Below are 144,179 nucleotides of genomic sequence, written 5' to 3'. Positions count from 1 at the left end.
AAGAACAGAGCAGGACGTGTCCAGTGACAGCGTCATCAGATAGGAATTCTAAGCAAACTATGTCCATGATGGTATGAATCTTGGCTGGTGTCTTAGCCAGTTTGTGCTGCTATAATAAAATGCCTGCAAGTGGGTAATTTATTTTAAAAAAAACAAAAACAAAAATTTATTTCTCACAGTTTGGGAGGCTGGGAAGGCAAGATCAAGGCACCAACAGGTTCAATGGCTGGTGAGGGCCTGGTCTCTGCTTCCAAGATGATTCCTTGCTGCTGTATCCTCCAGAGAGGATGAATGCTGTATCCTCTCATGGTGGAAGGGACGGAATGGCAAAAAAGGAGGGCCTAGCTAGTCCCATCCAGCCCTTTATAAGGTCACTAATCCCATATATGAGGGCTCTGCTCTCATTACTTAAATTACCTCCTAAAGGCCCGACCCCACATCTTAATACAACATTGGCAAATAAGTTTTGACATGAATTTTAGAGGGGACACAAACATTCAAACCACAGCATTCTGCCCCGACTCCCAAAATTCATGTCCTTCTCACATGTAAAATATTTGCCATTAAAAGTGATAGCAAAAACTGCAATTACTTTTGCACCAGCCTAATATCTTCCTTCCATTCCAGTAGCCCCAAAAGTCTTAACTCATTTCAGCACCAACTCAGAAGTCTAAAGTCCAAATCAGATATAGGTGAGACTCAAAGAAATGATTCATCCTAAGGCAAATTGTCCTCTAGCTGTGAGCCTGTGAAATCAAACAAGTTATGTGCTTCCAAAATACAAAGGTATAATGAGCATAGGACAGACATTCCCATTCCAAAAGGGAGCAACAGAAAAGAAGAAAAGGGTAACAGGTCTCAGGTAAGTCCAAAACCCAGCAAGGCAAACAGCATTAAATCTTGGGGATTAAGAATAATCTTCTTGGCCAAGCACAGTGGCTCATGCCTGTAATCCCAGCACTTTGGGAGGCCGAGGCAGGTGGATCATGAGGTCAGGAGTTTGAGACCAGCCTGATCAACATGATGAAATCTTGTCTCTACTAAATATACAAAAATTAGCCAGGCATGGTGGCGCACATCTGTAATCCAAAAAGGAACCCAAAAGGAAAGGAAAGGATAGTAGGGTACATCACTGGACCTGGAGTGGGGACAGGCTGGCAGGTGCGAGAGAGGTGTTGGGTGTTATAATAAAATGGGGCAAATGGGGACCCAGCTCAATAAGAGAATTATCTTCCTCAGGAGGCAGAGGCAGGAGAATCGCTTGAACCCAGGAGGTGAAGATTGCAGTGAGCCTAGATTGCACCACTGCACTCCAGCCTGGGCAACAGAGCAAGACTCCATCTCAAAAGAAAAAAGAAAAAGAATAATCTTCTTTGACTCCATGTCTGTCCCACCTTCTGGACACAGTAAGATGAGGGTTGGACCCCCAAGGCTCCAGGCAGCCCCACCCCCATGGCTTCTCTGAGCAAAGCCCACACAGCAGCTCTCAAGGGTTGGAGTTAGTGCCTGTGGCTCTCCCTGGCTGACATTGCATGCTGGTGGCTGGTGGCTCTACAGGTCTGGGCTCTTCGGGGGCAGCCCTGCCTCCAAAGCTCTACTAAGCATTGCCCAAGTGGGGGCTGTCTGCAGTATCTCTGACCTCACAGCTCTGCTGGGTATTACCCTAGTGGGGACTCTGGGGTGGCCCTACTCCCATGGTCACTAGGCATTGGCAAGGCTCTTTGAAGCATCCTTTGAAATCTAGGTGGAAGTAGCCATGCTTCCATAGCTTGTGCACTCTGTGCACCTGCAGAGTTAGCACCACAGGAACATTGCCAAGTTTTGCCATTTGTGCCTTCCAGAGCAGTAGTTCAAGCCATACCTGGGCCCACTTGAGCCACAGCCCGGGTGGTTAAGGAGCACTGTACCAGAATTTGGGGAGCAGAAACTGAAGGCAGAACTGGGCAGTGAGTCCTGAGGTACCATGGGTGCCCTGGGCCGTTCCCTTGAAACTATTCAGTTCTCAAGGCCCTGGCGCTCTGGAACTATAATGGGAGTGGCAGCCTCAAAAATCTCCAAAATGCCTTTGGGGTCATTCTTTCTTTATCCTGATGAATAGCATCTGGCTCCCTTTCATCTGTGCTAACTCCTTATCAGACATTCACTTGGCTACCCCGTTGGTATTCTCTCCTGAACACGCTTTTTTATTCTGTACGTAGCAAGGCTGAAAATTTTCCAAAGGCTTAAATTCTGCTTCCCTTTTGATTATAAATTCCATCTTTAATTCATTTCTCTCTTCTTACATTTTACTATAAGCATTCAAGTTAAATCATCCAGCACCCTGAACACTTAGATTTCTTCTGCCACATATCCTAGTTCATGGCTCCTAAGTTCTGCCTTCTACAAAGCAGTAGGGCATGAACACAATTCAGCTAAATTCTTCTCCACTTTGTAACAAGAATGGTCGTTTCTCCAGTTTCCAATGACACGTTTCCTCATTTCCATCTGAGACCTCATCAGGATTGCCTTTACCACTCATATTTTACTTTATTTTTTATACACAGAGTCCTGCTCTGTTACCCAGCCTGGACTACAGTGGTGCAATCCTGGCTCACTGCAGCCTTGACCTCCCGGGCCCAAGTGATCCTCCCACCTCAGCCTCCCAAGTAGCTAGGACCACAAGCATGTACCATCAAGCCTGGAAAATTTTTTTATTTTTGTAGAGGTAGGGTCTCCCTATGTTGCTTAGGCTGGTCTCAAACTCCTGAGCTCAAGTGAGCCTCCTGCCTTGGCCTCCCAAAGTGCTGAGATTGCAGGCATGAGCCACAGCACCCAGCATACTACCCATATTTTTACCAACATTCTGTTCAAAACCACTCAGTCTCTAAGAAGAATTAGGCTTTCTCTACAGCTCTCTTCTTCTGAGCCCTCACCAAAATTGCCATTCATGGTGATTAATGCTCTGTTCAGGATCATCTAGGCTTTTTCTGGCATACACCTCCAATCTCTTCCTTCCAGCCTCTACCCATTTCTCCGTTCCAAAGCTGCTTCCACACTTTTAGGTATTTGTTATCATAATGCCCCACTTCTCATACCAACTTCCATCATAGTCCATTTGTGTTGCCATAACAAAATACTTGAGAGTAGGTAATTTACAAGGAATAGAAATTTATTGCTCATAGTTCTGGAGGATGAGAAGTCTATCCTGGCAGGTTTGGTGTCTAGCAAGGCCCTGTCTCTGCTTTCAAGATGGTACCTTGCTGCTGCACCCTTCAGAGAGGACAAACACTATGTCTTCACATGGCAGAAGGGATAGAAGGGCAAAAGTGGGGGGGTGCTATTTCCCTCCACCCTTTTATAAGGTTGCTAATCCCATTCATGAGGGCTCTGCTTTCATGACTTAATTACCTTAATTACCACTTCTTAATATTATCACATTGATGATTAAGTTTCAACACAAACTTTAGAGGGGACACAAACATTCAAACTATAGCAACTGGGCTTTTGCCTTCTTGGATCCTATTCAAACCTAATTCCATCTTCCCATCAGTTGTACAAGTTATATAATACCTTTTCAATTAAATTCCTTTTCTGTTTAAATTAATCAGAGTCCATTTTTATTGCTTTCAACCAAGAGTCTTGACTGGTAAAAAGCTTGTATAATTCTCTGACACAGTCCATAAATGTCATTATCCAATCATTCATTAAAAGGTTGACCAGAACAGAGACTAGAACAGTCTTAACACAGGCAAGTAGCAAGCTTTTGGAAACCATACTTAAAAGTACTTTGACTAACATAATATCACATACACAACTGTAATGACACGTGGTATTTCTAAATATCATGACTATTCATTCAACAAATACTTACAGAGGGTCTGTTATGTTCTAAGCATTGTAGGAATTAGTAGAAAACAAAACAGATCTGGTCTCTGTCTATGATGAGCTGAGAGTCTAATGGGAAAAGCAGAAGTTAAATAAGCATGTAAGATCACAAAATATAAAAACACTATGAAGGGAAATAATTTCCCCATGAGAAAGAAGAAGAAGAATGTCTAATTTACCAGAGGATTCAGAAGAAATGGAGCCTAAAGTGTAAGTGGATATTGGGAGTAATCCAGGAAAACAGAAGATCATATACAAAATCACAAAATAGCTAAGAAAACTCACTATACGAAGCAGATAGAGATACTGGGTAAACAGCAATCCTATTACTGGATATATACCCAAAGGAATATACATTGCTCTATTATAAAGATACATGCGTGTGTATGTTCATTGTAGCACTATTCTTAATAGCAAAGACATGGAATCAACCTAAACGCCACTCAATGACAGACTGAATAAAGAAAATGTGGTACATATACATCATGGAATACTATGCAGCCATAAAAAGGAATGAGATCATGTCCTTTGCAGGGACATGGATGGAGTTGGAAGCCATTATCTTCAGTAAACTAACACAGGAACAGAAAACCAAACACCACATGTTCTCACTTATAAGTGGGAGGTGAATGATGAGAACACACGGACACCCAAGGAGGGACCGACACACACTGCGGCCTGTGAGGGGTGCTGGAGAGGGAGAGCATCAGGAAGAATAGCCAATGAATGCTGGGCTTAATACCTAGGTGATGGGATGATCTGTGCAGCAAATCACCATGGCACATGTTCACCTACGTAACAAACCACATCCTGCGCATGTACCACTGAACTTAAAATAAAAGTTGAAGACAAAAAAATAAAGAAATGCTGGGTTAATTTTTACAAGCAACTTCTCAAGTGTAGCACTGAGCTAAAAATAAAGACAACAAAACTAAAGAGGAAATTAAAACTAAAATGAATATGTGGGTACCAATGCTTTTTTGTTGTTGTTGTTGTTGTGTTTGTTTTTGTTTGAGACAGAGTCTCACTCTGTCACCCAGGCTGGTGTGCAGTGGTGCAATCTTGGCTCACTGCAACCTCCACCTCCCAAGTTCAAGTAATTCTCGTGCCTCAGCCTCCCGAGTAGCTAGGATTACAGGTGCGCACCACCACACTTGGCTAATTTTTTGTATTTTTAGTAGAGACAGGGTTTCACCATGTTGGCCAGGCTGGTCTCAAATTCCTGGCCTCAAGTGATCTACCCGCCTCAGCCTCCCAGAGTGCTGGGATTACAGGCGTGAACCACCGTGCCTGGCCTACCAATGCTTTTTGTTGTCCTGCTTTTGGTAACAAGAGGTTGGCTTTTAATGATGATGTAGGAATAAGGCACAAGGCTTTGGGCCCACCTGAGGAGGTTAAACTGAGACTCCTGCATAAAGCCAGTACACTATCCATCTCTCTCAGCCCCGGTTCTAGTAGGAGGAAATATGCCTCACCTGAGATTTGGTAACCACTGCTCTACATGATATAGAGTTCAATTTTCTTTTTCTTTTTTCTTTTTTTTTTTTTTTTTGAGACAGAGTCTTGCTCTGTCACCCAGGCTGGAGTGCAATGGCGTGACCTGGGCTCATTGCAACCTCTTCCTCCTGGGTTCAAGCTATTCTCCCGCCTCAGTCTCCTAAATAGCTGGGATTGCAGGCACCCACCATCATGCCCAGCTAATTTTTGTATTTTTGTAGAGACGGGATTTCACTATGTTGTCCAGGCTGGTGTGTTAAACTCCTAACCTCAGGTGATCCACCTGCCTCGGCCTCCCAAAGTGCTGGGATTACAGGTGTGAGCCCCCGCTCCCAGCCTAGGGTTCAATTTTCTACTCCTTGCAATGTCCACATACCTCCAACCTGAGAAATTAACATAATAAAGAGTCCTTGGATAATGTGAACCTTAGGGTACCTGGAAGAGACTGACAGAAAATTATTCTTGAGGGATGTTTCCTCAAGCCAGGTCACATGGAAGTTCCATTTCTAAAAGCCCTACCATATCTGAACACCAATCCAAAATGACAAAATACACCAGAAAATAATGCACCACGAATGGAAGTATGCAAACACAATACACAGAAGAATTTCACTTCCAAACACTTCAAATCATTGAACTATTGGTCAGGATTTTAAATTCATGTAATAAGCCAGGCGCGGTGGCTCACACCTGTAATCCCAGCACTTTGGGAGGCTGAGGTGGTCAGATCACTTAAGGTCAGGAGTTTGAGACCAGCTTCGCCAATATGGTGAAACCCCATCTCTACTAAAAATACAAAAATTAGCCAGGCGTGGTGGTGCACACCTGTAATCCCAGCTACTTGGGAGGCTGAAACACGAGAATTGCTTGAACCTGGGAGGCAGAGTTTGCAGTGAGCCAAGATCGTGCCATTGTACTCCAGCCTGGGTGACAGAGAGAGACTCTGTCTCTAAATAAATAAATAAAAACAAAATTTATGTAATAGTTTGAATTACTGGCTTCAATACTTTATCCTTCCCTGCATCCACACCCTTGCCCAGGCCCCACTGTAGGCAGAGTATACTTTTACGCCTTTCAACTTAGAGTTTAGCTAGGTGCCTTGTTTTGGCAAATGACTTGAGGAGGAAGTGGCCATGGATGATTCCCAGACTCCGCCTTAAGAAGCCTGAATGTTTCTGTTTGTTCTTTTGTGCCTCTGCGATCATCACAAGAAGAACTTCCTCGGGGTGGCTGCTGCCTTTCAGCCAGGGCCCTGAATGAACACTAGAAGCAGAGCTGCCTCAACTGACCACAGATCTACAGTGAAAAGTGGAGCCACATCAGCTGCCCCAGTTTTAGGCAGAGGCCCCCAGCAAAGCCCAGCCTAGTTCCAGCCAGTCAACAGATTCATAAAAATATGTGATTTTTGTTTTAGGCCAGTGAGTTTTTGGGTGATGTGTTATATTATATTATCATGAAAATATCCATGTGATATGAATAAGTATGCCTTATATTATTGAGAAAAAAAAAGGTATCAAAAGTGAGAAAAAAAGGTGTTCTTTTAAGTCCATGAAGAAAGAAATCTAAATCAAACATAGAAATATTTTAGAACTTATTGAATTTAAAAGCTAGTGGAGAATTCTGCTTCTACTCACAAATGACACTTCTATGCAAACTTTCTTCCAACCATAAACAACTAGAAAACCAGGCAAAATATATGAAACAACTCCTTTTGGTCACTGAACAATAGGCAGTGAAGAACTCTGAGAAAAGGGAAATAAAGTGAGCCCTACCATTGCCCCAGTTACTTGTGAAAAGAGTTTCCAGGCTGCAGAGCAGAGAGAGAAACCCAAACACAGATCCACAGTCTTGCTGAATTGAAGAGAAAGAGCTCAGAATTCAGGGAGGCAAAAATGTCTAGATTTTCTGGGGCAGAATACCACAGAAGATGGAGCTGCACAAAGAAAGAGAGTTTCAGAGATCTTCAGAAGGGTACCCTTGAGTGTTTACCTAAGTAACAATCACTGCATGTGTAAGGTGAAACTCCTAAGGCAATAATCAATAGAAAACTATAAGCTGAACAAATCCTGGAGCTCCACAAGGCTAAGAATAGTTCATGTTTGCATCTTCCAGAGTGGAAAAAACACAGAATACACAGGGCACTGGATAAAGTCTTGACATTAGCATCACACAGGAGCAGGCTAAATTAGCCCCACACTAAATGATCCTCTTGACTCACTCTAACAAAACTTAAAAGCAAGCCTCAAGAAGATCTAATATCCCAAGTGGCTCAACCGCATGGCACAGCAATTTCAATATTTTATAAAGGAATACAACAAAACCCAGCATCCAAAAATTACAACTTACAATATCCAACACTCAATAAAAATTACCAGGGCCCTCGCCCTCCCCCTCCCCCTCCCTCTCTTCTTCGGTCTCCTTCTCCTTTTTTTGGTCTCCCTCTGTTGCCGAAGCTGGACTGTACTGCCGTGATCTCAGCTCGCTGCAACCTCCCTGCCTCAGGCTCCTGTGACTCTCCTGCCTCGGCCTGCCGAGTGCCTGGGATTGCAGGTGCGCGCCGCCAGGCCTGATTGGTCTTTGTATTTTGGGTGGAGACGGGGTTTCGCCGTTTTGACCGGGCTGGTCTCCAGCTCCTGGCCTCGAGTGATCTGCCCGCCTCGGCCTCCAGCTCCTGGCCTCGAGTGATCTGCCCGCCTCGGCCTCCCGAGGTGCTGGGATTGCAGACGGAGTCTCGCTCACTCAATGCTCAATGGTGCTCAGGCTGGAGTGCAGTGGCGTGATCTCGGCTTGCTACAGCCTCCACCTCCCAGCCGCCTGCCTTGGCCTCCTAAAGTGCTAAGATTACAGCCTCTGCCCCGCCGCCACCCCGTCTAGGAAGTGAGGAGCGTCTCTGCCTGGCCGCCCATCGTCTGGGATGTGAGGAGCCCCTCTGCCCGGCCACCCCACCTGGGATGTGAGGAGCGCCTCTGCCCGGCCGCCACCCCGTCTGGGAGGAAGTGAGGAGCGCCTCTGCCCGGCCGCCCCGTCTGGAAAGTGAGGAGCGCCTCTGCCTGGCCGCCCCGTCTGGGAAGTGAGGTGCGCCTCTGCCCGGCCGCCCCATCTGGGAAGTGAGGAGCGCCTCTGCCTGGCCGCCACCCCGTCTGGGAAGTGAGGTGCGCCTCTGCCCGGCCGCCCCATCTGGGAGGTGAGGAGCGCCTCTGCCCGGCTGCCCCATCTGGGAAGTGAGGAGCGCCTCTGCCCGGCTGCCCCATCTGGGAGGAAATGAGGAACGCCTCTGCCCGGCTGCCCCATCTGGGAAGTGAGGAGCGCCTCTGCCCGGCCGCCACCCCGTATGGGAAGTGAGGAGCGCCTCTGCCTGGCCACCCCGTCTGGGAGGTGAGGAGCGCCTCTGCCCGGCCGCCCCATCTGGGAGGTGAGGAGCGCCTCTGCCCGGCTGCCCCATCTGGGAAGTGAGGAGCGCCTCTGCCCGGCCGCCCCATCTGGGAGGTGAGGAGCGCCTCTGCCCGGCTGCCCCATCTGGGAGGAAATGAGGAACGCCTCTGCCCGGCTGCCCCATCTGGGAAGTGAGGAGCGCCTCTGCCCGGCCGCCACCCCGTATGGGAAGTGAGGAGCGCCTCTGCCTGGCCACCCCCTCTGGGAGGTGAGGAGCGCCTCTGCCCGGCCGCCCAGTCTGGGAAGTGAGGAGCGCCTCTGCCCGGCCGCCCCGTCTGGGAGGAAGTGAGGAGCATCTCTGCCCGGCCGCCCCATCTGGGAGGTGAGGAGCGCCTCTGCCCGGCCGCCCGGTCTGGGAGGAAGTGAGGAGCATCTCTGCCCGGCCGCCCCATCTGGGAGGTGAGGAGCACCTCTGCCCGGCCACCCTGTCTGGGAGGTGTACCCAACAGCTCCGAAGAGACAGCGACCATCGGGAGCGGGCCATGAGGACGATGGCAGTTTTGTTGAAAAGAAGGGGGGGAAGTGTGGGGAAAGGAAGGAGAGATCAGATTGTTGCTGTGTCTGTGTAGAAAGAGGTGGGCATAGGAGACTCCATTTTGTTCTGACTAGGAGAGATTCTTCTGCCTTGGGATGCTGTTGATCTATGGCCTTTCCCCCAGCCCCGTGCTCTCTGAAGCATGTGTTGTGTCAACTCAGGGTTAAATGGATTAAGGGCGGTGCAAGATGTGCTTTGTTAAACAGATGCTTGAAGGCAGCATGCTCTTTAAGAGTCATCACCACTCCCTAATCTCAAGTACCCAGGGGCACAAACACTGCAGAAGGCCACAGGGACCTCTGCCTAGGAAAACCAGAGACCTTTGTTCACGTGTTTATCTGCTGACCCTTCTCTCCACTATTATCCTATGACCCTGCCACATCCCCCTCTCCAAGAAACACCCAAGAATGATCAATAAATACTTCATTAAAAAAAAAAAAAATTACCAGGCATGCAAAGAAGCAGGAAAAAGTGACCCCAAACCAAGAAACAATTTAATAAATAGAAACAGGCCCCTAAATAACAGAAATGATGGAATTAGCAGAAAATGAATTAAAAGAGTTACTTTATAAATATAAAAATATATTCTCAATGATATAAAGGAAAACATGAATATGCTGAAGAAAAAAAGAAAAATACATTCTAAAGACCAAAATGGGATTTGTAGAGAGAATAAAATGCAGTATCAGAAGAAAAAAGATTTACATCAGAATAGACACTACAGTAAAGATGAAGACATACCAACAGAAACTACTCGAAATGAAGTGCAGAAAGAAAGTCATTCAGGCCGGGCTCGGTGGCTCACGCCTGTAATCCCAGCACTTTGGGAGGCCGAGGCAGGAAGATCACAGGGTCAGGAGATGGAGACCATCCTGGCTAACACAGTGAAACCCCGTCTCTACTAAAAATACAAAAAATTAGCCGGGCGTGGTGGCGGTTGCCTGTAGTCCCTGCTACTCGGGAGGCTGAGGAAGGAGAATGGCGTGAACCCAGGAGGCGGAGCTTGCAGAGAGCCGAGATCGCGCCACTGCACTCCAGCCTGGACAACAGAGCGAGACTCGTCTCAAAAAAAAGAAAAAAGAAAGTCATTCAAAAAGATAGAGCAGAGCATCAGTGACCTATGAGACAGTATCAAGTAGTCTAACGAAGAGAAAATCTGAGAAGTAAAAAGAGAAAAGCAGGACTAGGAAATAGGAACAGCATTTAAAGAAAAAAAATGACAAAAAATTCAAATTTGATGAAAATAATAAACTCACAGAATCTCAACTAAGAAGCTCAATGGAGCCCAGACAAGATAAATATAAAGAAAACCACACCAAGGCACATCATAATCAAAACTTGAAAATCAGAAATCTTAAAAGCATCCAGAGAAAAAAATATTACATACAGAGGAACAAAGATTAGAATGAAAGAAAACTTCTCATCGGAAACTAAGCAAGCCAAAATCAAGTGGAACATTTTTAAAGCTAAAAAGAAAAAGAAAAACAAACAACTATCAGGCTAGAACTCTAAACTCAGGGAAAATATATTCCAAAAATAAAGGTGACTGATATATGCTACAACGTGTATGAAAACATTATGCTAAGTGAAGGAAGCCAGTCACAAAAACAACAGATTGTGTAATTTTATGTATATTCAATGTCCAGAATAGACAAATTCTATAGAGACAGAAAGTAGGTTAGTGATTGCCTAGTGCTGGGAGCTTGGGGGGCAATGGGAAGTGACTGCTAATGGGTACAAGGTTTCTTTCTAGTATAAAAAAAAAGTTTTAAAATTGGTCATGGTGACTGGTTACATGGCTCTGTGAATATACTGCGGACCACTGAATTGCATACTTTAAATTAGTGGATTGTATGTTATGTGAATTATATCTCATCAAAGCTGTTATTTTTTTAAATGACAGCTAAACAAGACATTTTCAAACAAGCAAAAACTAAGGGAATTCATGCCAGCAGATATGTACTACAAGACATGTTAAATGAAGTTCTTCAGAAAGAAGTAAAATGATACAGATGGAAATGTGGATCTACATAAATGAATGAAGCAGAAAATATTGTAAATATGTAGGTAAACATAAAAGACACTTTTTAAAATCTCATTAAAAGATAATTGTGGCTGGGCACTGTGGCTCATGCCTGTAATCCCAGCACTTTGGGAGCACAAGGCAAGAGGATTCCTGAGTTTGAGACTAGCCTTGGCAACACAGGAAGACTCCATCACTTTAAAAAAAAAAAAAAAAAAAAAAAAAAAAAAAATTAGTCGAGCGTGGTGGCATATACCTGTAGCCCGAGCTACTCAGAAGGCTGAGGCAGTAAGATCGCTCAAGCCTAGGAGTTCGTGGCTGCAGAAAGCCATATACGCACCACTGCACTCCAGTCTGGGTGACAGAGTGAGACCCTGTCTCAAAAAAAAAAATAAAAATAAAAAAGACAATTAACTGTTTGAAGCAAAAAATAACATTATATTATGATGTTTATAGCATATGTAGGAATAAAACACGACAGTAATAGCTCATAGGCCAGGAGAAGAAAAAAATAGAAACATACTGTTATGTGGTTCTTGTATGTGAAGCAGTATAATATTGCTTGAAGGGAGAATGTGATAATAAGTTAAAGATTAATCTTGTAAACCCTATGGAAACCTCTATAAAAACATTTTTTAAAAGAGGTATAACTCATAAGGTAATAGTGGAGCTAAAACATAATCATGTAGCTTCCACTTCCATAAAGATGAGCTAGGGAGCTTAGGACCAGAGGAATGACATGAGATGACAAAGTTCACTGGATTTTCTTTTGGCCTCAAAAATCCCAAATTTGGAGGAGGTGAAGAAGCTGGCAACCTTTAAATGCCAACAGGCACAGACCAAAAATAAAGCTCCAACAAAAGCCTACTCTCTTTAGCCAAAGGACAAGAAAACAGCAGGATAGAAAGAAAGAAAACCTTTAGACAATAACACTCTACTCCAGGAAAACACCAAGAAAAAACTGTATAACTCACAATGGTGTATATGTGTACATTTGTACACAACGTTGTACAGTGTAGCCACACTCCCACCTACACGAGCAAAGATTGAGTGAGGAGCCTAGACGTTCCCCTTCATTAGGCTATAACAAGGTGCTCCCAACACCCCTGTCAGTGTGATGCAGAGAAAGCCAAGTAGGGAGCCAGGAAATAAAAGATACACATATTTGAAAGGAAGAAATAAAATGTCCCTATTTGCAGATGGCGTAATTGTATATGTAGACAACCATCTGTACTTCTATATAATAGCACTGAACTTAACATTAAAGTTAAAAATACAATACCACTTATAATCACCCAAAAAAATTGAGTTGTAAATCTAACAAAACAAGTGCAGGACTTGTTTCCTTAAAACTACACAATGCTGCCAGTGGCTCACATCTGTAATCCCAGCACTTTGGGAGGCCAATACAGGCAGGTGACCTGAGGTCAGGAGTTCGAGACCAGCCTGGCCAAAATGGCAAAACCCCGTCTCTACTAAAAATACAAAAATTAGCCTGGTGTCGTGGCGCATGCCTGTAATCCCAGCTACTTGGGAAGCTGAGACAGGAGAATCGCTTGAACCCAGGAGGCGGAGGTGGCAGTGAGCCAAGATCATGCCAATGCACTCCAACCTGGGTGACAGAGCGAGAATCCATCTCCAAAAAAAACAGAACAAAATAAATACACAATGCTCATGAAAACAACTTTTAAAAGAGCTAAATAAGTGGAGAGACATGCTATACTCATGGATTGGAAGATTCAACATAGTAAAGATGATAATTTCCCCCAACAGAATTAATGCAATTCCTTTCAAAACCCCAGCAAGTCTTTTTATACATAGAGACAAGTTCGTCCTAAAATTATATGGAAAGGCAAAGGAACTAGAATAGCTAGTAAAAACATTGGAGAAAAAAGAATATAGTGGCAGAAATCAGTCAACCCAATTTCGAGACTTACTACATAGTTACATAATCAGAACCACATGGTACCATGCAGTGACAGACACATCAGTGGAATAGAATAGAGACTTCAGAAATAGACACACATAAATATTCCCAACTAATTTTTGAGAAAAGCAACTTAATGAGGAAAGATAAGTCTTTTCAACAAGCAGTGCTGTAGAAATTGAGCATTCATAGGCAAATAATAATAATAATGCACTTCAACCTAAGTCTCACACCTTATACACAGTGGATCATGGACTTAAATGTAAAATCATAAAATTTTATAAATGAAATCCAGGGCTAGGCAAAAAACGTTCTTAGGCTTCACACTAAAAGCAAAAGGAAAAACTGATGAATCAAACTTCATCAAAATTAAAAAATGTGTGCTTTGTGAAAGACCCTGTTAAAAGGATAAAAAGACAAGCTGAGGAGATAACAAAATATTTGCAAACCATATATCCAACAAAGGACTAGTATCTAGAATATATAAAGAACCCTCAAAACTCAATAGTAGGCCAGGTGCAGTGGCTCATGCCTGTAATCACTGCACTTGGGAGACTGAGGTGGGAGGATCACTTGAGCCCAGGACTTTGAGGCTGCAGTGAGCCATGATCACCCCAATGCACTCCAGCCTAGGCAACACAGTGAAATCCTGTCTTGAAAAAGAAAAAAACTCAATAGTAAAAAAAAATCCAAACAATCCAATTAAAACATGGGCAAAAGATGTGAAGAGACATTTTACTGAAGAAGATATACAGATGGCAAATAAGAACTTGAGAATATACCCAACATTATAAGCCATTAGGAAAATGCAATCTAAAATCAGAATGAGGCCAGGCACGGTGGATCATGCCTGTAATCCCAGCACTTTGGGATGCTGAGGCGGATGGATCACCCGAGATCAGGAGTTCAAGACCAGCCTGGCCAATATGGTGAAACCCCGTCTCTACTAAAAATACAAAAATAAATTAGCCAGGCATGGTGGCGTGTGCCTATAATCCCAGTTACTCGGGTGGCTGAGGCAAGAGAATCACTTGAACCCAGGAGGCAGAGGTTGCAGTGAGCTGAGACTGTGCCAGTGTCCTCCAGCCTGGGTGACCTAGCAAGACTCCATCTCTAAATAAATAAATAAATAAAATCACAATGAAATCTCACTATACACCTATGAGAGTGGCTAAAATAAAAAATAGTGTCAACACCAAATGCCGGTAATGATGCAGAGAAATTGGATCTCTCACACACTGCTGGTTGGAATATAAAATGGTACAATGTTTCTAGAAAATAGTTTGTCAGTTTCTTTAAAAAGTAAACACACAACTATTACATGACCCAGCAATTACACTCCTGACATTTATCCCAGAGAAATGAAAACTTTTGTTTACCAAAACAACATCTGTAGACAAAAGTTTGTAACAGCTTTACTCATAATAGCCAACAACTGGAAACAACTTTAATGAGGGAATGGTTAAACAAACAATAGTATATCCATACTGTGGAACACTACTCAGTAATAGAAAAGGAACAAACCATTGATACATAAAACAACCTGGATAAATCTCCAAAGAATTACACTGAGTGAAGTAAGCCACTCCCAAAAGATTAAATACTATATAATTTCATTCATATAACATCTTCAAAATAAGAAGATTATAGAAATGGAGAAAAAAGTAGTAGTTTCCAGGGGTTACAGAGAAGGTATAAGTAGAAGGTAGGCAGGTATGGCTATAAAAGGGCAACATGAGGGGTCCTTGTGGTGGTAGAAATACTCTATATCTTGACTATATCAAAGTCAATAACTTCGTTGCAATATTATGCCATAGTTTTGCAAGATGTTACCACTGGGAGAAATTAAGATAAGGATTCATGAAATCTCTCTGTATTATTTCTTACAATTGTATGTGAATCCACAATTATCTCAAAATAAAAGTTTAATTTAAAAATGTAACCATACAAAATAATTAATTCAAAAGAAGGCCAAAAAAAAGGAAAAAATAAAAGACATATAGGACAAAGAAAAAAAAATAACAAGATAATAGATTTAAATCCAGCTATATCAGTGCTTACATTAAATGCAAATGATCTAAGCGTTCCAGTTAAAAGAAAGAAATTACAAAATTGGATAGGAAAGCAAGAGCCCACTATATGCTGCCTACAAGACAAAAAAGAATGGAGAAAAATAAACCATGTAAAAAGAATGGAGAAAAATACACCATGCAAATACTAATAGATAACTATATTAGTAGCTATATTAATACCAGACCAGCTAGACTTTAGAACAAGGAATATGACTAGGGATAAGAGGGGCATCTCATAATATAAAGGGATAAATTCAAGAAGATGTAGCAATCCTAAATCAGTATGCACCTAGTTACAGAGTCTCAAAAATACATGAAGCAAAAACTGATAGAACTGAAAGGAGAAACAGATCTACAATTATAGCTGGAGATTTTAGCCCTCCCTTTTCAGTAATGGATACAAGTAGACCAAAAAAAAAAAATTAGTGAGGATTTAAAAGCCTCTAAGAATACTATAAAGCAACTCAACCCAATTGACATTTCTACAATTCTCCACTTATTAAGGACAGAGTATACATTTTTTTTATTCAAATGGAACATCACCAAGAGAGACCAAATATTAGACCATAAAACCAATCTCAACAAATTATAAAGATTTGGGTAATGCAAATTATGTTCTTTGACCACAATTAAATTGAATTTAAAACTAAGAAAGGTACCTGGGAAAAACAAAATATTTGGAAAATAACACAGAGAAATAAATCAAGGCTCAAAGAAGTTACAAGAAAAATTAGGAAATATTTTAAACTAAATGAAAATGAAAACACACAAAATTTGTGGAATGCAGCTCAAGCAGTGTTTAGAGGAAAATTTATAGCTTTAAATGCTTATAATAGAAAAGAAGAAAATACCAAAATCAATAATCTAAGTTTCTACTTTTAGAAGCAAGAAAAAAAAAACTGATCCTAAAATAAGAGAAAAAAATAATAAAGATAAGAACAGATGGCTTATGCCAGTAACCCCCACACTTTGGGAGATCAAGGCAATTGGATTGCTTGAGTCCAGGAGTTTGAGACCAGCCTAGGCAACATAGTGAGACTCTGTGTCTATGAAAAATTTAAAAATTAGCCGGGCATGATGGTGTGTGCCTGTAGTCCCAGCTAGTCAAGAGGCTGAGGTAGGAGGATCTCTTGAGTCACGGAGGCCGAGGCTACATTAAGCTGTGATCATACTATTGCACTCCAGCCTGGGTGACAAAGAAAGACCCTGCCTCGAAAAAAAAAAAAAAGAACAGAAGTCCATGAACTATATGAACAATACAGAAAATCAAACCAAGCTGACTTTTTAAAAATAAATATAAAGATAAATAAAGTGGCTAATCCACCAGCCAGATTGATCAAGACAAATAGAAAAAGACACAAATTACCAATATCAAGTATAAAAGAGTACAGATCCTACAGGTATTAAAAGAATAATAAGGATATATCATGAATAACTTCATGCCAACAAATTCAACAATATAGATAAAATGGGCACATTCTTTGAAAATACAAACAATCAAAGCTCGCTCGAGAAGACATAGATAACCTGGACAGTCTTAGATCTATTAAATAAAGTTCATAGTTTAAAACCTTCCCAGAAAGAGAACTCCAGGCCTACATGACATCACTGATAAATGCTATCAAATATGTAAAGAAAAAGCATTAACACTTCTACACAAACTCTTCCAGAAAACAGAAAAAGAGGGAACATATCCCAACTTAATTTGCAAACAAGAATCTGCCTGAGTAAAATAACAGATATTCACAAAAAAAGAAAGAAATTACAGACTGTAGCCAGGCATGGTGGCACATACCTGCAATCCCAGCTACTCAGGAGGCTGCGGCAGAGAACTGCTTAAACCCAGGAGGCAGAGCTTCCAGTGAGCTGAGATCGTGCCACTGCACTCCAGCCTGGTTGACAGAGTGAGACTCCGGCCCCCCAAAAAAAGAAATTACAGACTAATACCCTTTGTGAACACAGACACATAAAATCCTTAATAAAAGTTTGGTGATATATAGAAAAGATAATACATTATGACTAAGTTGGCTGATTCTTGGAATGCAGGATTGGTGTAACATTAGAATATCGGAAACACATGATCTTCTCAAAGGATGCAAGAAAAGCATTTGACAAAATTCAACACTTGGTGATTATAAACTCAGTTTTCTAAGAATAGAACTTCCTCAATCTGATAAAGAGTTACTATAAAAAACCTACAACTAACATCATCCTTAACGGTAAATTAGGCAAGGATGTCTGACCACACAGCTTCTGTTTGTTATTTTACTGTCCAGTGCAATGAGACAAGGAAAAGGTAATAAAGGCATATATCTTGTAAAGGAAAAAGTCAAATTATTTTTATTCTCAGATGACACCATTATTTAGAAAATCCTAAGGAATCTACAAGAAGATACTAGAAATAATAACTGAATTTAGCAGGATCTCAATTTACAAGGCCAATTTACACAAATTAACTATATTTTTATATACCACAAAGGATCATTGGAATTCAAACTTTTAAAAATACTACTTGCAATAGCATTGAAATCATTTTTTTTAAATCTAGGCATCAATTTAACAAAATGTACAAGACCTCTACTCGGAAAACTATGACACCTGGTGAAGAAAATTAAAGATCTAAATAAGTAAGATAGATACCATGTTCATGGATAACAAGACTTCATGTTTTTAAGATGCCGGTTCCCCTGAAATTGATTTATAAATTAAATACAACCTCAATGAAAATCTTAGCAGGCTTTTGGATAAAAACTGACCTAGAAAAAGAACAAGATTGGAGCATATACTTTACCTATTTTCAAGATTTACTATAAAACTACTGTGATCAAAAGGGTGTGTTATCAACATAAGGATAAACATATAGAGTAATAAAACAGAATAGAGTCCAGAAATAGACATACACATATATAGTCAGTTGATTTTTGACAAAGATCCCAAAGTAAATCAGTGAGGTCAGGATTTGTTTTTTTCATTAAATGGTGCTGGAACAATTGGATATGGAGAAAAAAATTAATGTCAGCCTGTACTTCGCACCATACATAAAAATTAACTTAAAATAGATTTAAAAACCTAAACATAAGAGCTAATAATATAAAACTTCCAGAGAAATCCTTGATTTAGGTAAAGATTTGTGACATTGAGTTCTTAACAACACAAAAAGTACAAACCATAAAAGAAAAAAATGATAAATGGAACTCCATAAAAAGTATTAACTAAAAGACATGAAATGATGCTCAACAATACTGGTCGTTAAGGAAATACAAGTTAAAACCACAATAAAATGCCACTACAAAACCCTGTAGACAAGCTAAAAAAACTGATCACACCAATAACACAGGTGAATCTCAAGAGCATGCTAAGTGAAAAAAGCCAAACACAAAAGATACCATACTATATGATTACATTTATATGAAATTCTACAAAAGACAAAACTTTAGTGAGAGAAAGCAGATGAATAGTTACCAGTTTCCTGATCTATAAAGTGGAGGAATCATCTCTGTAAGTACTTACCTTCTTCACAAGGTTGTTGCAAGTATTAAATGAGAATTAAATGAAATAACCTCTATAGAGCACAGTATCATACACATAAGACTTCAATAATTGTTAGCTGTATTTTTAAATGATTATTATTGTGGTAGAGGCTGCTTGGATTCACTCATATCATGTTGCCCTCTTCTTCCTGACAATGCTGCTGGGCCTCATTTCTAGACTCCTTGAATCTAGGAGAACTACACAACTAGTTCTCACCAATAGAATGAGGGTAAAAATGATGTGTGTTACCTCTTGACAAGGTAGTTAAGGCTGTGGTGCCTTCTCCATGCTCTCTCTTTGCTGGAGGATAAAGAGGATGCAATGGAGGACTCAGACCCTAGAAGACAATGGAACCACAGCATGACAGGGGCCTGAGTCCCTGAATGACTGCCTGGAGCAGAGCTGTCCCCATTGCACTGGACTCTGGAATAAGCAAAAACCAAACCTTTATCGTGTTAAGCCATAGAGAGCTGGGTTTTTATTTTTGTTATTGTTACAGTATTAGTCTAACTAATCCAATATACCCATATATATGCATAACCATATACAATACTGCTCTATCCTTATCTTTCCTACTTTGAACACAACTCCTCAAAAGTCCTAGTTCATACTGAGCTCAGCCTCTCACTCTTCAGTTTCCATTCCTGGCCCTATACTTGAACCTACATCTTTACTTCCTGTTACAATCCTGAGTCTACAATCATTGATGAGCCAAATCTCCACCAACAGTCCAGGATGTTAAGTAGCACACCTTTATCGCTAGGGAGGGAGGCACAACCAAATGAACATGGCTTGGTGTTTCAAAGACCTAGACTGAAATCTCTGCTCTACAAATTACCAGTCACAGGGCCTTGGCCATGTGATACCATCTCTCTGAGCCTCAGTGTCACTATCTATAAGATGGGGATAATAATGTCTTCTTCACAGAGTTGTTGTGAAGATTAAACTAGGTAATGGATGTGTAAGGACCCAGCATAGCATCTGACACACATGAGTCTCTTGGTAGACCCAGAACTACTTTCCCAATTCCCAAAGAATACTACTAAAGCTGACCAGGCTCCCAGGGGCCAGCATACCATACAGAGGCCTGTAGATGAGTAAAGGGATGCACCTTCAGCCCCAGTAGAAGTGGCATCTGCTCAGCTCTCTTTCCTGTACCCATGGAAACAAAAGTAAGTACAGACCTCTTACTGGAAATACTGTAACAACCTCCTCTAAATCACACACTGACAATACCACCACCAACAGCAACAGTCTAATGATAGCTAAAATCTATTGGGTTTATTGTGTTGTACACTCCCCATGAGAAAGTTGAGATGCTGGAAGCACATTTAATTTTCACAATAATTCTATAAGGTACATATTCTACAGATGAGGAAAATAGGGCCCAGAGAGGTTATGTAACCTGCTGAAAGTCACACAACCACCAGGTAGCACAGCTAGAAATTAAACGTATTCATATGTTCAATCTTTCATTGATTGGGTCAAGAAATTGTTTCTGCCACATGCACTGTGCCAGGTCATACACAGGGCCTGAAGACACAAAGATGCAGAGACACAAAATCCTCAAGGTGCCCCAGGGGAAACAGACCATGACTCATTAGCGACAGTCCCATGCAGAATGCAGCCTGTGCCATGCCAGTCCCACTCTGGCCCCTTCCCCCAGCTCTGCTGCCTCCAAAAGCTGTGGAACCCCAGCAACAGCCCAGAGACGCTTCCTGAGGCCGCTGTTTTCCTTGGCCCTGAGGTGAGAGACGGTGTGCCCAACAAGGTGGAAAACAAGACAGTGGGTGGGGGAAGGAAGAGGAGAGCAAATCTCCCCACCCCATCAACCTGTCTCTGTCACTGGTGGAAGCAGGGATCAGAGGGGGCTGCCTTTCCACCCACCCACCAGCCCATCCAAGCCATTGTTCCCTTGTTGTGACAGGGGGTTCAACTGGGGCCCACGGACTGGGGGCTTCCTCCCCAGCTCGCCGTGCTTGGACAGCTGGAGGAAACAGGCGGCTGGCGGGCCAGCTCTCCACTCCAACAACAACAGGCTGCCCGCCCACTGGCGGCCTTGCTGGGGGCCCAGCCTGGAGCCAGAGAGGCCACCCCACTCCACCCCGTCACTGGCAAAACATGTTTTCTTGTTTTCCGAAGGGGAGGAGGAGGACTGTACCCATGCTGAGCAAACACAGGCACTGATAAGCATGGACAGGCCTGGCTGCCAGGTGGGGCTACAGAGGCAGGACCAGGACCAGGCTGGCCCTGGAGGTCATTCTGACCAGCCTGCCAGGTTCAGAGTCAGGTTGGGGGACAGAAAGCGCCTGCCACTCCAGGGATAAAGCACCTAGCCACAAGCCTTTCAGAGAAAGAGAAGAGACTGCCAGGCCACAGATATAATCACTGACCTCAGAAGCACAGCAGGCTAGCCTTCAAGAGCTGGAATGCTCTATCGGGTGCCTGCTCCTCAGCCAGTCTCTATGCCAGTCCCTTTGACAGTTATTAATATCCTTTTCAGTGCTTGTAGAGACCATGAGAAGTAGGGACTGCTGCCCATGGCCTTCTTCAGATAAGGAAACTGAGGTTTAGAGAGGCTGAGTGACTTGTTCAAAGTCACGCAGCAATTGGTACCCAATTGGGATATTAATTTTTATCTGTCTGACCACAAAGTTCATGTGCTTTTCACCATGCCCTGACCAGTCCCAGAGCCCTTTATATTTGTAGGAGTCTTTAGTTTACAAAGCACTTACCAGGTTACTGTATTAGTTTCCTAGAGAGCTGCTGCGGAAACCATCATCAACCTGCCAGAGCTGTATCTCTTATCAGAAAGCTCACAATAGACCAGTTAGGTTAAAGTCTTGGTTTGGGATCCCCCCTCCTCCATCCAAAGCAGGAGGGAAGGATTTGAGTGCAAGATGGTTTATCTGGGGATTGATCCCAGAAAGCCACTGTAAGAGAAAAGAGATAAGGAAAGGAGGAAGCCAAAACAGGGTGAACAGGGATTGCTGTGGACAACTGGGGCTCAGTCCCACTAGGGACATCTTGGAGACAGCACAGAACAAAATTGTCCCCCAGAGACGCCATCCAAACCATTGTTCCCTTGTTGTGACAGGGGGTTCAACTGTGGCCCATGGACTGGGGGCTTCCTCCCCAGCTTGCCATGCAGGAAGCTGGAATATTTATCCACCACTCCTACACATCATTGGTTGAGAGCTGTCCCCGGCATCTAAACTCTCTAGGCTTCCAGACTGCTCCATGATTGAGCTGAGCATCTCCTGTATCCAGAGAATGTCCTCAGGCAGAGAAATGCAAGTTGACAGCTGTGCAAGGATGGTCAGTACCGAGGGGGTATGGGTAGGACACTGACAGCCCCTGCTACGGTTGGTAAAGCAGGGAGCATCACCCCCATTTTGTAGATGTAACTCTCGCTCCCCCAGGCCGCACCATCTCCATACCCCGTACACACCGAGACTCTGGCCCCATTGGTCCCTCTTTAGCTCTAAGGAAAAGAATGACCTCTCTCCAAGGGTCACAGCCCCTGCAGCCAATCTCACAGCTCTGAACACCACCAAGAGATTACATCTTGCCGTCCTTGCCAATTCTGACCCTGCCCAGAGAAAGTCCATGTCCTCTGACTCCACTTCACCTCTGTCTTCCATTCCTATCCATGACCTTCCCCTTCAAAAGGCTGGGGCAGTATTTATTTTCCCTCTATTTGGGGGAAGGTCTTAATAGTACTGTCCAGGAAGCAAATAATCAACTCTCAAATACCTTTCAATCGTTTCTCTAACTAAGCCCAGGGGCTCTTGTACAAACAAGACCTCTGGTGTCCACCAGCTCAGGGCCAGAGTGCTCCATGTATACCAGAGTGCTAGAATGAGGCCACACCAGGTGTTTCACTGCACAGACAAAGAAAAGCTCTAAAAGCCAAGTGATCTGACCAACCCAACACAGCAAGCTATCCTTCGAGTCCAAGTCTTTGGAAAAAAGGCAGGGTGCGTCCTGCCCCTGGAGGCTTATAACAGATGCTAGAAAGGGGTGCTTTGCTTTTGCTCTACCATCTGCACATGTACAGGGATGTGCCAAAGTCGGGGATGGGAGTGGTCAACCCGAGGTGTGGGCAATAAGGGGGTGCACTGTCTGTGGTAAATTTAAAAAGAACAATAAAGCTGCCTAAAACTCAGCCAGCTTTTTATTTTCACCATGGGCTGGCAATTCTAGAGGATATTAGTGATAAAATACCCCCCAAAGGTGGGCTGCTCCCACCAATCCCCCAGTGCACTGTTGTACTGTGCTCCTCCTCTCCCTTCCATGACCGTGGCAGACATTACCAACAAAGTCTTTCTTTCCCACTGAAGTGGGAGGCTGCCTCAAAATCCATCTTCCATGCATTACTTTAAGCAACTGCATTCTGAGCTGGCATTGGAACTGATCTCTGGCACCTAAGATCCCTGGGACCTAAGGGTCTTCACCGAGGCCCTGTTCCACAGGCTGTTCTCTAACTAGACTCCATCCTGTCAAACTTAACCCAACTCCCCATCCCCACCTCTCTGATTTCACAGTCCTCCCTCATCTTCCCTTACTACCCTCAGCTCTATTTTTGCTCTGTCCTTATCCAACTCCACACCTGCTTCCTGCCCCAGGGCACCTAAGGCCCTGGCCTGAGAATTCAACCCAAAAAGGCTTGGCCTCTGGCCGATCTACCTCTGGGCTGCACTCTCCCGCTGGCCAGACAGCACAGCCCCACAGGGAGCACTGGAAGGTGACTCCTCGCCTGTGTATTCTGCCATCAATGCAACCTTGAACCCACCGGGGAATCCCCTTCAGGGAGACCAGGCCTTCAGTTCTTATGACTATCTGAAGTTATATTATGGATTTACCTATAGGTTTAGTGTCTGTCTCCCTCCATTGGGAAGTAAATTGCAAAAGGGCAGTAACCTGGTGTGTCTTATTCCCCAGTACCTACAACAGTGCCTGGAACATGGTAGGTACTCGATAGCCCTCGGTTGAATGAGGAAGTAAAAGAGCTTTCAACCCAGATCCACCTGTGGTAGCCCCCACACTCAGGATGGCTCTGCCTCAGGATGTAACCCCTGTTAACAGGCACACCTGCCCTTCACCCCATGTAAAACCTCAAGCCCTTCTGCCGCCCCATCCTCTGCCCATCAGCCACTACTGTGCTCTCCTGCCTTCTCCCTGTGCTCTCACCTGTGCTCTGGTTCCCTGCAGTCTGGGTCTCTCCCCAGTACCTGTCAAACCAATCGGCAGCCCCAACAATGGAAAGACAGGATGTGGAAGAGCAGAGTATTTGAGGGCTAGGAAGCTCAGATCAGACAGGCCAAACCAGCCATGTGACTCTGGGCTGGTTACTTAACCTTTTTAAGATTCAGTGTATCTTCATCAACAAAATGAGAAAAGTAATAATACCCATTTCAAGAGTTCTTAAGGGATTAAAGAGGGAGCTAAAATATACCAGATGTGTAGTGAGCACTCAGTAATGTGTACTTTTAATCATACTAAGTTAAAAGGCTTTTACAACAGTCCAGAGGAAAACTTCCAACCCACTCAGCCTCCACCAAGGCTTATAGGGATCCCTGAGAAAAATGTGCAAAACTTAGGCTTGCATAGAATGCAGGTTGAAAAACACTGGTCTAACTGCCACCTATTTTGCATTGCATTAATGTCCCTAATTCTTCATCCCTCCCTCTACCCACAGGCTTTGTCCTAACGCTTTGCAGTTTATCTCACTGAAGAGGTAGGGTTTATTTCCTCACCTTTGAATGTGGCCTGGCTTGTGGCCTACTCTGACCAACAAAATGCAGTAGGAGTGACTGGATACCAGTCCTGAGTCTGGGCCCCCAGAGGCCTTGCATATTTGTATCTGCTCTCTTGTGCCTCCACCATAGCCAAGAGAACAAGCCTGGGTGAGCCTGAGAGAGAATGAGAGACATGTGGAGCAGAGCAAAGCCACCCTGGTCATCCCAGCCGAGGCAGTGTAGACCAGCCAACACCAACCAACCCCCAGACATGTGAATGACCCCATCTAAGATCAGCAAAGCTGCCTGGCCTGTGAGCCATAAGCCCTTACTGTTGTATAGCACTGAGGTTTTATGGTTCTTACACAGAAAAAGCTGACTGATACACCATCCAGCCAGGTATTGGACCCCATTGTGATCTAGCCTCTCTACCAACAGCTGACCAGCTTCTGCTCATGCAACCTCCACCAACAGGAATCAGATTACCTTCAGAGGCAGCCCACTCCAAAACTGTCTATATTTTGACCTAAAATCTCTCTATTTGTACTTGAAGTCTTGAAACAAACTCCTAGATCCACACAAAAGAAGCCCAGTCTCTCTCCTAGGCCCATCTGTGTGTTCATTTAGAATCCATGCAGAATGCTACTATAGGTGCCCATTCCTGCCTGTGGGGATGGCCTCTCTGAATCCTCCACTGTCCCTTTATCTCTAGGCCATCGTCTCTGGATTCTAAGTCTAGAGCCAAGATTACATACCCCCACCCAGCAGCCAGAAACAGGGAGGAGGAAACATCTTGCTCCTTGTGACCTCCATAGTGAGAGATGGAGCTCTCTGCTTCCCTCCAGGAATCATATGAGATTCCCTCAAATCAAGGAGGGGGCTTAGGGTGCTGGGCAGGCAAAATTAGGGGACAAGTGTCAACAATGGTCCCTAACCTCAAAGACCTTACATTTTGGAGTAGAGGTGAGGAGGGACCTTAGAGATCATCTATTCGACATTTTCCAAAGTGTTATTGTAACCACACCGGACAATTCCTGTTCAGCATTTTTTTTTTTTGAGACAGAGTTTTGCTCTGTCCCCCAGGCTGGAGTGCAGTGGCATGATCTCGGCTCACTGCAACCTCTGCCTCCTGGGTTCAAGCAATTCTCCTGCCTCAGCCTCCAGAGTAGCTGGGTTTACAGGTGCCCACCACACCTGGCTGATTTTTGTACTTTTAGTAGATACTGTTGGCCAGGCTGGTCTCGAACTCCAGATCTCAAGTGATCTGCCCACCTTAGCCTCCCAAAGTGCTGGGATTACAGGTGTGAGCCACCACACCAGGCCTGGTTCAACTTGCATGTAAGAAAGTTATGAGTTGGTTTTGAGTTTGCCAGGGACCCTCAGGTCACATAACCAGAGCATGCCCAGATGAACCAAGCATGCAACCACAGGGGGATCCTAAGGGCTCAGTCCAAGGAGTGGACACTGAATTCAGAAGCTGATGCTGGCCAGGTGCGATGGCTCACGCCTGTAATCCCAGCACTTTGGGAGGCCAAGGAGGGCAGACCATGAGGTCAGGAGATCGAGACCAGCCTGGCTAACACAGTGAAACCCCATCTCTACTAAAAATACAAAAACTTAGCTGGGTGTGGTGGTGGGCACCTGTAGTCCCAGCTACTTGGGAGGCTGAGGCAGGAGAACGGCGTGAACCCAAGAGGCGGAGGTTGCGGTGAGCTGAGATTGCGCCACTGCACTCCAGCCTGGACGACAAAGCGAGACTCCATCTCAATAAAAAAGAAGCTGATGCTACATGGCAGGGTCCAGTCAGATCACGCCTGCCGACATCACCTCATTGCAAGATCCAAAGAGATCACACCTCATTATCCTAGGCTTACAAAACCTGACTCAGCCCCAGCTCAGGGAGACACTGCTTCGGAAACTACCCCTGGCGTTCTCCTTATTTGTTACATGTAATAAAATCCCCTTGCTAACACTTTCTTGGTTGTGGTCACTGGGTTGATACCCACCAAGAGACCGAACCCATCCATGGTGTGATGAACATTATCAGCAGAACACTATGAGGAGTATGAGAAAGGTTCTGTAGTCAAATAAGTTGCTTGAGAAACACTGGTGAGCTTGGGTTTCTTCATTTATGGACATCTCAGAGTCTTTACTATGCCAATGTGCACTGTGGACATCTAGAAGAAATCGCCAGCTTTTCCTTGGTTTATTTGCCCATCCAACTCGATTTTTGTGGAATATTTTGTAGGACTCATGTTCAGCAGATCACACTTAGGCAAACTGATCTAACCTAACCCCCTCATTTTCAGACAGGGAAACTGAGGGACTTTCCTGGCCTCACCAGGTCCCTGGCCTCATGAGAGTCAGCTCAGGACTCAAGGAAGGGACCAGTTCCCAGAAAAAGGAAGCAAAGATGGATGTAGGGACCTGGGCCAAGGAAACTGCTCAGGCAGTTTCCAATTCCTGGTCTGGTGCTGCCTTCCCTGTTCTGTCTGCTGATATGAGCTCACCGCCAGGTGCAGCTGAACAATGCACACTCTCTATGCCTTCAGGTCTCACTTCCACCTTCAGGAAACCCCTTCCGGGAAAGAGGGGGAAACATCATGGGCTGCACCAGGCAACTCAGCCCTGCTCCCCAGCTGCCTCCACAGCCAGAGGGCAGGGGCAGGACACTCCGTAATCAGCAGGTGCCAGGGCCTGGTTGTGAAGCGGGGATGCTGAAGTCCAGGCCTGGATCTGCCACATGGCTGTGTGACCTTGAGAAACAATAGTTAATTCTCTGAGCCTCAGTTTCTTCAGCTAAAAAGAAAACACTGACCAGTTGAGACATTTCAAATGGAAGTATCCAGCAAAGTGTAAAGGATTCTGCAAATGTGAAGAGTTATTGTTACATTGGATATCAGATATGAAACAAACTTTCCTCTTTTTCCTAATGAGAGATCCTGAAAAAAGATTTCTCAGATGGATCACAGTAACCCTGGGGGCTTCCCTAAAAGGAGGTGTCTCCTGTTTGGTTTAGTTTGGCAGGGCCGTGATCTGCCAAGAAACAGAAATAAAACAGCATAACACTGAAATGTTTATTCTAGAAATATTCACCGAGTGCTGCTATTGTGCCAGAACTTTGCTTATATTCTCACATACACACACACACACACACACACACTACACACACACAATATACACACGCACACACCATATCAGCTTGCACCTTCATCTCCACACCCTTTTTCTGATGGTCCAGGCTGCCTAGAATGTGCTGCCCTCTCTTCACCTGGTGAATTTCTATTCATCCTTCTCAATTCAGCTGAGGCATCACTTCCTCAGGGAAGTCTGCCCAGCCTCTCCTCCCTCCAGGCTAAGTTGGGTGCCTCCTTTGTGCTGCAACCACGTAGACTGCCATCACTGATCCTCCTATCCCAGAGTGACTTTTACCTGTTTGTACACCTGTCCCCTCTAATAGACTGTGAATGACTTGAAGGCGATGACCCTTGAGCCCAGCCTGGCTCATACAGGTTGATTGAATGAATATGTGACCCAGCTTTCAGCTCTCCCTGTTGAGGGAAGCCTCAGATTTTGTCTCCTGCCAATCCTTGAGCCAAGATTCCACATGTCTTCATATGTCCCCCCAAGAAAACCCATATCCCAAAGCACCTGAGCACTGAAGGTTTTGTGAGGAAGTCAGAGGTGATGCACACCCCACAGCAAAGCCCCCCAGTACTCAGCAGACACGTGTATTCCCCGGTTTCCTTCCTATCAGCAGTAGTCCTTGGTAGAAGACAGAATGAGGCCCCCACCCCCAAGATGTCCACGTCTTAAACCCAGAACCTGTGAATATGTTAGGTTACATGGCAAAATGGAATTAAGGCTGCAGATGGAATTAAGGTTGTTAATCAGCTGACATTAAGACAGGGAGTTTATCCTGGATTATCAAGGGAGTCAGTAAAAGTATAAGAGGAGGCCAGGCATGGTGGCTCACGCCTGTAATCCCAGCACTTTGGGAGGCCAAGGTGGGCAGATCGCTTGAACCCAGGAGTTTGAGACCAGCCTGGGCAACATGATGAAACCCCATCTCTATAAAAAATACAAAAATTAGCCAGGCGTGGTGGCACATACCTGTAGTCCGGGCTACTTGGAAGGCTGAGGTGAGAGGATCGCTTGAGCCCAGCAGGTGGAGGTTGCAGTGAGCTGAGATGGCACCACTGCACTCCAGCCTGGGCAGCAGAGTGAGTGTCTCAAGAAAAAAAAAAAAGTGCAAGAGGAAGGCAGAAGTGGAGGTCAGAGTAATGGGATGTCACTTGAGCTGGCTTAAAGATGGTGGAAAGGAGCCATGTGCCAAGGAATGTGCGTGGCCTCTAGAAGCTAGAATGGGTAAGAAAACAGTTTCTCCCCTAAAGCCTGAAGAAAGGATGCAGCCTGCTGACACCTGGATTTTAGCTCAGTAAGATCCACTTCAGATTTCTGGCCTCCAGAACTGTCAGATAATAAATTTATGTTGCCTTAGGCCACCACATTTGTGGTAATTTGTTCGGCAACAACAGGAAACTAATACATCCTCCTTTTTGCCTTTGCCCCATACCATGCCCAGACTCTCCTGTCTCAGACAATTCAGTTCCGGCCCAAAACCTGCAGCATATCTCACTCAGTTAAACAAAAGCCCTGCAGTTGCCCAATCTATCCTCTTTTTTTTTTTTTTTTTTTGACACAGAGTCTCACTTTGTTGCCCAGGCTGCAGTGCAGTGGCACAATCATAGCTCACTGCAGCCTCAAACTCCTGGGCTCAAGGGATCCTCCCACCTCAGCCTCTCAAAGTGCTGAGATTATAGACATGTGACACGGCACGTGGCTTACCCTCTTTATTTATTTTATTTATTTATCTTTTCTTTTTTTTGAGATGGAGTATCGCTCTGTCGCCCAGGCTAGAGTGCAGTGGTGCGATCTCGGCTCACTGCAACCTCTGCCTCCCAGGTTCAAGTGACTCCCCGCCTCAGCCTCCCGAGTAGCTGGGATTACAGGCATGTGTCACCATGCTCGGCTAATTTTTGTATTTTTAGTGGAAGGAGGTTTCACCATGTTGGCCAGGCTGGTCTCAAACTCCTGACCTCAAGTGATCCACCCGCCTCGGCCTCCCAAAGTGCTAGGATTAGAGGCGTGAACCACCGCGCCCAGCCTACCCTCTTTAAATAAAGAGTTCAGCAACCATTTGTTGTTACTCAAAGATATATCCCTTGACAAGAGGGCTTACCCCTTAGCAACTAGTCAAAGCATCCTTCCCAAGCAGATAGTGTGCTCCCTGAGGCAAGTACTGGTAAAAGCAATTTTCTCCATCTTATCACTTGTGAAATAAGAACACAACTAATATGTGGGAGTACCTGCAATGGGCCAGGAACTATTCTTAGTGCTTTACATGTATTAACTTGTTTCATCCTCCCAACAACTCAGTGCAGCAGGTACTGGTATCATCCCCACTTTATAGTAGAGGAAACTGAGACACAAGGAGTTCAAACAACTTGCCCAAGGTCACACAGCTGAGATTATAATTCAGGCAGTCTGACTCCAAAGTCTCGGCTTTTAATCATCACAGTATAGTCTTCCAGTATACAAGTAAATGAATAAATGACATAAACATGGATGCAGGTGTGGACGTATACTTATGTGTGCAGATGCTGAGAAAGTCATTAAGACAGATCACCTGTGCTTATAATCCCAGCACTCTGGGAGACTAAGGCAGGACTAAGCTCAGGAGTTTTAGACCAGCCTGGGCAACATAGCAAGACCCCATCTCTAAAAAAAATTTAAAAATTAACTGGCCATGGTGGCATATGCCTGTGGTCCCAGCTACTTGGGAAGCTGAGGTGGGAGAATGGCTTGAACCCAGGAGATCAAGAATGCAGTGAGCCATGATCACACCACTGCACTCCAGCACGAACAACAGAGCGAGTACCTGTCTCAAAACACAACAACAAGAAAAAAAGACAGGGCACCTAGCCTTAAGTTTCTCACAGTCCACCTGGGGAAGCAGGGGCGAACTGCATCTGCAACCACACAGAGCTCGGAGAGTTTTCCTGCGCAGAGCTCTGGAAGCAAAGGGGAAGGGCATCTAAATTGGACTGAGTGAGGGGTCAGAGAAAGCTTTCTGGAAGAGGTGTCACTGAGCTGAGTTTTATAGGGTACACAGGTGATCACTGAGTGAAATGCAGCAAAGGCATTGGGTCAAAAGACCCTGAGGCCTAAAGAAGAAATACAGGGACAGGACAGGGACACGGAGAGACAGAGAAACACTGACTACAAATGGTAGAGGCAGAGAAAAAGCTAGAGAGAAAGAGGCAGAAAATAGCTGATTGTGTCGTGACTGGCTGCTCCTGGCCCAACCTCCCTCCAGTCCTGGGACAGAAAATAGCCTGGCTGACCCGTAGTGTGCAAAGCATTTCCTGTGCAGCCCTGGGGACCCCTGAGCTGTACTTTCTCAGGGGTGGGGCTGGCTGGAGTCTGGGTGTGAGGGCAGAGGAGGAGGGGTCAAGCAGTCCCGGGCCTGGATGAATTCTCCAGAATGAGAGTGGCTGAAGATGGGAAGGCACTGGTGTGCGTATGTCAGGGTCCGTGTCTGCATACGGGTGTGCATGTGCCCTTGTCCATGCCCTCGTGGGCAACTGCACCTCGACTCATCCATGTGGCTAATCCTGGGTTTCCATGTGTCTCTCCACGGGCATTGAAGGCTGGACAGGCACAGCAGGGCACAGTGGCCACCTCCCTATCTTGGGTACTCAGGCAAAGGGCAGCTATGAGCCTTCTTGAGGTTACAAGCCACCTCCTCTGGGAAGCTGCCAGCTTCAGTGTTCCTGGAGCAGCTTCCACTTGACTCCTTATCCTGCCTGGTCCCCAAAGACACCACCTCCATGTATCCCTTTATGGGTCAATGACCCGGTCCCAACTTTTACTGGGGACTGAATGATCCAGAAAGAACTTTCTCTGGGGGCCTTTCCTAGGGAACAGGGGGAGGGGTTGGGGGACAGTTAGGCCTGGCTCCCAGAACCCAGAACATCTCACTGGGGAGGACGCCTCCTTTCAGGAAGCTCTCACACTTCCCAAATGACTTCTCAATGACTTCAGCCTAGTCCTTTTCCCCTGCCCCCTTGTGGAGTCCCTGTCCCCACCCCCAAGCCTCCGCCAAGGTTGCTTTTTTTTTTTTTTTTTTTTTTTTGAGACAGAGTCTCCCTCTGTCACCCAGGCTGGAATCCAGTGGTGCAATCTTGGCTCACTGCAACCTCCACCTCCCGGGTTCAAGCATTTCTCCTGCCTGGAGATTATTATTAATTATTATTAGCACCACCATCCCCAACTAATTTTTGTACTTTTAGTAGAAATGGGATTTCACCCTGTTGGCCAGGCTGATCTTGAACTCCTGACCTCAAGTGATCCACCCACCTCGGCCTCCCAAAGTGCTGGGATTACAGGGCTCACAAAGTGCCGGCCCCCAAGGTTGCTTTTTAGATTAACTATCTTTAAACCAGCTCTCCCCATCCTGTGTTCATGCAGTTTGTTATTTTACCCTCTACTCCTGTTAGATTTTTCTCATTCCAACATACGGAGATGGCTTTGAATCTAGAGCACAGGTCGTTCCTATTCAATGGACCTGCTTTCAGAAGCATCCTAGCAGCAGCTGAGTGACCACCAATGGGGCTGCCGCAGAAGGACTCCTGCCCGGGAGGGAAGCTGGGCTTTCATCTGCAGCAGGGTAGACACACCTGCTGCAGGGGTAGTCCAGGTGAAACACAGGTTTTCGGGATGCCCAAAATGTACATTCTTGGGCTGGGCACGGTGGCTCACGCCTGTAATCCCAGCACTTTGGGAGGCCAAGATGGGTGGATCACTTGAAGTCAGGAGTTCGAGACCGGCCTGGCCAACATGGTGAAACCCCATCTCTTCTAAAAATACAAAAATCAGCCGGGCATGGTGGCAGGCACTGTAATCCAAGCTACTTCGGAGGCTGAGGCAGGAGAATCACTTGAATATGAGAGGTGGAGGTTGCAGTGAGCTGAGATTGCACCACTGCATTATAGGCTGGGCGACAGAGCAAGACTTCATCTCAAAAAAAAAAAAAAAAATGTACATTCTCTTGCTCCCCTCCTATGCTGGAGGTCTCCTGCCCACATTTCAGCCAAGATTACCTCTCCATGACCTTTGGTCTCATACCCTGGCCCAACTAACCACCAGTTAGGATCTTTGATTCCACCACATTTGGACCCATGGAGCTCCCCTGAAAAGCCCATAGAAGCTGGATGAATGCCAGCTTCATCGGCCAAGCCATGCCAGGTCTTCCTGGCCTTCAGGCCCTGCTCCCCTGCTCCCCTGGTTTCCCAGCAGCTGCACAAAATAAGGGGTGCTAGCATCCCGGCCTTCCCGATAAGAGAGCAATGAGTTTGTGAACTGAGGAAATGGAACTAACATTTGTTGAGCACATATCCTGTATCTCCCTTAATCCACACAACAATCCTTCTAAAAGGACACTGTAATTCTGGTGAAGAAGGGCTTTCTAGATACGGCAAGTCAGAATTCAGAGTCAGGTATATCTGATATGTGGAAAGGCCAGCATCCGCTCCTCCCAGCATATATTTACAAGAGGAAGGTCTGATATGGAAGGAGTGTGCAGGGGGCAGGCCTCTGGATGAGGCCAGGGCAGGATGACCCTTCCCTGGCCCAGCTCCTAGGACAGGGCAGAACCTCAGGAAGAGAGAGGGGATCTTCTGGCAGAGGCCGAAGAACTTTCTTTCCTGGGGGATTTTGTGAGAGAAGCCTCACAAGCTGCACTGCTTTGGGGGCCAGTAACAAGGTATAATCTGGATGTGGTGAAAGGAACCTTCTCCCGCCTTCTTCATGGAGCTTCAAATGGCTCCAGTTGAATAAGGACCAGTGGAAATATGGTGCCACCTGGAACCCGGGCTGTCTGCAAGTTTGAGGGGACCAGGACGGCACTGGACACAAATGGACTAAGGACTCCTCCAGGGGCCCTGCAGCCCTTCTGTGGCTTGCAAGCCAGGGCCAGTCATGAACTAGCAGGCTGTGAGCACATGAGAGATAGCCCGGGGTCTCTCTGAGTAGGTAGAAGTCTGGGGTCCTAGAAATGGGGGGGAATATGAGGCAGAAAAAGTGGAACATTAAAGCCAGTGTGATTTGATTTGAATCCACAGATTGATGAGGTCAGGGAAACACATCTCGTGCACTTTTAGAGATGGGAGCAGAAAGGCCAAGTCACTTGTGGGGGTGGAGCTCTACGTACTTTCCAATGCACCAGGCTACCTGGGCCACTCTTAACACCCATTTCCAGACCACAATCCTAGGAATCCTCTTAGCTATCCTCACCTCAGTTCCATTTTTAAGGCTAGTGCACTTCTAAGAAATCACTGGCCAGGTGCAGTGGCTCATGCCTGTAATTCCAGCACTTTGGGAGGCCGAGGCGGGTGGATCATGAGGCCAGGAGTTTGAGACCAGCCTGACCAACATGGTGAAACTCCATCTCTACTAAAAATACAAAAATTAGCCCGGCGTGGTAGCACGCACCTGTAATCTCAGCTACTGAGGAGGCTAAGGCAGGAGAATCGCTTGAACCCAGGAGGCAGAGGTTGCAGTGAGCCAAGATCGCACCACTTGCACTCCAGCCTGGGCAACAGAGGGAGATTCCGAAAGAAAGAAAGAAGGAAGGAAGGGAGGGAGGGAGGGAAGAAGAAAGAAAAGAGAAGAGGAGAGAAGATTAGAGAAGAAAAAAGAAGAGAAGAGAAGAGAAGAGAAAAGAAAAGAAAAGAAAAGAAATCACCAAAGCAGAGAAGGCCGGGACCATCCCTGCAAACCCCTGCTCTGCTCAAGAGGAACTGTCACACCTGTTCCTTCTTGAAACGTCATCTGAGGAACCATGTGCCTTCTCTGGGAACTGTGACCCCATCCACAGGCCATTGCAGAAGCTGCCTCATCTTACCTAACATGTCTTCTTCCCAGACACTACTTAGTAGTCAAGGGACACAGGTACCTGTGTGTCCCTTCTTTAGGATTTTTGGATTTGGAAACCAAATTTGATAGTCAGCCCTGTCCTGTGACTGACAGAACCTGGAACACAGAAGACCTGGGGGCTATCAGTGGCCCTGTTTTCCTCCACATGGAAGAGATAGGTCTGCCATGAGAGGCTGGGGCCACCCCTGAGAAAGATGCGGAGGTGAGGGGCAGGGGGATAGTACTGGGGAATCTCGTGTCTGTCGCCGAAGCTGCCCTGGGAACTAGTAAGGTCTTTTTGTCTGAACAAGTTGGATTTTGGGTCACTTGCCTAAAGCCCTGTCCAGCCCCCACATGCCCTCTCCCATCCTTCCCAAGATAGGAAGGACAAAGGGCAGCAGCGCCAGGGAAAAGAAAAGCCCTGGGGGGCAGGGAGGTAGAGGGAGGCACCCGTTAGACTGTCCCTTGGGTTTCCTCCAACAATGGCATCGGCAGTGACATTGTTTGTTTCTGGGATTGAGATCCCTCCCCGGATACCACCACCCCTTGGCTGGCAGTCGGGTGAGGCGGAGGTAAGAATTGGAGGTGGGGCAGTTGCCAGTGTCTGGAAACCTGGTGCCTGTGGACCACCTTTCTCACACAACTTCACATGGGCAGGGAGGGAAAGAGGAAGAGATCAAATGGGGGACAAGAGAACAGCTTATTCTGTGCTAGAGAGCAAGAGAGTGACCCCAGGCTTGAACGAAAAGGGCTAGGATCACTATTCAGACACCCCAGTGTGGCCTTGCGCGGCCATTTCTCTTTTCTTTGCCTCAAGATCTACAACTATGAAACGAGCAATGGGAGCAGAACATACTCTGGGCTAGAGATCCTGATCCCTCCCAAGTTTGGGGAAAACTTGGCTTCACATGTGATCCCAGATAGGCTCCTAACCTTGGCACCTGCCAAGCTCCTATGAACTCTTAATTGCTGTGACGTCTGGGAACCCGCCCATGGTAGGCCAGCCCACAGGGCCTTCCTAGACCTGTCCAACACCCATGGCCTCAGGTTCCAGGCTTGCTGAGCCTCCACTGTTGGTACAGCTGATGGGAAAGGACAGGAAGCTGGGACGTGGGCAGGGAGGGTGAGTTACTCCAAATACAAGATCCAGCCCAACGCTGATATCTTGAGGCCAGTTTGATGTGCAGAGCAGACAGATTTCAGGATTGGGGTTTCAGGAAACAGACGTGTTCAGAGCAGGAGCCCAGTCCAGAGCTTAGGAGTACAGACACCCAGCTCCACTCCTCCAAGGGGAGCAGAGGGGGATGCTGACAAGGCTAGTCAGAGTGTCAGGAAGCAAAGCAGGGCAGACAAACTGTATAAACTGGAAATGTGCAGCTGAGGTTGGATGGCTTTGGTCCGGGGGTGCCCAGGACTCATGCACACCAGGCTGTTGGCAACAAAGCTAATAATTCCAGAGCCCAGCAGCCCACGAAGGCTCAGGGAGCAGCCTGGCTAAGAATGGTAGGATCGGTGCCTGCAGCAGAGGAGGGAGAGACTACGAGCCACATGCCAGAACTACAATCTATGCTTGGGGGATGAGTCTGTCATTGACATCAGGGCAAGGCCATATGATTGTCTATGGTTTCTGTGCCAAGGATGGGAGACAAAGGGAAGAGTCTAGAGTGGCAGGTATTAGGATAAAGAGTCCTAGGGCAGTTGTGGCTTCCCTGGGCCTAAGCCATCACAATTCACACCTGTATAGGGGCCATAGGACACAAGGCAAACTCTGTTAGTCAGTAAGGCCTGGCCATGACCCATCCGTGGAGCACAGGGCCTGCTTGGGCAGCTTTCTCAGTCCAGCCCCAGAGGTTCCTGGCATTTGAGTGTTAGACCAAGTGTGCACTGGATTAACTCCATCAATGGAAGAAGAGAACCAACATCAAGAGTCCAAACCCCATAGACGCTCCAAATAGAGGGACAATATTTCTCTCAGTTCTCGGCCACCCAACTCCTTTTTCCTCATTAATTTATTTCCTTCCACTTATCAGGTTCCATGGTTCTATCACACCCTCTCGCTCAGCACTATCCAATAGGACATTCTGCAATGATAGAAATGTCTGTCCCCACTGTCTAATACAATAGCCACTAGCCACGTGTGGCTAGTGAGGAGCTAATTTTTCATTTTTGTTCATTTTACTTTAAATAGTCACATGTGGCTAATGGCTACCACAATGAACAGAGTCCTGGTTCTCCTATGCTGTAGGGCAGTAGGATCCTCAAGTCCAAACACTTAACTATATCTGTACACCAGCAATGATTAGAAAAGGATCTCTGCTCAGGGTAGGGCTGAGTGACAGAGACAAGAGCAGAAGGGAAAGAAATGGAAGGAAAACATGACTACGTGAGGAGCATGTGCATTACCTTATTTTATCTTCACAGAGACCTGCAAAGTAAATATGATTAAGCTCAGATTATAAGTAAAGAGACAGAGACTCAAAGAAGTCAAATAACTTTCCTTGTCACACCATTAGTTAGGGCCAGAGTCAAGATCTGAATCCAAGTGTCTGCCTCCAAAGTGCATGGTTTTCCACCTATCAGGGAGCTGAGAAAGAGAGTGGCCTCTTCCTGGCACCGGTGGGTCTCAGAGTTGAGCAGGTCAAATTCATGGGCTGCTAGACAGTTCTCTAACTCGTCTCCTCCAGAACAGGTCTGCCCTGTTACAACTGCATTGATGTGAACTTCCAGAAATCAGACACACCCAGATTCACACATAAGGCCAAAGGCACATGGCCAGAAAAAATCATCTGTGACTGTGCCATCCATTAGTGCAGATAATTAACGGTCTATTTGATATTCTTGGCATTAAAAAAAAAAGGCAGAAGTAATGCTTTGTTTGGGCTGATATTAAAATATCTCCTCATACCCCTGCACTCACTAATTCACTTGCTCACTGGCAGACCAGGCAGTAGGGTCAGAAGTGAGCTAGAAGGGAAGGAGATGAGGATGGAGAAGGAACTCATATTTCTTAGACATCTAATAAGTGCCAGGTACCAAGCTAAAGACTTCAACAGATTATTTCAAGCAATGATCATCCCTATGAGTCAGCTCTTACTATCCTCATTTTACAGGAGCAGGACTAAAGCTCAGAGGGGTAGGGTGGTATATGCGCAAAAGTTGCACCATTGATAGCAGTGAGGTATGACTTCGAAATCTAGGTTTGCCTGACTCTAAGCCCATGCTATGTCACCCTGGCCAATGGCAGAGATCTAGAAAGCCCATCACTGCTAATAAAGTGATGGACCTCCTTTCCAGCTCACTCTGGTATCATGCCTAAAGCCAGGCTTCTGTGTAGCCATCTCATCTCCCAGAAGTTCAGGCTCCCATGAGCAGGAGAGCACCCAACCCCCAACCCCATTGTGCAACCAATGACAATGAGAGCCAGGCGTCCCCTTTCTTACCCACCACTTTCCTCCCCACACCATGGGGTGCTGCCAGTTCAGCACAATAGTGTATTCTGTGTCCAAAAGCCTCTGCTGGCAGCCCCTAGTCTTTTGCAGCCCCTCCAGACAATGGCAGAGCCCAAAAGGCCTGATAGCCGGTGACAAACGTATGTGAATGACCAGCTCACAGGAAGTGGCCTTCAATAGTCCGATAGCTTCCTGTATCCTGACATTGTGAAGGCCCACTTCCTGTGCTGTCTCTGAAAATACAGCAAGGCAAAGCTGGGGGCGGGTACAGAGGCAGGGTTTCCCTGTCTACCCCCTAGCCCAGGCTCCCCTATAAAATGCAACCCTGTTTGCCTAAGGATGCTACCAGCCAGTCTCACCTGACTTCTCATTCAAGGGTGAATTCCTGGCTGGTCTCTGACCTGTCCCTTCACCTCTTAACCAAACCCCACCCAAGCCCAGTCAGAACAAAATGACCTATTTTTAAAGGTTTTACAGGCTTCCTCAGTCTCACCCCCGACCCCCCCTTCCAAGTTCCCAGGCCTTCTCCTGCTGGGAAAGGCTTTCTCATGTCTACTCACATACGTTTACTGCATACTAAACCCATTTCCACGTGTCCGCTGGTCACTCTGCCCTGAATGATAACCTTCGATAGGTTTACAAATGCTCATTAAGTCACCCTTCAAGTTTATCTTCCCGGAGCCGATAATCACAATGCCTTCAGCTTCCTCCGTGTTACAAAAAGCAAAGTGAAGCAAGAGAGCTGGGGAAGCAGGGAGGCCTCCTTTATCTCTGGCTCCAGCTGGACTCAGGAAAGGCTCTCCCAGGTTGTGCCTTCCCACAGCACCTTGCCTCCCAGCACAAGCTGCCCCAAAAGATCAAGCACACCTGCCAATTACCAGGAAAGCAGGGGCAAGAGGGAGAACTGATGTCTTCTATGGAATGATGCACTATGCTAAGAGCTTTCCCCTCAAATTACTTGGTGAAGGAGGTAGTAAATCCCTATATTAAAGACTAGGACACAGAGAAGCTAAGTGACTTTGCCCAGGGTCTCACAGCTAGTGAGGGGGGAGCCATGTGACCCACAGCCTAGTAAGAGGAAGCCCATAGTACCCACAGCCTTGCTTGGCACTGGGAAATGGTTTGGATATGGGGGAATGGGGAGATTACCGTTTGCTCCCTCCTCTCACACCTCCTCTCAGGACCCTCATATCTCACACATGGAAAGTCATCTCCCAACTTCCTAGCATGGGAGAAACAGTGCTGGAGAGGAGCAGGTGGCTGCACCCAGTACTGCCAGCAGCCTGTCTCTGAGCATTGTTCTCCACGGTCAACAATGACGGCACTGAATTAGCCTCAGGCCATTGTGGTTGCTGGGGTAGGAGACATAGTGGGGGTGGGGGATACAGGTCAAGAGGTGACAACCCATTCATTCCCTCCTAGTCATTGGAGATCTGAGAGCTGCAGCCCAGTCAGTCAGGAGCCCTGAGCCCAGTGTGTCCAGGAATCAGGCAAAACAAAGAGGTCTCTGGAGATGAAAGGAAAGAGGAGGGGAGGAAGCCCCCACTGACTTTCCCACCCTCCACCCTCCACTGTCCAAGGGGAAGAAAGGCCAAGGGCACAGTGAAGCTGGGAGGAACAGCCAGCTTCATGGAGGTAGACCAGAGCTCCAAAGCCTGCAGACCTAGGCTTCGCTCCCAGCACAACCACTCGCTCAACATGCGATTCAGTTACTTAGCCCCTGAGTCTCAGTTTCCCCATCTATAAAATGGAGAAAACAACCCCTGCTTTGCAGGGCTCTTGAGAGGATTAAATGAGATATCAGAAGCATCCGGCCCAACACTTAGCCTAAAGGAGCTCAGTGAGCACAGTTTTCCTTCTCTTCTTTTCTGGGATTTGCCTGCCTTGGGTTCCCAAGACTAATGAAGTCCACAGGAAAAGCAGGGTGGCTGCCTTCTAGCCCTTTTCCAAGAAGCCAGGGAACCTCTGCAATCCTAGGACTCTGTGGACCTGGCTGGGCAGAAGGCAGCAGGTGGCTGGACCTAAAGCATCCATCCTTCCTGCCCCTCCAATGCTAGCTTCTGGGCCTGGGGGGACAAGAGGCCGTGAGAGACCCAGAACTACTGACCCCAGAGGGAGATGTAGGATGCTGGGGGAGGGCAGTGCACCATCAGAGGACCCTGAGATGATCTCTAGCCCACCTAATGGGGTTGCGTGAAAGACTGATGGGGAGGTGGGCTCCAGGGCCAGGCAAAGCACTTACTTGTCATCTGTGGCCAATTCTGACTTCCAGAAAGTTTCTGAGCCACTTCCCCACCCGCCCTCAGCTTTTATCAGAAAACACATGCACTCAGAGAGGAAAGCCTTTACTAGAATATCAGCCTAAACCAACTCAGTCAGACAAGTAAATCTCCTGGAAAAAATAATAGAAGTGATGTTTGAACTCTCAGTGCTATTTCTAAACCACTCCCTGCCAGGTGGGGTATGTGGAGAGCTGCAGAGCTCAGCTAAAACAAAGGTGGCGGTGTTACCCCCTTCAAAGTCACTGCTCATGGGGAGAGCCTGGGTCACAGCCTAGAGGCGGAAGGGAGTCGAGGCTCTGATAAGGCAGGGGAAGGACGGGACAGTGCCTGGGGCCTGCTGACTGTTCCTTCACCCCAGAGACCACAGGGATAATCAGCTCACAGAGCCTTCCGGCCTCAGGCGTTTAGTTCTCACTCTAAGGCCTCTTGTGGGAGAGAGGGAGGAAGACCCAGCACCAGCCTCTCCCCAGGGTAGGCTGAGCGCCTCCCCATTAAAGGCTCTGGCTGCCGCCACTCTCCTGTGCAGAGGTTTCCCCAGCGGCAGCAGCCCGCTTCATGCTGCTGCCGTCTGTCTTTCTGTTACTGCTGAAATGTGTTCCCACAAGATTCATATGTTGAAGTCCTAAACTTCGTATTTCTTCATAATATGACTGTATTTGGAGATAGGCTTTTAAAGATAAGATTAAGTTAAAATGTGGCCATTAGGGTGGGCCCTAATCTAACCTGATGGTGTCTTTTTAAGAGGAAATTTGGATACACCAGGAGTGCACAGGCACAGAGAGATACCCATGTAAACAGGCAGCAAAAGGGTGCCCACCTGCAAGCCAGAGAGAGAGGCCTCAGGAAAACCCAATCAAGTTGGCACCTTGATCTTGGACTTCCAGCCTCCAGAACTGTGAGAAAATAAGTCTCTGAGGTTGGTGAGCCACTCTGTGGTGTTTCATTACGGCAGCCCTGACAAACTAAGACACTTCCCCTGTCTGGGGATCATGAGCAAGAGTCTGGGGGACCCCCTCCAACACACTCCCAAGAGCCACAGTAGCCTGGGCAGGGTCCCCTCAGCTCAGTGCCACCCTCAATCAACCCTCAGCTTCTCCAGCCTCCTCCAGAAATCTCTATCTGCCTGAAGGCCAATCAGTGAGCCAACCAAGGCTGTGTGCAGGTTGGAATTGCTACAAGACACCAAGGCAGTCCAGGAAAGGCCTGGGGACTCAGAGCGGGGACAGTGAGACAGGGGCAGAGAAGCCACAAACAGCACAGCCAACAGGCCTCAGGGCTGAGGATCAGGGTACCCTCATGGTTCCCCAGCTGTCAGCCACAGGGCTACTGTAGGCCTCAGTTTCCCCACTACACTCAGGCACCCCCTCTTAGAGCCCAGAGAGAAATCAGGGTCCTGAAGTGTGGCTAAATGCACAGAATGGAAAAAATACTCCTAATCACAATAACCAACTTTTCCTAGTGCTAACTATATGTGAGCCACTGTTTCAGATGCTTTGGTGTGTTTTCCTTGAATCCTCGCAATAACCTTATAAGTCATACATTAGCCCCATTTGACACAGAAGACACTAAGAAGAAGCTTGCCAAAGGACTGCAGCTGTAAGAGGCAGTGCTGGGCTTTGAATGGGAGCAGTCTAGCTCCAGAGCTGAGCTTCTTGAGGAGAGCGGATTGCAGGGTGGGAGGTGGGGTGGGGTGGGGTCTGAGCCCATCAAGGCCCCAGCATGTATCAGTGAGGTGAGAGCCAGCCAAGGACAGGGCTTTAGGGACAATAGCAGCTGAACAATCCACCTTGTCACCAATCAACCAAATTATAAACACACAGGACTCGCATCTGTGGGAAAGACTGTGACCTCCTACCCTCCCGCACGTGGGGAAAACAGCTTGAAGAGGATCAAAGGGGCAGAGGTACCCCAAGAGTTGATCTTTGGTCTGTGTGCTAGGCAAACAAAACTGGGAGGGGGCAGGAAAAGCAGACTGCAACCTTCATCAGAGGTAAGTCACATGAGCCACCAGCCAGAGGGGCTGTGGCTATGCCCTACGTCCCGCAGGCACCCAAGAGGGTTTCCCCTCATCGTCAACTCAAGCAAACTGCAGGCCAGAAGCTGACCTTGGTTTGGCATGATGACAAGGTGCAAGCTGGGAAAGGGAGGGGGCATGGGGCGGCCACAGGGCCAGCTCTGCTAAGAATCCCATTATCTTGGGGGAGCCATTTCCCACTCCAGGGGCAGAAGAAGAATCGGTGATTTTCTCTCTTTTATTTGAACTCCTTAGGAATGACAGACAAGTGGAAAGAGGGTTTCATATAAATACAAGAAGGTTTATAGTCTGCTTCTTGAGGAGGTGGGGAAACCAGAGCCTTCCCCATCTCTATTTTCAATGCTTACAGGCTTCACCTACCAGCCCACCCCACCCTCTCAGGCACGTGGCTAGAGGGAAGGCATGAAGGGGAAAATGGAGATAAAACAGAGACACTCCAGAAGCAGTGGCTCCCACAGGATCTCCAGGAAGCCATTCTCACCCCTTCCCAGGATTCCTCAAACCAAAGGGTTGGTCCAAGGGTCTGCCGAGAGGCTGTTGGAGAGCTCCACCTGGTAAGTGCATTAAGAGGATCCCTGGGCTCAGACCCAGGGCCTTGCTGGATTCCTTGGAGTTTTCCCATCCACCCTGCTGAGCTGCTCCAGAGCTTTGATCACTACTACACGAAGGGTTTCCTGAATGCTTTCCTGAGGACATTGTTCCCCACTATAGAGTCATCAGGGTCAAATTCATCATGGGCTATCCTGATCCAGGTCCTACCCAGGAGGAAAATGCAGCCTTCTGCCCAAGCCCCAGTCCCCTAGAAAATTAAGTCAGTAGTTTCTTTTGGTTCATCCCATTACCAGCCTTGGGGAAGGTAACGCTGTAGCAAAACACAGCTGCCATTAGCTCTAAGCTGCCAGGCACCTCAAAGCACACACCTGGCGGCCCTGCTCCCTATCCTTCTAAGAGACCTGTCCCCACACCCAGCCCCAGTACTTGCTCCATCCCAGAATCACACTCCAGGACCTCTTAATTCATTCAACATTTATTGACAATGATTTGTGAGGCACTCTGCAAGGGGCAGAGGAGTAAGAATTGGTCCCTGCCCTCAAGGAACTCACAGTCTAGGGGGGATACAGACACACACCAATCCCAGTGCCTTGTAACAACATTCTTGCAGTGGAAGAATGAACACAGGGCTAGAGAGGCGGAGCAGGAAAGACAATCTGTGCTTAAGAAAACTGCAGGTGGCCCCGCATGCTAAATCCTATAGTGTAACTAGGAGTTTGCTAGTTACCAGGCAGCCAGTGAGGGAAGTACCAGGGAGGCACGATGTGTAGGGCACATGGAGGTCTCAAAAGTTTAAATGGGCATAACATATTCAAGATGTGGCAAAAATTAGGTTTTATCATGGGGAACAATGAGAGATGAAGCTAAGGAGGTGGGCGGGGGCACGATGGTGAAAGAGCTTGCATGACATGCAAGCGCCTTTCATTTGTTTCCTGTAGGCGAGGAGCCAGGAAGGTCTTTAGAAAGAAAATGCTGGCAGAAATGGGGAGAATTTTCAGGAAGAGACCAAAAGCTTAGGCAAGGAATGAAGAGGACCAAAAGCAGGGGAGTAAGGCGGAAAACAAAGGATGGATTTCAGATGTAGAAGTGGCCACCACGGCTGAGTGATGGAATCCATGGGAGGGAGGAGGAGCAAGATCAAAAACAACCTGAACAACAGGACAGAGGGAAGAGACTCTGCCAGACACTGCACTAGGTGTCTTATAAACGTAAACATTATGTCAATGTCACCACTCTGTGAAGTAGGCAGAATTAGCCCCATTTTACAGATGATGTTCAGAAAATTTAAATAACTTCTCTAGTCACACAGCTAGATTACAGAGTTAGGCTTCAAACCCAGGTCAACATTTCAACCATTATATTATATGGTAAATCTAGACAGAGATGGGTGGTATGCTGTTTTGGATAATGATCTAGAACTTAGGGGGAAATTCAGAACTAGAGATACACATTTGAGAGTCATCGCCACTGGGCGGGTGAAGCCACAGATGAAGCTAAGACTGTCCAGCAAGAAAACAGAGGCACGAATGAAGCTGGAAAAACACATTAGAACAGGAGGGAACAGGGGCAGGAGAGCTGGAAAAGGAAACTGAGATGTGGTGATGTCAAGGGAGAATCCCATGAAGAGAATGTTGTGTACTGCAAAAAGCGACAATATGACCAGTATATAAGATTTGCAATTACAAAGACTTTGAACCAAAATGCCCTCACCACTGTATTGGTGGAGGCAGAGAGCAAGCAGTAAAGAGCAACAAAGGGCACAGGGATGGGGTTGGGAGCCTCGAGGAGCTTGGATTAAAAAAAGATTACCTTGGCCGGGCACGGTGGCTCACACCTGTAATCCCAGCACTTTGGGAGGCCGAGGCGGGCAGATCACAAGGTCAGGAGATCGAGACCATCCTGGCTAACACGGTGAAACGCCAACTCTACTAAAAAAAATACAAAAAATTAGCCAGGCATGGTGGCGGGCACCTGTAGTCCCAGCTACTCGGGAGGCTGAGGCAGGAGAATGGCATGAACCCGGGAGGCGGAGCTTGCAGTGAGCCGAGATCATGTCACTGCACTCCAGCCTGGGTGACAAAGCGAGACTCCATCTCAAAAAAAAAAGATTACCTTGAAGTGTTGCAGACTCTGTTGCGTCCACAACCCATGAAGGAAGAGGGCCGGGCGAGATGGTTATGCAAATTACTCCAGCTGCACTTAGCAGCTTAGGCTCAGAGAAGCAGAAATGGAATTGCAGCGGGAGTCGGAAGTGAAGAAACTAGGCAGTGAGAGAGGGAATAAGGGCCCTAAGGACTTTGGATTCTTCTAGATGGAAAAGCTGCCCCTGCTGGGGCGCTAGTAAAGATTTTTTTAAATCTGAATAATTAGAAGGGCCCATTTGGCATTTGTTAACAAAAAACAAAACCAGGGTTTACTTTTGTATTATGTAAAAAGGATCTGATTAACAGATAATTGATGTTAACAAGTTTAATTCAAAAAGAATAAACTGTTTTTTAAGTACCAGAGGCACTGCTGGAACAGGATGAAAACTGATACGCCAGTTACTAATGACTCTTCACTCTTCAAACTGATTCCCCTAAAGACTTCTACTTAGCAAATACTATAAAATAGGCTGTGTACAGGAAAGAAATAATAGCACATGTATTTGTATTTTATTCAGACTGGCTGCCATCCCAACTAGATAAAGGAGGTTTTACTGGTCTGTAATATCTAGCACTTGCATGTTTTCAGAGCACTCTAAACTGGTTTTCTCACTCTTTTCACACGATCAGCAGGGAACACGTTCCCCATTTCGCAGGGAAACCAAGGCCAGTAGAGGTGAAGCGGCACACCCCAGGTCACCACTCAGATCTCTTGCCTCCAAGTCCAAGGCCCTTTCCTCTCCCAATTCTCCTGATCTGTGACCTCCTGGGCATTCTGGCCAATCTGCTTCCCTCTGACTTTGCAGACTGCACTGATGGAACTACCACTAAGGCAGGTGCGAAGCCTGCAATCTCCTGACCAGCTTGTGCTTCTTGGTTCTTATGCAAGCCAGTTCTTTCTGTGAAATATCTCTAAGCAGCTCTCAACCACCAGGTCTATGAGGGTCCCTGCTGTCCCTCAGCCAAGGCTGCTCTCTCCCCTAGATCCCCACCTCACCAGGGTCACAAGGATACACACAACTATTGCAGGAAACGTAGGTTCTTCCTGCAATACAATTAAAGCTGCTAACATTTACTGAGTACCTACTGGTTGTTGTGAGGATGAGGTAATGTATGTAAAGTTTTAGCATAGTCTGTGACAATGTATGTAAAGTTCTTAGCATAGTCACTATGCTAAGAACCTTACATAATTACCTCATCCTCACAACAACCCAACAAAAATTCTTACCCCTATTTTACAGGTGAGGATACTGAGGTTCAGAAGGGCTAAGTGACTTGCCCAAGGTCATCCAGTTAATTGTTGAGGCAGTATTCATAACTCAAGTCTGTCAGACTCTAGAATTCACTTTATTTTTCCTCTGCTACACTGCCCTGGCTCCCTACCCTACAAGTACTTAGAGATCTAAAGCAAAATAGAAAAGGAAAAGTGAGGCAAGACGGAGGGGCTTTTACATTTTCACTGCCTGGCTCCCAACCCAGACTTTGGCAAGGCTAATTCCATGATGTTTCATTCAGCGGCAGTCCCACCAGCCTGGAGCCCTGGGGAGCTGACCAGAGTCAAAAGGCTCCCTGGCAGGCTTGTTCTGGCAGCTGCCCAGCCGACTTGTGCTAACACAGCAACAGGCACAGGAAAGGGTCTAGAAAGAGTGGAAAAGCACCAGCCACTGAACTGCTGCAGGGAGAGAAGTGATTCCTGCCGTGCTCGGACAGGACCCTATACTAAAGCCACCACCATCACCGGGCTGGGAAGAGACGGGGGGAAGGGGGGGAGCAAAAAGCCCCAAGCACGTCCACTCACTCGTGTGTTTCAGTGAACTGTGACCGGAAGGCCAGTCAAAAAGAGGGTCACATGCCTCCAAGGTGAATCAGCAAGCATGGAAGAAAACCAGTCTGCACCTTGGTTCATCCCAGCAACCCTGACCTGTCTATACCCACATCCACATAAACCTTGCTATCTAATGTCACCTGAGCAGAGGCAAGAACACATATACTATCTTACAGCCACCGCAATGGCTGCTTTCAGCCAGCCTGTGGGAAAGAAAGATCTAGCTGAGAATACTAATAGACTTGCTAGAGGAAGAAATTCAGTGACGACGTGCCCTTGGAAAGGAAAGAATTTAAAAGGGGGCACAATCAAAGTGAGACTGGAAGAAGGGAGCCACCTGTATTCCCAAAGATAGGGCTCTCTCGACCAGACACCGAGTGGAGGCCAACGGGCGGTGACAGGGATATTTTAAAAGATCTGAAAATTCAAAAATGTCCATGGGAAATATGTTTGCTATTATTTCTGTAGGCTTTCCATCCTCACATTTTTCTTAGGTTATTAAGCTGCCTTTGTACAGGATGCCCAAAAGTGTTTTGAGGGAAACCAATTCTGGGATCTAATATTTGTAACAAGTTGTTAGATCGCAAAAAAAAAACAAAAAAAAACAACAACCATATTTCTTAGGTGTCATCAGAAGGAGGGGGCAGTTTGAGAGGTCACAAACTGGCAGCCACTGGGTCAAATTAACCCCACGGGTATGATAGCATGCTTAGAATTTTGTATAATGAATTATCAACATTTAAAAATCAGAAGGTTACACACACCAAAAAAACCCTGAATTTCTAGCGTCTTTTCAATTTTTTTTTTTAACCCCCTCTGGAGCTCTTAGAACATCTTTTAGAAAAATTCAAAAATCTAGTACCACTGGATGAGCAGCAGATTGGAAGGTGAGTGGCCACTGCCCCCTTTCGGCAGGTCTGTACTTTCTGCCAGCGTGGTGGCTCATTTGTCACCTGACCTCTGTCAGCACCAGTGTTTGGTTTAGCCCAGGGAAGTGATTGCAGGCTTGGTAATGCCCAGGACTGCCATAGGGTGGCAGCACTGGTGTGCCGATGAGGCCTGCTCATCAGCCAGAACCTGCAGCCAGAACCAGAAATCTCCTTACTTGGTAGCTGACAGTCTCTCCCCAAGTTCCATTGGATTTGTTCCCTGGGAAGCAACAGCAGCTCATTTCCACATTCCCACCAGGCCTCAGGGACCTAGAAGAAGCCAACGACTCGACCTGCTCCCTCCTCTCAGGTCACCACCAGGTCCTGGAAGGCACCTCCAGCTGGCACCTCTTCACAGCTGGCACCTCTAACTGTTCAGGAACTCCACCCTCACCCACCTGTGAACACCATCAGGCCTCAGGAGAGAGAACCTAAGAAGCAGGGCCAATACCCACTCCCTTTTAGAGGCAGATTAATTCACCAAATGCTCACTACTGCCCTTTGCTGACTTTAGTTAAACATCAGTCGGCTTCATAAGAGGCATAAGAGGCAACAGCTTCTTATGCTTCTTCCTGCCCTCTGCTTTTACTCCCCTCACAGCCTTACCAGCAACGTCTTAAGTGGTAACATTTAGTAGAAACTCCTAGAGCCCTTTTGGAAAGACATTTGGTGTTATGCATGAGATCCTCAAAACTGCTCATTTATCCCATTTCATCCAAAATGACATTTACTATTTTTACTGTTTATTCCAAAACGCAGGAAAAGCTTCATATAAGATATTCATTGCAGTATGTAAATGAGTGAACAACCAGAAATAATTCAAATGTCCAGCAATATGGAAATTGTCCAGGATAAACTTATGCCATACTCCCACTTGATAGACAATTATGTTGCTATTAAAAACAACTACAGCCAGGCACGGTGGCTCTTGCCTGTAATCCCAGCACTTTAGGAGGCCAAGGAGGGCAGATCACAAGGTCAGAAGTTTGAGACCAGCCTGACCAACATGGTGAAACCCTGTCTCTACTAAAAATACAAAAATTAGCCGGGCGTGGTGGCACGCACCTGTAATCCCAGCTACTCAGGAGGCTGAGGCAGGAGAATCGCTTGAACCCAAGAGGTGGAGGTTGCAGTGAGCCAAGATCACGCCACTGCACTCCAGCCTGGGCAATACAGCGAGACTCCATATTTAAAACAACAACAACAACAAAAAACTACAGACCGCCAAGCATGGTGTCTCACACCTGTAATCCCAGCACTTTGGGAGGCCAAGGCAGACGGGATCGCTTGAGGTCAGGAGTTCGAGACCAGCCTGGCCAAGATGGTGAAACCCCTGTCTTTACTAAAAACACAAAAACTAGCCAGGCATGATGGCACACGCCTGTAATCCCAGCTACTTAGGGAGCTGAAGTAGGAGAATCGCTTGAACCCAGGAGGCAGAGGTTGCAGTGAGCCAAGATCACGCCACTGCATTCCAGTCTGGGTGACAGAATGAAATTCCATCTCCAAAAAAAAAAGAAACTACAGGCCAAGGCCGGAGGATCACTTGAGCCCAGGAGTTTGAGACCAGCCTGGGCAACATAGTGAGACCTGGTTTTACAAAAAAATTTAAAAATTAGCTGGGCATAGTGGCATACTCTTGTAGTCCCATCTACTTGAGGAGCTGAAGTGGGAGGATCACTTGAGCCCAGGAGGTCAAGGTTGCACTGAGCCGTGATTGTACTGCACTCCAGCCTGTGTGACAGTGAGACCCTGTCTCCAAAAAACCAATTATGATGACCATATAAAGTGGAAAAATGATAATAGTGAGAAAAGTATATAAAATTAAATGTACAGTAATGATAACTATCTTTAAAACCTATGCAGAGAATTAGTAAAAGACAACAAAATGTTAATGGTTGTTATTAACGAGCTGGGAACATGGGTGACCTTTTTAAAATCCCTACCAAATTTTCTTGAATGTGCGTATATACTTTTATAGGGAAAGGCATCTATGTGTGCGTATGTGAGGTCTACTTCCATTTAGACTTGAAGGTGCTACAGCCAGTTGTAATAATGGTAAAAATGTTCCTGGGAATCTGCGCCTCCAGGGTTCAGTGGAACCGCACTAGTAAAGCAGTTTCCAGGGCTCTTTGGCACGCTTTAATACCAATGTTATCCTGCTCTAAAATGCCTGTACTTGCCTAACTCCTAAGAAGACCCCCAAATACCATCTGGATGATAAGATTCGATCATTATGGTTCTCAGATACCACTTTAATCAGGTTTTTCACTATACAGTGATGGGGGTAGAAGACGGTGACTGTTTTCAAGCAAATTCACGAGGCACATATTCGTCCCTGCCCCAAAGTGAACAGTCTGGGCTTCCCAGAACAGAAAAATGCTTTCCTTCCCGGGGGAATCCCATTCCTGAGCTGACAAGACAGATTTCAGTAAGAATGAGCACAAAGGATAGGGCAAAATAGTGAAGGGAGCCAGGTGCATATTTGAATTCTTTCCAGTGCAGACTGGAACTAGACATGCAGGTATCCCTCCTAAAGGCAACGCCCAAATCCCAGCCATTCCCACTAGAGGCCAAACCGCCTGCCCGCAGAGATTGACAGCCAATGTTCATCTCTTAACTCTTCTCCCAGCAGTGCACCAGTAAACTCAGATGCCTGAGTGCTTGTGGCCACCACACAACAGATGCGGCCTTCCTCTTCACTGGCCCCTCGGCTGCTGCTGGGTCTGCCTGGCCATCAAGGAGCAGCCAGTATTTGTGTGGCTGTGTGGTGTGGGAGGGGCCAGAATAAGCAACAAAGCCAATCAGATGTGGGTTCTGGGGCTCTGTCAACATGGTAGCAGGACAAGTCACCGCCTACAGTAGGACCATAGGGCCCTGTGTCCTCCATTAATTCTTCTCTGGGCGGTTTCTGTTCAGCACAGCTTTCGGGGCAAATTCTAGCTTGTCCTTAAGGCTCACCACCTGCGTGTGGTCCTTGCCTAGAAGCTCATCCAGCTTGCGATCCTCCCGGCGCTCTGAGATGCTCTTTTCCTCCTCCACGGGCTGGGGGTCCTTTCCCCTGATGAACCATTCCAGGTGGTAGCCCACAGCCCCGACCACGAAGGCAACAGGGAATGTGACATAAGGAGCATAGGTACGAACCACGGTCCAAAACACAGGCCACATGACATCTGCGGAAGAGCATAAGGCAGCATTAGAGAACCCAGCATCATCTCCCACCAAATAAGAGCAACCCACTAGGGCTCTCCACTTACCAGGCAGCCTGGCACAATTTTTTTTTTTTTTTTTTTGAGACAGAGTCTTGCTCTGTCGCCCAGGCTGGAGTGCAATGGTGCGATCTCAGCTCACCACACCCTCCACCTCCCAGGTTCAAGCAATTATCTGCCTCAGCCTCCCAAGTAGCTGGGATTACAGCTAATTTTTGTATTTTTTTAGTAGAGACAGGGTTTCACCATGTTGGTCAGGCTGGTCTTGAACTCTTGACCTCGTGATTCACCCACCTTGGCCTCCCAAAGTGCTGGAATTACAGGCGTGAGCCACCACACCTGGCCAGCCTGGCACAATTTACTGAGCACCCACCCCCGTGCAGAGCAATGCGAGAGGTGGATCCCTGATATAATCTAGGAAATTTCAAAAGATTCCATTGTTAGGGAAGAAGGAAGGCTCTCCATTTTATGGACTGTACTCTTTGACAAGTGTGCACCAATATATGACAATGTCCCCCACAAGAGGACCTCTGAGCCTTAACCTAATAGAGCTTCAAGCCTATTGTTGACCCCAGGACCTAGTCTGCCAACATTTCAAGAAGGGAAAAAGATGCCTTTCTCTGCTCTATGAGATTTCTCCATGAGCACAGCCAGCCACCTTTTCCCCATGACGCACAATTCTACGATCAATCTCCTGGCTGCACGATATGAAAAGTCGTTCCTTTTCCTCATGTAAAGCATAACGAGCATATTTAAACAGTCAAATACATAATGCATTACCTAATTATTCTGGATTTTAGGTAAATAGATAATGGTTTTATCTTATTCTGAACCTGGCTTTTCTAACAATGGGACAAACCTATACTTTACAAATCTGCTGACTAAACCACTTTCAAAATATCCTATCTTGGCTAAAGACAGTGGCTCACATCTGTAATCCCAGAACTTTGGGAGGCTTGTAATCCCCATTACTCAGGAGGCTGAGGCAGGAGAATCACTTGAACCTGGGAGGCGGAGGTTGCAGTGAGCTAAGATCAAGCCACTGCACTCCAGCCTGGGCGGCAGAACGAAACTCCATCTCAAGAAAAAAAAAAAATCCTATCTTCCACCAAACCCATACCTTCGTATTTACATAAAAAGCTCCTGAAAATATCACAAATCATTATACATACTCTGGATACCGCAGAACTTGAAGATTTTCTGTGAAAAACCACTGTACAAGCCCGGGGGGCGGGGTGGGGCAGGGTGGGGCGGGTAGCGGAGTGGAATGGCCTCAGGGCCTCCTGAAATGAAGTAGGGCAATACCAAAGTAATGTAAAAACACACCAATTGGATCACTCTAATGGCCAATTCCATCTCAAATGATTATTACCATTATCAATTATCAAAGATCATTCACAGTTATAATAACACAGCTACCATTTATTGAACACTTACATGCCAGGCCTTGGGCTAGGTGCTTCATATACACTCACCGTCTCAATCCTCATGTCCACCATATGAGGTAGATACATAACCCACTATCAGAGGGTTAAGAGACTTGCCCAACAGTATCCACTAAAAGATCTTTCTGTTTATGCCCCCGTAGGTATTTCTCCAACACTACTATCTCTGATCTAAAGTGAACAATCGAAACCTCACCAAGGATAAGATGATTCTCCCCCTCTCTCTTTGGTTCCAATTCTCTTTGAAGGAATCCCAGTGTTCTCTGGACGTAACACTATAAGGCAGCGGTCCCCAATCTATATTTGGCACCAGGGACCAGTTTCATGGAAGACAATTTTTCCACGGATGGGGGTTAGAGAGGGATGGTTTCGGGATGAAACTGTTCCAGCTCAGATCATCAGGCATTAGATTCTCATAAGGAGCACACAACCTAGATCTCTCGCATGCGCAGTTCACAATAGGGTTTGCACTCCTGTGAGAATCTAATGCCGCTGCTGATCTATCAGAAGGTGGAGCTCAGGCGGTAATGCTTGCCAGCTCGCCCACCGCTCACCTCCTGCTGTGCAGCCCAGTTTCTAATGAGCTGAAGACCACCACCGGTCTGTGGCCCAGGGGGTTGAGGACCCCTGCAATAAGGCAGCATCATGAAATCAAAAAAAAAAAAAAAATTGCAGCATCTCCAAGACTCCCACCCCTTATCGTCTTAGCACCAGGCACTATGATGACAATTTACACACTAATCATCATTTGATCTTCATAACACCTCTATGATGTAGGAATTATTAGCCCAGACTCTTGTTAAGGCCACAAAGGCTCACAGACATTATGTTAACTTATCCAAGATCACTAGAAGTGATAGAGCCACTGATTTTGAACCCAGGCCTCTCCAATTTCAAAGCCTACACTCTTTCTAGTGGGAAGAACACACTGCAGAGGTATACGGTTTCTGTCCAAATCCTGGACTTAGGGAGAGCTTCCTACAGTTTTTTCCCATCAGCCTGGCATTTCATTACCTAGAAGAGCTTTCCTTTTCCCAAACTCTGAGACTGTACTCAGGGATTTGTGAAATTCAGAGACATAGTAATAGTTAAAAGAGGCACCTCCGAAGAATCCCAAACCTAATACTTCTCCATTTTACTTCCACCTTTAAAGCAAGTCCTCTGTATAAGTAAATGCTTCCCTAAATATCAACTGTCCGTTCAGATTTCCAAACCTGTCTTAAAACATATCGAGCATGAGTTCACAACTATCTCTCACATGCAGCATAAAGTCTCTCGCTACCGTCCTGCTCACATTCTAATCATTCCCAAATAAGTCAATTCATTCCTTTATTCGACACTTATAACCACTTACTTTGTGTCAGGCACGATGCTGGCTTACCCTGTCTGCGTTTCTCAAGACACTTTAAGCTCCAAAAGGCTAAGAACCATGTCTGTCTGGCCCAATTATGCCCTATCCATCCAGGCACCTCTCCCACCCTGCCTGGCAGAGTGCCCAAAAAAGGTCTGCTGAACGAATGAATGACAGCCCAAACAACTCCCTGGTGTAAAATCACAACATCCTCCACCCACTCTCCCCGAAAAGGTGGCAGGAGCATAACAGATGCCTTTGCTGATTACAAAAACCTAAAGACTCCATCATAGTCGTCCCCAGGCAGGGTATCACAATGAAAGAGGCAAAAGTGTCTGAAAAACACTGTGACGCATATTTCCAGCCCGGCATGGAGGACGTCTGCCAAAAGCATCCGGTAAAGGTCAACTGGGCTGCTGGGAAACCTGCCCCAGTGCGGGGGCCCGGAGGCCCAACGAGGCCAGAAGCCGTAGTCCGAAATTCAAGAACTGCTAACAAGGACACAGGAAGCCTGAGAAGGCGGAAGAATTAACCCTGACAGTCACTCGAGCGCAGTCCAGGAATGGGAGCGCAAGTGAGGTGAGGGTCCATCCAAATGGCTACCCTTCTCCCTTCTGTGAGGCTCCCGGTCCCCTGTCCCTAGCCCACCTCATTCACGGCCTCATCATTGTCCGTCCTCATTGAGGTGCCGAGAAGCCCTGTCTGCGGAGGGCTACCTGGGCTCCCAGACTTGGCACCAGATCACCCGCCAGAGAGTGGGGCTGGCAGATCTGGCCGGGACCGGGGTGGACCCTAGCGATCACTCCTCCCGTAACTCAAAGGTTGCTGGCCTGGGCTGACTCGACCTGCTCGCCTGGACCGCGCGCTCACCTGCGGCCCAGCCCACACTCCCCAGTGCGGCCCCCGCTCTCCGCCCGCTCGCCGGGAGCACGGAAGTCGCCGCTCCCAGCGACCCGCGGGACCTTGCCCTGTGACCCTGCCCACTGGCCGCCGGCTCTCTCGGAGCGCAGGGATTGGCTGAACTTTAGCCAGAAGACGAAAGGAAGCTAGGCGTCCGCAACTGGGCCCCACTGCGCTGAAATGGACGTCGCGCCCTCTGTTGGCCGGGAGGTTTCTCAGTGATGTCGCCACGTGCTTTCTGCGTGGAAAAAGTGAAAGATCATCCAGTCATTTTTTTCAACTGATGTTTATTAGGCGTCTTCTAAGACCTAGGTCTGGGCACGCAAAAACAAAAGACATGATCCCTGACCTCAAGAAGCTCTTCTTAGAAGATTATAATTTAGTGCTTTAAGACCTCTTGGGATCCGGGCTAGCTTTCTAGTGACCTTGGGAACATTATTAACCTGTCTGAGCTTCCCTTCCCCTTCTGTGTAGAGGTAATAACACCCATTTCGCAAGGATGGTGTGAGAGTTGGATGAGATAATATTTTTAAAGTACTGTGGCAGGCACACAGCCAGCAGGGAAATAAATGTGGCTATTGTTAGTGTAAAAATAATTCAAATATAGTAAAACCTAAGTCTTACATGACCTCTTGGGTACAAGTATTCACTTCCTCCTCTGTGTCCCCACTGTACCCTATACAGACATCAATTTCATCATATACAGAAAAGTCCCAAAGCTCAAGCTTGTTAATGCTCCCACAAGGCCCTTCCCACCCTCATCCCACTAATCTCAGCCTGCCTATTTATTTTGCTCGCACATACTAAACCCGGCAGACCACACTGTTTCATACCTCGGTGCCTTATTGATGCTTTTTCATCTACCTTCCCACCTTTTTTTTTTTTTTTTCAGTTTCACTCTTGTTGCCCGGGCTGGAGTGCAATGGCGTGATCTCGGCTCACCGCAACCTCCGCCTCCCAGGTTCAAGCGATTCCCCTGCCTCAGCCTCCCGAGTAGCTGGGATCACAGGCATGTGCCACCACGCCCGGCTAATTTTGTATTTTTAATAGAGAAGGGGTTTCTCCATGTCGGTGAGGCTGGTCTCGAACTCCCGACCTCAGGTGATCCGCCTGCATCGGCCTCCCAAAGTGCTGGGATTACGGGCATGAGCCACTGCGCCTGGCCGCTTTTTTTTTTTTTTTTTTTTTAACAATATCTCGCTCTGTCGCCCAGGCTGGAGTGCAGTGGCGGCACAATCATAGCTCACTGCAGCCTCAACCTCCTGGGCTCAAGTGATCCTCCCGCTTCAGCCTTCTGAGTAGCTGGGACCACAGATGCACACCACCAGGCCTGGCTAATTTTTGTACTTTTTGTAGAGACTGGGTTTCACCATGTTGCTCAGGCTGGTCTCGGACTCCTGAGCTCAAGCAATCTGCCCGCCTCAGCCTCCCAAAGTGCTGGGATTACAGGCATGAGCCACCATGCCTGGCCATGTAGTGCCCTTCCCACCTTTCTTTACTATGCCAGATTGTGCTCTGGCACAATTTTCAAGCTTAAGGGTCACCTCCAGAGGAAGCCTCATACATAGACTGCTTATCACATTAGACACCCTTCCTCTATTATCTCAAACAGCTCAAAGCTAAGCACTGGCAGTGAAGATGGAGAAAAGGGAACAGTATTGTAGGGGCCAAGGTTCACTGAAAATCAACTGACAAAAGGCAGATTAATAGGAGAAAAGACATACAAAATTTTATTTTAACGTGCATAGCACGGGGCAGGGGGCAAGGGGGTGGGAAGGGAAGGGTCACAGGAGAACGATTACCCAATAACCCAATGGGGTACAGAAGCGTATACACTCTTTTTCATAGGGGAAGGGGAGAGATGGAGAATATAGACAATTCTTCTGAGGGCAACAGATGATTCTTAGGGCGAAAAAATGGACAGAAATTAACTCGTAAATGATTCTCTTTAGAATTTGAATGAGCCCGAGAAGCAGGCATCATCTTGTGAAAAATCCATCCAGGTGTAGTTGCCTTCCTCAGTCTTCTTTTCTGAGATAGATGAGATTTCGGAGAGGGGAGGAAGGCAATTTTGTTTCTTTTGGAAAGACGTTTTCTTGATCAGATTAGGAAATTCTAGAGAGAGTGCCTCCCTATACTTGGGAGAGAAGGTTAGAGGGACCTTGATTCTGAGGCAGCTTCGAAGGCCTTTCAGCATGTCAAAGTGCCAGTCTTTGGGGTATCGCTTTCTGAGCCCCAACAGTACAAATAAATATTTAGGAGACCATTGTTAGCAGAACCTGTTCACTAACTGAATATGTGGAGAGGAGAAGGGAACAGAACTGCCCAGAGTAGCTGGCATTTGGTCAGCCAATCATGTGCTAGGCATTGGGGATGCAAAAATGACTGGGACCAACCTGCCTCCAGAGTTCTCTGACTAAAGAAACAGATGGGTCTACAAAATGTCAATAGAATGTAAGAAATGTGATGACAGAAGTATACACACGCAGCACAGAGGAGGATCTTCAGCCCAGCCAGGAAGATTCAGGGAAGGCTCCCTAGAGGAACCAGGCCTTGAGCTGAGTCTTGAGTCATGGCTAGCAGTTCCCTCAAGCAGAATTGCTGAGGGGCTCAGGAGCATACACTTAGAAATCAGATAGCCATGGGTTCAAATCCTGACTCTTGTCTGCTTATCTCAGAAAAGCTATTTACACTCTTTGTTTTTAAAAAAAGACAATAATAGTACCCACTCCTAGGGTTGCTGTGAGTATTAAATCACCTAAATGTGTATAAAGTGCTTGGCATAGTAGTTTGCACCTTCTCAGTGCTCAGTAAATGGTTATTGACATGTTAAGTATTTCCCAACTGTATTGCTCCTTCTGTAATGTCCTATGTCCATTCGTGGCATTATTCATTAAGCCAGAAATCTGAGTGACACCTTCAAGGTGTCCCATCTTTGCATTATTCTCCAGATCCAGCTTACGGCACGTATGCCTCCTAAATGTCTCTCAAAGTCAACATCATTATCTCTTACCTGGACCACTTTAGCAGTTCCCTGAATGGTCTCCCTGCTGTCTTGTTGCCCCCTCCAGTCCATTTCCTTTCTTTTGGCCGTAGTTTTATCTTTCAAATAAAATTATGAGGTTTCCATCTTAGCCCCCCACCCCCAACTCTATGGGTTCCTTCTGGCCGTATCTCCTCCACGCCCTCCACAGCACCATAACCGGTCACCCTCTCCAGCCTATGCTTTCATTCCCAACACACATGTGCTTCCATGGCTTTGCCCAGGTTGGTCCCTTGGCCGGAAATGAATTTCTCCCTTCTCTTCCTTGACTACAAAATGCTAATTCATCCTGCAAGATCCAACTCACAAGGCAGAAGGCTTTCCCAGACTGCCTGTGCTATGGTTGTACCTTCCAAAACTTACACTGAAATTTGTCATTGTAAGTATTAAGAGGTGGGACCTTTAAGAGGTTATTAGGCCATGAGGGCTGCACTCTCATGGGTGGATTGATGCCCTTATAAAAGGGCAAGTTCAACTCCCTCTAGCCCTCTCTTGCCCTCTCACCTGCCATGGGATGACACAGGAAGAAGGCCCTCACAAGTTGCCAGCACCTTGACACTGAATTCCCCAGCACCCAGAACTGTGAGCCAATAAATACCTGTTCATTATAAGTTACCCAGTCTGTGGTATTCTGTTATAGCAGCACAAAATGGACTAAAACACCCCGGTTGCTAGAGGCTCTCTCCTCTCAATCCCTTGGCCCCTCTGGGAGAACAGGTCTCCCTTTGCACCATAACTTTCTGTTTATATGCTGGCCATGGCCAGACTGTAAGCAACTCAAGCAAAAGGACTGGACCTAATCTTTCACTATCTATGGGGCTCAGCATAACTACCTAGGCCACAAGAACCAAAGGAGACTCATCCACACCAGACATAGAAAACTCTATGAATAAAGTCACAGACCCATAAAATGCTGTATAAATGTAAAGGTTAAACTCAGACTCAGCCACTTCCTGGCTTCATGGTTTGAGGTAAGCTGTTTAAACCTCTCCAAGCTCGTTTCCTCATCTGTAAATGGGGGTGAAAACAATATCTGTTTTACAGCATTGCTCTGAGTTCAAACCTCACCCATGCCCCCAATTTTAGAGATGATAAAACAATCTCAGAGAGGTAAACTGACCCATCCCTTCTACTGGAGACCTTTGGACAGTCATCCAATTTAAGTTTTCCCAAAGCTGGCTGCTCAGAATCTTGTGAAGCACTTGTTAAAACCTTATTCGAGGGCAGAGTCTATTCACTAAGTCTTGGACCAGGCCCAGGAGTCTGTATGGGATCACCTCCAAACTGACTGCTTTTGGGAATTCAGATCACATTAGAGCCCTCCTCACCTTCCAGGTTCATGTGTGTATGTGGACCATCTCTTGCTTTTCCGAAGTTGTCTACCAATCCAGTCTATAAAACGTTCATGCCACTCCTCTGTTCAAAACCCTTCTATGGCTCCCTACAGCCCACAAGACCCAGGCCAACTGCCTCAGTGAGACCCAAACACTGATATAATCAAGTCTCTGTGCTCCCAATGTCTCTTCCTCTTCCAAGCCTTTGCACAGCTGTTCCCTGATCTTGGAACATTCTTCCCAGCCCTGGCCCTCCTTCAGCAGCTAATCTCTAATCATCTTTCTGGCACTCACTCCTGTATTTTAACTGCTTGCTTATTTGTCTGTTTTTCCCATATGACCATAAGCTCCATTAAGGGTAGAAACTACATCTTGTTCAGGGCTATTCCTGTGGCGCCTGAAAGTGATAAATGTCTGCTGAATAAATGAATGAGAAGAATTAGCTGACCCAGTGTGGCCCAGAAAAGCAGCCAATCCTGAAGGCTTTTCCTCCTGCCTGGAGGTGACACACCAACCCAAAGGACTGCTCAAGGAGTGGCAAGGGGCTTTCTGGATGGAGACTGCCATCAGCCCTCTCTGGTCTAAGAAGCCTGCAAAGCTATAAGCTCATGATTTGGCATTAGACCTGGGTCCACCACATTTAGTCCTGTGACCTCAGACAGGTCGTGTAACCTGCCCTGAGCTTTGGCTTTCTCTTCTATTGTAAGGACCAGCCACATTCATGTAAAGCACTCACCCCTTGCCTGACCCACACTGACCACTCAATAAAGCCATCGATACTAGGTTCTGGTTGCCATTTAGCTTCCCAGGAGAGCTCTGTTCTTTGTACTTCCTCTTCCCCCACCCCAGCCTCCACCAAGGTGGCCACCCATAGGAGGCATCAGAAAATGCGGCAGGACTGAAGTTTTTCTGCTGCTGATCAGGAATGACTGGAGCAGAAGGAACATTGTGCCCCTAGGGGAAGGGAAACCAATTATTTGTCAATACCTAACAATAACCACACTCCCGGTTTATTGAGCACATGCTGCGTGCCCGGCGAGCTCCGGACTTCCCTCTCTGGGGGAACCCTGCGTACTGGGAGGCAGAACGGGATACAACGAAACAGGAAGAACGGAGAGCTTGACACCCTCCCCCTCTTCACCCCACCTGGGCCCCTCCAGGAGGGTCCAGGCCCTTACTGTGGGCATCAGGGGGCTGAATCTCCTTTCCACCAGCTGGCCCATCCCTGGAAGGAGCTCAGGCAACCCCTGCTGTCTCCAAACCAAGAGAGTGGGCTCCCGGTCCCTTCTCCCTTCACCCTCGTCCTCCCACACACGGGACGGAGGTGGCCTCTTCTGGAGAGAGCAGCTGGCTCGAGTGCAGTTCTGCCGTTTTATTTTTCCTGGGATATTCAAGGGGATGTGGGAACAGCCACAGGTGTGGTGAAGGGAAGCCCCCATCTCCCCTCCCCAGCCGCTGGGAAAGGGGAGAGGCCCAGGCGCCCTGGTCCTGGGTTGGTCCAGCCACTGTGGTCCCTGGGCCCAGTGGGCAGAGGGCTGAGGATGGAGCCCCTCGGAGGGTGGGGCGGGCTCCTAGGCAGGGTTCGGGATTCTTCATAAAAAGCCACGAAGCTTGATCCCCACGAAGCCCAGCCCCGCGGGGTGGGGGGGGGGACGCAGAGCCCAGATGAGGGACCCGGCCCGGCCTGGCCCGTGGGGGGAAAGAATGGCAGAGATGGTGCCCATGGGGAGGAGGTGGGGACAAAGCGTCGGACCAGGTGGGCGGGGGATCCAGGTGAGGGGCACAGGGCGGAGAGGCACGGCCCCCTGCCCAGCCCGGGCGCCTTCGCGTGGGATCAGGAAGGTAAAAAACCCACGAGAGTGTGACGGGCCCGGGGGCCGGGGCGTGCGGTGCCGGTGGGGCGGGCGCACGGGGCGGCCCGCGTTCACAGTGACCTCGACGCTGGGTGTACAGTACGGGTGGAGAACCGCGGGCCCGGGCCGGGCTGGGCGGGCCGGACCGGTCACAGCCTGGTCTGGGCCTCGGGGATGTAGATCTCTATGCTGTCGGCGCTCTCGGTGGCCGAGCTGTGGCGGAAGGAAGCGGCGCGCTTGGCCGCCAGGAGCCGCTTGCGCGCTTCCTGCCGCTGCCGGTCCACGGAGTCCAGGGAGCGCTCCTTCACCGGCACGCCCCGGCCCCGCAGGGGCTTCTTTGGTATCGGCGGAGGGACCTTCTTCTCCTCCTGCGGAGCAGAGGGCGGCGCTGAGCTGGGGCGCCGAACCATCCCAACACCCAGGTGTCCGCCCCCGCACCCCCGCTCCCGGAGTGCTGACGACCGCGTGGCTCCGAACGCGATGGCGCTCAGAATCCGCCACGGATCCCGTGACCTGAAGGCCCAGGTGCTGCTGTTCCGACAAGGTCAAATCTCCACATTTTCCACCAAAGCGCGGCGCGTTCGAGCGTCCCCTGGTGGCGCCATTCTCAACAGCTCCGGGTCGCGACCCGGAGGAGGAGATACCGACCCAGGCTCCGCAATGAGGGTGCACATACCAGGCCTCTGGCCCTCATCGCAGACAAGGTCCAGCGACCTGGCGGCTGAGGGGACCCTCAAGGCTCTGCCCTCGATGCCTAGGCCCGAACTGAGGACAGTCTGTCCTTCTGTAAGGTCTACTTTTGCTTTCTCCAGCTGCAGCCGCCACCACCCCCCCAATCCCGCTCCCCCGCGCTGAGGAAGCCTTGGGGTTCTGGCAGCTCAAGCAGTGAACAGCACTGGGGCCAAGCAGACGGCAGTGGCCACAAGCGTGGTCACTCTGGAAGGGGATGGTCACCTATCACCTGTCCAAGGCTGCCCTTGCTGCCCATGGATCCCTTCCCCTGCCCCCTTGTTCGTCCCACCCTCCACCTCTCTGGGGAGGGCAATTTCCCAGAGTCTGGCCTCTTTGCCTGAAGGGACCCCAGCCCCACCTTAGGCTCCAGGAGTTTCCAGCTGTTGGCCTTGAGTTGCTGTAGCTCCAGGAACTTGAGGGTCACATCCTCGATGGAGAGCTGTAGGAGGTCCCAGAAACCCGCCAGGTCCTGGAAGGTGGGCACAGGGAACGCAGTGGGATCCTGCAACAGAGGAAGATGGAGGTAAAGTGATTGGTCAAGGAGGTCTGAGCCCCAGCCAGGATAAGAGAAAGTCCTATCCACCCTTACTGCCAGGAAGCTCAGCCTGAGAGAGTGGGTGGGGGCTGGGAGACAGGGGGACAAGAAAGAGCCCAGGCCTCCCCTTCTTGTGCACAAACAACTGGTCCTACCTCCACGCACAAGACTCACAGCTACCCCAGCAGGCATGCAGGCCTGGTCTCACCTCCGGTACACACTCACTCTGGGTCACCTGCCTGTCTCACGTCCAGCACACACACACGCTGGGTCACACGTATCTGGTAGGATCTACTGCTACGATCACTCACCATGCTTTGCTGACACAGCCGGAAGAACTGCTGAACCTTCTGGGACAGGAGAAGTTGTGTGCTGCCCACAGCACTGCGGATCTTCTCCAGGACTAGAAAGCAGAAGGAAATTCAGGGAGGGAAATGATGCATCTCCTTCCCCAGCCTCCACTAAGTCTGCCCTGAATGACGCTGACCCCTCGGTTGCTTGGCACTGTGTATCCACCAGTCTCCTCCAGCCCCAGCCCCATCCCATCCTCAAGTTCCTAACAAGTTCTCGCTCCACTACACCAAGACTGTATCCTCAGACACTGATGTTCCCTCCTTCATACAGCCTACATTTCTTGAGTGCTCATCTTCCTTTATCCTTTCTCCCTCCCATATCAGAGAACAGACAGAAACCAGCTCCAGCCTAGCCCTATAGCCTTGGCCAGGGCATTAGCTCAATGACCACCCACTGGCTAAGCTTTGTTCATCACTCGCCAAGTAATTTCATGTTCATAACACATCTTCATAGTCACTGTCCCCTCAACTCAGAGATTCTGGGGGTAAGACTGTGTCTCCCAGTGGATCTGACTTACACGAAGGGCCATGCTCTCCCTCGGGCCAGGGCCACATCTCCCTGGCTGAATCTCCCTCTTCTATGCCTCAGACAGGATCTGACATTGTGAACTGCCTCCCTCTCTGTAATCTTGGTCGCACCACCTGGATCCCCACACCAGTCCAGATCTGAACGGAGTTCCCTTAGTCCCCATAAACTTGGTGATTCGGACTAGCAGCCATCCATAGAAGGCCCAGCCCTTTGGCCTGCAGTGTCTGCAGTCCCAGCCCTGGCCTCTAAAGCTGCACCGTGTGCACCCTGCTCCCTTTCAAGAGCTCCCAGCATGTCTTGCTGCCGACGTTGACCCGCCACGCTCCAGTGCAGAAGACCAGTGAGGCACCAACTGAAGGGGACTCCTGTTACACTGCAGCCACAGCCACCCCCATCAGGGTCTCCTGAGCACACACGAGGCCATGGTCCCCAGAGTCCCCTTGTTCCGATGCCGTGACTCACTCTCCTCGGGTAGCTCATAGTCCTCCGCCTCACGCTCCATCTGCTGGCACCAGTGCTCCAGCTTCTCCACCTCTGCCCGCAGCATCTTGATGAACCACTCGCCGTCCCGTGGGCAGGGGGACGCGCGGCCTGAGTCGGGGAGGCTACGTGAACCGCGCTCTATCCAGGAGTCACGGCGGCCGGCCCCGGGGCCGGGGGTGGGGGCGGGGGCAGGGCCGGGCGACCCATCGGTGGCCGGCGGCTCGTACGGCAGTGGGTAGCCCTCGCGGTAGGCCCACTGGCCCTGCGTGTGGACCGTGCGGAAGACTGAGTAGGTGGGTGCCCGGGGCCCAGGCTGGGGCTCAGAGGCATGCCTCTGGAAGGAGCGTCCAAACTGCAGGGCCTTGTCTTCTGTGGCCACCGTGGCCAGGCCTGCCAGGCCCTCCAGCTCCAGGTCTGCCTGCACGCCAGCCGTCACACTGTTGGAGCGCTTGAACCTTGCTCGCCTGGGGAGAGGGGTGGCTGTCATCCCCCATTGCCCAGGCTCATGCCAGCTCTCACCCCCACCCCAAGCAAAAAAAAGGAAGGGAATGAGAAAGGGGACCTACAAAGTGATGGACATTAACCTATGCACTTTAAATATATTGGTCCTTGCAACAGCTACGTACATAATATACCTACCTATTGCACTGCCTCTAGATAGGGGTGATATCCAAGCTATTTAGCAATCAGTTCAGTCCATGGACAGAGCAGATGCTGGCATATACCAGGCAGAGCAGGCACAGACCAAAATGCTGCAGCAGTGCCCTGGAGAGGCTAGATTGTGGGGTGGGCTAGAGGGGTCAGGGAGGAGCCAGGGTGGTGGCTCTTTACCAGTGAAGGCAGAAGGTATTTCAATTTTTTTTTTTTTTTTTTGGAGATGGAGTTTTGCTCTTGTTGCCCAGGCTAGAGTGCAATGGCACGATCTCGGCTCACCGCAACCTCCGCCTCCCGGGTTCAAGCGATTCTCCTGCTTCAGCCTCCCGAGTAACTGGGATTACAGGCATGCGCCTTTTGTCTCTTTTTGGAAGAGACAGGGTTTCTCCATGTTGGTCAGGCTAGTCTCAAACTCCCGACCTCAGGTTATCTACGCGCCTTGGCCTCCCAAAGTGCTGGGATTACAGGCGTGAGCCACCGCGCCTGGCCGAAGTATTTCAATATTTTAACAAATTCTATGTCTATGCTAGTGTACACCAGCTGCACTAGAGTGTCCTCAGCTCTACCTAGAGATGAGTAAACTAAGTAAACCCAGCTTCAAAGTAGCAGAGCCAGGATTTGGACTCAGCGCTGCTGGGCTCCACAGTCCAAGCACTTCGCACTGCACCAGCTGCTAGAACATCACAGGAAGAAATGCCTTGGAGCAGCTGGAGGTGGACTGGGCCTGCAGCTGGGAGGACTTCTCTAGGGATCCCGATGGCTCAGCCCAGAGCCTGGCCAGACACAGTAAGTCAGTGCCAGTGGAGCTGAATTAAGTTGTTTGCAGGAATGACATAGGGCCTGGAAATTTCTTGTCTTTGAGTTAATAATATGCAAATCTTATGCAAACCAAAAAGTCAACTGGCCTTGTTCATTTTTTCCCTGAATTCAGAGTTCTTTTCTATAAAGAAGTCAGTGGCCGCTTAAGATGCATGAGGTTGGGACCAGGCAATACTTTAAGAAGTGGGAGTCAGGAGATGTGGGAGGTGGGGGATAAACAGAAGATCAAGGTTTGGAAATTCAAGGACCACAAAAGAAAAGCCTGTGTGTCCTGAGCTACTTCCACCCCTACATGGTCAGAAGGGATTGTGGGGCCAGCTCTAGGGTCCCTCCACCTCCCCAAGAGACTCTCCCAACCCCTGCAACTTCAGCCTTTCTCTTGCTGCCCAGGCCTTCTCTCCCTGCCTGCCTGCCTACTTCTCTCCAGCTGGCAGGCTGCCTGCTGGGAGCCTGTTGCCATAGAAACCAGGCCCAGAAGGATGCTGCAGGACCCAGGAAGGAGAGATGCACTCATGTGCAGTCTCCAACGAGCCCTATGTCCCAACCCCCACCCAGAGAGGGAGAAGGAGAGAGAATATATCCTCATTGCCTCCCACACAGTCTTCCCCTCAGTGTCTGCCCTGTCCTGCCCTGGTCAAGGCTTGCATCACCATCTGCCCTGATGATTAGACTGGCCTCCTTTCAGATACCTCTGCCTCCATCAGTACCCTGCAGAGGAAGAGCACGGGGCCAGGAGTTAGCTCTGAGTTCTAATGCTGGCTTTGTCACTGTGTGCCTTTGTCACTCACCCTCCATCTAGGTCATCCAATGTGTATATGTGTATGTACTTATAATATATGTATTCGATATAAATATACATACATATATACATCTAAAAATACACATATATATACAATTATAGAAATAGATAAGTAATTGCCAAGGTAGTTCCTCTCTCTAAAATTATATTTTGCATATTTTAAGATCTGGGGCCCTCCCCAGTCCACCCAAGACTGGAATAGTCTTCCTAAAGCTGAGCTCTGCCAAGTCATTCCCCTGCTCAAAACCCTTCCACAGCCCCCTACTACCAACAAGACAAAGTTCAGACTTCCTGTATCAGCATCATCTGAAGCCCTGATGTCCTGGACACAGTCCTCCTCTTCAACCTCATCTACCCCACATTCTCCTTGTTCCCCGAATCAACTATAAGCGATCCTGACTCCAAGCCTTTGCACACGCTATTCCTCTGCCTGAAATGGCCTTCCTCCTCCTGGCTCCTTGTCCATTCCCTGCTTAAGTCCTGTTTCACCCTCCACTGCCCACAAGACCACTCCTGAGTACCACACCTCCCTCAGCAGCCCTCCTGGCTTCAGAGGCAGCCCTGCCGTTCAGGCAGATTGTTCTCTTTCTGGTGAGAGTCTTGACTTGCTTTGAATGTTTTTGTGCCTTTGTGCTCTAGTTAGCTTGTGGCTCCTTCAGAGCTACAGCTGTTGCAAACCACAAAGGTAAGGGAGGGAGTTGCTCCAATAAATATGTGCCTGATGATCTGCCACACCTGCGTGCTTTCCTGTCACCCCTGCTAAACACAGCTCTGTCCTTCGGCACTGCCATGTTTGCTGCCTTCTGCCTGTCCTCTGAGATATCTTGAGAGGATCCCATTCCATCGCGATGGAAACAGCCATACTGCCGGGAACAGAAGGACCAAGTGCCCCAGGCTGCATGCTTCTCAAGCCACTGCCTCAGTGAGCTCTCTCATATGTCTGCCTCAAAGGAGACCAAGGAAGTCGAGGAGCTGATGGGATGACCAGAAGCAGTCCTCACCAACGCTCCTGGCCAGCAGCCAGAGATGTGTACAGCACAAGCAGGAGGCGCTTATCCCTGTGCAAGTGGCATTTAAAACCAGCAGTGTGGGACAAGCTCACCCAAGAAAAGAACAACGGATCCAAGATCCAAACCCCGGGGGAACACGGACATTTCAGGGGTGGGTGGAGACGGTGCAGCTCATAGAGGAGTCTAAGCCAAAAAGGAAAGGGGGAGAAAACCACCAGAAAGTGACATAAAAGCAGAGAGGGGACAGAAAGGTCTCACGAAGGAATGGGCAGCTAACATGGAAAATGCAGCCAGTTAAGAATGAAAGGTGCCCACAGATTTTGCAATCTGGAAGCCACGGGTGATCCAAGCAAGAGTGGGTTTGGTGGAATGTGGGGGCAGATGCAGACTGCAGCAGGTTGTCAGGAGGTGGAGAAAACTAGTCAAGGCAACCCTCAAAAAGCCTGGCTGAGAAGGGAGGAAGACAGAAGAGAATGTACTGTTAAAGAGGGATATTTTGTTTTGGGTGCTTCTTGCTTGCTGTATCCCAAGAGGAAAGAACCTGTGGTGTAGGCAGAATAATAGCCACCAAAGGAATCCACATCCTAATCCCCAGAACCCAGGAATATGTTACCTTCCACGGCAAAAAGGAATTTGCAGATGCGATTAAGTTAAGGATACTAAGAAGAGGAAACTCTCCTGGATTATCCTGGTGTAATCACATTTTATAAATGAAAGAGGGAGGAAGAAGAGTCAGAAAAGAAAATGGAATGACAGAATCAAGGTTGGAATAATGCAACCTAGAGACTCAACCCACCACTGCTGGCGCTGAAGACAGAAGCAAGCTGCAAGCAAAGGAATGCAGATAGCCTCTATAAACTGGGAAAAGGTGACAAATGGATTCTTCCCAGAGCCTCCCAGAGCCCAGTTTGAAACCCCATTGAGACTCTGACCCCCAGAGCCTCCCAGAGCCCAGTTTGAAACCCCATTGAGACTCTGACCCCAGATAATAAATATGTATTGTTTTCCATCACTGAATTTGTGATAATTTGTTTCAGCAGGAATACAACATTAACACAACCTGTAAAGAGAAATGAAGAGAGAGAAGAGAGAAGGAACCAGATATAAGGAGAATAAAAAAGAATAACGTCTTCTAAGCACTTAGTATGTGCCAGGAGAAGCACTTTCCATGAATAAACATGCTCAATCCTCACAAACAGTCCCACTCTATGGGTGTTAGTGTCAGCCCTACTTGTAGATCAGAAAACCGAGGCTTAGAGGGGTTGGCTCCTAAGATGAAGGCAGGGCTGGTGGAAGAGGCAAGGGAAGAGATCTAAGTAAGCTGGGGTTTGGCTTGGAAGTGGACAGAAGTCCCACCAGTTGACCCCAATCATCACAATGAAGTGGGTGATGGGGGGTGGTTATCTGCTGGAGATGTCTGGGGAGTAGGGGAAGGAATGAAAATGAGCAGCTTTGGCTGGGGGCAGCAGAACAGAGTGGTTAGGCCCGTGTGCTCTGGAGCCTTGCCCGGGTCCAAAACCCAGCTCGGTGGCTTGTGCCTCATTTCCCCATCTGTAAATGAGAATGATAATAGTAGCAGTTCATAAGAGTGTTGTGAGATAATATCCATAAAGAACTCAGAACAGCACCCTGCCTGCCCATTGTGTTAGCTATTCTAGAGAAGTAGAATGGTTTGCAGCTCTCACTGAAAAGAAAGAGAGCTGGACAAACACAATCATCGGAATGTAGCACTGAGAACCCGGCTAGGGCATTGTAGTTATTAATTATTATGATTGCTGTTGATCATTTCCATCTGTTCTCCCACAGCACTTTGAATAAAACTCTTTTATACTCCATATCACATTGTATCATGGCTGGTTATTTGCATAAGTGTCTCCTCACTAAATAGGGCAGTTCATCACACTGGTTGGTTGGTTGGTTGGTTGGTTGGTTGGTTGGAAGGAAGGATGGTAGAGACCACTAACTGTCTTCCAAGATCCACTCTCCATTTCCCCCTTAGTAACAGAACCCCACCATTTTATGCTGGACGCATGGCTACTTTGAATAAAGATTCTTTCCCAGTCTCGCTACCAACTAAATGTAGCCATGTGCCTAAGTTCTAGCCCATGAGATAAAAGTAGAAGTGGCATGTGCAACTTCCAGAAAGTGTCCTTAAAAGGAGGGCGTATGCCCTTCCTTGTCTCTTCCTCCTTCCCGATCACCAGAATGCAGACATGATGGCTGGATCTCAAGCAGCCATTTTGGAACATGAGACCAAAGGGAAGTGCTAAGTGGGGTGGGGGATGAGGAATAAGATAGAAGGCTCCAGGTCCTGACACTGTGGGGCACCTACCAGACCTCAACTAACTCTCCCTGGATTTCCTCTAAGTAAGAGAGAAATAAACTTCTATCATATTTAAATCACTGTTGTTTGGGGGTTTTCTATAACTCACAGTCAAACCCACTCCTAACTATAACAGATGAATTTTTAGAATAGTGAAGTTAAGGGCTTATGTCGCTATTTAGTTTTGGATTTGGCAGTGTTTGCTGTGGTCTCCACCAACAGCTGTCAGCACAGGATAAAAACTGGCTTCAGCTGTGAATTGTCATTAATGCGTAACAATGCGTTCACAATGTTTTCTCCCAAGCCTTTAAATGTGGCTGCAGAAGCCTCCTCCCTTTGAGTGCTCCAAGGTGACAATGATTACATTCCTAATGATTCTGCAAGTTGTTATCATGGTTACTTCAGGGAGAGTTTCCACTGCGATTCTACTTCAGGGAGAGTTTCTACTGTGATTCTCTGGGGGATAACATAAAAGCCTCTGGGTAGAAGCTGGATTATCCCAAGAGACACAGTATCCAAGGAAAGCTCTATATCCAGAAGTTGTCAAGAGGTTTTGCCAGGAGTATTTGGCAGCAGGCTGGAAGGGTGGGAGGGGGAGTGGGCAGGGACGGGGAAGGACGGTGTCATTTCAACTAGGCATAGCCTTCAAACTAGCTTCTACAGAAGCTCCTGTGTGAAGGCATCGAAGAGCCTAAACATATAATCAAGCAGGGGTCACTGAACCCACCACTCCAGCCTGGGGGCTGTGACAGGGATGCCAAGGTGGGGCTAGGGTGGGAGATTCAGGAGGAGTCACGAGGGTCAGTCAGGAACCGTCCTAAAGTTGCAGGCTCAGGAATGGAGGTGGCATCTGCGCCCAGGGCTTTGGGCAGTCAGCTTCTTACTGCTTTTGCAGGATTGTTCTTGGAATATAACTTAATGGGTATGGAAGCTTCCTTCCCAGACCTCAAGGGGCCATTCTTTCAGCACATACCATTCCCAAGCTCCCAAAGCTAGAAATGACCATAATGCTAAGGAAAGCGTAGGCAGGTCTTCCTCCACAGAGTCCTCCAGGTGGCCCTTCGTGGGCACAAGCAGGTATGAGTAAGGTTGTCAGACAAAATATAGGACTCCCAGTTGAATTTGAATTTCAGATAAATACAGATTTTTTACTATGAGTATGTCCCAAATATTGCATGTGACATACTAAAATGCATTCATTGTTTATCTGATCATCAAATTTAACTGGGCATCCTGGTGGTTTTTGTTTCTTTATTTTGGTGGGTTTTGCTGTTGATGTTGTTGGTTTTGTTTTTGCTAAATTTACAATTTAAGATAAGGTCTGTCTGGGAGGAATTAGAGGTGGAAGATACAGGCAGATCCCTATGGTTAGAGAGAGTTGGAGACAAAAATCCCATTTTCTATGACTTCAGAGGGCCCCTTGCTAATATTCAGCAAGACATCTGATGCATCCTTTTATCATGGCCCAGAGTGTGCTGGGTCTAGGGAAACAGGTGCCGTAAGGACATGTTGAGACACGGCTGGTAACTGATTAAGTATGTTCTTTCTCACCACAAGGCCTTAGCATATGCTATTCCTTCTGCCTGGAACCTTATCTCCCATTTTCACTCAGTTAATTTTTGTTCATCCTTCAGATCTTCACCCAAACGTCACTTCCCAGGGAAGCCATGCCTGACCCCTCTGGCAGACTCAAAGCCCCATAGTCTACACTGTCATGGCTCACATGCCTCTCCTTTGCGGCACCCGGCACAGCGGCTACATCATTAATGAGATTCTTAGATTAACTTCGTGGTAAGCTTTGCACGGGCAGGAGCTGTCTCTGGTTCTGCTCACCTTTGCATCCTCAGTGCCCAGCACAGTGTTTGGCAAACAATACAGATCCAATAAATATCTGTGGACAGATGACTCTTGGGGGGGGGGGTGTGGGGTGTGCAGTGGAGATAGAACTGAAGGGGTGCCAGCCTCCTCCCCTTATATTCTAAGCCAAGTCATCACTGACGCTGGGCAACTGGAAGGACTCACAGACAATTCCCAGACAGAAGGGACAATAAGTCCAAAATCCTCACCCAAGAGGTGAGCAGGGAACACCCTGAAAGGCAGAAGAGAAGAGACCTTTCCTGCCCAACAATTTTTAAAACCAAAGTACAGAGAGAGAAACAGATACTGGGATGAGCGAGACAGCAGTAAGGACAAGAGAGTCAAAGAAAATGGGGCTGGGCTGTGTGTGGCGGGCCAGGCCTGAATGCTGGCCAGGTGAGCTGCTGGAATTCATGGCTCACTTTTATGCACCAGTTGGGGCATGGTGTGTGAGGAGTCAGACTTAAAGTGCCAGGGACATAAGGGACAGAAAGGACTGTGCAGGTGTATGACTAAGGACGCCTGCAGCAGACAGGCCAGGGAGCCCGGCCAAAGAGATGGGCCAGATTTCCCCTCTCCCCACCTGTCACTCCCTCTGAATTCCCAGTGTGATCACCTGTCCCAGGCAATTTGGTTCTTTAGATGCTAATCCAACACCATGTCCTCTCCTCAGCCCGCCACATCAAGACCTCACCAAGCACTTACACAAGAGCAAGGAAGGCCACATTCTCCGCCTGTCCCTGCCCTTCCCTGACTTTCACTCCAAAATGCTGCTCAAATTGGCCCACTTCTGTCTGTATCCACTGCTATCAGCCTTACCCAGACCACTGATCAATACAGTAGACTGAATTAACTTAGGAAGCTCCCACTCACATCCTAAACGCATAGAAATGCTGGGTTTTTAAAAATCAAAAAGGTGTTTTTGCTACAATGCTGGGTTTGAAAATAGGAACGAGAAATTTCCAGGTATCAGAAACAGGAAGGAAATTCAAAGCTCATATAGTGAGAGGGGGTCTAAGCCAAGTGAACCACAGGGAGATCAGACCAGACATATGCTAGAGGCTGGATGAAAACGCTGAGGGAGGATGAGAGGAGAGACCCCAAACCTGTGCAGCAAGGGGAGCTGGAAAGAGACCCTGTGCGCAAAGTTGGCAGCCAAGAAGGTCTGTTTCATTTGCAAACTTGGACTCGAAATGCTCATGCCAGGGATGCAGGAATGTGGCCTGGAAGGAGGATGCTGGGAAATCGGAACATGAAGGCTTCCTTGTGTGGAGGTGTGGGGTTCAAATGAGTATTACCTGTGAAACACAAGAAACCTCAAGCCTCAAGGGGAGATATTAACTTTAAAACTTCAAGCAGTGCTTCAGCATGAAGGAAACTGAACCAGGAGGAAGAAGAGGGCAGTAACAAACAATAGTGAACACACAAATTACGGAAACACGTTTGTAAATCTAAACTGTTAAAGCATAAAAGATACAACAGCAGCTGATTTCACAGAGACTTTTAAAGAGGTATAATCAAACTACTAGATAAACATAACATGGAAGATGGGAGGAGAAAATTAAGAAGGAAATTAAAGTGTTCCAAGATTCTTGTTTTGTGCCTAAGAGGGACAGAAGTACTGACTAATGTTAGACGTTATTAGGAAAATATGAAATTAAGTGTATCTGTCAAACTTTTAAGGGAAATCACTACTAAAATGTAAACTTCCAAACCAGTGGAGAGAAGAAGAGAAATAAAGTAAACTCTATTTACTGTTGATCAGTTCAACATAAGATAAAAAGAGACGGAGAAAGCAAAGAAAAAGCATGTCAACTAGAAAATTTTTAAAGAGATGATAGAAATAAACTCAAATCAGTAATGAAAAAGATATACATGGATTAAATATGTCTAAACTCTAGCTATAAATCGCTTATAAGCAACACATATAGGCCAGGCATGGTGGCTCACTCCTGTAATCCCAACACTTTGGGAGGCTGAGCCGGGCGGATCACGTAAGGTCAGGAGTTCGCGACCAGCCTGGCCAACATGGCGAAACCCCGTCTCTCCTAAAAATACAAAAAAATTAGCCAGGTGTGGTGGCACATGCCTGTAAACCCAGCTACCCAGGTGGCTGAGGCAGAAGAATTGCTAGAACCCAGGAAGCAAGGTTGCAGTGAGCTGAGATCATGCCAATGCACTCCAGCCTGGGTGACAGAGCAAGACTCATCTCAAAAAAATAAAAATAAAAATAAAAAAATAAGCAACACATCTAAAACATAAGGATATAGGAAGGTTGAAAATAAAAGGATGGAAAAAGATGTATTGGAAAATTAACCAAAAGCAAGCAGCCATGGCAATAAAAATCAGGTAAAAAAGACTTCAAGGCAAAAGCCATTAGTAAGGATGAAAAGCAGCCTATTTAATGATAAAAGAGCCAAGCCACCAAGAAGATACAACAATCATAAGCTTGAATGCTTATAAACAGCACACTCTCAAACTGAAGTAAAAATCAACAAAGTTACCAGGGAAAATGACATATCCACAATCATGGTGAGACATTTTTAACACACCTCTCAGAACTGGTAGATCAAATGTACAAAAAAAAAGATAAACATTTGAAAAATATAATTCATAAATTTGGCCATATATGACAGTGGTCCCCAACCTTTTTGGCACCAGGGACTAGTTTTGTGGAAGATAATTTTTCCAGAAGCTGGCTGGGCGCGGTGGCTCACGCCTGTAATCCCAGCACTTTGGGAGGCCGAGGCGGGCGGATCACGAGGTCAGGAGATGGAGACCATCCTGGCTAACATGGTGAAACCCCGTCTCTACTAAAAATACAAAAAAATTAGCCGGGCATGGTAGCGGGCGCCTGTAGTTCCAGCTACTTGGGAGGCTGAGGCAGGAGAATGGCGTGAACCTGGGAGGCGGAGCTTGCAGTGAGCCGAGATCGCGTCACTGCACTACACCCTGGGCGAGAGCGAGACTCCGCCTCAAAAAAAAAAAAAAAAAAAATTTCCAGAAGCTGCGCGGGGGCGTAGTAGGGGATAGTTTTGGGATGATTCAAGCACATTACATTTATTGGGCATTTTATTTCTACTATTATTATTACATTGTAATATATAATAAAATAATTATTCAACTCATCATAATGTAGAATCAGTAGGAGCCCTGAGCTTGTTTTCCTGCAACTAGACGGTCCCATCTGAGGGTAACGGGAGACAGATTATCAAACATTAGATTCTCATAAGGAGCATACAACCTAGGTCCCTCACATATGCACGCAGTTCACAATAGGGTTCAGGCTCCAATGAGAATCGCATGCTACCGCAGATCTGACAGCAGGCGGAGCTCAGGCAGTAATGCTCACTCACCTGCTGCGCACCTCCTGCTGTGCCGCCTGGTTCCCAACAGGCCATGGACAAGTACTGGTCCCCGGCCTGGGGTTTGGGGACCCTGATACATGATATATATACATATAATGAAGGAGGTCTCAACAAATTCTAAGCAATAAATATAATAGATACATAATATGACCACAATGTAGCAAATTTAGAAATCAATAATGAAAAGGCAGTCCCCTGTCAAAAAAATTCATTTGAAAACTAAAAAAAAAAATTATTCTAAAAATTCATAAGTTAAAAAGGAAATTATGATAAAAGTGATGAAAGATGAAAGTTACATATTCAATATGCACAATAAAAATAAAAGGATATAGTTATAAGGGAAATTATAGCCCTAACAGCACATGTTAAAAAATAAAAAATATTGAAAGTTAGGGATGAATTCAAGAGGCATAAAGAAAGACAAACACAGCAGACAAAAGAAAATAACCAAAAGTAGAAGGAAGGAAATATTAAAGATTGCTCACCAAAACAAAAAACTAGTTTTTTTCAAAGATGAATAAAATGTAAGTTTCAACGTATGTATTTTTTTCTTTCCCCCGCTTTCTTTCTTTGACACAAGGTCTCAGAGTCTCAGAGACAGGCTGAAGTACAGTGGTGTGATCAGAGATCACGGCACTCTCAAATCCATGGGTTCAAGTTATCCACCTGCCTCAGCCTCCCCAGGAGCTGGAACTACAGATGCATGCCACCATGCCCAGCTAATTTTTGCATTTTTTGTAGAGATCAGGTCTCACTATGTTGCCCAGGCTCATCTTGAACTCCTGATCTCAAGCAATCCTCCCACCTCAGCCTCCTAAAGTACTGGGATTATAGGTATGAGTTACTAGGTCTAGCCTAAAAATATGTTTAATTATAAAATATACAAACCTCAGGCAAGGCTGACTCAAGAAAGAGAGGTAAGACATAAATACATGGTATTAGAAATAAAAAGGGAGCTAAGCACAGTGGCTCACGCCTGTAATCCCAGGACTTTGGGAGGCTGAGGCGGGCGGATCACCTGAGGTCAGAAGTTCGAGACCAGCCTAGTCAACATGGTGAAAAGCCGTCTCTACTAAAAATACAAAAATTAGCCGGGCATGGTGGCAGATGCCTGTAATCCCAGCTACTCGGGAGGTGGAGGTTGCAGTGAGCCAAGATCACACCACTGCACTCCAGAGTGAGACTCTGTCTCAAAAAAAAAAAAAAAAAAAAAAAGAAGAAGAAGAAATGCAAAGGAAGATATCAATATAGAGATGCAATAAATATTGATAACATTTTAATACTGTGAGAAAGAATATTTGTGCCAAAAACTTTGAAAACTGCCAATTCTTATAAAATGTTTCTTTTTTTAATAAAGTATAAATCACCAAAATGATTCAAGAAAAAAAATAAAACCAAAATAGGTCAATAATCACTAAAGAAACTGAAGCTGTAGTTTTAAAAGTCTCTCCTATCCCCAAAAGGCAACAGGCATAGATAATTTTATAGGCAACCTTTACCAAACCTAAAGAATAGATAATTCTTGTCTTACACAAATTGTTTCAAAGAACAAAAACACAGAGAAACCTACCAAATTCATTTTAGGAGCCTATCTTAGCTCTAATACCTGAATTGAAAAGCAGTAAAAAATTATAGGCTTACAATTATTATGATATATCACTTATGATATATTCATAAATCTAAATGACTTAAAATTTTAAAGTAGCAACTGTTCAAAAATCTAATAATGTATATAAAAATAATATAGCAAAACTGTAACAAAAACCCCTAGAGCTCCACATAGCTATTCTTTGTCTTTAGGCATGAGAACCCTGATTCTTAGCTATGTAGTTTACACCCTCCACATTGCTTCCCAGCTAAAAGACTATACCCCACAGCCTCCCTTGCAGCTAGGTCCCACCATGTGATGAGATTTTAGCCAATGTGATGAAAGTGGTTGTGTGTAACTTTCAGGAAGTCTTTTTAAAAAGGAAGGACTGCATCCCTCTTCCTCTTTCCTCCTTCTCACTGCTCAGAATGCAGACACGACTGGGGGAGCTTGAACTTAAGGTCCCTAGACATGAAGTGATGTATAAAATAGAAGGAGCCTGGAGTTCTGACACTGCACTCCCTACATCTAAGCTGGCTTTTTTTTTTAAGTGAGAGAAAAATACACTTGTTTAAGACACTACTGAGGCCCTGTGACTCGCAGCCAAATTTAATCCAAACTGACAAAGGGATCAAGCAGGGTTTATCCCAGGAATGAAAGAATGGAAAATCCATTCATTCATATAATTCGCCATGTTACACATGGAAGGAGAAAAATCTATGATCATCTAAATAGATTCTGAGAAAGCATTCAATAAAATTTCACTCATATTTTCTATTTTAAAAAATAAAAATAAGATGCTTATCCAACTAGGAGTAGAAAGGAATTTCCTTAACCTGACAAATGGTATCCATCAAAATTTGTAGCAAACATCATCTTGAAAAACATAGCCACTAAAGTCAATACTACTGAACAGTGAACAGAAGTCCTATTCAATGCAATATTACAAGAAAAATAAATGAAAATACAGATTTAAAAGAAATATCTTCATTCACAGAAAAATAACTGACTATATAGGAAGCCCATCATGATTTTCAGATAACCTATGAGACTAATAAGAGAGACCTAATTCAGCAGCAACGTTACTGAATACAAAATCAACATACAAAACATACAAAACCTAACAGTAGAGGCCGGGTGCGGTAGCTCACGCCTGTAATCCCAGCACTTTGGGAGGCCAAGGCAGGCTGATCACCTGACGTCAGGAGCTTGAGACCAGCCTGGCTAACATGGCAACACCCCATCTCTACTAAAAACACAAAAAATTAGCCGGGCGTGGTGGCAGGTGCCTGTAATCCCAGGTACTTGAGAGGCTGAAGCAGGAGAATGGCGTGAACCCGGGAGGCAGAGGTTGCAGTGAGCCGAGATCATGCCACTGCACTCCAGCCTGGACAACAAGAGCGAAATGCCATCTCAAAAAAATAAAAATAAAAATAAAAATAAATAAACCTAACAGTGCTACCACACACTAGCAGTGCCTAGTTGTAAAATGCAATAGAAGAAAAACATCCCAATCACAATAGCCACCACACTGCAAAACACAATCACCTTTCTTCTGGGTCATGAAAAATCCTCCTAACTAGCCTTCTCGTTTCCACTATTGCTTTCTTCGAATTCATTCTCCACTCAGCAGCTTGTGATCTTTCTTGAACATAAGTTAGATGATGTTGCACTCCTTCTTTAACCTTTACATAGCTACTCATTACTCATAATTAGATTCCAATTCCTTATCATGTCCATGCTCTGCATAACCTGCCCCTGCCTGTTCTCCAATTAACTCCCTTCCCACTCCTCTGCCCCACTCCACACCAGACACACGGACCTTCTTTCAGTTCCCGATGCATGTCAAACTCTTTCCTGCCCCAACACCTCCACATATGCTATTCCCTCTCCCCTGAATGCTTTTCCTCCAATCATCACCTGAGAGTTCTTAGTCAATCCTCAAGTCTCAGCTTAAATGTCACCTGCTTAATCTAAATAAGGTCCCTTCTCTCTTATCTCCTCCTTTTTTCTTTCATATTCCCATGTAATATGCAATAAAATCCCACTACCTATTATATCATAATGTGTTGTCATATTTTTATTCAAGGATTATTTATTCATTGCCTTGATTTCCCTCTAGACCATAGCTTCTGTGAGAGCAGGAGTCATGTCTTTGATGTTTCCTGAAGCATTTAACACAGTGCATAGGAGCTATCATACAACACGTGCTTAGTAAGTATCTGATGAATGAATGAATCAATCAATGAACGACAAGAGTTTGCTGATTTAGCAAGAGTCTCAGCTAGAAGGCCTGCAGCACTCTTCCCAGGATTCAAGGGTTATTAGGAGGAATGTGGGGAACCCCCACCCCCCGGACCTATCTAGACAAGGAACCAAAAAGCCTCTAAAGGGAGTGAGTGGGCTTGGTGGTCCATGGGATAGCACTAGAATTGGGGGTGGGTAGGATTCAGAACATAGAGTTGCATCCATCCATGACTCCTACCCCATCTCTCAATAATTCAAGTCACAGATTTGCAAATTGGGTTTGCCATAAAATGCTATTTTTCTGAAATCTTTGTGGCACAGTAAAAGTTTGGTGGACAGCAGGTTTAGAAGTCATGCAGGCAACCAAGGCAGCATTATGCCACCCTCGATGAAGGCATTTACAGCCCCAGGAGTATACAGAACTTCAGGGAGCCAAATCAGAAGTTGAGAAAAATGGTGAATCTCATAGGAACACCAAAAAAACTTCATCAGGCACAAACGCAAGACATCCCAAGGACATCCCAGAAATAGCTGGGGAAATCTGGGCGAAGGACGGCAACTGGGAACAGAGCTGCGAGGAACCACTGCTAATGGGACACTAGTTTTTTGTGTTTTGGGTTTTTTTTTTGAGAGAGTCTCGCTCAGTCACCCAGGCTGGAGTGCAGTGGTGCAATCTCAGCTCGCTGCAACCTCAGGCTCCTGGGTTCAACCAATTCTCATGCCTCAGCCTCTCGAGCAGCTGAGACTACAGGAGTGCGCCACCATGCTCAGCTAATTTTTGTATTTTTAGTAGAGATGGGGTTTTGCCATGTTGGCCAGGCTGGTCTCAAGCTCCTGGCCTCAAGTGATCTGCCCACCCTGGCCTCCCAAAGTGCTGGGATTTCAGGCGTGAGCCACCGCACCCGGCCTGGGACACTAGTTTTATTCCTCCAGTCATATGGCCTGGGAAGCTCAGATTACCATGAAACCATTATGGCCAGCCCCTGGCAAGCTCCCAGACACCCTTTCTCCCCATAGGCACCCAACAACAGAGAGGCCTCTTTCTGGTATCCCCTCCAGAGCTGGCAATGCTAATTCTTCAGTGAAAATTAAGGAGTCAATGTTTCTGAGGCCACCTAATGCCAGAATAGTGGCTGCTGGTAATTGTACTATCTCAGGTACACCACAGACTCAGACGTGTAATAGGTACCCCCAACTGGTTAAATGCTTGTGGGAGCCAAGGGAGGAGGAGTGTTATATCTGCCAGGGGCCCCTGAGAGGCAATCTTCCTGTTTGTTTCTTTCTGAGCTCACATACTCGTACACCACAGGATGTAATGAGGGATTGGCAGATCCTATCATCCCCTGGAAAGGACAATTGCTGGAGCCCTGCTCGGCACCTACATGTAAGCTTTCCCAACCTCTCCTTCCCTGCAACTGCTGTGTATCTCCCGTCTGCCTCTGAGTACCTGGGGTGGGCACGGGCACAAGAACTCTAGGTTTGATGACTCCTCTGCTGACGTCTCTATGGAACAGCCCCTGTGGCTGCTCTGACCACCGTCTATAAAAAGGTTTGGTCTCACCTCCAGGAAAAGATGATGTGCAGGGAGACTGGGCTAGTAGGGACACTATGCAGCCCTCTCTCCTCCTGTCTCCCAACGAAGCCTGGGCACTCCCACCGTGACCTACCTCTTGTCCTCTTCCACCTGCACGCCGATGGAGTGGAACTCCCTCCGGCTCCTGTTCTCGGTGTCCGAATCTGAGATCGTCTCCACCTGGTGGCAGGGTGGAGGAGTCAGTGGCTGTGGCGAGCCAAGGTGAAAGCCCTTCCCGGGGAGAACGGCTAGCAATGGCTGCGCCCCAAGCCAGCTGGCAGGTCCTGCAAAGACCATCTGCCTGAACAAGATGAGAGACCCAGGCGGTCGGTCACAGGCCTCAAAGTGGCAACCACTGGGCACGGCCCTCCAGCCCTCCATTAGCCAGGAGGGGCGATAGTGCCAGGACGAGGGACGAGGGAGTCGCGGGGGCTGGCTGGAGCAGCCCCGTCGATGTCCAGGCACGGGGTTCACTTGCAGCTCAGGGCAAGCCAGAAAGAATGTCGAGGTATCCAGAAGGCCGCTTCCAGCCCCTCACCCCAGCCCCGACCGACCAGGGTCAGAGCCCTCGTGGGCGCCTCCCCGTTCCATACCTGCACCCCAATGGACGGCCGCCACTTCCGCTGCCGCGCCAGGCTCCGCAGCTCCTCCCTGCCAGGGATGGTCTTGATGATGAGTGTGGGGGGCTTGGGGCTGGCCCGGGGAGGCACCGGCGCCAACTCCAGTGTGCGCGCACCCATGGCGGGGCCGTCCAGCCCGTCGGCGGAGCTGCAGCGCCGGGCGGGGCCCTCGGCCGCCGTGAAGCTCTCGTGCGCGGAGTCGGTGCTGCTCTGGGCGGTGATGGAGATGCGGGGCGGGGCCTGGCTTCCCGGCGGGATGGGGGGCGGGGCCTTTCTGAAGTTGAAGGCTGTGGCGGGCGAGTGCAGAGACGCAGTGCGTGAGGCTCGCGGCCCTGCCTGGGTCCTGGGCCCGCGCCCGACTCCCACCGTCAAGAGGCCCTACGGGACCCTGCAGCGGCGCGCACTCCACGTGCTGCTGCACACACGCCAACGGACGTTCTCCCCGTCATCCGACCCCGGGAGCGAGCGATCTGCGCGGGTCACAGCACAGTCGAGGGGGAGGCCAGAACCCGGACCCAGGGCGCTCTCCTGCCTAGGGCCGGGCCAGGGGCAGGAAGGGGTACTCACAGGAGCCGGGCCTCCCTGAGACAGCGGCAGGGGTAGCGAGGAGGGGCAGGCAGTCGTCGTCTTGAGAGCAGCCGGCCTGGATGGCCCGGAGGTAGCTGTGGCTCCGCATGCGGAAACAGCCGGGCAGGTCCAGGGCGTCCACGGCCTGGGACTCCAGCTCCCCAAACACCGACCCGCACACGGCCTCCAGCTGCTGGTTCAACTCATCGCTGAGCTGGGGGGCAGGGGGTCGGAAGGACAGTTATAAGGTGCCGGGAGGGGGTGGAAGTCCCTGGGGTGCTCTGCCTTAGGGGAAGACCTCTCTATATCTGCAGAGGCTGTGGGCGACTCTTCCGCATTTGAACTAAAAGAAACCCTAACTCTTTGCAAAGAAAGATGGGGGCATCTCTGCCCCATTCTGCTCCCCAGGCTTGTCTTGGGGCCCAGTCTTTCCTCTAAATATCCCACCCCCACCCCCACCCCACCTATGCCTCTTCCAGGTGTCTGGCTGGCTGCACTCCAGGCTGAAGACCACCATGTTTTCCTCTCCACCTAGTCCCATCCCCTGATGTTTCTCTCACCTGACCCCAACAGAGAGGACCAGGGACCTGGCATGCACCCTCCTGCCCAGTATGGGGGTGGGGACTTCATGGAGGACACCTTTTATTTTATTATTTATAATGCATTACATTACAAAATTGATTGAAAGCTATATATATACACACACACATATATATACACTATATATATACACTACATATATGTACTATATATATACTACATATATATACTATATATATACACTATATGTATATATGCTATATATATATATATAAAATACCAAGTGGCAGGATGGAAACTAATGCCTAAGTGATGGAGCAAAGTTATTAACCTACCAGTGTCCCAAGACTTCCCCCACCTTCTTTTTTTTTTTTTTTTTTTTTTTTGAGACAGAGTCTCACTCAGTTGCCCAGGCTGGAGTGCAGTGGCGCGATCTCGGCTCACTGCAAGCTCTGCCTCCCGGATTCACCCCATTCTCCTGCCTCAGCCTCCCAAGTAGCTGGGACTACAGGCGCCTGCCACCACGCCCGGCTAATTTTTTTGTATTTCTAGTAGAGACAGGGTTTCACCGTGTTAGCCAGGATGGTCTCGATCTCCCGACCTCCTAATCCGCCCGTCTCGGCCTCCCAAAGTGCTGGGATTATAGGCGTGAGCCACCGCACCCGGCCCTTGCCTTCCCCAACCTTCTATCCACTCACTCGGATTCTGGCTTAACCTGTGGGTTCCTTCTCTACCCTCCCCCACTGAGGAAAGCTTAGCCATTGTTGGATGAGGTTCTTGGTTTTGTTTTTGGTATTTTGGTGGTGCAGAATCCATGGTGTTAAAAAAAAAAAAAAAAAAGTTAAAGTATGAAAAAAAGCAAAACAAAAATTTTGTTCATGGAACTGTGCCACACACCACCACACGAAGACTAAATATACCACAGAGGTTGCAGCTTCGTTCACATTACAAGAGAAAACTGGTGCAAAGAAAAAGTAAAGTCAGGAAAAGGTGCTACCAGAGGTAAGTGCTACACCCAGAATGCAGGTGACAAAGTCCTGAACATTGCTCAAGATGGGCGCATATTTAACCCGGAGCTTCCAAGCAGGCAAAGCATCAGGGAGTATAGCCTCAGAGCTGCCTGCATGGGCTATGCGTGAGACTTCTCCTAGATTCAAGTGCTGGCTCTACCACTTCCTAGCAGAATGGCCTGGGAAAGTTAAAGTTTGGGGGCCTCAGTTTGCTCACCTGTCAAATGGGAGTGATAATGGTACCATCTTCATAGGGCTATTGAGGGGACTCAAAAACATGTGAGGCTTTTGGTACAGGTACTGGCACACAGTAAGCCCTCGGCTAGCAGCATGCGAAGGTCTCAGGGCCTCCCTGGTAAACACAGGCCAGATGCCCATGAGAACCACAACAATTCCTGTCCCTGAGACTAAGAGACAATCATCCCCTGTGGATGATTATGTAGAGTCCATTGGATGAAGTCATGGACAAGGTCCTCGACAGCATCCCATGGCAAACGTAACAGCAAGTATCACATGGCTGCATCTTGTGACATCTCCTAGGAAAGATTCACGGCATTATATTAATGTGCAGTCAACAGAGGCTCAAAAGAGTGGCCTGATCCATGTGTAAACTGCAGCTCAATGTTTCCATAATTCAGCCTCCAAAGCATAACATGATTTCACTGCATTCTACTTCAAATAGAGCCATTGCTATTCCAATCTATTAATGGGCAAACAAGACCCAGAGAGGGCGGGTGAATTGTCTAAGGATGCCCAGCTGGTAGGTGATAAAACTGAAATTAAATGTCATGCTTCTTGGCTCCCACGTAAGGCTGATTGAGAAACAGATTCTCTTGGGGAGCTTGTTAAACCTACATTAACTCAGGCCCCACCCCAAGGATCTGAACCCAGGGTTAACAAAACACCTCTCTTGCTTTGGCTGCTTAGAAGCTCAGAGCCAAATTTGCTGGAGATTTAGATTCATTGGTTCCAATGTGGGCCTACTAATTAAAAAGAAGGATTGTCTGAACTTTTTGAAGCTTTTTCTAAAGGAGCTTCGTTACAAGTGTATGGAAATCCCAGGCCATGGAAAATCAATCTGAGACCCCGTAGAAGTTAAGTTCTCTCATATTTGACTGACACAAGCCACACTTGTGTGACAGTTGTGGCTTTCACCATGATGCTCTGTCATCTACCTCCAGTCTTTCTGTCTCTGTATTTCTGGGGCACCAAAGACAACAGTTGCCAGTGTATTTCCTAAAACACAGGAACTGAACTAACTCCTGCTATTTCTGGGCTAGGCTCAAGACACTCCCCAATTAGAACAAATGCAGCCCAGAGTGTCCCTCTTGGAGCACAGGGGAGCTAATCTAACCCTAGCAGAAAGCACACTGGTTTCGAGTCCAGACACCAGGGATGAAAGGAATCTCACTCTGTAGTATATTTCTGTATCTCTAGCCCTCTTCTTTGTATAAAGCACTAGGCATAATATCTGGCACACAGTAGATGCTCAATAAACTTTAGCTACTATTATTAGCAACAAGAGGCTCTTAAATCGCAGTGACAATACCACTCAGAATGAGAAGTGCCTCTTTCCCTGGGGTTCTGCAGCTCTTGAAATCCCACCCACAGGCAATACTCACAACCAATTCTATCCAAGGCAGACAAAAGAGGGTGAACAACTCCCTGGGGTCATACACCTGCCAGCTCAGCTGGCCAAGAAGAGCTTCTGGGGTTCCAACAGGAGACCAGGACACAAGGGAAACACGGACTCAGAGACTCTCAGAGAAATATTACACCCAAGTTGATCTTTACTATCTTACAATTATAAAACTGTAACATTGTACTGTGAATGCTCCTATTATCCCTGCACTGACTTCCACCCTGCTTCCCCCAACACCCACTTACAGGAGAGTCAAAGTCAAAGAATCCTCTTGGGATGAGACCCTTAGCCTTTCTCCAAACCAGACTGGAATCAGTAGCCATTTCCAAGCTCATGGAATATTTAAAGTAAAAATGCTTTGTGTCTAATTGGAAATTGTCCAGACTAGAGTTGGTGGGTCCAACAGGGGGCCAGGCAACATCCTGTATACTTTACTTGTGTTATTTAGTTTAGATAACCTTTAGAAAACTCTCCCATTTCAAAACATTGGATAAAATATAACAAATGTTGCTTTATATGCATAGCTGAGCTCACAAGAAAGCGAGATAAGTCCCCAGGGGACAAAAGCAAAGAGGAGACTGGAAAATCAGAATATTAACTGTGTGAGCCAATGCTGCAAACAGCCCAGTGGAGGCGGGAGGTGGGAGCAGGGGCTGTTGGTCTCAGCGTTTTGGTAAAGGCTTAGGTTTTAACACCCACTTGGGCATAGGAGGAAGGCTTTGGGCCCACATGAAGCATGGAATTGGAAAGGAGAACATGCATAAAGTTAGGAAAAGCGAAACCTTTGATGAAAATGTAGACTAGAATAAAAAAATTAGTCATCACCGCAGGCTGATGACAAGGAAGCTGGTCTGAAGTATGGGGATGGCGGGAAGGGAAAAGAGGCAAATCCCCTAAGAATCTGTACCTACAAGCTGGTCCTCACACAGCCACAGTACTGTGTATCTGCATGAACCTTCATGGGCCACACCCCTAAAATTAAAAATTAGCATAAAATAGTTCCAAACCAGGGATATTGCAAAATATTTCCTGGGGAACTCACTCCTAACCCAAGCTGCTCACGCTTCTCACAGATAAATTTCCATTGAAGGTGAGTGTACTATGTGGGAGACAGCCTCTGAAATAGGTCCTAATGAGCTCCATCTCCTGGAACTCACACCCTTGTGTAATCCCTTTCTCATGAGTGTGGACCAGACTTATTGGCCCACTTCTAATGAATAGAATATGGCAGATACAATGGGATATCAATTCTGAGATTAGGTTACAAACAGACCATGGCTTCCATCTTAGACACCTTTTCTTATTCTCTTTCTCTCAGAGCCTTTGCTCTGGGGGAGGCAAGCTGCTATGCTGTGAATAGCCCTGTAGTGGGTCTCACATAGAAGAAATTGATGTCCCTGGTTAGTAGCCAGCAAGGATCTGTAGCCTGCCAACAGCCATGTGAGTGAGCATGGAAGCAGATCTTCACCCAGTCAAGCCTTGAGATGCTGCAGCCTTGGCCAACACCTTGATTGCAACTTTGTGAGACACTTGACCCAGTCGCACCCAGCCAGGCTGCACTCAGATTCCTGACCCACAGAAACTGTGAGATAATAAATATTTGTTGTTTAAAGACACTACATTTGGGGATAACTTACATAGCAATAGAAAATACAAATTGTGACATAAACAAAAACTAACTTTTATTGAGTTAAGCCATTGAGAATTCAAGATTTCTCTGTTATAGCAGCTAGTGCTACCTTAGCTAAAACAAAATAACTTTTAAACGATGTTTAAAAGTTCTAAGCTTAAAAGACAAAACTGAGAACAGAAGAAAATACGACTCTAAAGCAGGACAAAACTGTCAAAAACCACCATTTTGTCACTCTGCAAATCAATCAAAGACATACAACAAAGAAACATGTATTCATAAAAATTACTGAACTTTGGGTAAGAATAGCACGACGCTATAGTATTCTTGCCTGAGGCTGCTCTCGTTCACCAGGCCCCCAAAGCTATCAGTTGCAATACTTCAACAAACGTGGTGCCACCTGTGAAAAATCAGCTGCTTCACTGCCTCTGCCAGAGGGCTCCACTTAATTTGGGGCATTGTCAGTTATAATATCAAGAACAGGAAAGGCCAGAAGCACTGTTAGGCTGGGTTTCAGCAATGTTTGGGCCAAACAATGGACTGGCAAACTAACCAGGAATTTATCAGAAAATTCCAGGGAGTGAGACAGACCAAGGGAGTTTGATAAGCTCTCCACATATCTTGGGTTAACTCAAAGCTGGGTGAATGCACAGCAGAGACCAGAGATGCCTGAGCCACCCACACATCCCTAGCCAATGGAGCTTATATACGTGTGCAGGGGAAATAAAAGAGTCTGGTGAAGAGTAAAAGCCAGGGTAGGTTTGAAAACAACCTGAACTTTGCCCTCCCCAGCTCACACATAGAACTATAGGCAGAGAGAAAGTCTAACTAGCTTGAGGTTCTTGAGCACAACCTCTGAAAAATCTCTGGCTGAACACTAAGCTATGCAGATATGGGGGAAACCCCTAAGAAACAAGGCTTAAAAATAAAAATAAGAAGGAAATAAAACTGGAAACATTAGAGGCCACATGTTGTAGGGAAGACAGATTTCACAGATTTCATTCAGGGATTAACAAAGCAATAACAATCTTCAAGAGGAAAACATAATCCAGAATTACTACAATATATTACCTAAAATGTTCAGTATTTAACAAAAAATTATGAAACATGCAAATAAGAAGGTATGCATATCTCCAAATGTTGCTTTTATCAGACAAAGACTGCAAGGTAGCTATTATAAATATATCAAAGAATTAAAGGAAACCATGCTTAAAGATTTAAAGGAAAGCATGACAACAATGACTTCATGAATACAAATCACAACAAAGAGAGAGAGATTAAAAAAAGGAACAAATGGAAATTCTGGAGCTGAAGAGTATGGTAACTGAAATTAAAAATTCAGTAGATGGGCTCAACATAATAAATGATCAGTAAACATGAAGATGGATCTGTATAAATTATCCAATATGAATAATGGAGAGAAAAAATATTAAACAGAAATGAACACAGCCTCAAAGGCCTATGGGACAACATCAAGCATATCACCATACACGTGATGGGAGTTCCAGAAGGAGGAGGAGAAAAAAGAGGAAAAGGAAGAGATAGGGCAGAAAAAAATATTTGGAGAAACAATAGCCAAAAACTTTCCTTTTGTTTTTGTTCTTGTTTTTTGTTTTTTGTTTTTTGTTTTTGTTTTATTTAGAGATGAGGTCTCACTATGTTGCCCAGGCTTCAGTGCAGTGACTATTCACAGGCAAAATCATAACATAGTGCACTACAGGTCAATCTCTTGGGCTAAAGCAATCCTCCTGCCTCCACTTCCCAAGTGGCTAGGGCTACAGGTGCCCACTACTGTGCCTAGCTACCAAATTTAATTAAAAAACAAAAAACATTAGAGATCAAAGAAGCTCAATGAACCTAACGTAGGTTAAACACTAAGAGATCTATATTCACACAAATTACAGTCAAAATGTTGAAAGCTGAAAACAGAGAAAATCTTAATAGCAGCACAAGAAAAACAATTCATCACATAGAGGGAAACAACTCGCTTTTCATCAAAAACAATGAACACCAGAAGGCAGTGGAATGGTATATTCTAAGTGCTGAAAGAAAAATAACTGTCAGCCAGGAATTCTATATCCAGCAAAACTATTCTTCCAAGATGAAGTAAAAATAAAAACATTTCCAGATAAATGTAGTCTGAATAATTTATTGCCAGGAGACTTATATTATGAGAAGCACTAATGGAAGTCCTTCAGGCTAAAGGGAAAATAAAGTAACACCCAATGGTAACTCAAATACAGAAGAAGAAATAAAGAGCACCAGAAATGGTAAATATGTGAGTAAATACAAGAGCCTCTATAAATATATTTTCCTCGCTTCCTCTCTTAACTTCTTTAAAAGATGTAAGATTACACAAAGCACTTATTATAATACCAATGTTGGTTTATAACAAGTGTTAGGTTTAAAACATATATAGGTAATATATGACAGTAATAGCACAAAGGGGGAAAATGAGTTATATTAGAGCAATGCTTCTATATTTTACCATAATTATATTTTGATAAGCTAAGATATACATTGTAATTCCTAGTGCAATCACTAAGAAAGTAACTCAAATTGTATAGTAAAAAATTAACAAATAAATGTAAATGGTACGCTAAAATATTTATTGATTTAATACAAAAGAAGACAGTAAAGAAGGAACAGAGGATCAAAAAATAATATAAGACAGTCCAACCACATCAATAACCACATTAAGATGTGAAGGTCTGGCATGGTGGCTCATGCCTGTAATTCCAGAACTTTGGGAGGCCAAGGTGGGTGGATCACTTGAGCTCAGAAGTTTTGAGACCAGCCTGGGCAACATGGTGAAGCCCCATCTCTACAAGAAATACAAAAATTAGCCAGGCATGGTGGTATGTGTCTCTAGTTCCAGCTACTTGGGGAACTGAGGTGGGAGGATTGATTGAGCCTGGGAGGTCAAGGCTGCAGTGAGCCATGTTCACACCACTACATTGTAGCTTAATGACAGAGCAAGACCCTGCCTCAAAAACAAATTAAATAAATAAAATAAAACATGAATGGACAAAACACTCATTCAAAAGGCACAGTGATAAGATAAAGCAAAAAAAAAAAAAAAACCATTAGATGCTGTCTACAAGAGACATACCTTAAATCTGAAACACAAACAGTTGAAAGTAAAAGAATGGGGAAAAGATACACTATGCAAACTATACCATGAGAGAATTTTCCAGAATTGATGAAAAACATGAATCCATAGATCTGTGGAGCACACACATGAACATATCATAGCAAAACTGCAGAACAATAAAATCAAAGCAAGATCTCAACAGCAACCTGAGAGAAATTAAAACTACCTACAAAGACAATCAGGATGATAGCAGACTCCTTAACGGCAACAACAGACAGATGACAAAAGAATATCTTCAAAACACTGAGAGAAAATAAATGTTAAGCTAGAATTCCCACAATAAGCTAAACTGTATCAAACAGTATGGGTAAAATATATTTTTTGTTAAAGTCCAAGTTTGCTACTAACAGATATTCACTGAAAAAATTACCAAAGAATATACTTTAGGAGGAAACAATGAGATGTCAGGAGGTAAAGTGAGGAGTAAAAAAGGTAGAGATGTGAGTACATACAATCAAGAGCTAATAATATAAAAAGTAACAACAATAATAGAGACTAATTTGACGGGTAAAAAGGTAGAACTAAAATACTGGGCAATAAGTCCACATAAGAAGGGAAGAAGTCAAGAAAATTAAAGTGTCCCAAGATCACTTAAGTATTTGAGGTGACGGGTATGTCAATTCACTTGATTTCATTATTCCATATTGTATTCATAAATCATAACATTACTTTGTACCCCATAAATACATACACCCACAATTTGTCAATTTATAATAAAAATTAAAAGTAAAATAGGCCGGGAGCATTGGCTCATGCCTGTAATCCCAGAACTTTGGGAGGCCAAGGCAGGCAGACGACGAGGTCAGGAGATCGAGACCATCCTGGCTAACACGGTGAAACCCCGTCTGTACTAAAAATACAAAAAAATTAGCCAGGCGTGGTGGCGGGCACCTGTAGTCCCAGCTACTCGGGAGACTGACACAGAAGAATGGTGTGAACCCAGGAGGCGGAGCTTGCAGTGAGCTGAGATCATGCCACTGCACTCCAACCTGGGCGACAGAGCGAGACTGTCTAAAAAAAAAAAAGAAATTAAAATAATAATAATAATAATAAGTAAAATAAATGCTGAAAGAAATCAGAGAAAAACTGAATAAATGGAAATACATCCAATATTCAAGAATAATAATACTTAATATTGTTAAGAATACAATACTCCATAAATTAATCTACACATTCAGGGCAATCCCTTCAAATTCCCAACTATATTTTTTAGAGAAATCAACAAGCCTACCCAAAATTCATGTGTATATGCAAAGGAAACACAAAACACAAAGCAGTCTTTAAAAGGAGTAACAAAATTGTATAATTTCAGCTTACCAAAATCAATCCTTACTACACAGTTACAGCAATCAAAGCATGTGGTAATAGCATAAAGATAGGTTCAAGCAGACCAATGGAATAAATTTTAAGGTTCATTAATAAACACATGCATTTATGGTAAATTGGTTTTGAAAAAGGGGCCAAGAAATTTCAATGAGGACAGAAAAGCCTTTTCAACAAATGATGCTGGGAAAATTGGACATCCGCATTCAGTAACATAAAGCTGGACCCCTAACTTGAATCACACACACACACACATACACACACACAAATACACACTACTCAAAGTGGGTCATACATCTAAATATAAATGTTAAACTACAAAATTCTTAGGAGAAATATTAGAGTAAATTTTTGTGATCTTGCATTAGACAAAGATTTCTTAAATATTACACCAAACACAATCAAGAAGAGAAAAATTGATGAATTATGCATCATCAAGTTTAAAATGTTTTGTTCTCCAAACAACAACATAAAAAATATAAAAATACAAATTACTGAATAGTAGAAACCACTCCAGCTGACACCTTGGTCAGATTTCTAGCCTCCAGAATTGTGAGAAAATAAATTTTTGTTGCCAAAAAAAGAAGAACAAGAAGGGAAGAGGTCATCAAAATCAGAATGTCGGCCAGGTGTGGTGGCTCATGTCTGTAATCCCAGCACTTTGGGAGGCCGAGGTGAGTGGATCACCTGAGATCAGGAGTTTGGAACCAGCCTGGCCAACATAGTGAAACCCCGTCGCTACTACAAATACAAAACAGTTAGCCAGGCGTGGTGGCGCACACCTGTAATCCCAGTTATTCGGGAGGCTGAGGCAGGAGAATCACTTGAACCCGGGAGGCGGAGGTTGCAGTGAGCAGAGATCTAGCCACTGCACTCTGGCCTGGGCAACAGAGCCAGACTCCATCACAAAAAAAAAAAAAAATCAAACTGTCCTATGGTCTCTGTATTGTTCAGGAGGAGCACAGAAAAAACTGTCAGCTTCAGACGTTAAGTCAAATATGCATATGAAAATTATAAGGGTAACCACAAAGAATAAAATAGAATATATAACTACTAAACCAGTGTGGGATTTGGTGGGGAGAAGAATAAAGAACTCAAACCAAAAGGAGGCAGCAAAGGAGCAGGAAAGCATCAGTCCAAAGGCAAGATAAATAGAAGGCACAAAATAAGATGACAGAAATAAACCCAAGGGTTAGGGCTAGGGTCATCACACTACCCTAGGTTTAGGCCAAGGGGTAATCACAGATAATCCGTAATCACAATAAATATAAATGTACTAAACTCTCAAGCAATTATCAGAATGGATATAGGTAAAATGTAGCTATAACTATTTTCAAAAAATATACCTGAGACGTAGACAAAAAGCTTTAAAGTAAAAGATGGAAAAAGGTGTTTTAGGCAAATACTAAACAAAAAAAAAATAGACTTAAGAGGAAAAAAGTATTATGAGACATAATAGGGTGACATCTCTAGTGCTTTAAATTTATTTCATCTTCTATAAAGCAAGAATAAGAAGCCATACCTCCAGGCTAAATATGTCAAGTATATGTGATGTTAGATAATGCAAAGTGCTAAGAAGAAGGAGAAAGAGCAGGAGGAAGAAGACGGAGAAGACCTCAACAATGACAGTACAGGGAAGGGGAATAGGAAATGTTGGAAGAGGAGCGTTAAATTAAAATTTTAGGGCATTTGGGAAAAGACCCGAAGTTAGGAAGTGATCCATGGGAGTGGCTGGGAAGGTGACATCCAGGCAAAGGTAGTGGCAAATGCAAGGGCCCTAGGGAGTCTAGTGTGGCTGGAGTGGGAGGGAGGGGAACAGCGTTAGGAGAGGAACTCAGAGGCAGCTCCACTCCAGTGAGGTCACCAGGTCATGCAGGCCTTGAAAGCCATGGTTAGGTTCTTGATGTTTACTCTGAGCAATGTGAGGGTTTTGAACAGAAGAGCGAGTGTGATTATAATTTTTAAAGATCATGTGGGCTGTAATGAGAGAGGATGAAGTGGAGCAAGAGCAAATACAGGAGACCAACTAGAAGGCAGTGCCATCGTCCAGACAAAAGGACATGGTGCCTGGAAGAACCGGTGGCAGTGGAGATGGTGAGGAGTGGTTGGATCCTGGATATATTTTAAAGGTGAGACCAACAGGATCAGCTGAAGGATTGGAGGTGAGTTGTGAGAGAGAGAAAGTGGTCAAGACTGACTTCAGGCTTTTAAACCAGAGCTTCTAGAAGGATAAAGTTGCCATTATCTGAAACGGAGAATTCAGAGGATAGAGCAGCAACTGCGGCAGCGAGGGGCAGGAGGGGATTGTGGAGGGTGTGTGTATCAGCAGTTTAGTTTTGGACATCTTAAGTTTGAGATGTCTACTAAACATCCAAATGAGATTTCAACACACAGTTAGACATATATGCCTGGCATTTACAGGAGAGTTTGGGCTGGAGATACACATTTGGTAGTCATCAGGCTCTCAGCCATGAGCCCGGACAAGATCACCTAAGGAGTAGGTATAGAGAGAAGTCCATGGACTGAGCCCTAGAAAACTCCAGTGTTTAGATCCTGGGGAGTTATAGAGGCACCCAAGACACAGACTGAGGATAAGCAGCCAGGGAGGGAATCTAGGAGAATGTAGAAGGTGTGGTGTCCTCCAAGCCAACCAAGTAAAGTCTTTCAGGAAGGAGGGAGTCTTCATGTTACATGTGGCTGATGGGTGTTACATGTGGCTGATGGGTGAGGTAAAATGAGGGCTAAACATTAACTCATGGGTTTAACAACATAGGCTGGTCTGATGTAAAAAGAGAGCTGTGCCAATCAGATTCCCTGGTTCAGGCAATGGAACAAAGGAATACTGAGAGACTGCAGCAGTGAACAATGAGAGCCAATGTGGACAGTCTTTTGCATTGCATTTTTTCCCCAGCATACAGTAAAAATAGCTAACCTTTATTGAGTGCTGGCTATGTGCCAAGAACACTATTATGATGCCTATTTTTAAAAAGGGAAAGTGGGGCTCAAAAAAAGTCAAGTAACTTGCCCCAGGTCACTCAGCTGGTAAGTAGCCAAGCTGGAATTCAACCCCATCTCATGTGTTTAATCACTAAACACTGCTGCTTCCATCTAATTAAGGGGAAAGTCTACGCTTAGATATGGAACTCACATTTATAAAATGCCATTTTCAGGCCAAGTACCTTGTGTTTGCATACATTTTCTCACTGAACTCTCACAAAACCCCTGAAAAATAACTGTCCCTACTATTGCCATTTTAAAGATGAGAAACAGAGGTGTTGAAAAGTAAGGTCTCTTGCTGGTGGTTCCTCAGGACAGAGAGGTAAGGTGGCAGAATTCAGGCCCAGATCATGTCTGAGACTGCAGCTTGGCCTGCGCCCTCTCTGTACAAATCAATCCTTTTTTTTTTTTTTTAAGATAGAGTCTCGCTGTGTCGCCCAGGCTGGAATGCAGTGGCACCATCTCGGCTTACTGCAAGCTCTGCCTCCTGGGTTCACGCCATTCTCCTGCCTCAGCCTCCCGAGTAGCTGGGACTACAGGCACCCGCCACCACACCAGGCTAATTTTTTGTATTTTTAACACGGGGGTTCACCGTGTTAGCCAGGCTGGTCTCGATCTCCTGACCTTGTGATCCACCCACCTCGGCCTCCGGAAGTTGCTGGGATTACAGGCGAGAGCCACCACGCCCGGCCAATCCTACCTTTTACATAGGGGCAAGGAGGGAGCAATCGGGCCTGTGAAGAGACCCAGGGCACTGGCGTTGCCCTTACAAGCTCATCACTTTGAGGACACTTGGTGGGTTTCAAGGCTGTGATTCTCTGAGACTCCCAGCCTGAGTCAGCTCCAGGAGTCCTAAGGCAGGTTTCCCAGTTTCCCCAGAGCCAGGCCTGAGCTCTCTCCACAGGCCGACCCTCTGATTTTAAGTCCTAAGCTGAGCATGGGACTGAATCCCTTTTTCACTCTTTCCTCCAGGCATACTGGGCCTCTCCCTACCTGTCCAGTGGTGAGGGAACGGCTGTAGCCAGGGATGGAGCTCCGGGGGTGGATCCGGGGTGGGACACAGCAGCTGGAAAAGGGCAAAATTCCGGAGTCAGAACAGTGGACTGCTAGGAGGTGGGGGAGGGGAGATAATAGCACTGGGGCCCCTGAGCAAGTCCTATTCCTCAGAACCCCCAAAGAGAGATCCCTTAGGAAATCCCGGGTAAAGAGACTCCCAAAGAGGCACCAGAGAAGGACTCCCACGAAGATCCTCCCTTTACATGGAGTGGAGTGAGATACCCCAGTTGAAACCTAAGCAGGACTACCTGACTGGCACCCACTCTACACACATCTCCCGCAGGAGTCCAGCATCAGCCTCCCCACCCCGCACCCCCCGACCCTCCCTGTCCTTACTTGATCCTGGCCTGGTCCACACTGGAGGAGCGACGGGTGGTGAAGCGTCGGGCGACTGCTTTGGGTGATGTCTTGGGGCTGCCGTCTGAGTCTCCGCTCTCCTCATCCCCCATGGCTTTGATGTAGCTGCCGCTCCGCATCCTACGGCAGGGGATCTCCCCATCCTTTCCACCAGTGGGGTAACCCCCCCAGTCATCTTGCGGCACCTGCAGGAACAGGGGTCTCTGTCTCTCAGACATGACCCTAGTAAATCTAGAGGCCAGGACTCTCCCCACTGCCAGCGGGAGATGCCCTGCCCTGGCTTGAACAGGCACACTCAGGTACATGCAGAGGCAGAAGGGGAGGTAGGGTCTCAGGCTGTCCGCCTCCCTTACAAGAGACACCTCGTCATCCTCCACAGACCTTCTGCACTTAATTAAGGGCCACCTAGAGAGTCTGAGGGAGTGACATGGCAGGCGTCAAGCGGTTGATGATCAGAGGCCAAAGTGACCTGTGTCAATCCCATGCCCGGCAGTCAGGCATCACCTGACCTCAGTCAACCTTCTACCCCTCCTTCTCCTTCATCCTTTCAACCTGCTTACATTCCAAATCCTCTCTCCTTCCCCGCTGTGGGGAGCCACAGAGGGCTCCATGCAGGGGAGTGACATCAGATTTGTGTTGCAGAAAGAGCTCTCCCACAGTCCAAACAGAGGCTGGATTGTGGAGGGCCAGAAGCAGGGCAGAGGCTCAAGTGGCGAGAGGACGACCAATTAGGAGGCTGATGCTGTTATCCAGGCAAGAGATGATGAGGCCTAAATTAAGACAATGACAATGAGGGGGAAGAGGAGGAGATGGAAATGAGAGGTGTTAAGGAGCATCAGTGAGCCTGATTAGACGTGGGGGATGAGGGGGCGGGAGGAGTCGAGGATGACTGCCAGGCTGCTGGCTGAGGACCTGGGGGAGGGTGCTGCTGCTCACTGAGCCATAGAACCCCAGAGAAACAAGTTCGGGGAAAGGTGGTAGGGTCGGGGTTGAGCACCTTGAGCTTGGCATAGAACTGTTGAGCAGGTGGTTGGATGTTTGGTTCTGGGATTCAGTGGGAAGATCGGGGCTGGAGGCGGACATGTGGGAGTCATGGGCGGCAGCTGAATCCATAGCAGTGAATGAGACAGCCCAGGGGAGAGAAGAGAGATGAGCAGAGATCCACTGACATTTAAAAAGGGACTGTGAAGAAAGGAAGAGGAGCCTGTGAAGTCACCTGAGAAGGAGTGGGCCGAGGGGTAGGAGGGAAGTCAGGAAAATGCCATGTCATAGAAACAGGAGACATTTCGAGAATAAAAGGAGTCGATTATGTCAAATGCCACAGTGCGTTCAGAGGTTAGTAACTCAGGTTCGGGAGTTAGAAGATCCATGTGCAATTCTGGCCCCATCACTTGCTGGATAGGTGAACTTAAGCAAAACGGATTAACCTCTAAGTGTCAGTTTCCTTGTCTGCGAGTTGGTCATGATACTTATGCCTACATCAGAGGGTTGGTGGCAAAGATAAATGAGCCAACAGAGAGTTTCCAGGACATAGAAAGTGCTCAATAAATGGTAACAATTATTATAGGCACCGAAAAGTAGCTTTTGAAGATAGCTCTCAAGAGATCATCTGTGGCCACTGCCAGGGCATGTCAATGACAGGGAGTGTGGAAATCAGACCACAGTGAGGGGAGAACTGAAGGGAAGTGAAGAGTAGGTGTCTATGCTCTAAGAACTCAATTATGGAGGACATGGAAGGTGGGATGGGGCTGCGGAAATATTTTTTAGGATGCAAGCGGCTTTGGACATGTTTTCAGAATGATGGAAAGAGCCAGTAAAAATAGTCTTTAACCTCAGAAGGGAGAACAGTTCGGGGATGGAGGGGGTCATGATGAGATGGGCTCAAGCCCTGGAGGAAGGATCAGCCTGGGATGGGTGGTCCCAGCTTTTCCTATGAGCCAAGGAAGGGGACGAGGGTGGCTGGGAATCTGGATGCGTCTAGAGAGATGCTGTCAGGAAGCTGAGGGAGTCCGTGATGTCAGCCTACACTTCGGAAAATGAGGTGTAAGTGAAGACGTGGGGGAGAGGACTGGGGGAGGTAGGGAGGATTTAAAACACTTGTTGTAAAGAACAGGTTAAATGGGGTAGGGATGGGAGCTCCAAAAGGGGTAACGCCTCAGGGAGAGCATAGGATTCAGGGGAAAGGTGGAGACTCTGGGGATGAGATGGGGTCCCTTGAAGGAACCCACAGGGAGGAGCAGGGCTCTTCAAGGGGCTGGGGCTCAGTTGGATGATGGGAAACAAAGAGATGAGGCTCCATAAAGAAACAGGGGCTCAGAGTGGACAGAGGGATTCTGGAAAAGGCTTAAGAGAAAGCTGGTATCCAGTGGGAGAAACAGGGCTTCAACAATCAGATCGGGAGTCCAACAAAGACACGTGGCCGCATGGGGCCAGCCTCCCCTGCTTTTGTACCAGGGGAGTGTGAGGCTGTCTGGAGGGTCCCTATAGCCCTTTGGTTCTTCCCCACATGGGCTCAGACTTCCCAGTCCTCAGATGCCCTGGAACTCCAGACCGGAGGGATCATTCCCCTTCCCCATTCTCTACAGACAGCAGCAGGCAGGTGGAGAGAGACAGGCCAGCAGATGGGAAGGCCACATTGCAAGGTTCCCACTCTAGCCACTGCAGAGCTCCTCGCTCCTCTGCAGGACACTGTGAGGTGCATGTTAAAAAGGAAGCCCCCAGGGAGGTCAGGGCAGCCCTGGAGAAGCAGCAGGGAGCAGCGAAATGGCAACAAGTCTTCAGGGATGGCAAGGAATCGGCTATGGGGGAGAAAGGATGGGTGCTGCCTCCCTGGAACCTTCAGTTCCCAGCTTAGAGCACCTCCCTACCCAGGGAGGGGGCAAACCAGGCCAATCCAGAAGTCCCTTCTTGCTTGCACTGTGGCCCTATGTGCTCCCTTGGGCCTTCATGAGTTCTCCAGGAGAGCCCTAACTTGTGCGCAACTTTATCCAGCAAGGCCAATGTCCCACAAAGACACATGCAGCCTCTATTCTCCACACCTTTGAACATGCTGTATAGTCTCTTCCCAATACACCTTTAGCCGGCACTCAACAACTGCAACTCCTCCACTGAGATTCAGCTCAGGGGACATTCCTCACCCAGGTCAGTGAGGTGTCTCCTCTGTGTTCCCAAGATGCCCAGGGCTCTCTCCTATTACAGCCTCATCACACTATATTCTATCTGCTTCCTTGTCTATTCCCGCTCTACACTGTGAGCTCCTCACAAGCAGCATCTGTATCTTCATCTTTGTATCCACGGCACCCAGGAAACGCTCATTGAATAAATAGATCTGTATCAGCTATGTGGAATGCGGAAATACACTGGACCTCCAGAACTTGTATTGACTTTTTCTCCTAAAATTATGGCAGGACTTAAGAAAACCATGTGGGCTGGATGAGGCTGGGGTGAAGGCTCCATAAAAAGTAGGAATCAGAGCTCCTGGCCTCACCTGCAGAGACCATAGAGGTGGTAAGACAAGATGAGAACAGCATGCCAGCTATCACCTGCACCATCCACTCCCAGGAGGCCCTGCCTGAATTGTATCAGGGCTGAAACCCAGTTTGTCCCCCAGCCTAGGAAAACACGAGACACATGAAACTCCCAGGACCCCTCCACAGCTTCGGCTGTCCCACCACAGGTACCCCGGAATGACAAACCTCAGCAGAGGCACATTCTAGAAATAACTGATCTTCATATTCAAACATGTGGGCCGCCCAGATTATAGCAGAAAAGAGGGCTGGAGAAGGCTTTGGGGCAGGAGAACTGCTTTCCAACTGCCGACCTTCAATCTTGAGAGCGGCTACAGCTAAGGTGCACCTCTCTATCCTGTCCACTGCCTGCCCTTAACTTCATTATGCCTCCAACCTCCTAAGACAGAGATCAGCACAGCCTGTCCAAAACAGTAGGTCAAGGGGAAGTCTCTAGGGACAGACACAGCATTAGAACAGAAGGGCCCCTTCATTGCACAAATGGGGAAAGTGATGCCCCAAAGGAGCTCAGAGTGACCCAACGGGGCAGGGCAGAGAATCCCTGCACCCAGGCCCTCCATCACAGGGACAGCTGGCTCCCACCCAACCCTTTCCACTGCTCCCTAGTTGACAAGACTGGTGAAGGCTGAGGACCCTGTTCCCCAACCCCAAAAAAGCCTCACCTGCAGATAGTGATAAGTCCTGGCTTTGGCCTTGGTCTCGGGACCCAGGAGCCCCTTGCCTGGCCCGGCCCCCGGGTATCCATCCCGGCCCTGGCTGACCATCATGGTATGCCAGGCACTTCGCTTGACCGACTGTCCATCCAGCGACATGGACATGCCAGTGCAGGCAAGGCAGCGGCCTTCCGACCCGCCCGAGCGCCCCTTGAAGCTCAAGTCCCGGTAGGACCCATCTGGACCCTCCAGGCAGAAGGGACCACCAGGCTCCCCAGGGGGCCTCCCACCCGCCAGGAAGCCGCTATCACTGTCCAAGTTGTCATCGGAGCTCCACCAGCCTGTGGACTTGGCCTGGTGCCGCCCATCCCCCTTGCGGTCCTTGCTCTTGCTCCTCTTGCCGTGCCGGGACTGGTGGTGGTGGTGATGGTGGTGGTGATGGTGGTGATGGGAGGTGTGGGGGCCCCCGGAGCCCGGGCCAGGGTAGCTGTCTCCTCCAGAGCCACCTCTTCCCTCAGCCTTGGGCCCATTATAGTCCCGCTTCCCCGGCGCCTCCAGAGAGTGGGACTTGGCAAAGAGCTTCTGCACAGAATGAACCAGGTGCCGGATGCGGCTAGGGCTCTCGCTGCGGGGCTCTGGGGCAGTGCCAGTCCCTGGCGCTGGCCCGGGCCCTGCCCCTGCTGGCCCTCGCTGGTACGGTAGTGTGTGGAAGCCATCTTGTTGAACTGGCAACTGCTTTTCAAACTGATCCAGGAGTGTAGGAGGCAGGCGGGGGGCACCCTTGCCCTGTGGGTGGCCCACACAGTCTTCACAGGTGTCGAAGGGGCCCTGGCCAGGGTACATCCTGGGGAAGGTGCTGCTACCCCCCCCAACCCCGGCCCCCGCTGGCCCTCCCTCAGGGCCTACCGACGGCCCCTCACTCAGGCTCAGGGGCCCTTCAGGAGAAATGTGTCCCAGGCCAGCTCTCGGGGCACAGAAGCGGGGCTCGGTGGAGAAGGCCTCCCTGGAGCCCAGCAGGTATGGGGCCCTGGCAGCAGGGCCCACGTCCATATGCTGTTGGTCAGCAAAGCGGGCTGGGCGGGGATGGCTGCCTCGGTCGCCATGGTAACCCCTCATGGCCTCAGCAAAGGCTCTTCATAGTCTTGGGGGCCAGGCCCCAGGAACCTCCTGGAAAAATAGAGAGAAAAGGTATTTGAATTGAACAGCCCTCTTCACCTAAAACCATCTTTTATTAGGCATCCTTGTCTCCCTTTAGGTAATACATATCAATTTATTATGATTAATCATACTATCCTCCCACAAATGGACTAAATATCCTTTAAATGGTCATAATAGACGTAGACACTCAAGGGCACAAAATAATCCCATCATTCAATGAATGCTGCAAATCTGATAAATGCTTATTCACAAGAGGATATTCCCTCAGTCAAATGGGTTTTTAAATGTCCTTAGAGACTGGACACAGTGGTTCACACCTGTACTTCTAGCACGTTGGGAGGCCAAGACAGGAGGATTGCTTGAGCCCAGGAGTTCGAGATCAACCTGGGCAACCAAGCAAGACCCTGTCTCTACAAAACAATTTTTTATATTAGCCGGGTGTGGTGGCACATGCCTGTAGTCCCAGCTACTTGGGAAGCTGAGAAGGGAGGATCACTTGAGCACAAGAGCTCAAAGCTGCAGTGAACTATGATTGTATTATACCACTGCACTCCAGCCCAGGCAACAGAGCAAGACCTGGCCTCTAAATTTATATATATATATGTATTTGTTTTTATATTTGTAAATGTCTATTAATAAATATTTATAAATGCATATATATTTTTATATATACATAGAAATATTGTTTTATATACATATATACACATTTATGTGTAAATATATAGATATACTTTGCGATGTGTGTGTGTGTGTGTGTGTGTGAATATATCCTTAGATTACCAAAAACAAAAGCATACCCAGGGAGACATAAAATATTCAAAGAAACCAGTCTTTAGGTGAACTAGCTTTTAACAAGCTGGCATTAGGCAAATAGATCCACAGCCACATCTCTATCCCAACCCTGCCCTACACCACACTGTTGCAAGAGCCAGGCCTCAGGGTCACAGCTCCCAGCTGCTGTGAACAAAGAGAACACTGGACCCAAATCTACATATCCAGCACCATCCCACAGAAAAATTCCTCCCCTTCCTTCCACACCCTGTGCATTCCATCTGGCTGCAGACTCATTCTCCCTCCCCTGTGGACTGAAATAAGGAGAATCTGAGATGACTCTTCCTCCTTCCTCTTCTGGGTTCCAAATATGTCCCCTATGAAATTACCCCTTTTGCCTTTTACCCCCACCCTCCACTCCCATTCCACTGGAGGGGAATCATGAAGGAGGAAAATCCATAAAGAAGAAGAACAGCGGCTCCACACAGTAGCATCTGAATCCTAAACTAGGATTGGAACCCAGGAGTTCCTCCTCCCAGGAACAGAGGGAAGGCAAGGCAGGAAAGCGATGGAGAAAAAACTCTGGAACCAGTGCTCCTGGCCCCCATCCCAGGCTTGCCAAGGCTACAGGACAGAGAGGTCAGCTCTCAGCAAGAGCTGCCTCCAATCAGGACTCCGGGAGCTGCCAGGATAGGAGCTACGGCAGGAGGGAGTGACAGCAGGAGGGACAGGGACAGAGGAGCTGGCAGACGGTGCCCTCCCTCATCCTCGACCAGGCTCCTGGGCCATCTGCTGACTAGGAGGGATGACAGCCTCAAAGGCTCCAGACAGCAGCACCTCCGAGACTCATTCTCTTTCTCCCTACCACCACCTCCCCACACCCACCTTTCTTCTAGATCCTGCTCACCCTTCATCTCCTACTATTTCCCAAGTACTCGCTATATACAAGGTATTGTGCATACCTGATATTCTCTGATCTTACTGAAATCTTGTAATGCAGATATTATCCACACTTACCCATGAGAAAATTGAGCTCAAAACGGTGAGGTCACAAAGCCAGTAAGTGGATGAGTCACTTTGAATCAAGATTCAAACCCATTATTCTGGTATGAGAACCTGAGTCTAATCCCCGTCTCCCAGACTCTTCTATCACTCACCATCCAAGGTGTCCCATCCTTGATGTCAGGATCCCCACCACCAGGCAGAATCCTAACTTCAGAAGGCTCAGGACCACTGAATCCTGATGGAAAAGAAAAGGATGGTAAGCAAAAGGGGAGAGACGTTTTCCCACAGTCCTCGGAGGACCGGTCTCTGGCCCTGACAGCTTCCCTTCCCAACTCCCCCAAACCAGGACTGACTGGATCCCCCATGATGCAGAGCCTTTGAACCCCCAGGGAAATGAGGTTGGCTTCATTATGCAAATGCATTCAAATGAGCTTACAGGTTGGATTACCTCCAACTGCAGGTGTCTGTGGGATCTGTCCATGGTGCTGAGACACTGCATTTTTTTTTTTTTTTTTTTTTTCATTGCCCTCAAATATGATTCCATTCCACAAACATTTATTGAACAGTTACCATAAGCAAGAGAGTGAGAAGTGTATAGAGGTGATTCAAGAGTGGTCCCTGTCCTCGAGGGGTTTATAGTCTAACAGGGGAACAACTTCTCACGTGACAGAGTTATTTCAGGCCACTTTATTTTTGCACTAACTGTTCCCTCCTCCTAGAATTTCCTTTCATCCACCTCAAAGCCCTCCCCCTGGCTAACACTTACTCATATTAAGCCCCACCTTCCCTTAAAGACTTTCTGTGCTCTTATTCTAGGTTATGCTCTTTATCAGGCTTTTATAACACCCTGGGTGTCCCCATGAAAGCAGCTATCACACTGCATTGAAAATATCTGTTTCGGTTTCTATCTCCTCACCTAGAATGTGGTCTTCTTCAGGATAGGAACCAAGTCCTATTCATCTCTGGATCTCCAGCACCTAACTCAGGGCTTTGCCCAGAGCCAGTCCTTAATAAACATTCATTAAGTAGATGAATAAATGACTATGCTGGAAAGAGGTACCAAAATGTTAGGCTACTTCAGATGAGGATGGGACAAGATTCAATAGAGGGCAATCAAGGAAGACTTCTCAGAGAAGAGGATGTTTGTGATGGAGTACAAGATGTCTGTGTGTCCCATACACATAGGTGATGGGGAAGAGAACCTACCCAGTGGAGGAAACAACAAGCACAGAGGGAAGATGTGTGCAAATAGGGAATTCTAAGGGGTAGGCTCGGAGAGTTCTGGCAGGCAGGAAATGGCAAATAGTGGGAATAGGAGAGAGAAAATCAGAAAGGAAGACAACTCTGAAGTTTGCAGCAGCCGTGACTGGAAGACTAATGATGCCATTATTAGACACAGGGACGTCAGGAAGAAGAGCTAGCTTTGCAAGCGTGATTAATAGTAGTGGAAGAGGCACAGTCAGACATCAGGAAGAACTTCCTGACCCTGAACGATGTGAGACAATAAAGAAGATTGTGGTTTCCTAGGAATCTTCCATAGAGGACAAGGTGAGACATACCCAGCCCCTGGCCCACCCTAGAGCCTGGACTGTAGAAGCTGTTGGTTACCCTGCCCAAAGAGAGACTAGGGTGACCTCACGGATACCAACTGCCTGGCTCTAGATGACAATTATCTTCCATTGCCCTTCTTTGGGGAAACAGAGGGAATATCAGATCAAGATGGCCTCTCAAATAGTTGTTGAAAAAGCAGCTGGAAGCATCTCTCTGCCTTGGAAAGAAGACAGAAAGACAGCCTGGTCCTTCATCCATGTCATTCTCTTCCCTCTTCCTGCCCCAGGCAGGACCCATATCTGAGACTCACAGCACAAAAGGCCACTTTGGCAGAAGCCCAGACTGTCCCATTTGCTCTGTGCGTGGTGACATCAAGCTAGAGCCTCACAGAACTTCCCAGGAGTGGACATTCCCAGGTGCCCCTCTGTCTCCTGCTTCACACAGGTGCTGCTGGCAAGCTGCTCAGCTTTCATCAAGATCCTATGAAACTTCAGCCCCTCTGGCATCAATCCATGTTCTCCTTGCTCTTGTCTTGGAGAAGATGGGCCCTATAATTGCTGCTCTCCAGACAGATCACCCCTCAACTCCTTTACCCAGATCCTACAGGGCAGCCCTGTATAGTGGAAAAGCACAGGTCCTGAGACCAGAACGTATGTGACACCTGACGTAGCAGAGGCGGCCTACCCTCTCTAAGCCTCAGGATACCTGCTCACCTATCTCCCAGGATTTCAATGAGTATCAAATAATAAAATCACTCTTACAAACTCTAAAACATTAATACGTGTAATCCCTCATGAGAAGACTTTTTTTGGATTTACAAAATCCCCAGAGTCCGAATAGTAAACAATATAATCAAATCCAAATTACTGGGAGCAGGAGATACCCAATTTACGGATTTTCTAAAGAAAATATTTAATTAACAACTGGCTTCCTCCTATATATTATGCTTTATGATCACATTCCTCCCCCCACATCATCCGCCTTCACTCCATTACTAAATAAAATCAATGGGAGGGAAAAACAAGTGAGGAAGGGACTAATAATTCAATCCACCACCATGCCCTATGGCTTTTGCTTCCTAAAAAAAAAAAACAGATGTGCCATTTATTCCATATCCACCCAATCACTGTTGGCTGACTCGTTAAAACTCATTCCCAGCCTCGTTGTCCTTATCTCGGCCTCCTTTGTAACTAGAGGCCACATGATTCCATTTTGGCTAATGATATATACATGGAAGCATGATGACGGTTTCTGGGAAAGATTTTGCCTTTGTGACCAAAGGGGTAGGATTGCTAGTGCCATCTTTCCTCCCCTTATTTTTGGCTTGACTACAACCAGAGCTAGGGCCGCTATCTTGCCACCACAAAAGGCCTAGAGAACTGCAGAGATGTCAGTTCCGGCATCATCGGGCCATGGAACCAACATGAACAGTTGCTTTACTCCAGGTCTACATGTGATAAGGAATGCGCTCTTTATTTAAACCACTGTTGGCCAGATTTCCTGTAGTATTTGCAGCAGAAAGCACTGCTAATGAATCCAACTGTTCCTGAGAACACCATCTCCTGCCTGCATGTCTGCACATCTTCTCCTAACTGGTCTCCCTGCTTCCGTTCTTACCCTGCTCCAATCCAAATGGTCATCTGAAAATGCAAATCTCATCATGTCACTTCTCTGCTTAAAACTCTTCATTGGTTTATTGATGTTCTTAGGATAAAACGCCTTCACTTGTCCAACAAGGCCTGCAGGGTCTGGCCCTTCCTACTTTTCCAACATCCTCTCACAACATGCTCCCCTTGCTTTCTCTGCAGCAGCCAGGACAGTCTTTTGTCAGTCCCATGATCCCTCGCATCACGGGGCCTATTCTCCCTGTTGGGAAAGCTTTTCCTACCCACCTCTGCCTTGCTAACTCCTACACACCCTTCAGATCTCAGCCCAGTTGTTGCTTCCTCAGGGAAGCTTTCTCTGGCCTCCCTGACTAGGTCAGATCCCCCTGCTGTTTGCTCTCAAGGCACCATGTACCTGTCTCTTATATTGTTACCATTTTAAATTTGTGTGACTCCTAGATTGTCCGTCTCTCCCACTAGAATGTAAGCTCCACATAAGTGCAGGAATTTTATCCATCTTATCCACTGAATTCTCCCCAGTCCCTAGAACAATGCTTAGCATATGGCAGGCATTTGTTGAGTGAATGTGAGTCTACAAAGAACAAGATCCTTTCATTTATGATATTTTATGTGATTCCCACAACTATTCCAAAGGATAGATATTATCCGCCCCCCACCACCTTCCAGTGTACAGAAGAAGAAACTGAGGTTTGGAGAAGCTAACTGAGCTCCCCAAGGTCACACTGAGAGCTGTTGTCAAAGCCAGAAGTCAAATCCAGTATTGGCCGATTCCAAAGCCTTAGCTTTTCCCCTGTCTGTGTTGCCAGCCCAGAGAAGTCAAACTTATTCAATGCCATTCTGAAGTGGGCACAGTAATGGAAGTGAATATGTTTTTTTAAAGCAAACAAACAAATAAAAAGACCTCATCCATACATATCTCCCAGAGCTAACCAGAGTGTGATTTAGCCTTTTCCCATGTGTGGTGGGCACTGAGTTTATATCAAGCCCAAGGTCAGATTAGTATAGAATAAAGGACGCTCCCTGAAGTCCTATGACAATTCTGGGTGCTGGTGTTATTTTCCCATTTTTATTGCACCAAGTCATCCATCCACTATCCCAGGACACAGACAGCTGCCCAAATGGTGAACCTGGGGGCCGAGGGAAGTAGCCACTTTTGCAGTAGCCTATGGCTGGCTGGAAAATGGTGAGTGAAGGAGTCTGAGAGGGTGCCGTGTGTGACAAATTCTTCTCTGATGCAGCTCGAATCTATCTGGGAATGGAAGAAGTGGCACAGATGCCGTCACCAAGAAATTACCCAATTTAGCACCAACTACACAATCCAGCAATTAGTTTCTTAAACCGGAACTTGCTGGGGGCTGCCAGGCTGGCGGGGTTGTTGTTACAAATCTCACTGGGAAACCAGCTGTGTAATTCGCCAGGAGGTTGTCACTGCCCCAAGCAATTACCTTCCAGAAAAAGAAGGAAAATGGGAGAAGGAGTCAGAGTGTTTTCTCTCCCTCTCCACCAGGGCCCTGCCCAGCCAAATCAGTTGGTTTTCCTTTCTTGAGACCTAGGCAACTCACAAACTCCCTTGATTAAAGCAGTTGTTGGTGCGGACTCTGTCATCAGACTCTGTGGGCTCAAATCCCTTTCCACTCACTTACTGGCTGCGTGTACTTGGGTAGGTGATTCACCTCTCTTAACCTGTCTCCTCATCTGTAAAATGGGGATAATATTAGAGCCATAATAAAGGTATGAATGATGTAAGGTTTAACAAGGTAAAGCATATAAATCCCTTAGAACTGTCCCTGGCACATGATAAAGACTCACTAATGGTAGCTATCTTTATCATTGTTTCCTCCATTGGTTTACAGTGTGACATTGGGTAGGTCACTTAATTTCTCTGGATGACCATCTAAGACCAAAGATACTCACCGGGGGAAAAGATAAGGTGTTCTTACTCTAGATTGTCCACATCTGGGTACCCAGAGATCCAGGTGTGTTTGACAAAGGCCAGTATCTCAGCGTTTGGCACAAAGTGATGCCTTGGGCCAAGATGAAGACTTCAAAAGTCAAATTTTAGCCAATGCACTCCTTCCCCAGGAAGCTGTCTGGGAGAGCTACAAGCTGGACATGATGATCCAAACAACAGCAAAATGTTAGAGTTGTTCCCTTGTGAAGGTCAGCCCTATCCAATCCCCTCACCTGGAGCCTATGAGGTCATCCCCACACCAGTTCCAACACAGCAGAACTTCCAGCAAGTGACGCCTAGAATTCATTTTGCTGCTGTTGGCCTGGCTCCTCCATGCCTGTGATAAGCCATGTGTGTCCCTGGGATCCCAAAGTTTTAGGCTTTGTCTACCCACTCCCTCTCCCTGTGTTAACCAACCAGTATAGACAGGATTGTGCCTCGGTTTCTCTGTCCAGCCCTTCACACTGGGAGCCCTAACACAGAGCCTCTGACCTGCAGCTCATACCCCTGATTATTCAACCGTGCCCATGGATAAGCATCCCTCTGCCCCTCCGGCCCAGCCTCTTGTCTCTTCCTGCATCCATTTCTGCCTGAGCCCCCCTGACTGATTTGACACTGGCTTTGCCCAGATGCCTGTGGCAGGATCTCTGTAGTTGGGCTAGTGTCCTAGTCCCTGGCCTCCCTCAACCCCACTAGCCAGCCCTGTTGCTGAAGACTCGGCATGCCTTGTATCCAACCCCACTCCTTAGGACCCCAAGGGAAATCACCTCCTTTTCCCCTCACTGCCCCAGAAAATGGAGAAGGAAGAAGGGGGAACAGAAAGGAAGGAGGAAGGCCTGCCGTTTTATTCATTCATCTTTCTTACTTTATTTAATCAACTCTTCCTAGAGGCTTAGGGCAGAGATTTTACAGAAAATGGGTTTACAGCTCCAAAACACTCGAGCCATTTAGGCAGATACAAGTCTAAATCCATCTCCTGACCCATTGGACAGTGCTCGGCCTGTGAATAACCCACACTACCTATAATCTCTTTGAAAATCCCACCTCAGGGGGCTTTGCACTTGATGTTCTCTCTGCTGGAACACTCTGCCCCAGATATTCCCATGGCTTCCTCTGTCTCAGAAGAGACAGAGAGGCCTACCTGATCACTCACTCCAACTAAAGTTGAGCTGCAACCCTGGGTATGCTCTATATCACCTGCTTCATTGCCCTCAGAGCACTGATTGCCCTTTGAAATTATTTTATTTGTCTATTGCATGTTTATAGTTTGTCTCCCCATAGTAGAATATAAGCTCCAGAAGGGCAGGGACTGTGTCTGTTTGTTTGCTGCAGCATTTTGATTGTCTAGAACAATGCCTGCCACTAAACTGTGTTCAAAAAATACCTATTCTGTGAATGAATGTTTTCCCTTGCTGCCCTCACCCAGTCTGCTCCTATGTACAACGGCCCACAGAAAGGACCTCCACTCCTTTCTCTTCAAAGGCTTTGGAGAGTCCTGGAGAATCTAGTATTAGAAATCCAGCCTCTACACCCAGCCTTGTTCATGATGTTTGTCTAGCCACTATGCTTAGCAGGTAAAGATGGTTCTTTTCCAGTTGCATCTAGGTCTCCCCCAGATATGTCCCTCTGCATAGCTCAGGGAAGGTAGTGGAGGGAGAAGAGAGAATAAGAAGGAAAAAGGTGGCCCTCCCCATGCTGCAGAGAGAAAGAATGAGGCACAACTTTCAGGGATGGGCTGCAGGAGCAGGGTTCGGGGTCTACCACCCAGCCCCACATAGGTCTCTTCACTCAGACTTGCTGGGCCCCAGCTCCCTTCCCAGCTAGGGTCATGTACCCAACAGGCATCGGAGGAGGTTCCTCCTCCTTCTCCAGGGCTGCCATAGGCCCTTTGAGACACTCCTTCATGCCCCCTAATTGCAGGCATGGCCAACTGCTTCCAGCCTTTACTCAGCTATCTCTTCCTTTTCTGTCAACTGAACCAATTCTTAGGCTGTGTTGCCTTATCATTTCCACTTTTCCCCTCTCCTGAAAGTCTCCAGGGGCCTTCTTTGGGGAAGACTGCACACTGCTGAGAGAGAGGACTTCTAGGACCAGAACTCCTCTAGGACCCTCATTAGGGGCAGCTGGTGAGCAACTGTGGCTTCTGCGTCTTAAGCTAAACTGTTTTGAGTTCATATCCCAGGTCCACCACTTACTAGACGTGTGGCCTCAAGGAAGCCTGTTTGCCTCTCTCAAGTTCAGTTTCCCCATTTTCAAATGGGAGCAAGAGTAGTCCCTTTCTCACTGTGATGTCACAAGGACTAAGATAATGCGGGTAAAGTATCTAGCATGGTGCTAAGGGTTAGCTATTGCTAACTAGGGAGAAACTACTTAAATGCATGAGACTTGGAGACAGGGAGAGATCTCTAGACAGCTTTGGGCAAAGGCTGTAACTATCCATACATGACTTGGTCTGGATCAGAAATGGGTAGCCTGAAAACTCATCTGTTTCATGCATGCAGGAATTTCTGTTTGCCTGGGCTCCTTTTGAAGACCTCCCACACCCTAAGCGTACCAAAGACAGCAGAGCAAAGACCTGGTAGCCAAAGACGGTGGCACCTGAGAGGACTAGAGGACCTTGATTTGCAGACTCCCACAAACCCCTGTAGCCAGGGGTTAGTGGTCTCTCTTGCAACTCCAGGGATCTGGAAGGGAAAGCCCAGCAACCTCATGGCTGGGTATTGGAAAGCCAATCATCCACCTCCATCCATTATGTCACAACCTACCTTTATGCCCATGAGCAATTTGTGTTATCTGCCTGAGCCTGTTTTCTCATCTGTAAAATGGGATCACAATACCTACCTCCTTAGCTTGTGGCAATGAGTAACTAAGCTGACCTATCCAAAGAAACTGCACATATGTCTCCATATGTTGGCTTCTTTTGACTTTAGCACCAAAGCACCTTCTTTCATTTGTATGTGATTTGGACTGGTGCTGCCCTAGCTTCCAGGATGTTCTACACCTGAGCCTGCCAGGGCCATCAAAGAATAGCAGGTAGGAGCCCAAGCCCATGGCAGGGGTCCACTAGGCAGGAGTTACTCAGCCTGGCCATACCAATGACCTTTCTTACTCTCTGGCCCAGGCATCTGGTCCCCTCTTGGTGTCCAGAGCTTGGGACTGCCTCCTGGATTAGCACACTGTCCTGTAAGCTCTCTGTGTGAGCTGGGACAGGGGCTTCTAGCAACGAGGCCTGAGCCCTCCTTCTGGGCCTTTCCCACAGGAGAGTCCAGCACAGGAAGCCAACCACGAAGGCTGGCTGGTTGGCTGACTGCCAGGTTCACGTCGCGGCACCTCCCACCCCTCAGCTCTGCCTGAAACCCTGCCTGACCTTCAAGGATGTCTATACCTCTGCTCTCTCTGGGTTTCAGAGAAGACAGCCAGGAGCTGAGGGACATAGCATGAGAGCACATAGAGAGAAAAGGCAGCACAGACTGCAAAACCCCTGTCCTCCCAAACTTAAACCCTCTGCTGCTGCACAGGTGTACTCTCTTCCAAGAGGCCTCCCCTAAAAGTGCCCTCCCATCAATCCCAGGACACCACAATTGCCAGCTCCTCTTGGGTCTCATACCTCTATTCCCCACAGTAGGGTAAAGAGTTGTTTGTAAGCTGTGAGCTCCTTGAAGGCCAGGATTCAGGGGATCTGTCTCTGTATGGACAGACATGGCATACAGTAGGTGCTCAGTGAGTTCAGGGTCAGCAACTGAGCCATTAAGGAGTGCCCCACAGCTGAGGCATAGCGAAACGGGGAGAAACAGGGGGGAAAAGGAAGGCAATGACTCCCTGCAGCTGGACCAGAACTCCCCAGCAGATAGAACTGCTCCAGCGTGATGTGGCTTTCCTAAAGAGGTGGGAGTGTCCCGTCCGGGGAGGCATGCAAGCAGAGGTTGAGGACTGCTTTGCAGGATGGTACAGAGTGCATTCAAGCACTGAATACATTGAATACATTTCAGACCAGACAACCTCTGGTGCCTTTCAACTCTGAAGTCTAAGGTTAGGATCCTGAATACCTACAACTGTCCAGGCCCAGTGTTAAGTGCTTTAGATGTTTTTCTTCATATAATCCTCACAACTATCCTTTGCAGTAGGCACTATTATTACTCCCATTTTACAGGTGAGGAAACTGAAGCTTAGAAATGTAAAGAAAATTTCCCAAGGTCACACAGATGGTGGAAGAAGGATTTGAATCTGAGTCTGGGTCCAGGCCTGACCAAGGCCCAGGCTGAACAGAACACTTTTATCTTTTTTTTAAATTTTATTTATTTATTTAGAGACAGAGTCTCGCTCTGTCACCAGGCTGGAGTGCAGTGGCCTGATCTCAGCTCACTGCAAACTCTGCCTCCCAGGTTCAAGCAATTCCCCTGCCTCAGCTTCCCGAGTAGCTGGGACTACAGGCGCCCGCCACCACATCTGGCTAATTCTTTTTTGCATGTTAGTAGAGACAGGGTTTCATCATGTTGGCCTGGATGGTCTCAGTCTCCCTGACCTCGTGATCTGCCTGCCTCAGCTTCCCAAAGTGTTGGGATTACAGGCGTGAGCCACTGCGCCCGGCCTCAGAGCACCTTTAAAGTAGCATGTCTCCCTGACCAAACTGGTCTGAGGAGGCCAATAGGTGGATCCCAGTGTGCCCTTTCTCATCACTCAGCCTCAGGAAACCTTCCATCTCTGTCATCTCTTCCTCATACACAGCTATACACTGCCCCAAGACTGCTCATTCACAAATTAACAGGTGTTCAGCCAGAGGCAAATTACACAGCCACGCGGTCATCCACACACAACTTACGCAGCACCTGACCTCATCTATATAGTCACTGTCACGCTCTATACACAGACCCACACAAACTTGTTCCTATGAGGGTTCATACACCTCATGTGCATTTCCATCCGATAGATCCTTTTTCCTTTTATTTATTTATTTTTTTTTGAGATAAGGTTTTGCTCTGTCACTCAGGCCGGAGTGTAGTGGCACTGTCATGGCTCACTGCAGCCTTGACCTCCCAAGCTCAAGCAATCCTCCTGCCTCAGCCTCCCAACTAGCTGGGACTACAGGGATGTACCACCATGCCTGGCTAATTTTTTATTTTTTTGTAGAGACAGTGTCACTATGTTGCCCTAGCTGGTCTTGAACTCCTGGGCTCAAGTGATCCTCCCGCCTCGGCCTCCCAAGTGCTGGGATTATAGGCTTGAGCCACCACGCCTATCCATCCAATAGACTTTGATGCTTGTGTGCATAGAAGCTGCACAGATACAAAACCTTAAATACATGTCCACATGTTTATCCCCATATGACAGAAATACATGTTCATTTCACAACATTTAGGCACCCACATTTGCTCAAGGTCATTCATTAAATCCTCCCCAAACAAGAACTTTATCTATTGTTACCAGATCCAGTACTAGGCCCAGGTGAGCCATGATGCTCCTTCTCTCTGGGGTTGGCCAGGCAGTCCAGAGAGGGGAAGAAGGCTCAGCCTGCCTGTGATGGATGGAATTAATCTACTGAGCTGGAGAAACTAAATAATTAAATCCCTAATCACCCCCCAAGCCAGCCCAGGCCAATACAGCTGAGGGAGGGAGGGGGCTCGGAGGCCCAGACCAATATCCTAGAGAAAAGGAGGGGCTTGGGAAATGAGGCACAGGCAGAACCCTCTGGGCGGGGGGGGTCTCTCAGAGGAACTCTGCCAGCCAAGCATACAGACAGACAGACGGACAGGCATGGTTCTCCAGTGCCACAGGCTCTCTTTCCATGTGGAAATGAAGCAGCTTGGGAAGATGGCCTGCCACCATCCACTGACACAGGGAGACAGGAGGGGCAGAATCCTCCTTCCACCCTTCCAAAGCCCTTCCTGCCCCACCTTGAGGTGTGCCCTGGGGGTCTATGGGGATGGCAAGCAGGACCCTCAGAGTGCCCAGGGTGGAGGCAGACAAGGGGTCTGCTCAATGCGGAGCTGATGTGGTCTCAGCCAGGCCTTGGCCCACCCCTGCCCCACTGAGAACAGACTCAGCCTGGTGCAGATGGCAGGGGAGGACCCCTCCACACAGGTTCACCTGCTATCCTTAGGAAGTGGGTCCAGCACGTGGCTAATAGGCTGAGGATGGGGCAGAGGCCCGGGCAGGGGGGCTCAGGAAATCAGCCGGGGAACAGGCCCCAGTCCGATTGGCTGAAAAGTGGGTCATTTTCCTTTTGAAAAATAGTGAGAAAATGCAGAAGTAGGTCGGGCTCTTATCCCCTCAGCCCCAGGCACCATCCCCGACTTGCGGGGTAAGGAGAGAGGGAGACGCCTGAACATGCCAAAGCCCCATATACCCTAGGACCCTGGCCAGGGCCCCACAGTGCAGGAAGTCAAGGTCATCATTACTCAGGACATCCAAGGACATGCACACTCCGAGGCCAGAGCTGGAACACCAGCTCCACCCTGCCCCAGGGGATCTGGGGTGAAAGTAGCTAGGGCCGGGGCCAAGCTAGAGGGGTGGGGGCTCCCGCACGCAGGACCCTGAAGAGCCCCTCCCGTCCTCGTGTCTGCTGTGATGCCTCCTCTCCTCTCTTCTCCTCCCTTTCCTCATCGTCCACGTGGGCAGAGTCGTTGCCATGACACCGCGGGCAGGTGGGCGGCTCTGGCGGCTGTTTCGGCCCAACCCCCATGCTCACAGCCCAGGTGGGAGGGGAGCGGCTGCAGCACCCTGGCCCCTAGCCCAGATGAGAGAGGAGAGAGGCAAGAGGCCCCCCTTCACTCCTAGAGCCTGGAAGGGGCTCTATCACTGGCCTCTCGGTCATGAAGCAACCCAGCCCCATGCTTGCAGGTCCGGGGGAGGAAGTGTCAAAGAGGATCTTAGGCCTTGACCACTCCCCTCCACCAGAGGTCCCTCGAGTGGCATGGGGTGGGGCAGACCCCCAACTCCCACTTCCTCCTTTTCTTAGCAGCTGTCCTCCCAGCTTTTCCCACATACTATGCCTTAGTCTCTTCATGCTAGCAGCTGATTGGTCCTGCCTGAGGTTTAACCTCAGCTGCTCATTTTGCAACACAAGCTCAATTCTCCATGCTCTCTTGGGAGAAAGGAAAACAACCAGGCCGGGTGCAGTGACTCATACCTGTAATCCCAGCACTTTGGGAGGCCGAGGTGGGTGGATCACTTGAGGTCAGGAGTTCGAGACCAGCCTGGCCAACATGGTGAAATCCCCATCTCTACTAAAAATACAAAAATTAGCCGGGCGTGGTGGCACGCGCCTGTAATCCCAGCTACTCAGGAGGCTGAGACAGGGGAATCGCTTGAACCCAGGAGGCAGAGGTTGCAGTGAGCTGAGATCATGCCACTGCACTACAGCCTGGGTGACAGAGTGTGACTCCATCTCAAAAGAAAAGAAAAGAAAAGAACAAAAGTTGAGACACTCAGAGAAATTACTCCCCTACTGCCAGACCACAAAATGTGTTATAGAAATGGGGACCCCTTCCTCTAGGTCTCCCCATATACCTGAATTCACATCACAACCCTGGGGACAAATCATTCCTAAGTCCATACTTGGCTAAGGCATCCACACCACCAGGGTAGAGGACCAGGAGTGGAGCAGGAGAAGAAGGGAAGAGATTGGGGCCAGGCATTAGAAGCTGCCTAAGGATGCTGTCCCACCCCCACCACATCTGGTTTCAGGAAGTCTGGGCCATGCCTGAGCTCTCCATCTCTGAGCTCTCTGCAGCCATTCCCCTTCTCTCTACTCCTCTCACAGTCCACGTGCCTCTCTCCAAGTGTCTCTAAGTCTCTGTCTGTGGCTCTGACCTCCTAAGACCATTCCCTTTGTTCAAGACCTGGCTCCCAACTCCTGTTCCCTACGGCAGGAGCCCTGCATCACTGACAGGGTGGAACCACAGAGACCCCGCATGGCAGCCCCCTGCAGCCTGGCTGGCAGGAATGAACATACATGGGATATTGGTGACAAGAATATTCCTTCCAAAAGGAAGGGAGAACTGCAGTTGGCATTAGCTGGAGGGTGTCCAGCCTGTCATGAGGTGTTCATGACATACATACCACACATACACATAAAGACACTTTTACTTTCCTCCTTAGCCTTCCCCTACTAAAACAGCAGATGTGATTAAAGTACAAGCACATGCATGTATACTTGTGCATGCATGTGTTTGTACATTGTGTCTTTTTTTCTCCCCCCACTGCTGGTGTTCTACATCAGGCCACTCTTATCCTAATTGCTCACCAAAGCTATGACAACAGGTTCCTAACTGGTCTCCCTGCCTTGCATCTTGTTCCACCTTGATCCTTTCTCCTCACTGGCTGCCAGCTATCTAAAATTTCTTTATTCAACAAATATGTATCGAGTACCTACTCCAAGCTGAATACTCTTCTGGACACTGTAGATACAGCAATGAACAAAACAGAGGAAGCTCCCATGCTCATGAAGTTTATATTCTAGTGGAAAAAGAGGGATGATAACCAAATATATAAAATAATGGTGGTGGCAAGTACTGAGATAAATAATAATAGTAATAATAATGGAGCGAGGAGATAGAATGACAATGGGCTATTTAAGATAGACTATTGGGGAGGTCTTTCCAAAAACGTGACTTTTGAGCAAAGACTCGGATACAGTGAGGAAGTGAGTTGCCTAGAGAGCATTTCAGGCTGAGGGGAAAAGCAAGTGCAATTGCCTTCACATGGAACTGTGCTTTTTATGAAACAGAAAAGAAACCCACGTAAGAGTGGCCCCTGAGATCCAGGAGGTAATAGGGGCTTTGCACACATAGCACTCACGTTGCTCAGGACGCACTACACTTTGGATTTCACTCTGAGTGAGATGGAAAGCCACTGGAAAGGCAAGACCTCATTTTCCTCTGGCTGCTTTTTGGGGAAGAGTCTACGGAGGTGGGGCTGGCAAGGGTGGAAGTGGGAAGACCATCTGGAACATTTCCTGTCACTGAAATACCTATTCCCACAGTTGCTCACCTGGTAAGCACTTGTTCAACTTTTAAGCCTCAACTCAAAAGCCTCCCCTTCTATGGATCCTTTACCAAACATTTCCCTTCCCCACTCCAGAGCCAACCTATCTCTCTTTAGGTCCCCACTTCCTCCAATGAACACTTACGTGTGTCTACCCTCCTTAACACTCTCCTTATTTGGTTCCAGGTCCTTTGCTTTCCCAAGATTGCAAGTTATCTGAGGTCAAGGACCATCCCCAGTGCCCAACACAGGATGTGGCAGATTAGAGGCATAAAATACACGCTGGTTGAATGAATGGATGCATTGGGTGAGGCACATGCGATGGGGAAGGGTACGTTTGCAGGCCATTGTTAACCCAGATGAGTGAGATGTACATATATATGGCCATGGGTTGTAATCAGACAAGTATTAGCATATGCCCACATATTTCTGTAAATTCTGCTCACAAGTATACATGTTAGCATGTATGTGCATGCTGACAAATCCCCATGTTGGTATAGACACGCCTGTAGATTTGTTAATGGATGTACGTTAGAAAGTGCACCTATGTTGATATATGCCTATTATCGCACAGACAAGTAATATACACACGTACCTGTACACGTATATTGTCACATCTTGTATGTATGAGGCTTATGCATGCACTTGGGCCCCCCTCTTACTCACCACCCCTTTCATCCACTAGGACCAATTTGTTGAATTTTGAAACTTCTGTAGCAATGTCAATGTTTAAGCCCTGATCCTCTTTCCCCACATACAGCCCTGAGCACCATAGCATCTGAACAGCCTGGAGCCTGGATTTCTTACTCGGCTATCCCCAAGGCCTTACAGGTTTTCCCTCTGCAAACTCCTTTCATATGATGGAGAACAGTTGGCTCCCAAGGACATGAGAATTTGAGAGACCTCAGGGAGCCTACTTTCTGGAGAAGAGCTACAAGTAGCAGGGTGATCAAGCTCAAGCTGATGGGAAGACACTTTTGGGTAGCCCAATGTTCAGTCAGAATCTGTCTCTCTCTCTCTCTTACATTTATTCACAGGTTTGCCTCAACTTGTGTACATATATTCATATGTGGTTGATACGGTACGTATATGCATGCCCCACATACATGCTCACATGCATGCTTACACTCACACAAAGGCATTACTGGATAAGCACACCACACACACACACACAGACACACACACATTGGTTTAATTCAGTAATTTCCTTCACATTCACATATATACATGAATGCATACATAGAGTCATATATATATACACACATCCACACTTATACAAATAGATGTGCTTATACACATATACACAGCATACTCACATATACTTATGTACATATACACAGTCGTATACTCACTCACAGGCAGAAATACACATGCATGTGTACTGGAGTCCCAGATCTTGCAGAGATATCCAGCCCCTCCCCTGGCTTCTATCCTTCATATTCTCTCCAAGTACATCACAAGTTTGCATTTGCTCTCTCCTCTTGCTAGTCTCCCACTTCTCTATTTGGAAAGTTGTTCCTGTTATCAATGAGATATACCCACTCCTGGACACATCCCATTCCCACCCACTCTCAGCGGGAAAAAATCGTCATTTTTTTTTTTTAAAGGGCCCTGTCATGCCCTCAACCCATGCCTAGAGAAACAAGTATTTCCTCAGACAACCTGGGTAGGAGTTACAATAAAGTAGGTGTACCTCTTCAAACCCAGGAGACAATCCCCCCATATATGCAACCCCTTAACTCTAAAAAAGAAAGAACGAAAGAAAAGAAAGAGAAAATATCAAGACCAAAATCCTTCCTCCCAGCACCTCTGGGTAAAGGTCTAACACTCTCAAACTCCAAAACAGTTATTGGGGCAGAGGAAGAAATGTAAGGAAATTAACTGTGGGTGATAAAACCTCCCAGAAAACACCCTTTTTCTTCCCTAGAGGGCAGCTTCATGATCAGTGAACCCCTCCCTTCCCAGCCTGTGGGCCCTGCCAGGGAGAGGGTAGACCAGGAGGCTTAAAAATGTAAAGGGGGTGACATGGGCTCAAATAACAAAAGAAGCAAGTATTTTAAAAGCAGAAGCTGGGAAGGGAGCAGGGAGGCAAGCTGCAGACACCTCCTGGCAGGGAAGCAGCTGCCGGAACAGTGGATCAGGAAGAGCAGGACTCTCCAAGGGGCCAGGGAAAAGGGGGTGGACATCTAGCATTTCATGTGGGGGTGGAGGGGTGACTGCTTCAGGCAGTAGCAGCAGCTCCAAAGTAAAGTCTTATCAAAGCTGTTATGTAACCAAGGGAGCTGAGTGGAGCACAAACACCTCCCCTCCCCAAACAGGCACCCACACCCACACCCACCACCTCCCAGCACCCACAGCAGAGGAAAACTCAGCTCCTCCCAAGCAGCTAGAGAAGGCAGGAATCATCTTGATGAGTTACATCAAAAACATGATGGGTGAGGGGCTCCTTATGAACCACAAGTCACATGTGGGAAGGGATCAACTGGTTCAGTTTGAGGTCCCTAGATACCTCTCCCTTTTCTTGAACTCCCTGCCACACCCAATTTTTGCCCAGTATTATCTGGAAACTGTCTCCTTCCTCCCCTCACAGGGAGGATCCCATTTGAATATTTGATTGTGCTCTTGGGGATGGGAAGTAAAGTCACCAACAACCCTTCCTGCCTGTTGTTCCCCTGCAGACTCATCTGCATGTCCTGACATTTGGCTCTCATCCCCCTGGGATGACAAGGGAAGGGACCTTGAGAAATAACTCCTTGCTCTATTCCCTTCACGGTTACAAAGACAGTGCATAAGAATACAGATACTTGAAATGACCCTGACTCTAAGCCATAAGGAGAAAGATATCCAAGAGAACTAAAGACTGAAACCCAGACCTCATCCCTCCATTTGAATATTTTTTACTCCCCCAGATCTTCCTCTTTTCCCACTGCCCTGTCTCCAGTAGCCTCCTCCTTCTCTTCTCCATGGCACTGAACAACCCCACCCACTCCTTGAATCCTTTGCTTAAAAATCTTCCTCCTCAACAAAAGTCTCTCCCAAATGCTGCTCTGAGCTAGGTTTGGAAGTGGGCAGAACACAGGACAGGCTTGCAGAATATTTCAGTGTCCCTGTCCCAAATCCCAAAGTATGATGGGCAAGGGAATATCAAGTGGTCAATCAAGTTATCCTGAACTCCTGAGCTGTAACCACCCCACACCTAACCAGAAAGACCCACGTTCTCTTAATCCAGAACCACCTTGAGCCTGAAATTCTGGGACCCGGTAGGTGAAAGGCTGGTATCAATATCTCTGAGCTTGTTGCGCTAAAAAACGTTCCCAGGAGATGAGATCTCACAGGCACAATATCATTCTCCAACTCTACCCCGATAATAACAGTACAATGGTTTTGGAAGGGAGAGAGGGAACTGAAACAGCAAAAGGGGAGAGGGGCCCCTTGGGGGAAGGGTTCCTAAATATCACTAACAACTGTGAGACCTAAACCATAGGGAGAACTCCAAATCCACATTTCCATCCAGGGACTCTGCCCTTGGAAAGTGGGTCATCTGGGAGAATTTTTCTAGTGAGCCCTCCCCACTGCCCACCGCCTTTCCACCATCAGGACCGAACGAAGCCTCATTCAGCACTCGGGACAGCTCCGAAGGAGCAAATCCCCGCCGAGTCCCACTCAGCACCCGGGACAGTTCCCAGCGACATTGCCGGCCCCGGTAGCCAGAAACCCAGGATGCCAGGAAGGAACAGGTTTACCCCACCACACACCCCCTTTAGAACAGAAGGCCCTCTCCCCTGCCCCTCCCACTGTCGCTCCCATCCACCGGAGGCACCTGACAACCCCCCCACCTTCCCTCTATGTCCCAAGAGAGAAAAGAAACCCAGACATGCGGCTTCCCTGAGGGAACCTTGAGAGAGGACCCCACCCACCTTCCTTCAGCCCAGAGCCTCTCAATGCCACTCACAGCTGGTTCTAAAAACCACTTTCGTTCTTCACCACCACCCCAAAAATAAAAGAAATACTCACGTGGGGGCTCCCAGCCCTGCAGACAGATGTGGTGGGGGGAGGCAGAGAGAGGTAGCTCCCCACACCCTGTTCTGAGCCCCCTTTCTGAAGGAGCCAGCTCCCATCTGGACTGGGGGGAGGAGAGACATGTGGAAGCACAGAGTGAGGGGAGGGGAGAGGGGAGAGGGGAAGAAGCAGGAGCGAGGGACTGCGGGGCGGGGGTGTCGAGATGGGGGCGAGGGAATCCTTTTTAATTTCATTCTCTCCCCATGTCTACATCAGCCCTGCAGGCTCAGCTCTTTAATATTTACACACAGGAAGAGGAGAGGATGAGAAAGAACAGAGAGTAAGGGGGGCAGGGGCTACCTGAGCTCAAAGGGCATAGAAGCAGGGGCCTTTGGGAGCTGGGAGCTTGGGCCCCCGACACCATCCCCAGCCCACTTCCACTCTGAGCTCTTAACTGGAAGGAAGTAGAAGGAACCCTGGGACCATTCTGTCCCTTTGTTAACAAGACACTTTGAAGCTGCATCAGAAAAAGATCAGATCCCCACCCACATACCTGGACACCCCCACAAACCCAGATTTCTTGGGTGCCTTATGTGCAGATGGTAGAGACAGTATTCAGGCACAAGCATGTTCTGATGCTTGGAAGCATGTTTGCCTGTGGGCTGCTGTGTAAAAACACATGAACATGTCAGCTAGCTTGTATAAGTTTATACAAGCATGTTCTGAGTGTTTTCACATGTTAACAGCCCACGCAATCATATGCAAGCCTATGTAACCATATGTGTAAACCAGCTTCCAAGCAGCCTCCCCGCAGCTCTCCAGCTACAGTCCCAGGGACAAGGCCACCCACTTCCCCAGACTCCCTTATTCCCAGACCCCTCCCTCAAAGCCTCACTTTTTCTGTCTGTGACATGGGAAGAAGGGCTGGTAGGAAGAGATGCTGCATGGAACCCAGGGGCCTGACAAGTTATTAGCAATGATGAGCTGGCAGCTCGTTACCATAATGATGGTGCCACCGCCTCACCCCAGCTCCAACCCAGACTCCCCAGACGGCAGGAGGCCCGCTGAGCCAGCAGCCTTCAGACTGGGGAGGGGCAGGGTGGATAAAGAGGAAATCAAGACATAATGCTTGCATAGTGGAGGGTACGCAGCTGTTCTTCCAACCCCCACTGAGTGACAAAGCTTTGACTCTACCAAGTGGGAATGAAATCAGAATCTGGGAAGGTTTCCTGACCGTGGGGATGGTAAGACCAGAAGGGGTCTTTGGAAGCTTCTCTAGGCAAAAGTTTTTATCATCATTTGCTCCCTTCATCACCTCACCCCCAAAAAACTAAAAAACAACCAAATACAGGGCCCCTTGCTGAATTTCAGTCTCCCCACCTGTAAAATGGGGGTAATCCCTTTATCATTTGTCCTAGACTCCTGGAAGATTTCATTAGAAAGGGTTTGGAGGTAACTACAGACCCTTCCTAAATCAGACAAGCCCCAGAAGTTTCTCTATTCATTAGGAACCCAATAAGGTAAGGAATGGTCCATCCAGCTAGAGGCAAAATGCATTGGAAACTGGGGAGGATGAAGGAAAACGAGCTTAGCCAGCTCAAGCCCCAACATCAGCTGGAAGAGATGATGTTAGGTGTCAGGCAGCCGCTGAAAGCAGGTACTAACATGAGAAAGTCTGAGAGTCTGGCCTGTAGCAGCTCCAGCCCCTCACCAGCAGGAATCAAGATAAGACAAGCCCATGGCCTACCTCGGTGGTGGGTGTGGCTAGGAATCCCCATCCCCAGCGACATCTGTAGCGCCCTCTCTTTGGCAAGGAGTCCCAAGTTGAAAGATGTACAGCCTTAGGCTTTTTGAGTCTTCATTTCTTTTCCAAAAATCCCCTGTACTCAGCTCTGATGGGGGTGGGGAGAGTTCAGGAACAGAAGGCAACATGGAGGATTGCAAAGTTCCTTGTCTAAGATTAGCCTAGGAACTCACAAATTTGTTGTGTGACCTTGGGCAAGTCCCCTCCCTTCTTGGGGCTTCAGAGTCCCCAGTTTGTAATGAAGAGGTTGGACCAAGTCAATTCTAAGGTTCCTCTCCCGGCCATCATTCTACAGCTACATACAAGCTCACTCGTTGGATGTGAGCCCCCTGGCACAAAATTCAGTGGGCCCTGCCTGCTAGATCAGTGGGGCAGTGACGGGTGGGAGATGCGGGGGCTGTGTGTGAGGCCGTTTATCCTATGTTCATGTTCCTTTTAGAAACACCTGCCACCCTAGCCCTCCCAGCTCCCTTTTTAGACCCTGATTCACTGCCAACTCACGAAGCCTCTCCCTCCCCTCCCTCCTCTCTTCTCCCCCCCTCTCTCTTTTAGGCATTGGCAGCTGGGTGCAGAAGTAGCCCCAGCATTCAGGGAATGCTGCGCAGAGGTAGAGGGCAGTGCCCCCAGGGTCAGAGAGAGCACACCAGGAAGTACCACTCTCTAACCTTGGCCCAGCCCAGTTCTTTGGGTCACTGAAAGACCTGGGCTGAAGTCTTTCTGTACCACTAACTATCAGTGTGTGGTTGTGGGAAATGCAATTCATTTCTCAAGCCTCAACATCCTCATCTGTAAATCGGCATTATATTTGGTTGAACCATATGAAATTGCTGTTTTTGTAGGTTAAATAAAAACAGTTGAATATTGCAGTTTCATATGGCTTAACGTGATACCTGTCCTGCCTGCTTCCCAAGGCTGTTGGGGAAATAAGAAGAGTTCAGAGGGCAGCATTTTCAAAAGCCCTGAACTAATATTAGGGCATTATTTTATTATTATTACTTCAAAGAGCTTAGTACAAACCCACCCGGAGCCAGTGGACTGAACCAATGACCCAGAACTTGAAGGTTTGGGACTTGGAAGTCTGGAAGAGCACCACCTGCTCTGATGACTAACAGGGCAAACGCTTCCACCTGGCCTCCTCATCTCATAGCTCTAAAAGGCCCTTGGCGAAGCATTATTGAGATGACACAAGTTCCCAGGCCCCCAAAAGGAGAAGCAGCACACGCAGGCATACTTCAGCTCGCCCCAGATCCCCCCTCCCACCCACCAGGGGCCTCAGCGTGCAGGAAGGACACGACCAGCAACATCCCAGAGGGCACCCCCTGAGGTAGGTGAAGGTAGAGACCAAGCTGGGGAGTGCCACAAAGCTCTTGCCTGAATCAAGGGTCAGGGGTCCCCAGAGAAGGGGAGAATGATCTGACCTGGGAAAAGTCTCATCTCCCTGTCCCATATCCCACCAGGAATGGGGGGATGGTGGGGGGGGACAAAGCACAGGTGTGGGTGATTCAGAGTGAACCGCGCTCAAATACACTCTCTCTCACGCAGCCAACGCACGCGCGCGCACACGCACACACACACACACACACAGTCACACAGGGCAGATACCGGGACCCACTGACAGAGACAGTCACACCGGCACACACATCCATTCACACACTCACAGACACACACGGGCACACATGGGGACAACACACACTCATTCACTCACATATCCACAGATGCATACACAGTACCGCCCTCCACACTCACGCTGCATACACCCACTAACATGCACACACACTCTCGCCCACAGTGACACACGCACTCACGGCATACACTCACCGGCACACACAATCGCCCACAGACCCACACAGTGACACACTCGGCACAGACACACAGCGACACGCACTCACATTCACACACCTGCAGAGGAAACTTCTCTCCGGATCTCCCCAACACCACGACTTCCCCCCACAACCAGCTGGCTACTCCCTCCCAGACCCGAGCCTCCAGCCGGGCGAGGGGTTGGGCCGGGGCTGGCCTGCCCCCGCGGCCCTGACCGGGAGAGTGGGTCCTCGGTCCGCGTGGTCCCCTGCCCGCCCCTCGGGTCGGGCCCGCGGGCAGCCAGGCCGGGGCAGGGGCGGGGGCAGCTGAGGAGGCCCAGCCCCTCCCCCCTCCCGGGGCCGGGAGCCGAGCGCCGGAGCCCGGGGCGTGGGCGGCGCCGGGGACGCAGCCGGGCCGAGCCTGGGGGGCGCTACAGAGGGCGCCGCGAGCGCGGCCCCGTCCCCACTCCTCCCTGCAGCTTACCTGGCCCGGCTCGGGCTCCGGCCGGGTTACATGGTGCCGGCGGCCCGGGCCGGGGGCGCTGCGGCGTTGGGCAGGCGGGCAGGGACTGGGGCCCGGCACTGCGGAGCCCCCAGCTGAGGGGCCGCGCCGGCTGCGGAGCCCCGAGCGAGCGCCGAGCGGCAGCGGGCGCGGGAGCGGGAGGCGGCCAAGCCACGGAGGCTGGATTTCCCGGGGACCGGGAAGGGGAGGCGGGGGGATCCCGCCCGCGCGCTCCGCCCCCGCCCCCGCCCCCGCCCCCGCGCAGGGCGGCAGAGCAGGGAGAGGGAGAGGAAGAGGGAGGGGGACCGAGCTCCCCGCCCCCGCGCGGACCCAGGAGGGCCGAGGTCGCCGCCCGCGGGCGGCCGCCGGGGTCCCCGAGGAGCGCCGACCTCGCTGAGCGACGGTGCTGGGGGCGCCCAGCATAGGGGCAGGAATGAGATCCCCCTCCCCGGGGACCCAGGAACAGGCACCCGAAGTGTCACGACCACGCACAGCCGACCTGGGCACAGGGACCCAACCAAGCCCGGCGGCGGGCGGGCGGTCGGGGACCAGCTCAGCCTCACGGACCGGGTCTCGCCCCCCGCCGAGACGCAGTCACGCCCTGAATGTCACACACAGCCCCCAGGCCCGTCCGCTTAGGAGACTCTCCTTCGGGCTTTCCCGGTCGGCCGCCTGACCTCAGCTCCTGGCCTGGGGTCAGGGAGCCCCCCTCTTCGGCCCCAGCCCCTGCCAGGATGGGGCGCTGTGCCCGGCCTCGGAGCCGCTGGCAGGCGTCCACCACCCCACAGTCCGCACAGCCGAGGCATCCCCAGTGTGGAGGGAGAGCCCCGCTGTACCTGCAGCCTGTGCTGGGCCCCCGCCCGTGCCCACTGTGCCCGCCCGCCTCTGGGCCCTGAGCCTGGGATTGTGCCATGGCGGGGTCGGGGTCGGGGGAAAGGGACTGTCCGAAGCACAGCTGGAGGCTGCGGAGCCCGGACACAGGCTGCGGGAGCCGAGAGGCGGAGAGCTGACTGCAGCAGTCCCCTGGCTTGAATCCGTCTTGGCGCCCAGAGCGATGCTGTAATGGGGGGGAGGGGGCCGCGGTGGGGAAGCCGCAGGGGGAGGGGCTGAAGACGTGGGGGAAGGGGTGGCTCCGGATTCCGGCTTTCCAGGGTGGGTGTGAGGGAACACTGCCTCAGGCGCTGAAAGTTGGGGGTGGAGGTTCAGTGGGCATCCTTAAAGCCCTCTTCCCTCCTCTACCTTTTCCGGTCTTGAAACCTTGGGGTGGTGAGGTGTGGGCTTGGGGGGCTTGAGAGACTGTCCACCTCTCTAGGAACATACCTTGGAGTTGTTCTGATTCAACGGCCCCCACCCCGCACCCCAACAACTCCCTGCTCTCTGTTTCCTTGTGGGGCCACCGGCTCTTCTCCCTGTATAAAGGGGGAAAGTGAGGCACGGAAAGGAGAAGCCAAAGGCCCAGGAGAGCTAGAACTGGGAGCCAAGACCTCTTTTCCCCAGGGAGATGATGTTTTAAGATGCCACATTACATTAAATAACATAAGGGGCTTGGAGAGCCCTCCTCCCAAGGGATACCTAGAAGTCTGGTAAGAGACTAGTAGATTGGTCACCTACCCTGCTGCTCACAAGAACAGTTCATTGTCTCTTCAATCATGAAGTGAGGTTGCAGACCATTTCCAGCCCAGGGTTCAGTCAAGAGCAGATATCATGAAAATAAGAAAGTTGTTCCCAGGAACCCACTTTAGAACTGAAGGAAACATCTCACTTTCCGTGGAGCATAAGAACAGCCATCCGGCCGAGCACGGTGGCTCATGCTTATAATCCTAGCACTTTGGGAGGCCAAGGCGGGCGGATTACCTGAGGTCAGGAGTTCAAGACCAGCCTGGCCAACATGGTAAACTCCCATCTCTACTAAAAATACAAAAAATTAGCCGAGTGCAGTGGCACGTGCCTGTAATCCCAGCTACTCAGGAGGCTGAGGCAGGAGAATTGCTTGAACCCGGGAGGCGCAAGTTGCAGTGAGCTGAGATTGTGCCACACTGCAGCCTGGGCAACAGAGCCAGATTCAGTCTTAAAGAAAAAAAAAAAAAGGAAGAGCTGACGGCCGGGCACAGTGGCTCACGCCTGTAATCCCAGCACTTTGGGAGGCTGAGGCAGGCGGATCACCTGAGGTCAGAAGTTTGAGATCAGCCTGGCCAACATGGTGAAACCCTGTCTCTACCCAAAATACAAAAATTAGCCCGGTGTGGTGGTGGGTGCCTGTAATCCCAGCTACTCAGAGGCTGAGGCAGGCGAATCGCTTGAATCCGGGAGGCAGAGGTTGCAGTGAGCCGAGATTGCACCATTGCACTCCAGCCTGGAACTCCGTCTCAAAAAAAAAAAGAACAGCCGTGATAGAGGATGCTAAAAAAGCACCACGGTGTTTTCACAGTTCTAAGACCTGTATTTTGTAAACTATTCTGAAACTGGAATGCATCTTACAATAAACAGGGACATTTAATATGGCTCTTCTACCTTTCTGTTAAAGCTGTTAGAGTTGGTGCATTTTAGAATTGAGAACATAATGTTATTTTCATTTGTTCATTCAACAACCCTTTACTGATTATATCTGGAACCTTGCTAGCCTCTTGGGAGCATACAGATTAATCAGACAGGCTTACCTTAGACAGTGTTCTCCCATAGCCATCCAGTGATTAATAAGTGATTAATAAGGGAGATGGAGATGTAAACCAATAATTACTATCAGGGCCAGCTTCATGGGAGTGTGACCTGTGCAGTCATACAGAGCCCCACATGTAGAAGGGCATCACTCTTGGTAGAATATTCTGCTGTCACTGTCTTAAAATTGTTAATAATTTTTGAACAAGGGGTTCACCCTGGGCCTAGCTCTGCCTAGGTGAAGAGGACAGTCAAAGAAGCACAAAAAGCTGGGCCCAGTGGCTCATGCCTGTAATCCCAGCACTTTGGGAGGCCAAGGCAGGCAGATCACGAGGTCAGGAAATCGAGACCATCCTGGCTAACACGGTGAAACCTCGTCTGTACTAAAAATACAAAAACAAAATTAGTTGGGCATGGTGGCGGGCATCTGTAGTCCCAGCTACTCGGGAGGCTGAGGCGGGAGAATGGCGTGAACCCAGGAGGTGGAACTTGCAGTGAGCAGAGATCACGCCACTGCACTCCAGCCTGGATGACAGAGTGAGACTCCATCTCAAAAAAAAAAAAAGAAGCACAAAAGAAGCATTTGAATGGAGTCTCAAAGATTGGGAGACAGACTTTCAAGCAGAGAGTCACATGTGCCAAGACAGAGACTCACTCAGTGTCAATCAGTATGACAGGTGCCTTAGTTGATCTTCCCACTGAAAGCATGATAAATAGCAAAAAAAAAAAAAGATAAAATATTTTTATTAAAACACAATAAAGAAGAGAATATATATGTGTAACTACGTATATTTTTAATATTCTTAAATGTATCAATGCGTTGGCAAGAAAATAAGAATCTCTCCAGCCAAAATCTAGGTAAAGGCAGAACCAGAGAAGTAAGCAGAGCACTGAAGCCAACTTTAGCCTTGGGGGCTGTGAAAGATGTGTTGCTAAAGGGCACCAATATTCTACCTCCACCTGAATCCATCTCCTTTGCCCTGTAACTTTGCAACTCCCTGCATCAAGAGTTGGACTCTTTGGAACAAGGATCTCTGAGGAGAGAAAAAAAAAAAAAAGAGGCAGACTCTACTCTCCCACCCCTTAAATCTGAGTGGACTTGTAACTTGCTTTCGCCAATGGAATCTGGAAGAAGTCATGGTGTGCCAGTTCCAAGCTTAGGCCATCAGAGACATGAATACTTCTACTCTTTCTCTTGGTCTCCTGCCTTCACTATAAGAAAAAGCCTCAAGCCTGAGACAGCTGGAGGATGAGTGACAAGGTGGAAGAGAGCTATACCATCCCAACCATCCCAGCCAAGATCATCATGGACCAGCCTATAGCCAGCAGATCTCCAAACATGTGAGAGAGCCCAGGCAAGAGCAGCAGAGATATCTACCTGTCCACAGCTGACTGCAGACACATTAGTGAGACCAGCTGAATGAGAAGAACTGTCGAGCCAATTTGAAGACTCTTGAGCAATAATGAATGCTTATTAATTTAAGCTACTGAGCTTTGGTATGGTACGGTATTATGCTGCAATATTATGGCATTTAATAACTAATACAGGGTCATTTGCTGACAGATGAAATTTAACTTCAGTTTTCATGTTCTCTCAGGGCACCAGAGATAAAAGATAAAACCCGAGTCTGCCCAAGATGGTCACATACTCCCCTGCATAAGCTTAGAACCCCAAAAAGCTGTATCTCAATGTACAGGAGAGCTAGAAAAAAACCTCATCCCCAAACCTAGGAAATTGTAAGAAAATTGCAAGCTTTAAACCTTGGCAGTAGTAATGAGTGTAGGAAGGAAGAATCACCTCCTGACTATCCATTACTACAAGTTAAATTTCACATCACATGCAGTCAGATCCACTCTACCTAGAGGATCTGGAAAAACTCAAGCCAAGAATTTGGTATAAAATGTACCAGATTGGTAGTGCCTCAGGTGCCTGGCAGAAGCAAATGTAAATCTTTGTCTCAGGCCTCAAATAATTTCCACAGATAAAATTCCAAAGAAAATGAATAACTCACAGTTCAATGTCTATCACTGAACACACAAGGAAACATGGCACTGTAAATAAGAAACAATGTGATTGTTCATTTTTATGTATCAACTTGACTGGGTTAAGGGATACTCAGGTAGCTGGTAAAACATTAGTTCTCGGTATGTCTGTGAGGGTGTTACCAGAAGATATCAGCATTTGAATCAGTAAACTGAGTACAGATCCGACCTCATCAGTGTAAGCAGGCATCATCCAATCCATTGAGGTCCCAAATAGAGCAAAAAAGGCAGAGCAAGGCAAAGTTGCTTTCTTCTTGAGCTGGGACGTCCATCTTCTCCAGCCCTTGGACGTTAGAGCTCCTGGTTCTCAAGCCTTCAGCCTCAAACTGAGTTATATCATTGTCTGCCTCAATTCTCAGGCCTTTGGGCTCAGGCTGAATTACACCACTGGCTTTCTTGGTTTTCCAGCTTTCAGACAGTACATCGTGGGACTTCTTGGCCTTCATAATTGTGTGAGCCAATTCCCCTGATAAATCCCCTTCCATATGTCTACATATAGACCACTGGCTCTGTTTCCCTGGAGAACCCTAACTGATACAACCAGCAAAAACAACACATAGTAGAAAAATACCTGCAAATAACAACTAATAGTATTATGAGACACAGAATGTAAAATAACTATGTTGAGTATATTTAGAGAAATAAAATAATCTTGCTCCTTTGGCTTATTTTTCTTGTCTTATTGTGCTGGCTGGGTCCTAGAGTACAATGTTGGATAGAAGTGGTGATGGTGGGCATATTTGTCATGTTCATAACTTTAATGTTTCTGACAGTTCTCCTTTAGGATGACATTTATTATAGGGTTTTTGGGGACCCCTCTTGATCAGGTGAATGAAGTTCCACTTTATTTCTAATTTACTGAGAGTTTTTATCAAATGTATGTTGAAATTAATCAAAGGCTGGATCTTTTCACTTGATCATATAATGTGTTCAATTATATTTAGAGATTTTCCTAATATTAAATTTTACTTTCCTGGGATAAACCCAACTCACTCATAGAGAGTTATGATTTATTTTACATAGACAATATCATCAGATTCAATCAGCAAATATTTTGTTTTGGATTTTTGCATCTATATTAATAAACAAAAATAAACCTGAATTTTCCTGTCTTTGTTTTCTATGATTTGGCATCTCGGTTAGTCTAGCCTTGTAGAATGAGTTGGGGGAGTATTACCTCTTTTCTTTTCTTTTCCTTTTTATTTATTTTTTGAGACAGAGTTTCAAAGTTGCTCAGGCTGGAGGGAAATGGTGCGATCTCGGCTGACCGCAGCCTCCGCCTCCAGGGTTCAAGCAATTCTCCTGCCTCAGCCTCCCAAGTAGCTGAGATTACAGGCACACCACCACGCCCAGCTAATCTGTAGCCACGCCCAACCACCTCTTTTCTTTTTCTCTGAAAATGTTTGTATAAGACTGGAATTATCTGATATTTGTAAGTTTTTGTGAGATTTGTGTAAGACATGTGTTTCATCTGTAGAACTGGTGTTTATAATTTTTTTTTCCTATTGCTTCTATTTCCTTAACAGGATGTATTAGTCCATTCTCACACTGCTATAAATTACCCAGTTCTCACCCGAGACTGGGTAATTTATGAAGAAAAAAGGCTTAATTGACTCACAGTTCTGCAGGCTGTACAGAAAGCATGACTGGAAGCCCGCAGCAAACTTACAATCACGGTAGAAGGCAAAGGGGACTTGAGCACGTCTTCACATGTAGGAGCAGGAGACAGAGAGCACAGGGGGAAGTGCTATACACTTTTAAACAACCAGATCTTGTGAGAACTCACTGTCATGGGAATGGCAAGGGGGAAATCCACTCCCATCATCCAATCACCTCCCACCAGGCCCCTCCCGCAACACTTCGGATTATAATTCAACATGAGATTCGGGTGGGGACAAAGAGTCAAACCATATCACAGGACTATCTAAAGTACTAGTTCAGGCTTTCTATTTTTTAACCTCTTCTAATAGGTTATATTTTTAAAGGATATGTCTATTTTGTCTAAGTTTTCAAATGTATTGCCATAAAGTTATTTTAAAATTATTTTATCATTTAAATCTCTGCTTTACCTATAATTATGTCCTCCTTTATAATATGTATTTATACCTGCTTTCTTTTTCTTGATTCACGTTGCCAGAGATCCATATTTTAATCATTTTAAAGAATTAGGCCAGGTGTGGTAGCTCATGCGTGTAATCTTAGCACTTTGGGAGGCCAAAGTGGGTGGATCATGTGAGGTCAGGAGTTCGAGTCCAGCCTGGCCAACATGGTGAAACCCCCACCTCTACTAAAAACACAAAAATTAGCAGGGTGTGGTGACGGGCGCCTGTAGTCCCAGCTACTTGGGAGGCTGAGGCAGGAGAATCGCTTGAACCCAGGGGACAGAGGTTGCAGTGAGCTGAGGTCACACCACCGCACTCCAGCCTGGGCGACAGAGCGAGACTCCTTCTCAAGAAAAAAAGAAAAAAAGAATTAGGCCAAGTGTGATGGCTTACGCCTGTAATCCCAGCACTTTGGGAGGCTAAGGTGTGAGGACTGATCGAGCTCAGGAGTTCAAGACCAGCATGGGCAACATAGTGAGACCCTGTCTCTATTCAAAAAGAAAAAGAAAAAGAATCAAATGCTTAGCTTCTTACCTTTGTTGATCTTCTCTGTTGTATCTTTTCTAATTTGTTGATTCTGCTCTCATTTTTATTATCTACTTCCTTCTACGTTCTTTGGGTTTACTCATTCTTTAAGTAACTGCTTAAGTTGAAAATATAATTCCTTAATTTTCAGCTTTTCTTCTTTTTTAATATCAATATGTAAGGCTATAAACTATCTTTAAAGAACTGTTTTAATTCCTTAAGTTTCAGCTTTTCTTCTTTTTTGGTATAAACATGTAAGACTATAAACTATCTTTAAAGAACTGTTTTAATTCCTTAATTTTCAGCTTTTCTTCTTTTTTGGTATAAACATGTAAGACTATAAACTATCTTTAAAGAACTGTTTTAATTCCTTAATTTTCAGCTTTTCTTCTTTTTTAATATAAATATGTAAGGCTATAAACTATCTTTAAAGAACTGTTTTCACTGCATCTCATATGTTTTCATTATCATTTAGTTCTAATTATTTTTAAATTCATATTATGATTTTTTTGACCTATGAGTTATTTGGAAGTGTATTTTTCATTTCTATATAGTAATATTTAGTTTATATTTTTGTTATTAACTTCTAACTTAATTGAAGTGTGATCAAAGAATCTTGCCTGTATGGTACTTATTCTTTGAAGTTTGTTGAAACTTGCTCTGTGACTAGTATATGATCAAAGTTTGTAAATGTTCTGTGTGTGTGCGCAGCTGTCAGTCTCCAAGGTGGCTTCATTTACTCTCATCTCATTGTATGTCTGACCTTGGGTAGCCTCCTCCCACATTGGATAATAGGGATAATATGTACAAGCAATAGAATTTGCAGAAATGACAGTGTATGACTCCTTAGGCTAGATCATAAAATACATTGCAGCTTTCACCTTGCTGTCTGAGGTAGCTCAATAGCTAACTCTGGGAAGCCAGCTGCCATGTCATGAAGACATTCAAGCAGACCTACATGGGGAGGAACTGAGCCCTCCTGAGGTAGGAGGTGGGACTCAACTCCGGAGGTGGGGACACGGGACCAAATAGACAACCAGCTAAAACAGGGCTGCGGCAGAAGCAGCTTTCTATAAGACATGCCCCCCGCAGTGTGCCATGTCAGTTTACCATTGCCATGGCAATATCCAGATGTTACTGCCCCTTTCCATGGGAATGACCTGACCTGGCAATGAATCCAGAAGTTAACACGCTTTTCCTAAAAATTTCTGCATAAACTGCCCCCTAATTTGCATATAATTAAAAGTAGGTATAAATATGAGTGCAGAACTGCCTCTGAGCTGCTACTCTGGGCACACTGCCTATAGGGTAGCCCTGCTCTGCAAGGAGCAGCAGCTCTGCTGCTACTGTGCACGGCCACTTCAATAGAAGTTACAAGTTGCTGTCTAACACCACCGCTAGCCCTTGAATTCCTTCCTGGGTGAAGCCAAGGACCCTCCTGGGCTAAGCCCCAATTTGGGGGCTCATTGGTCCTGCATCACTTCCAGCCATTAGCACCAACCTGGTGATTATGTGAGTGAGTCAGTTTGACAGCAGATCCTTCAGCTCCAGTCAAGCCATCAGATGACTGCAGCTCCTGAGAACATCTCTCCGAATTTCATGAGAAATCTTAAGCCAAAATCACCCAACTAAACCACTCCTAAATTCCGACCCACAGAATCTGAGAAATGATAAATACTTGTAGTTGTTTTACACTACCAAGTTTCTGCAGCAATTGGACAACCAAGACAATTCTGAAGAAGATTTTGTAGTCTCCAACCGTAAGAAGCAGAATTATGTATATGTTAAATCTCTGTTTTTCAATTTCATTGTTCATATCTTTAACATATTTACTAAATTTCTATCTGTTTGACCTATCAACAACTTTTAAAATGTGTTGAAATCTCCCACCATGGTAGAGGATTGTCTACCTCTTGTCTATTGTAGCCCTATCAAATTTTCTTTATATATTTTAATTCTACTTTATTAGGTACATGCATATTGGGATTAAAAAGGCAAAAATAAAACGATCATTATTTTCAGATGACATAATAATTAACTAGAAAATAAAAAAGAATCTAAACAAATTGTTAGAGTACTTGTATTTAGCAAGCAGTCTGGATAAAATATCAATATACAAAAGTCATTTGCATGTTTATATTTGTACAATAATAAAACATAATTTTTAAAAGTATACCATTTACAATCATTACAAAAAGTTATATAATTAATAATAAATATAATAAAAGATTAATAAAATTATGAATATTTACTGATAGTCATTTTAAAAGACTTAATAAATGGAGAAATATTTCACATTCATGGATTAAAAAATTATAATTTGCAATGATGTCAGTTCTTCCAATATTAATCCCTAGATTCAATGCAATTTCAATCAAAATACATGCAATTTGATAACCTGATTCTGAAATTAGTATGAAAAAGTTAAGAATCAAGAACTGTTACAATTTTTTAACTTTTTATCATGACAAGTTTCAAACATATTTTTTAAATAAAATAGAAAAATATCTCCCCATGTATTTGTTACCCAGATTCAATTATTATAAACTCTTAGCCAATTTTGTCTAATCTATCTATCTATCTATCTATCTATATATATATATATATATATATATAGTTTTTGAGATGGAGTCTTGCTCTGTTGCCCAAACTGGAGTGCAGTGGTGCTATCTCGGCTCACTGCAACCTCTGCCTCCCAGGTTCAAGCGATTCGCCTGCCTCAGCCTCCTGAGTAGCTAGGACCACATGTGGGCACCACCATGCCCAGCTAATTTTTGTATTTTTAGTAGAGACAGGGTTTCACCATGTTGGCCAGCCTGGTCTCAAACTCCTGACCTCAGGTGATCCACCTGCCTTGGCCTCCTAAATTGCTGGGATTACAGACGTGAGCCACCATGCCCAGCCGTAATCTATACTTTCTACTCTTCCTCTCTTTGTACTATTTTGAAGCAATTGCTAAACATTGTACTTTATCAATAAATATTTTAGTAGCTATCTCTATAATAAAAAAATTTTTTGTTAAACATAATCACAATACCATTACATCTAAAAATTTTAATAATTTCTTAATATCATAATAATCATTAAATATCTAGTTAAATATCCAATCAAATTTCTCTGATTCTTCTTATACATTATAATCAACTGATGTCATCTAAGTCTTTTTTTCTGAGACGGAGTCTCACTCTGTTGCCCAGGCTGAAGTGAAGTGGTATGATCTTGGCTCACTGAAACCTCTGCCTCCTGGGTTCAAGCAATTCTCCCACCTCAGCCTCCCGTGTAACTGGGATTATGGGCACACATCACCACACCCTGCTAATTTTTGTCTTTTTAATAAAGATGGAGTTCACCATGTTGGCCAGGCTGGTCTTGAACTCCTGACCTCCAATGATCCACCCACCTCAGCCTCCCAAAGTGTTGGGATTACAGGCGTGAGCCATGGCTCCCGGCCCACTTAAGTCTTTTTTAATCTGTAGATTCCCTCCTTCTTTTTTATTCCAGCAATTGTATTTGTTGAAGAAACCAAATTGTTTATCCTGAGAACTTCCCAGTTTGGATTTTGCCTCCGAAGTTTTATCATATTTCTCTATCCCTTATATTTCCTGTAAATTTGTAATTAGTTTAGTGGTTTGATCAGATACAGGTTCAATTTTTGGGCAAGATTTCATTAGCAGTGTTGTATATTTCCATTAGTAGATATATATATCTTTTGAGTAATGGTTACATAGATATACATACATGTAAATTTTCATAAATTAATACATTTAAGATTGTACATTAGGTTGTATATATTAAGATCTATACTTTTAAGATGCACTTTAGTATGTGCCTTTTTAACTCAATAAAAATGAAATAAAAGTAATAATTTGGTTTCCCTGCATATTACAAAGGTGACTAATAAGGATTTTGTGGGGTTTTCTTTGGTAAAATTATAACTTTTTTTTTTTTGAAACAGGGTCTTACTCTGTCACCCAGGCTGGAGTACAGTGGCACAATTATGACTCACTGAGGTCTCAACCTCCCAGGCTCAGATGCTCCTCCTGCCTGAGTCTCCAGAATAGCTAGGACCATAGGCACATGCCAACACCTCCAGCTAATTTTTGTATTTAGAGACAGGGTTTTGCCATGTAGCCCAGGCTGGTCTTGAACTCCTGGTCCCAAGTAATCCACCCACCTCAGCCTCCCAAAGTGCTGAGATGACAGGCATGAGCCACTGTGCCCAGCCTTTGGTAAGATAATGAACTCATGCATTTAAACATGTTTGATACATTTTAATCCATTGAAGGTATTCTTCTATTATGCTCTATTTTTCCCAAATTTGACCAAAGGTAGCTTCTTTAAGTTGGCTGCTGGGTCCTTCATAATCCCATATTTGGTAGTTTCCTTGCTTTTTAATACAAGAAAGCATTTCAATTAATTTTGTGCATTTTCTGTACAAAATAGCCATTCTTTCCAAGGATTCAGAATGCTTTTAATTCAAAATGGTATTAAAAGCTCCAAACTGGGTACTAGGAGATCTCATTAATTAACCTAAACACTTCTGAAGAAGAAGAATAAAGAGGTGTTATTTGCCTTATCAGGATCAGGACTTATTAAAAAGATATAGCATCAAGACCATGTGGTGCTGGCTCAGAGAGACAACATGATCAGTACAATAGACTAGAGAGCTCAAAAACATATTTATATGTGGAACTTAGATACGTAACAGAGGCAGCATGGCAGATAAGTGGAAAAAGGAGGGAAAAGGATTACCCATTTGGAAAAGTAATTAATTGAATTCCTACTTCACACAATACACAATTCATCTCCAGTTGGATTGGGTTAATGATTTAAATGTCAAACACAAAACTCTTAACAGAAGTTGCGGGCAGGCACAGTGGCTCACGCCTGTAATCTCACCCCTTTGGGAGACCGAGGTGGGTGGATTACTTGAGGCCAGGAGTTTGAGACCAGCCTGGCCAACGTGGCGAAACCCCGTCTCTACTAAAAATACAAAAATTACGTGGGTGTGATGGCGCGCACCTATAGTCCCAGCTACTCGGCAAGCTGAGGCACGAGAATCACTTGAAGCCAGGAGGTGGATGTTGCAGTGAGCCAAGATTGTGCCACTGCACTCTAGCCTTGGTGACAGAGGGAGACTCTGTCTCAAAAATAAATAAATAAATAAAAAGAAGTTGCATTTGTCTGGGTTCTTTTGACAAACAGAACCAACAAAGGTGTGTGTGCACGCGCGCGCACGTGTGTGTGTGTGTATGGATGGATGGATAGATAGATAGATAGATAGATAGATAGATAGATGGATGCATAGATGCATAGATAGACAGACAGGTAGATAGATAAGTATAATGAATTGGCTCACACAATTACGGAAGCTGAGAAGTCTCAAGATCTGCAGTAAGGCAAGCTGGAGACCCAGGAAAGCTAAAAGCAGAGTTCCAGTTCAAGTCCAAAGATGGAAGAAGAACTGATGTCCCAGCTTGAAGACAGTCAAGCAGAGAAAAAGAATTCTTTCTTACTCAGCTTTTTTATTCTACTCAGGGCTTCAATGAACTGGATGAGGCCCATCCACATTGGGGAGGGTGATCTGCTTTCTCAGTCTGCAATTTAAATGTTAATCTCATTCAGAAACTCTCTCACAAACACACACAGAAATAATGTTTAACCAAGTATCTGGGCACTCCATGACCCACTCAAGTTAACACATAAAATTAACCATCACAGAAGTATAGGTAAATGTCTTTCTGACCTTGAATTAAGAAGATTTTCTTAAACAAGTTGAAAAAAAAAAAAAGCACTATCTAGGAATGAAAAACTGGATACCTTTGACTATATTAAAGTTGAGAACTTCTATTCTATGCAGCCATAAAAAATGATGAGTTCATGTCCTTTGTAGGGACATGGATGAAATTGGAAATCATCATTCTCAGTAAACTATTGCAAGAACGAAAAACCAAACACCGCATATTCTCACTCTCACTCATAGGTGGGAATTGAACAATGAGAACACATGGACACAGGAAGGGGAACATCACACTCTGGGGACTGTTGTGGGGTGGGGGAAGCGGGGAGGGATAGCTTTAGGAGATATACCTAATGCTAAATGACAAGTTAATGGGTGCAGCACACCAGCATGGCACATGTATACATATGTAACTAAACTGCACATTGTGCACATGTACCCTAAAATTTAAAGTATAATAATAATAAAATAAAAAAAGAACTTCTATTCATAAATCATCTTAAAGAAAGTGAAAAGACAAACTATAAATGGGGAGGAGATATTTGTAACATACATAACTGACCAAGAATCAGGATCTAGGATTTTTTTTTTAATATGAGCTCCTTCAAATCAATAAGAAAAGGGCAATCAAATAGAAAAATGCATGATACATAAGATACATGAGCAAGATACATAAGCAGGCACTTCTCAGAGAAAACACATATAGCAGATAAATGCTTGAGGACATGCTCAAATTTATTAGTAACAAGGGAAATGCAAATGAAGACCAGAATGAGAAACCAATGTGCTCTCATCAGATTGGCAAAAATTAAGAAATCTGACAATCTCAACTGTTGGACAGAATGTGAATCAACAGGATTTCTTACACATTTTTTGGTGGTGTATAGATTAGAATAAGCATTTTAAAATAATTTGGCTTGCAAAGTTTGCCATTCATAGTCCCTGAAGGATAACACACAAAGTTTTAACAACCAGTACCATACAGGACTGACTGAGCAGAACAGATCCAGCCAAACCAGATGCTAGCCAATAGTTCTGCTGATGTGTACTGGCTGACTACTAATCTTTCATACACTTAAAACTTAGCATTTCACCCCTAGTTATTAATATGTACCCAATGGAACTTCTGCTCATATTTAATCAAGAGACAGATACAAGAATATTCATAGCAAGATGGTTCGTGGTAGGGGAAAGAAAACTAGAAACAACCAAATGCCCACTAACAAAAGAATGGATAAAATAATCACAGAATAGTCACACAATGAAATATTACATACAGCATGCAAAAATATGAATAAATCTAAGTGAATATAACATTGAGGTTTTTTTTGAAAGGTCCCAGAAGATCATATACACCATAAAGTGACTAAAACTGAATAATATTTAGGCCACATATACATTTGATAAAACTATAAAAACAAAGGGAATGTAAATCACAAATTTGGTAAAAGGCAAAAGATTTATACAATTTGAAGAGAAACCAGAGTATAAATCACAAATTTGGAAAGGAGGAGGCAGAGTTGTAGGATAGGGGAGAGTCAGGGAGAGTACTCTTGTAGCTCTTGGGTTGGGTGGTGGGATTCTAGGCATTTATTACATTCTTTTACAAATATCTGCAGATACATACTCATACACAAATAAGAGGTCCATGTGCACTGATGACAGCGAACCATAAACCAAGAATTATTATTTATCCAATTCTATGAATCTTAAGTCCATTAAAAAATAAAAGACAAAATATGAGCAGAAAACAGAAAATTTTAAAGAATGACCAAGCAAATAAGGAAAGGACCTAAATGGAACATCTAGAAGTGAAAAATATAACTGAATCATAAAACTCAATAAATTGGTTTTACAGCCAACTGGAAGCAGGTGCTAATAGAATCAATGAACAAGAATAAGAACAAGAACAAGAGAGCTGAAAAATACACAGAAAAAGCATCCTAGAGAGAGACTGTGAAAGACAAGTTAAGAAGGGAACATGAAACAGCCCAAGGTATATCTAATCGGAAGCCCAAAAAAGAGGGAGAGAATGGGGTAGGAGAAATACGTGGAGAGACAAGGGCTGATGATCTTCCAGAACTGATGAAGATATCAAGGTATGGACGCCCAACAAATTTCGAGTAGAATAATTAAAAGGAAATCCAGACCAGGCACAGTGGCTCACGCCTGTCATCCCAGCAATCTGGGAGGCCAGGGTGGGCAGATCACTTGAGCCTAGGAGTTTGAGACCAGCCCAGGCAAGAAAGCAAGACCTCATCTTCACATAAATACAAAAAAAAAATTAGCCGGGAGTGGTGGCATGCACCTGTAGTCCCAGCTACATGGAGGCTGAAGTGGGAGGATTGGTTGAGCCTGGGAGGTTAAGGTCGAGGCTGCCATGAGGCATGATTGCACCACTGTACTCCAGCCTGGGTGACAGAGTGAGATCATGTCTGGAAAAAAATTACACACACACACATAATAAGTTCTGGTGGGTTTCATACACACACACACACACACACAAAGCTTAGATTATATATATATATATCTCTCTCTCACAACCTATGAGGTCAATTCCCATATCATTAACCTCATCTCTTACCACTATCCCCACACAGTTTAATCATTCTGAAATGGTACTTGGCTTTCCACTTCCCTTGAATGTCTCTTATTTCAAATTTCCTACAACTATTTTGGAATTTATACATTGTTTCTATTCTTTTGGAATTTATACATTGTTTCTATTCTTTTAATGATTGCTCTAGAAATTTTAGCATATATACTTATCAAAGTCTGAAGTTAATCAGACTTCAAAATACAAGAAACTTAGACACACTGTAACTCCATTCTTTCCTCTCTCTATATATGTGTATACCTACACACACACACACACACACAATTGTCATGTTTTAATTCTATCTTTGAAAAACCCACTAGACCTTATTATTACAGTTTTATACACTCAAGATCTACTTATATTTATTTATTTTTTTTTTTTATTTTTTTGAGACAGAGTGTCTTGCTCTGTTACCCAGGCTGGAGTGCAGTGACACAATCTCAGCTCATTGCAGCCTCTTCCACCCAGGCTAAAGCGATCCCCACCTCAGCCTCCCAGGTGGCTGGGACTACAGGCACACACCACCATGCCCAGTTAATTTTTGTTTATTTTTTGTAGAGATGAGGTCTCACTGTGCTGCCCAGGTTGGTGTCAAACTCCTGGACTCAAGCAATCCTCCTGCCTTGGCCTCCTAAAATGCTGGGATTATAGGTGTGACCCACCATGCCCGGCCCTATTAATCCACATATTTACCATTTGCTTTTTTATTATTTCTTGCATCCTAGACTTTCATTCTGAGGTATTATAAAATCTCACAAAGGTTTGGGTGCAGGGGCTACTTCTGAGTTGTCCCAGCTACTCGGAAGGTTGAAGCAGGAGGACAGCTTGAGCCCAGGATTCGAGGCTTCAGTGTGATATGATCATGCCTGTCAATAGCCACTGAACTCCAGACTGGACAACATAGTGAGACCTCATCTAAAACTATAAAAAATACAAATTTCATAAAGGTAAGCAGAAATCTCAAACTTTCTGAGATGTTGCTTTTCTTCTTCTTCTTCTTTTTTTTTTTTTTTTTTTTTTTTTTGATACAAGGTCTTGCTCTGTCGCCCAGGCTGAAGTGCAATGGCACAATCTTGGCTTACTGCAACCTCCTCCTCCGAGGCTCAAGCAATTCTGCCTCAACTTCCCAAGTAGCTGAGACAACAGGCACACACCACCATGGCCAGCTAATCTTTGTATTTTTTGTAGAGACATGGTTTTACCATGTTGCCCAGGCTGGTCTCAAACTCCTGAGCTCAAGTGATCCCCCCACCTCAGTCTCCCAAAGTGCTGGGATTACAGGCATGAGCCACCATGCCTGGCTAACCTAGAATTTTTGCAAGCAAGCAAAATGTGGAGGTTTTAGGCCATGGCTAGCCAAGCCATAAATCTGCATACTCAGAACCCAACCATTCAGGGAAGGGCCTCTCCTCAGTGGCAGTTGACTCCAATCATTGCCATGTGCCATTGTTAGTGGAATTGAAATGCTGCTGCTTTGGCTTGATGCCTGAGATTAAAGTTATCTCTTGTGAAATGGAGAGAATGATTTTTCTGTGTTATGCTCAGTTGGAGAAGTCCTGCAGTGAAATTGCCTGAGCTGTTAGTTATATGGCTCTTTTTCTCATTGCCACAGACATCCAGGCAGGGACTCCATAACCTCAGGCCCTAATGATTTCACAAGAGTCAAACTCCTGCTGCAACTCCATCCCTGCTGATGTTATCACCACCACCACCACTAGGAACCAATGAAGCAGGAATGCAGCCATGCCACATGCAGGTGGAGCAGGAATTCGGCCGTAGCCTGAAGGCCATGGAACTTGGAGGCTCCATTGCATTCAAGGGAGAAGGTTTGTGTTTTTGCTCCTTGGAAGTAAGAAAGAGATGCTCCCTTTGAGGAGTACTCAGTGGAAGAGAGGAGGGGTTCATAGTAAGTTTGACTGAACCTCATTAAGTTTTAGAGATCAGTGGTTTCATTCTTTCAACTCAAACTCATAACCCATGTCTCCCAGGGTGCACATCTACCACTGGAGTGACCAAATTTAAATTATCTCCAGTATCAGCCTCTGTCTAATAACCTGGAACCAGTACTCCATTCCATTACTTAGGATCTATTGCTAGAGTTGGTTCATGTGCCAACTCCTTCTATTTATAGTGAGTCTCCCTCACTGACTTCTGATCTGCTTCCCTGCCCTCCGGCTTCTGTTGGGGTTACCCGCAGTCCATAGTCATATTTGTATATGTCTGAAATAGGTCAGGACTTCTCTTCAGAGATTACTCAGGCCTTATGTAAATCGTAAATACAAATGGATACAAAGGGAAGAGACTTGCCTAACTTTTCTCCGAAAGACCTGGGTCCTAATTTGTACCTAACCATGGCATTCTGTTACATTTATATAATTTAAAGCAGTTTTAGAGATACATTTTTAAAGTACATTTTTCATTTTTAATGAATTAAATTTTTAAAATTTAAATAGTTTTATTAAATTGTAATTGCATTGCATATGTATATAGATGTGTATATATCTACATATAGTGCATAAATTAGAAGTGTACAGTTTGATAGCTATGTCACAAAGTAAACGTATGCCTGTCACCAACCCTGATCAAGAAACAGAACATTATCAGTATGCATGTATATGTTCAAATAAGAAGGACTCGGTGGTAGGAGAAAAAAGAGCCCAAGATCATCCCAGAGTTTGGCTTGGATGACTGAGCGGATTGTGGTGCCATTCACTAAAATAAGAAACACAGGAGGGAAAGGAGGTATGGAGGAGAAAATTATAAGTTTGATTTTGAACATGAGTTGAAGATGCCTATGGAACACACAAAATAATATCTCTAGTACTCGGTTGGAATTATGGGATTAGAACTCCAGGGGAATGTTGGGGCTGGATAGGTAGATTTGATGACAAACACGTTTTTGTGCTTCTCCCAGACTTAAGAGAGAAGTTTTTAATACCAAAGTCTTGACATTCTTGGGATGTTTCAATGTTTTAGGAAATTTACTTAACCTCTCTATCCAGTCTCCTCATCTGTAAAGTTGGGATAATCATGGTACCTATCTACTTTATGAAATTCTTTTTTTTTTTTTTTTTTTGAGACAGGGTTTCGCTCTTGTCGCCCAGGCTGGAGTGCAATGGCACAATCTCAGCTCACTGCAACCTCCACCTCCTGAGTTCAAGCAATTCTCCTGCCTCAGCCTCCCAAGTAGCTGGGATTACAGGCATGCACCATCACACCCAGCTAATTTTTATATTTTTAGTAGAGACGGGGTTTTACCATGTTGGCCAGGCTGGTCTCAAACTCCTGACCTCAAGTGATCCACCCGCCTCAGCCTCCTAAAGTGCTGGGGTAACAGGTGTGAGCCACCGCGCCTGGCTAATTTTTGTATTTTTATTAGTGATGGGGTTTCGCCATGTTGGTCAGGCTGGTCCCGAACTTCTGACCTCAGGTGATCCACCCACCTCGGCCTCTCAAAGTGCTGAGATTACAGACTGAGTCACTGCGTCCAGACTTACAGAATTCTTATGAGTAAATACTGAGTATTTAATGAGCAAATAAATGTAAAATGCTTAGAACAATGTCTGGCACATAGGAAACACTCAGTAAATGTTAGCCACTCTTTCCTATGGGGACAACAGAACTAAATATTTGAAATGAGAAGTGCTCTCACTATCGGGATATTAACAACTGCTTACTACAAACAGGTGTTAGGGAAAAAAAACAGATGAACCCAGCCAGTAGCCTCTTTGAATTGAGGCAAAAGGAGTCTATCTCTGGTCCCTGTGCTTTAGAGGGCCTTACATCACACACACATACACACACACCACAATTTATTAAAGAACACATCGATATCTGTCTCTCTGAATCCAGAGTTGTTGAAATTGTATTTAATAATTATATCTAAAAAACGGCTTAAAAATAGCAACAATTGAGAGTATTAAATGAATATAAACTTTGATATAAAACGTTGGCATGATATTCTTAAAAGAATAATGTTATGTTTTGATATTTCGCCAACAGAAGCACATTATTTCCAGGAAAGAAAAATATCTATTTTCTAGGTTTAGTAGAAAAGATTTTGAAATTTGATGATAGAATGGACAAACATGTAAAATAGATTAAAAAAAGTAATGATAAACAATCACTGTCTGAGATGGTGAGTTCAAACTGAAATTAATAATTTAACGGGCAACATAGTGAGAGAAGAAATAACAGTCGGCCCTCTGTATCTACATTTCTGCGTCCAAGGATTGAACCAACCAGGGATCGAAAATATTCAGGAAAAAAATGAATGGTTGTGTCTGCACTGAACATACACAGAGTTTTTTCCTTGCCATTATTACCTAAACAATGCAATATAACAATTATTTATATAACATTTACCTTGCATTAGATATTATAAGTAATCTGGAGATGATTTAAAGTACACAGGAGGATGTGCATAGGTTATATGCAAATACTATGCCATTTAATATCAGGGACTTTTGCA

General features: G+C 46.8%; 2 protein-coding genes across 5 annotated transcripts; both read right to left on the bottom strand.

The window, feature by feature from the left end:
* Positions 1-48,542: 48,542 nt before the first annotated feature.
* Positions 48,543-55,343, bottom strand: SMIM12 (small integral membrane protein 12). 3 transcript variants are annotated; one of them, XM_002811079.6, is made up of 2 exons: positions 54,692-55,343; positions 48,543-50,989 (listed from the first exon to the last, which is right to left on the bottom strand). In XM_002811079.6, exon 2 carries the CDS (start codon positions 50,982-50,984, stop codon positions 50,706-50,708), a length of 279 nt encoding a protein of 92 aa, XP_002811125.1. In that variant the 5' UTR covers positions 50,985-50,989; positions 54,692-55,343; the 3' UTR covers positions 48,543-50,705. The 3 variants fall into 3 exon arrangements, with proteins under 3 accessions (XP_002811125.1, XP_054394014.1, XP_054394022.1); XM_054538039.2 differs by lacking the exon at positions 54,692-55,343 and adding an exon at positions 53,825-54,109; XM_054538047.2 differs by lacking the exon at positions 54,692-55,343 and adding an exon at positions 52,667-53,794.
* Positions 55,344-55,830: 487 nt separating this feature from the next.
* Positions 55,831-124,226, bottom strand: DLGAP3 (DLG associated protein 3). Of its 2 annotated transcripts, XM_024232653.3 has the most exons (12): positions 124,027-124,226; positions 101,984-102,066; positions 98,907-100,064; positions 94,697-94,902; positions 94,298-94,370; positions 81,009-81,222; positions 80,415-80,728; positions 79,916-80,001; positions 63,563-64,047; positions 62,530-62,621; positions 62,042-62,185; positions 55,831-61,319 (listed from the first exon to the last, which is right to left on the bottom strand). In XM_024232653.3, exons 3-12 carry the CDS (start codon positions 100,011-100,013, stop codon positions 61,101-61,103), a joined length of 2,940 nt encoding a protein of 979 aa, XP_024088421.1. In that variant the 5' UTR covers positions 100,014-100,064; positions 101,984-102,066; positions 124,027-124,226; the 3' UTR covers positions 55,831-61,100. The 2 variants fall into 2 exon arrangements, with proteins under 2 accessions (XP_024088421.1, XP_063569548.1); XM_063713478.1 differs by lacking the exon at positions 124,027-124,226 and having other exon boundaries at positions 101,984-111,223.
* Positions 124,227-144,179: the final 19,953 nt, after the last annotated feature.

The sequence above is a fragment of the Pongo abelii genome, chromosome 1 (assembly GCF_028885655.2).
Source record: "Pongo abelii isolate AG06213 chromosome 1, NHGRI_mPonAbe1-v2.0_pri, whole genome shotgun sequence".
Lineage (NCBI taxonomy): Eukaryota > Metazoa > Chordata > Mammalia > Primates > Hominidae > Pongo > Pongo abelii.
Note: the sequence above shows the minus strand (reverse complement) of the source record. Positions and strands in the feature narration are given on the sequence as shown.

What these genes read in the sequence shown, in the direction of transcription:
- DLGAP3 (XM_024232653.3), bottom strand. Translation starts at nt 100,013, where the DNA reads ATGAGGGGTTACCATGGCGACCGAGGCAGCCATCCCCGCCCAGCCCGC. An exon ending in GTGGACCAGGCCAGGATCAA is followed by an intron (nt 94,371 to 94,696) that starts GTAAGGACAGGG and finishes GCCCTTTTCCAG; the next exon opens with CTGCTGTGTCCCACCCCGGA. An exon ending in CTCAGGGAGGCCCGGCTCCT is followed by an intron (nt 80,729 to 81,008) that starts GTGAGTACCCCT and finishes CGCCCGCCACAG; the next exon opens with CCTTCAACTTCAGAAAGGCC.
- SMIM12 (XM_054538039.2), bottom strand. Translation starts at nt 54,068, where the DNA reads ATGCTCCTGCCACCTTTTCGGGGAGAGTGGGTGGAGGATGTTGTGATT. An exon ending in AGCATCGTGCCTGACACAAA is followed by an intron (nt 50,990 to 53,824) that starts GTAAGTGGTTAT and finishes GCTCTTCCGCAG; the next exon opens with ATGTCATGTGGCCTGTGTTT.